The following is a 144,179-nucleotide window of genomic DNA, read 5'->3' on the forward strand; positions in this document are numbered from 1 at the left end:
TTGCTGAGGCTGGCTTTGAACTCATGATCCTCCTGCCTCAGCCTCCCAAGCCACTGGGATTACAGGCGTGTGCTACGGCACCCAGCTGTTTATTACTTTTTACTAGTGGGCAGAGAAAGTGGAAGGAACTGAATAGGTAGGTAAGGTACTGGGTCAGTGCTCCATCAAATGTTATCCTGCAGAGGGCTGATGCTGTACTCAATGCCAAGCACAGACCTCCAGGTTAAATTCTTCATTGACTGGCCACATGAATGGATACCGTAGGACCGTCACTCAACCTCTGACAAACAAGGAGGACAGCTATCATTTGGAAACTGAAGCTGAGGGAAGTTGAAGAATTCCCATAAACTCAAGCAGGAACTTGGTAGGAGAACCAGGACCCAAATACAGGTGTTCCTGCTTCTGCCAGTAGGCCCAAGGTCATGTCCCACAATCCTGCAGACCACTTCTGTCTACCTGGGTTCCTCCAAGTTCACCTTGAATTTATTTGAGTCACTTAGCACCATCTGATGTGTCAGTATATTTCATAAACTCTCAAATTTGACATGTACTACTATTTTATATCCACTGAGGGAAAAACCACTCTTTGAACATGCTTCCTTATTTAGACAAGCCTTGCATATTCACTAAAAGAGTTTTTAGACTTGATTAGGCATAAATTATATCATGTATCACTCTTATGCACACGTCTTTATGACATGAAATGAATCAGTTAAGATAATCCTGAATTTTTTTTTCACAGCATCTCCCCTTCCTGAAACAATTTCCAACTGAGAGCTGTTTTCTGTTTACATTTTGGCACACGGTGTCAATTTTTTTTTTTTGTAACTTAAGGTCCTTGATCATGCAGCTTTTCTTAAATCTCTGTAATAGACCATAAATCCTCCTGCATGATACATTGTAGGCCCACTGGACTCTGTCTTCCAGAAAGATGCTACAGTCCTAGGATTGTCACTGCTGCCATTCCACGCCACATCATTGATTGTAGAGATAGAAGAGCATTCCCCACTGTCACTGGGATTTTTCTCCCAAATTCTTGACGCCCATTTCGAAGTTGTTTTCAGGCAGTGACGCTACAGGCTTACAGTGACTGTAAGATGCATCCCAATATCAGAGATATTTACAAAGCATACACACCCTGAAATCCAAGGAAATGCAGTGTACATTGAGCTGCTATCTGCCATCTGTGTCTCCCCTCTAGAATGTGAGTGAAAGGACTTGGTCTATTTTATTTTATTTTATTTTAAAGAGAGAGAGAGAGAATTTTAATATTTATTTTTTAGTTTTTCGGCAGACACAACATCTTTGTATGTGGTGCTGAGGATCGAACCCGGGCCCCATGCATGCCAGGCGAGCGCGCTACCGCTTGAGCCACATCCCCAGCCCCCTTGGTCTATTTTGTTCACTGCCCTGTCCCCAGGATGAGATGTAACATGCTAGGCAATCAAGATGATTGAATTAATCGATTTATACATAAGTTATTAATTGGAGAGACATTTTCTTTTCAGTTAAAACTTTTTTTTATTTGTTAAAAAGCATTATTCAGGGGCTGTGGGTGTAGTTCCTGGTAGAGCATGTGCTTAGCATGGATGACGCCCTGGGTTTTATCCCTGGCACCAAAAAAAAAAGCAGCACTTATGCTAGGGTTTTTGTTGTTGTTGTTGTTTTGTTGGTAAAATATACTTAAACCCAAAAAGAAATAAAGATAATTTATGTCTGCCTTTTCTTTCTTGTTCACCTTCACTCTCTAAATTTTCTAACATGAACATTATTCTTGTTATTTTATAACAAGTGCATATTATCTGCATATTATTTTAATGCATGTTTCCTTATTTTTTAAGTAGTAAAATATTAAAGCTCTCCATACTGCATAGAAAGGCTATATTATAAATTCAATTATGTTTGTATTGACTCTTTTCAATAAATTAATTTTTGAGCATGTTGGTGTAACAGGTTCTTTCAAATGCCTATCTAACACTTAAAGATAGGCAGAAGGAGACCAAGTGGATCCTTTGGGATCAATCAGAAGCTCTTTCCAAACCACAGGCTTGACCCAGCTCCTGTGTGTTTAAGCCCCAGGGAGGTTCTGGACATCAAAAAGAAATTCTCTGTGATCTCATGATTCTGAAAAGGGGCTCCCAGGCTGCTGGCTATCTGTACGAGGCTACTCAAAACAGCATAGAGAAGTTAAGAAAGTTGGAGGACATATTGCAGCCAGATAATCAGCCTTCTGGACTGGACAACTTGTCTCTAGGCACATGAGGGAGGTGGGATGGGGGTTAGGGCTGGAACAGTGTTCCCCAAAATTCATAGGTTGAAGTCCTAATACTAGTAATTCAGAATATGACTGTTATTTGGAGACAGGGTTTTTAAAGAAGAAATTAAGTTAAAATGAGGGCACTGGGGTGGACCCTAGTCCAATCTCTTATAAAAAGAGGAGACCAAGTCACAGACAGAAGGAAGACCATGTGGAGACAGAGGGAGAAGACGGCCTTGATCATGCAAGCCAGGGAGAGGGGCCTCAGGAGAAACCAACGCTGCCCACACCTTGACCTTGCACTAGCAGACCATGGAATCACAAGGAGGTCAGCGTCTACAGTTTAAGAGGCTCCTCGCCCCAGGTATAGTACTTTATCATGGAAGCCCCCTGTGACTACAACAGGGGTACGCAGCTAGTAGCCCTGAGTCAGCATTGCTCTTAATGGAACTTTGAACTCCAAGGTGTTTCTGATCTCCTGCGACCTATAAAATATGTACATGATTTACAGGAGAAATGCTTCCACCTGTGACTAATCCAAAACTCTTCTTAGCTCCTACCTCACACTTCTCCTCTACTAAACCTCCATGATTGCTGAAACTTTGTACCCAAGAGATGGATTCAAAACCCCAAATCCACCTGGGATTCTTGGGTAGTCCAAATAGTTGAAGGACAGAGAATGGAAAAGTGTGAGCCTGAAAAATACACCAACAGGTGAGTCAGCCCTTTACAGAGAGTTCCGAGTTCATCATACGTAACAAGCTGGAAGTGAAAGTTTACAGCGTAGGAAAAAGGAACCGAAGGATGATTAGCCTGATAGTCTGCAGTTGCTAAGTGTAAATCACAGATTCATTACCTCAGCCTTCCTCTCCTTAACAGTATGGGTTTGATCGCCCTCTTGCCTATAGGTAATTCTCCATCAAAATTAAATCCGTCAGCTAATTTCCGATTTCATAAACTATGCAGGCAGGGGAGAGACAGGTTGGGTGGGAAGGAGGTTATCTTTCCCAGGGCTACCATGTCAATCCCAAGTTTTTCTAAACCCAGATCCCTGGATATGTCCACATTCATGGTCCCATAGTGACATCAGCTGGTCAGATTCCAAACAACAGCCTCAGCGGGTAGGAAATGGCTCAGCTGGGCACACTGTGTTCAGAATGACATCCACGCAGCCCTTGTATGCCAGCCAGCCCTCCTGACTGTGCCTGTTCTGATTTAAATAATATGTACAGCGGGAGGCATAAATAGGCTCATATGTTTATAATAAATACATAAAAGTGCATGGATACTTTGGCTTTCACAGACTCCTCCTCCCTTTCTCAAAATCAACATTGTTGATGCTTAAATGTCAATCCTTTCTCTCCCTAGCAACCACACACCCAGATCCATCACCTGGACTAACTTAGGAGAGGTCCTCGCCAGTCTAACCAGGTGAGGGAAGGTGCAGCTGTGAGAAAGATGGCGTGGTCTGAAGTTTGGTTTCTATGTGACAGATGGAGAAGGCCAATGTCTAGATTTTTCCATTAGTTTCAAAGCTGCTGGATCTCTAGAGCCGCCCTCCCCCGATTTGAACAGTTCCTTTTCCCAAAAAGGGCCCAATGGATGCCTTTTCAGGAAGGCCCACTTTTGCTCTGATGTTGTAAGTCTTTTCTGAAAATATGGTGCCTCAAACTGTACATGCTTCAGGCTCCATAAAACTGAAACCCATACCCACAGCACTGTATGCTCTGGGGCTATTGTTAGGTGCTAAGTATTTGCTCAGCACTGTTCAAGGTGCTCTGGCATATGTGGGGATGGGAAAGGAAGTCTTCCAGGAACTTGCCATTTAGTTAAGGAGCCACAGTGGCCCATGCAGCTAGTCAGCAGAGCAGTCCTTGATTAATGGCCAAGCTGCACAATCAAGTTTCTGAACAGAGTAGTCTAGAAATGGAAGGGGGAAAGTTAGATGCAATTAAAGAATTGGAGCAATCTTGGAATGTTTCGTTGAACAATTGTGTTTTAAATAGAACCAGAAAATAACGAGCAAGAGATTTTTAAAAAATTTATCTAACCAAGGGGGGAGAGTGAGTGGAAGCTTCGAGGTAGGAATGAAGCTAATTTTAATGAGCAACCACGGAGTATCTTGGTGGAAGCCCAGCTGCATATAGAGAAGCCATGGAAGCACTGGCATGAATGAGATGGGGCTGGGATTACAGAGGACAGATGAAACCTCTTGGATATTTGTATTTGATCAGCAATATCAAGTGAGAAAAGCTGTGCAGTGGCATCTTACACAATCCTTACATGCTTCTAATAACTTGCTGAAAATAGAACCAGTACAGTGATGGGTACTATTGGCACTCCTTGGGGTGGTCAGGACAGTACCTAATCATTGTCTCCACCTGTAGCAATAGCACCTGAGTCCTGTGGTCATAACTGATGGATCAAATCGTTAGCTCCACTTGTGCTGTGCTGAAGAGCCACAGTATAAAATGACTGGTTGGTTTCAGACCAGGCAAAGTTTAGGATACAGATTTCTTACATCAAATTTTTGCATTCACAATACCCATTCCTCTTTCACTGCCTAACTTCTTGACTTTAAAGCTTCCGGCTGTCTTTAAATTTCTGTAGTATTTATAATGCCATATCTTTCAAATAGGTAGATAAAGCCTCACATGTTACCATATAAATGTTTTGAAATAGTCCCTGAAAAGGTCAGTATCTCTTTTAGTAGCCTAACAAAATGCCAGAATTCTTGGTGCTTAGTATTATTTCCTGTGGATTAATCCAATATCACTGTCATAAATCCTGTCATTCCCCCAGCACATCCTGTGCAGAACAGTTGCCTAATACACAGGAGGTGTTCCATAAATGTTTGTGGATGGACAGATAGATCTGTGAAAGAATACATTTAAAACAAAATAAGAAACTGGAAATCTGCATGGCTTGATTCTGGACCCAACCCACTGATATAACAATCATTAAGATCACATTGAGCATTAAGATCACAAAGACATTGACCTACTAGAATAAAAAGAAGAGGAAGGCTATCCAAAATTGATGGATTGATGGAGAGAACAAATACTACAAAGGGAGAATGATGTAGAATGACTTTACTTCTCAAATTGTCCTGGAGCCAATCCTATTGGCAAGAAATGCACTGGATAAAACCTCAGCTCCATCAAACCTCCTTGCAGATCCACCATGCAGCTCTGAATGCACCAGCAGATCCATGCAGGGTGCTCAGCCACAGTGGGGCAGTCTGGCCAGATGCTACCTACTACACATTGCTAACATTACATAGCACTATGTAAATCACACACACACACACACACACACACACACACACACCACAGTTTGTCCTCCATATTGGAGGGATCCACATCTATGGATTCAACCAACCATGAACTGGAAATATTCAGAAATAAAACAACTGGGTCTGTACTGAACCTGTACAGTCTTCTTTTTCTGGAATATCTATGCAGCATTTCCATGGCACTAGGTATCGTATATCGTAAACAATCTAAAGATGGTTTAAAGTACAGGAGGGAAGCCAGGTGTGGTGGTGCACACCTGTAATCCCAGCGGCTTGGGAGGCTGAGGCAAGAGGATGGCAAGTTCAAAGCCAGCCTCAGCAATGGTGAGGCGGTAAGCAACTCAGTAAGACCCTGTCTCTAAGTAATATACAAAATAGGGCTGGGGATGCGGCTCAGTGGTTGAGTGCCCCTGAGTTCAATCCCTGATTAAAAAAAATAAATAAATAGGTTGGTAGATAGATAGATAGATAGATAGATAGATAGATAGATAGATAGATAGAGTTCAGGAGAATATGTGGACATTATAGGCACATACTGGACCATTTAATACAAGGGACTTGAACACCTCTGGATTTTGGTGTCCCTGGAGAGTCCTGGAACCAACCTCCCTTGGACACTGAGAGATGACTGCATTAACTCCTTTGGTCCTCATGACTAACCTATGAAGGGATTATATTTTAGAAATATCCCACTTTACAGATTAAAAAAAAACTAAAGCACAGAAATGAGGAGTAATTGACTCCCAGGCTGTGTTTCTAATAAGTAAAAGGAGTAACATTAAACGAAACAGCCAGATACCAAAAAGCACCTACTAGCAGCTAAGTGGAGAAAAACCAATGTGTTGAATCCACACTTAGCCAAGAAAAAGGAACTAAGTAAAGATACGTAGAACAGCTTGGGTGAATCTCCAAATAATTGTGAGGAGTGAAAGACCAAAAAAGAGTAATTTCACATGATTCCACTGACATCTAGAAAATTCACACAAATTTATAGTGACAGAAAGCGGATCAATAGTGGCCTGGGGAGAGTGGGGGTGGGAAAAGGAAGGGGGAGATGAGCGAAATTTAAGGGTGATGGATATGTTCATTATCTTGATTGTGGTGATGGTTTCATGGGTGTATTCATGTCAAAACTCATCAAATTGCATCCTCTAAATTAGGCAATTTATTGTATGTCATTATGCCTCAATAAAGCTTTTTTAAAAAAGATACCATATGATTATGTTTATATAAAGTTTTAGCAACAGGCAAAACTAATGTGTGGTGTTTGAAGGAAGGTGGCATTGCTCTTAGCATGAGTAACTGGAAGAATTACAAAGGAGTGCAGGGGATGTTGCTTTAGTGAGCCAGGCACTGTTAACACAGGTGTGTTCTATTTGTGAAATTTCACGGAGCCTAACCTTTGCAACTGATGCACTTTTCCATATGCAAGTTATTCAACAATCAAACTTTTTAAAATGTGCCATTTCTCTTTTTTTTTAAAGTGCTATTAGGCCCCTTAAATTATGAAAAAAAAAAAATCTTTGCAAATTATTTATTTGTGGCCAAAAAAATAGTAGTTGTGTGATTGTATTTGTTCACCATGTTCTTTTGAATCTCAAAGGTGATAAGTGGGTTTTTTCTTGCAAGTGTATGTGACAGTGAACAGAACACAGGGCTTGTAGGCAGTGGACATGGGAGGGGGCGGTTGCAGCGACTGTTGGAGAAATGCATCCACATGCCCACCATGGCTCCATGTCTACCCCCGGGGTCTGTCTGTGCAAGTGCTCCTGCTTCTGTGCTTTTTCCTGTTCTTAATTTGAATCACTGTTCCCTGCAATCTCTTCCTACAAGGAGGCGTGGAGGGAGTCACATTGGCCCAATGGAACACAACCTTGAAAAAGCAGAGAAGCTATGTCCACCTCCCATGGGGAGGATTAAGCTACTGCAGACAGCTGACCTAAGATAAGAAATGGAAACTCCTCCATGCTTTTATGAACCCATCAACTTTACCACTAAATACGTATTTTAAAAACCCTATTCCCATTGATTGATTAAATTAATACATAGACAATGACTTGGTGATTCTAATAGATTAAGTTTTCCTTACCTGCAAAAAGAATCCTAAACAAAAGGAATCTTTCCAACAACTTCTCCCACACTTCGAGAGAGAGAGAGAGAGAGAGAGAGAGAGAGAATCATTTTAAATGTTTTTAATTTGTAAGTAATTTCCTGTTCCTCACAAAGGCCCTAAAGAATAAGAACAAATTATAGTATCAAATTGTATGCTAGAGTAACTTCAAAAGAGAATACTTATAAATATCATTGATCTTTTATTAAAAATACTACTCTTTCCTCATTCATAAAACTTTAACATTCCCCACTAGATTCCAAGAAAATAAAAATAATCATAATACCTATGCCCATTTAAGATGGGAAAAGGCAAAAAAAAAAAAAAAAAACCTGAAAATTGAATTCCACTAAATTCCACATCAAATAGTTACTATTTGATATTTGGACTATATAGATAAACAACGGCCAGATTTTGGTACCCAGAAGTGGAGTGCTTCTCTTGCAAAATTCTATGCAAGTGGTTGGAAGTCCCAAGGACCTGAACAAACTACTAGCAGAATCTTGAGGAGGCCTGTAGAAAGCAGCTGAGGAGGACTTAAAGCAAAGTGAAGAAAACATTATCAGAAGCTGAGGGGATACTTGTTCTGCAATAGCAAAGGATTTAGTAACACTGTTGCCTATGCAAACAGGGAAAGAGAAAGCACAGTTCAGAAGGGAAAATCCAGCAAAGATTTCCAAGCAGAGTGTTGACAGTGTCGCTGGTCTCTTTACTGCTTGCAGTAAAATGCAAGATAAACTAAATAAACTAGAGAAAGAATGATTACTATAAGGGAGCCAGATCTTGCTGAGTTTAAAAATAACTTCTCACTCCCAGACTTTTCAGATAGAAAACAATGCAAAAATCAAGAATTACGTTACAGCACCCTCAGCCCTCTAAAACCAAATCCAGGCTATTATGAGGAAAGGATGGCCTAAAGATGAAGGCAAGTGTGTAACAATAAAACCTTTTGCTAAGATCTCAGAAGTCACTTCCCCTTTCCAAGGTGGGGGGGTGGGGGGAGTCTCTGTAAGATTAGTCTTGATGTCACTGTCCCTTGCTGCCCTACAGTGAGTCTAACCTAGAGCAGAGTTAATGGAGAGTTTTGGGGTGTGTCTTTTTCTACTGGACTGGATTACAAATCAATTCACATACCCGCACATGCCCACCTTTAACATTTCAAAGGAGTTGCATGTTCTAGATTCAACCAAAGCCATAGAGAATATAAAATAAAATGAACTTTCAAATTTGAACTCTCCTATTTCTATGGACAGAAAAAAGGGTGAAAAAATTACTCAGTTCCAAACAGTGCCATGTTTTCAGGGCAAAAGAAGGATGTTTCAAAAGATGGGGCTAAAGACCACAGTGAATCATTCCCAGGCATTAGAACTGAGCCCCAGTCATGGATCAGGCAACACACGCTGGATTTCAGCTTGTCACTTGTGCCTGTGACTGCTGTGTGTCTTTATCTTTTCTTTTTAATCTTAAGAAACTATTGATGTGATTGACATAAAAAGTATAGAACTTCAATCATCCCATTTGATATGTAGCAATCATGAAGTCATCACCACAATTAAGGTAAAGAACTTGTAGATCGCATAGTGTGTTCTTCATGAGTCCTGGTCACAAAGATGCCACACTATCCTCTTGCCCATGACAGCTTGTTCCTATCTTCCTAGTAAACCGAAAGAAGCCTCATAATCCTTCCTGAAGTACCCAGGTCATTCCCAACAGTTGAAGGTCATCCCCACCACCCCAGCTGCAAAAGCTTCACTCAGCCCATCCACCCATCAGAGAAGTTCTTCCAGGTGAACGAGTCCACTGCTGGAGAGACGGGAGGAGGCAATGCTTCTTGCCCCACCTCTGCATCCATGTGACAGGTGAGCCTACAGGGGTCGAGTCCCCACTTTACCATGGATCAGTGCAGGACTTATAGACTTTAGGATGTGTGAAAGGGATAAGCATGCAGTAGAAATCACACTTTGAGTTTTGAATGTGGCTCTCTTCTAGGAGGGAATCTACTGTCCCATCCTCTCTCAATGCTGGGGAGCAGCGGTGGGCTGCAGGTCCCGTCAGCCCTGGGATCCTGAGAGGATACCACCAACGCTCAGCAGTGTGCTGTGTGCTAATCTAAGATGGTCTGAAGGTTAATGCACTTTCAAATTGCAGTATTTTTAATGTGTTGGTATATTGGGGTACAGCCCTCTAGGAAGTTGAGGAGCATCTGTATCTTCAAGTTGAACAGCTATTTTCAGGAGAATGTGGCTAAGACTTTCACTCCCTGATGAAAGGGCTTGAAAGCCACATAATGACTGAAATTTACTTTAGTTCTACTCCCCCCCCGCCCTTTGGCACCGGGAATTGAACCTGGGATCACTTGACCACTGAGCCACGCCACCACCCCCCCCAGCCCTTTTTTAAATGTTTCATTTGGAGACAGGTCTCATTTAGTCCTTATGGCCACTCTAAGTGGACGATGCTGGTCTCAAACCTGCAGTCCTCCTACTTCAGCCTCCTGAGTCGCCGGGATTTCAGCATACACCACCATGCCTGGTTTAGTTCTAGTCTTCACCTGTGTTAGTCAGCTTTCCTGACTAAAATACCTGACCAAAAAATCAACTTAGGGGAGGAAAGTCTTGTTTTGGCTCATGGGTTCATAGGTTTTAGTCCGTGGTCAACTGGCTTCCTCGCTTCTGGGCCACAGTGTAGCAGAACAGAGGTGCTTACCTCACAGTAGACAGGAGGCAGAGAGAGAAAGGGGCTGGGCGGAGGAAGAGGTATTGCCCCCCCAGGACCCTCTCCCTTCAACTAGGCCAGGGCCACCAAGGATCCTTTCCCTCAATAGGCCCCACCTCTCTCACTTCCCACCACCTCCCATGGTCTGTTCAACGGTGAGCCTGCCAATGGATTAATCCACTGATGAGGTCAGAGCTCTCAAGGTCAAACCAACCACTCTCCCAAAGCTCCACCTCTGAACATTTCTGCATCAGGAACCAAACTTTCAGCACATGAGACTTTGGGGGACATTCTAGATCTAAAGTATTCCATCGCCAATGAACCACCAAGGGTATTTCCTTCCTTCAAAAACATCTAATCAGAAAACTCTCTGCATTTTTCTCCTGTGGTTTCACCCAAGCTGATCCAACCTTCATTCTTGGGGGAGGGCGGCAGGCAACCAGAGGAGGGGGCTAGGTTTTAGTTACTTGCTGCTTCTAACATAAAACCTCTCAATGTATGTATTTCCCTTAAAGGGTCCCTTTGCTCTTTGTGAACAGGCGTGTCTGCAGTGGACATCCCACGACTATTCCACCACTGTGTGTTGGCAAAGTGGAGTCCAGGTGACTCATCGCTTAGCTACAGTCTTCCCATCACAAGAAAGTCCTTGAGGACTTGTTCTCAAGGAAGGAATTTTGAAAACCTCATCCTCACCTAGACCTGACTTTTTTCTTTTACCCTAGAAATCAAACCCAGGGCTTCGCACATGCGAGGCAAATGCTGTACACCTGAGCTGCTCTCCTGACCCTGGATCAGTTGTAAGTGATGATACACTGGAGATTGAGTTGGAGCCAGTCATAGAAGATGAAGCTTTAGGGCAGGTGTATTTTATTTTTTATGGCCAGAGGTATCCTGTAGCAGACTGCACGTTCCAAAAATGCATGTGACAATAGTTTTATTCCCTGTGCCCTTCCAGAACCTTGCCACAATCCCTTCAAGAGGAAGAGTTTATTTCCCTTCCCCTTGAATCTGGGTGGCCTTTGATAAATAGAATATGATAGAAATGTCACCATGAGACCTCCAAGTCTGGGTAATTTTAGAAGTACATTTTTCAAAATGTCATTGATCCATATGAAAGCTGCAACTCTGTTCTCATGCATAAAGCTTTAAGATTCTTCCCAGTAATCCTCATCAGAAAAGAGAAAAAAATTATAATACACAACCATGACCATCGCTTGAAATATAAAAGGGACAAAATAAAGAACTGGGAATCTGAGTCAGCATTGGTTGCCACTTATCTGGTGTTGTGATAAGACTGGAAATACACAGCAAAATAACAAATGTAGTTTACTAGAAGGCAGAGCAGCCATAATATACAAGCCATTAGTATGACATAATATGGTGACTTCACTCTAGGAAAGATGTCTCCATACAATGCTCCAGACAAGAAATAGGAGAGCAAATGATTCTATTACGGAGAAGACAAAAATAATTACGTGAGGTTTTTATTTCAGTATTAAAGAATGAATAAGAATTTGCCAGATCGGCAAGAGAAATTCAAATAAATAAGTAGGACTAGATTGGGTTATATATGGGACATAAAAACCATCAAATGCGCAAGAATCAATAACTGAAACAAAACAAAATTATATTTCTCTATTGCATAGAGGTATCTGAAGCTGATGACCAATCTGTAACTCCTGTTTTTCTGCCATAATCCGGGGCAGCTCCCTACTTGTGGTCCAATGTGGCTGTTCCAGTTTAAGCCAGTCAGCAGAAGGAAAAATCAAAGAGGGGAGTGTTCCTTTGCATGACACTTTAACTGCAATCCCACTAACCAGAATTTACCCACACAACCTCACTTAGACACACAGGAGACTGGGAAATGGAGTCTTTGTTTTGGACAGTCAGGAGTCTACCCGAGAAAAGTGTTCTATAACTGCCTGTCATTGTGCACTACCATCCTCTCTTCAAAGGGCTACCAAAGTGACATTTGAAGGTAAAGATTCTGAAGACCTTCCCCCCACCAGTGTGTCTGAAATAAAACCTAAAGGCACCTGTGACGTCCTGGTCCTTCCACACCACTGTGACCTCATCTCCTTTTGCTCTCTTCGAACTATTTAATGAAGCTCTGATGTACTTCAGGATATTGTGCTTCCTGTACCAGAGAAGACTCTTCAGAGCTGGCTCTTTCCCATATTCAGGTCTCATTTGCATAATAAAGAGAATATCACTCTTTAGAAAAGCTGTTCCTGGACCCACTTCCTGATAAATCTCTATTTTCTCAATAGTAATTATAACCATTGAAATCCTGTGAAGTATTTACTGTTTGCTTGTTGATTGTCTCTCTCCAGAAGCCAAAGACATGCTCCACATAGACGTACTTATCCTTTCAAGAATGAAATTAAATGAAAATATTAGTTTACTCTATTTCAGAGATTCCATTAATGGATAGAGGTGACATGCTACTTAATCAAGGCTTTGAGTCATGAATTGCTGAAAAATGAAATCACTCCTTTCTCTATATAGTCTTCCCCCAGATTGTTAGAATGTACCTTAGCTAAGAAACTCATAAAGTCATTTCAAAGCTTGCCATTCGTGTGGGGATTTACAGAGGTGAATCATAAAGAGATGTTTGCTCAGGAATGAGCCTTTTGCAAAATTCCTGTAGGATAGGGCAAAAGAAAATCTGATTGCATGGGAGGTTATAAAAATGGAACATTTCTTTGCATAATAAAGAGAATTGCATTGGGTGGTAACAGGGTGGTCAGAAAAATATTGCTCTTTTTGTGGGTTTTTCATCTGTAGACACAAATTCAAGTGGCTAAAGGGGCCAAGTGAGAAATAGAAATAGTAGAAATGGGCTAATGTCCAGGACTGGATGGATACACAGCCGAGTTCTACAAGACCTTTAAAGAAGAACTAAAACCAATACTCTTCAATTTATTTCAGGAAATAGAAAAAGAGGGAGCACTTGCAAACTCATTCTATGAGGCCAATATCACCCTGAGTCCAAAACCAGACAAAGACATATCAAAGAAAGAAAACTTCAGACCAGTATCTCTATGAACATAGATGCAAAAATTCTCAATAAAATTCTGGCAAATCGAATACAAAATATATCAAAGATTGTGCACCATGATCAAATGGGATTCATCCCAGGGATGAAAGGTAGGTTCAACATACAGAAATCAATAAAATGTAATTCATCACATCAATAGACTTTAAGATAAGAATCATATGATCATCTCAATAGATGCAGAAAAAGCATTTGACAAAATACAGCACCCCTTCATGTTCAAAACACTAGAAAAACTAGGGATAACAAGAATATATCTCAACATCGTAAAGGCTATCTATGCTAAGTCTCAGGCCAACATCATTCTAAATGGAGAAAAATTGAAAGCATTCTCTCTAAAAACTGGAACAAGACAGGGATGCCCTCTTTCAACACTTCTATTCAACATAGTTCTTGAAACACTGGCCAGAGCAATTAGACAGATGAAAGAAATTAAAGGAACATGTATAGGAAAAGAAGAACTTAAATTAGCTCTCTGGGAATGGAACCACCATTTGACCCAGCTATCTGTCTCATTGGTGTATACCCAAAGGACTTAAAAACAGCATACTACAGGGACACAGCCACATCAATGTTAATAGCAGCATAGTTCACAATAGCTAAACTGTGGAGTCAACCTAGATGCCCTTCAGTGGATGAATGGATAAAAAAAATGTGGCATATATATACACGATGGAAATTTACTCAGCATTAAAAAAGAACAAAATCATGGCATTTGCAGGTAAATGGGTGGAGGCATTGGAGAAGATAATGCTAAGTGAAGTTATCCAATCAATCCCCATAAAAACAAATGCCAAATATTTTCTCTGATATAAGGAGGCTGACTCATATTGGGGTAGGGAGGGGGAGCATGGGAGGAATAGATGAACTCTAGATAGGGCAGAGGGATGGGAAGGGAAGGGAGGGGGCAGGGGATTAGCAAGGATAGTGGAATGTGATGGACATCATCATACAAAGTACACGTATGAAGGCTTGAATTAGGTGTCAACATACTTTATATACAAACAGAGATGAAAAATTGTGGTATATATGTGTATTAAAAATTGTAATACAAAAAAGTGCATGTATAAAGGCATGAATTGGCATGAACAAATTTTATATACATAAATATGAAAAATTGTGCTCTGTATGTGTAATAAGAACTGTAATACATTCCACTGGTGTCGTGTATTTAAAGGAAAATAAAATCAATAAAATATTTTTAAAAAAGAAATGGGCTAATGTAAGATAATAAAGAGTAACTAGTACCTGGGATACTAGAAAAAGGATGAGGTCTGTATCAAGCAACAAAAGGACTCTTTCCTTCAAAGGAGAGCTACTCCCTTGGACGTAAGCAGAAATGATGTTCAGCATTGCCAGATTTTCCTACTTCTCAAGGAAAACTAGATATCCGGAGTTTTATGTTAACTCTTCTGATTTTAAAGGTTGGCAGCTAATTCAAATTTTCTGAACTGTGTAGGACAACATCATATTGGCTAAACAAAACACATCTACAGATTGAGTCTGGCTCACTGGCTACAATTTTGTGGCTTTGGTTTCAACTATACAGCCTGAGCTAAGAATTGAAGTTTGCCCTTAGGAAATGGGTGTGTTTGCTTTAATAGTTGCTCAATGAACAAAATAGAGAGTACAGGGGATAGTGGACACACTGGAGAGGATTGGACCAGGAATGAATATTCGTTTCTTCTTGAATTGGTCTTAGGACATTCCTATCTTCCACAGCACTGGCAAGGCAAAACTGAAATGCTGTCATTCTGGAGCCCTTCTCCCCAGAGAGGGCTTCCAGACTGAAGGATTCAGGCTTGCAGAAATGGGAAGAGAGAGACTGAGCCCAGTGAGTATACCATGGGGTTTTCTGAAAGATCAATGGATATAGCCCATCATGAAAGTTAGAAAAATAAAGAGCACCTTTGTGAAATTGGGTCAATCAGTGGACACAAGAAATGAGGTTAGGACCTGGGAATGTCCATGAGAGGATCCCTTAGGAAACAGAGCTTCTTGAATGGGAACTAGTTCTTGAACCAAATAGTTAAATGTGAAACAGCATTTGTTGACATTCCTTATAGTTGATTTGACCCACGGGTGGAAGAAAACAAAGGGGGAGAACAGAAGAGGCAGGTGGAGCCTGTCCCATTTCCCCCACCCACGGGGAGGGAACAATATTTACTCAGGAATTTTATCCAAAACTACCTGAAAATAACAATAGAGAAACAAGTAGCTGTCCCCAGCAGAGCTGGGAATGAAGATGAAGAAGACAGATGAAGAAGAGGACATCTCAGGAGGTCCATGAATAAGAACTTCTTTCAACTTACATTAAGAAAATGGCACTTCAGTGTCCATTGGCAGATGAGGGGGTAAAGGAAATGTAATGGAATACTATTCAGCCATTAAAAAAAAAAGAAATCCTGCCATTTGTAGCACCATGAGGGAGTTTGGAGGATATTGCGTTAAGTGAAATGATTCAGGCACAGAAAACCTAATACAGCCTGATCTCATTAATATGTGAAAGTTTAGAGGTGAACACATACAAGTAGAGAGTAGTATATTGTGCCAGTATCTGAAGCAGAGGGCAGGGAATAGGTAGGGAATAATGGGATAACAGGTACCAAAATACAATTAGATAGGAAGAGTAAGTTCTAATATTCTACAGCACAGTAAGTAGGCTATAGTTTACAACACCTAAAATTTTATGGAAAAGTAGAAGAGGGGAGTTTGAAGGCCCCAAACACTAAGACATGATAAAAGTATATGGAGGTAGAAATGCTAATTACCCTGATTTGATCATTAGACATGTATACATACATTGAATTATCACAGGGTTCCTTGTAAGTAAGTAAAATAATTATCAATTAAAAAGAAAAAAAAATGTTTTTTGGGAAAGCTGCCCCTTATGTTGCCTATAAGATAAAATTGTGGGATCTTCAGACATCATCTAATTCAGTAATTTCTAAATCTCTTTTTAGAAGTAACACCTCCTTTAAAAAAAATTTTATAATTGTTGAAACTGGGGTTCATTATGTTATTCACTCAATTTGTGGGTATGTTTGAAATTTTTCATAGTAAATATTTTGAAAGAAATATTACATTGCAATTTAATATTTAAACTAGATGGAATGCATGCAGTTAAAAAAATTGCCAAAGTATTCTTTCAATATTTTAAATACTTGCTAAGAATCATTTCCAAGGAATTCTTGGCAGATGATTTGCAATTGCTAAAATACTTACAAGGAGCATTCTAATTTTGAGACAGTGATAGCTCTCTCTGTTTATGAAAAAATATATGTTTATATTTATATCCAAAATATGTAGCCTTATGACTTCAAGTGAGATTGAGACAATTTCTACACCCCAAAAGTATTGTTATCCTTTTTAAGTTATCCACTGCCTTTCCAAATAATCCCAAGCAACCGGCAAAGTCTGGTATTCTGTATCACATTAACACACATGCTACAAAGTCAGCTAGAGAGATGCTAAGGGCTGTTTTCCTCCTCTGGGTTAAAAAGATGTGAGCAAAATATTTAAGTAAAATTAAGATACCTACAGGCAAAAACTGACAAAGTGTTGCACTCTGTGCTACATAATAGATTGAGATTTTTTTTTTTTAATATCATGATCCTCTCCATCTTCTCCTACCTGTCAGCTCCATATCAGTTGTTATTAATTTAACACCAGAGATCCTGGAAAGAGCTGCAAGCCAGAAAGAGCACACAAATCAGGAACAGAGATCGCAAAACCTCCTCAGAGATTGCAAAACCTCCTCAGAGATTCTTGTCCACAAACTTTATGGGAATTTGAAAAATGCCCTTCAATGTAGAGGGGATGCTTGATATGAAATCAAATAAAGGATACATACAGAAGTTTCAGTGGCCTAATTTCAATGCAGTAACTAAGTAAGATATAGGCAGGGAGGTCGTTTACTGAATTCCAAGCAGCTCTGTGGGAAGGCAGGCCTTTCTCCCCACTTTCTTTAGCTCCTGCCCCCTTGATTGAACAGAGCCTGTTCTCAGCATTGGCAGATCTTAGGACACAGACAGCCATGTGTGTCACAGCAGGGTGAGTAGAAGGGGTGTGTCTAGTTTGCAGGCTGATTGTTACAGACTTGCACACTAATGCTCATTGGGGCCTGCTGTGATTTGAAAATGGATAGCATACCCACAAAGATCCATGTCTTAAAAGTTTAGTTCTAAATGATGCTATTGGGAGGTGATGAGACCTTTAGGAGGCGGGGCCTAATGGGAGGTCCATAGGTCACTGCAGGTGTGCCCCCAAAGGAGGTTATGGAATCCGAAACTATGTGCTCTTTCTCTCTCCCCTCTCTCTCTGCTTCCTGACCTCTGATATAAGCAGTTTGCACTGCCACATTCTCCCTGCCAATGCCATCCAGTGCCCACAGCAATGAATCTTGGACCGAAATCTCCAGAACCATGAAAAACACAAACCTTTTCTCTTTATAAATTAATTGCCTCAGGTACATCATTGTAATAACTCAAAGCTGATTCATATAGGCACTACACTGAAGATTTATTCAAACGTGTTTGTTTCCTATTAGCTAAAGCCCAATAGCACACGAGTAGCCTCTATCTCAATACATGTCCAAATGCCATCCTAATCCCAAAAATGTTTTTAAAGCAAAATGACACTTCAGCCTCAACTGTTTGATAAAGATCCTTCTCTATTAAATTTACACACACGCACATACATACATGCACTAAATGATGTGAAACATATATATCCATATCTGCTGAAAGTGAAGATAAAATTTATATATAATGTAACAACAAGTTAACAAATGTTCACTAAACCTGTTTCATCTTCTTCTGGTGCCAATCAAAATCCTTGCAGGAACAGAATCTTCAAGAAACTTTAATGGAAGGACTATGTACAGAGGCATGGAAGGGATTAAGAAAATTAATAAGGAATGTCAGGATACTGTGCTGTGCAATTCTATGACCACAGTACCTGACAAGAACAAGTTAGGGGAGGAAAAAAGTCTTTTGGATCATGGTTCAGAGGATTCAACCCAAGGCCAGCTGACTCTAAGGCAAAGGGAAGGGCATGACCAAGGAAAGCTGCTCTGTGTTCATGGTGTCTTGAAGGCAAAGAAAGAGGAAGGAGCCAAGGGGTGGGGGGACACTTCCACCACATGCCCCCACTGACCTACTTCCTCCAACTAAGTTCCATCTCCCAATTGTCCATGCAGCCATCAATGGATTAATCTCCTGATGTGATCAGAACCCTCATGATCGGATTACTTCCCCAAAGTCCTACCATAAGACCTTGGGAGACATTATATATCTAAACCATAAGAGAAACTTAGGTATGAGCAAGAATAGAAAGCCAGTAACACCTCTAGATTACCAATCCTTATTAGATAAATTGGCCTGTTTTGTGACCATCCCACAAATAAGAGATGGACTCTTCCCAATCAATAGGTTATACATTGAGACCAATGATATTTCTTCATTGTCTTAGTCCATTTTCTGTGCTATTACGGAATGCCAGAGATTGGGTGACTTGTAAAGAATAGAGGTCTATTTAGGTCATAGTTCTGGAAGCTGGGAAGTCTATAAGAGAATGGCATCCGCATCTGGTGAGGGTCTTCTTGCTAGTGGGAATGCCCTATAGGTTCCCAAGATAACACAGGGCATCACATGACAAGAAGGACCCTGAGAGATGGTCCAGCTGGTTTTTATTACAGACGCACTCTCAAGAGAACCAACTCACTCCCTTGATAACCCACGAATCCATGAAAAGATTAATACATTTGTGAGGGCAGAGTCCTCATGACCCAATATACACCCAGATATTTCATTTTCCAACATTATTACGTTGGGGACCAAGTTTCCAACTCACAAACTTCGGGGGGACATATTCAAATTATAGCACAAAAGCCAAAATAGTTTTAAAGCAAGTCTATTACTTACACACAAGGGACTTCTAGGGCAGGAAGGGCAAATGAAAGCCTTCCTAACTGGAGAAAACAAAGAGCAGAGCCAGCGGGGTATGGTGGTACCTAGTTCAAGGCTAGCCTGGGCAACTTAAAATAAAAAATAAAAAGAGCTGGGGATATAGCTCAGTGATAGATCCTTCCATGAGGCCCTGGGTTCCATCCCATCCTGAAAACAAAACAAAACAACAACAACAACAAAAAAAAAAAAAAAAAAACAAGAACTCAGGAGCTGTTGGGGAGAGGGTCCTTTCACAAAGCACCAGAGGTGTTTTACTTGCATTCATCATCATCTGAAAGGTAGCACCAAGAACATGTTTTACCCTTGAGCCTTTCTCCAGATAGCTCGGTGAGATGTGCTGCTGCTAAAAATCCTATTATTTCAGACAAGGAAGCCTAAATGCTGTCGGCTGTCAAATATCACAAATGAGCTCAGCTCTTTTTATTTTTTATTTTGAGACAAGGTCTTGCTAAGTTGCCCAGGCTAGCCTTGAATTTGCAATCATTCTGTCTCTGTTCTAGGTGCCACCATACCGCTGGCTAGCTCCTTAGCTCTTCAGGCACCAGGAGTTTTGAACCCCCCAGGCTGATCACAGGCATGAGAACCCTTCTCCAGTCAGACCCCCTACCCCAGGCACTATGAAGGCCAAACCCAGACAAATGTAAGGAGGGAGCAAGGTATAAACACTCTAGACTCTAGCTCTCCAGTCTGCCCTCTGTGCCTCCCACACTGACCCTATCTGGAAGCCAAAAAAAAAAAAAAAAAAGAGATCTGGGTGATGTCATCCACAGGGTAGATCTCTGAGGCACTGACAGAGTTGAAGAGAGCAGTGGTTAGAAGTGGAGGCAGATGCAGAAAAAAATAACCAAGAGACAGACATTTCTTGGTCTCCTTTCAGCCAGGGGTGGCCTTCTGACAAAGTTCTGGCCCTTGGGATGTGGACAGAAGGATACACAATATTTTCAGACTTGGCCCTTAATACTTGGCATGGCCCTCCATACCCTCCTTCTTTGTACAGTTCAAATGACAGAGGGGACTTACAGAAGAATAGAGCTATAAAACCTGGGTTTCTCAATGAGTGTCAATCAGAGACTCACACCGACCAGTGGCACAGGCAAGATGTAAACTTTTGCGTGCTAAACTTCTAAGACTGTGGAATCATTTGTTGTATTATTCTAACACACGAATATTATTAAAGAGAGAGAAAGTGCATAACAAACCAAAGTTCTAAAATATAGCAAAATGAGTAAAAGATTCTAAGAATAAATCTCAGTTTCATTTGTAGAATGCTTGCCCTGCACATAGGAGACCTTGGGTTCCATCTCATCCTGCAGAAGGTCCAAAAGTGGCCAGAAGGCAGTCTGGGTTCAGACATAGATCCAGTCTCCCCTGAAGCTACCCTAAGATTCATGGAGGGTTAATCCCCCATGTGTCCCCGGAGCTTATTTTAGGGCCTGGTGCATAGAAATGTCTCCATGAACTGGTGGGGCAAATGCAAGGCACACATGGCTAAGTGCTTTCTTTTCTCTGTCACAGACAGAGAAGAGAAAGCACTTACAGCCCCTGGGTCATCACCCTGTTTGCCACACATTGGATATCAGTTAAACCTGAGTTGAAAACTCCAACATACTCTGAAATAGAATGATACACTCCCTGAAACAGAGCATTTTCAGCTGATGGCACCACTAAGAGCAATTCGATACAGTAACAGCTTCTGGCCTGTGCGGCTCATTTTAACAGATGCCAGTAAGACACTGAGAGAGCTGTCACGTCTGCTTCAGCAAGGAAAGCCACCCAGTCCGTGTTCTGCTTGCCAAATTAATTTCATCTGACGTTTAATTTGAATCCTAAGGTACTGTGGACTTAAAACTTGACTGTGCTATCAGGAGACTGGAGAAATGTTCTGTCCAACAAACTCAATTCCTCGAATTATTTTTATTATGAGTTAGGCTGTCTTGATACAGACATCTCCAAAATCAAATATACAGATCACCCCAAATTACATTTCCCTTCCTCTCTCCTTTCCTTCAGTTTTTTTTTCTTTCTTTTTGGAATTTATTTGTTGACACAATCAATTATGTTGATACCATTGGAGTGTCCCCTTGGGATCTTGACAACCTGAATAAAAAATTGAGCAAAATATGTGAAAATAACAGGCAGTGTTACAAAGATGGGGCCTTCCGAGCAACTGAGGTAGTGTGAAGGCTGCCCACTTCAAACTCCAATTCTTGCAATCAAGTCAGAAAGATTTCAGAGAAGTCCCTCAGAGTTATAGAAGTGAGTTTATTGAAGGGATAGAAAAAAGGGAAAGAGGACATTCTCAAGGGAGAGAATGGGTCCCCTCAGAGAAGAAGAGGACAGCATGTCTTCTCTGCACTCGAGATTTATTGGGGATCCTAGAGAGGTTTCCAGAGAGTCTCACCCAGGTCCACCTCTTGACTTTTGACTGACAGCAAAATGATATAGGACTTTCAAGTCCCCACTGCCATGACAAATCCAGGTCACCTTGGCCCATGCTGACCAATCTTAATTGGATTCTTAACCCCATATTCTTACAGATTTTATGGTTAGGAGGAACCTTACCTCCCGGAGCTTCAAAAGTCTCCCCACTTCAGGTAACCTGGGTTCCTCTCACTGACATTATCTTGGGCCTGCATGTCTCCTGCAGGTAACTGGGAGTTTCCTGAGGAAAGTGACATAGCCTGCCCAGCTAAGCCAGGGAGGGCTTCAGGTAAATCATCTTGTGTAGCAGAAAGTGAAGAAATCATAGAAGAGTGCTGATAGATGTCAAGGGATAGGATAAGATCACTTTGGGGGTCCATAAGAATATTACAATGAATTGAAACGCTTAAAATACATTTAAATCTATCAGTTTCTTGGAAAAGAAAGCACGTGGGGGGTCAGCAGAGTAGACCCATTTTATAGAATTATTTTCTTAACCTTGGGTTCCCACCATCGTCATCTGTGTGTGCCCTACTACCAGCACATAGATTTATGAAAAGTAAAAGTAACACCCCATAGAGTAGAGTGGAGTGGGCCTAGCTAGAGAGAATGGCTCAAGGCCCTGACGCCTGGAACTAGTCTGGTCTTATATGCAGAGCTGTGCCACCTTCTCCTCTCCCTACAGACCTGATTGAAGACTTTGCTCCATTTGTTCCCATTTGTTACTTTATTTTCGCCTAACTAAAATGTAGAGCCTGTGGTGAGAGTTGCCACGGGGAATAAGCCTTCAGCAGCAGTCTTCATGGTAATCAGAGTCCTGTAAACAGGGACAGGAAGACTCATCTCTGCATCTTGTACTCCAACAGCACTTTTCTTGTATCCTGCCTCTGCCGTCTAGATGTTCCTAAGCTCCTACCTCAATGTGTCATACAGCATTTTCCTTGGTCTACAATGAGCTCTTTGCATCTCCATGGAATCATGTAACATGATCTTCTTTCCCATTGTGATTCGCTAGAAATTTGGCATTAGATCCAAAGTCTTGATCAAAATCGGATTCGTTTGTCCAGGATACTTCAGGGGCAATGAACAGCTATCGGTGATCATAACCTAGGTCCATTATTTCACTGGACGATGCAAAAGAATGATATCCTGCTTTCTGCCTTCATTGATTAGCTGGAATACCTCTGTAAAAAGACTTCCCTTCACCAGTGCTTGATGTCCCTGAAATACAGCTGGTATAGGATGATTAAGACAAATGTGGATTTCTTTATTTGTTCTCTATCATTTTCAAAATAATAAGTTAGATCTCTAGTGTCTTCAAAAGGTGACCAGCAAAGGTTGTTTCACGTTTGGTCTTATTTTTCTTTTTCAGCATCATAATAAACTGATAGATTTAAATCTATTTTAAGTGTTTCAACTCATTGTAATTATTCTTATTGACCCCAAAGTGATCTTATCTTATCCCTTGACATCCATAGTCACTCTTATATGATTTCTTCACTTTGTGCTACACAACACTATCCAGGCCCAATTCAGATATTTTCTGCTCAGGTCTGGAATTTGCCAATCTCCAAAATGTTTCCAGTTTTCTAGGCATTTTCCTTTTGGTGAGAAATAGTATCTGAAAGTATAACCTAGGTGCTCAGGGGTTCTTATTGCTATTTAGTGGTCCTTGTTTTGAGGCCTTTTTAAATAAAACAGGAAGGAAATATTTTTATTCTTCTTAAGATAAAGCCGTTATGAACTCAGATTCAAGTTCAGGACTGAAGAATTTTGATTTTGCTTTACCTAAGGTACATCTACTTCCTTTTCTGCAATGCCAAAGCTCCAAGTTCCACAATTTTTCTTTTGTTTTATCCCATATATATGCATGTGCTTTGGAATAACAATACCAACACTGACACTCCAACATGCTCATCAAACAACAACAGTAAAAAACCAAAAACTTTTTTCACAACTTCATGTCCTTAGAGTATAGAATATTCTCACAAAGAATGTATAATTAAATCATTGTGTTTTGAAGACATGAAATACTTCTGTACTGAAAAGATATAGTTACAAAATTCTGGTTTTTATTTCTGCTCTCTACATACTATTCCCTCCCTCACAAGTCATATTTTTTCTTTTTTTTTTACATTTTTGGTATATAATTCATTTTTAAAATGGAAGCAAAAATGTGTTTATATTTGTACCATCCCAAATTTATTAGGTGAATGATAGCATGCCATAAACACTTTCTTTGCTTTGCTTTTTTTCTCTTAACATATCCTAAAGATCATTCCACACCACTGCAGAGAGAGGTTCCTTATTCTTTTTTAAAGCTGCATAAAAGAATCTATGGTATGAATTTACTGAGGCTCATTTTACCAATTCATTATGTAGGAATATCTGTTTGCAATTTTTATTATCATAAACAGAACAACATTCAATTATCTTATGCATGCATATTTCTTTTTTGGTATTTTTGCCAATATTCTATGGGATGGACTGTATCATTTGACCTTCACCTGAAATGTAAGCAAGTTCTTGTTTCTGTGTAACAGCCTACTTGAGTGTGCTGTTATCCCTTTGGATTGTTGCCAGTCTGATAGATGGCAAGTTGACAATTGTAGATATGCTTCTAATTGCATTCCTCTAATTATGAGTAAATCTGAGCAACTTCTTATACCTTTAATAAGACACTTGTGTAACTTTTTTTGTTAAATTTCTGTCCATATTTTCATTCATTTTTCTATGCAATTGGTCTAGTCTTTTTCTTCAGAATGTTTCATACATTAAGGATATCTGATTTTTATAAGTTGTGTTACCAAGCTTTTCACCTACCTTTTTAACTTTACACTTTTTTTTTTTTCATACAGGGGATTGAACCCAGGGACCCTTGCAAATAGTAGGCAAACATTCTACTTTTGAGCTACGTTCCCAGCTCTTTTATTTTTATTTTTTGCTTTAAGACAGTCTTACTAAAAACCTCTAAATTTTCCTATTAAATAAAAAATAAACTACTTCTTTTCCTTTTTTAATTGACTATTGTTAACATGACTGAATAGTAAATGATGTCAAATGACTTCTGATTCTGTAGAAATGATTCTATGACTTTTCTCCTTAGCACTATTAACAATTTATATTAATAGATTTCCTAATATTGTACTCCATTATATTCTTGAAATAAATTTCACTTAGTGATGATGTATTATTTATTTTATGATTTTTTAAATTTACAATTTTAACTGATATTGTTCTTTAGTTTCATCATTGGTAGAAACCATTGGTAGGTGTTGAGATTAATCCTTCTACTCTATAGAATATTTTTTACTCCATATTTATTTCTTCTGTGATCCGTAACAGTTTCATGAGCATTAAGATGATTTGATCTTTAAAGATTTGATATACCACTCTTTATTTATTTATTTACTCATTTATTTGTTTGGTATTGGGGATTTAACCCTGGGGTGCTTAATCACTGTGCTATATCCCCAGCCCTTCATATTTTTATTTATTTTTTTTTTATTTTCAGACAGGGTCTTTCTAAATTGCTTACGCTGGCTTTGAACTTGGAATTCTCCTGCCTCAGCCTCCCAAATCTTTGGGATTATAGGCATGTACCCTGGCACCTGCCAAAATTTAATCTACTACTCTTGTGAAAACATCTGGAGTTGGTACTTCTTATGAGAAAATTCTTTCATTGCTTCCTTTATTTCTACCATAGTAATTGATATAATTAAAATTCCTCTCCCACCAATGTCAGTTCTATTAGGTTGCATTTTACAGTAAATTATCCTGAAAAATTGTTCTGAAATGCTCCATCTGAGTTTACACATTTATTTACATAACTTCTGAAAAGTAGGTCTCACGATTTTCTTTTAATTTCCTTTGCTATGCTCACATTTCCTTTTTTTCACTTCTAATTTTGTGTATTTATGCATTGCCCCCTTTTTCTTTCTTTCTTACATTAGCAATTGCTTTGTTAATTTTAAATTTATTTATTAATGTTCCTTGTTTCCTTATAGTTATTTTTATTACTTTTTTGCTTTTGCTTTTTGTCTTATTTTAAAGGTCTTTATTTTCATTTTTATTAATATGAATATTTTATAGTATAAATTTTCTCCTATTACTGTATCCCTCATAACAGAATTTGCAATTTCACCTTGGATTTCCTTTTTGAACAAAGAGTTTTTTACAAGAATGTTTTTGTAATTCTAGATTTCAAAGGCCTTTAACATTTTTATTTTATTATTAGTTTTTAATAAATCATGTATTTGTCCTTTAGAATCTTTGTTTTCTTCTAGCCCTAAGATACAAATTCATGAATGTTCCATGTGTGCTGGAAATGAAGGTCTGGAAGGCTGACCATGGGCCCCATCTTAATCTCTGGAATCTGTAAACGTGATTTTTTTTAAGGAAAAGGGACCTGTAGAGATGTGATTAAGGATTTTCAGGTTTTCCAAATCACCCTTACATCACAATTAAAGTCCCTGTGAATGATGTTATAGGTTAGAAACTCTTAATGGACTGTGAACTCCTTACTATCAATCTTTCAAATCCAGACCCCTGAGCCAAACTACTCATTATATTCGAAGTCTCAGGCTGCCAAATGAAGTACCTAGTTAACTCTGGCAGCCAGGCCAGCAGCCTGCCACTCAGATGCCGGAAAAGACAGGCGACTGCAGCAACCCAAGCTCGGATCTGCTGCTCGCTCTACCTGGAGGCGAAACTCGGAAATGGAAATTGGCCATCACCGCTTCACCGGTCCCACATCCCTCCCTAGACCCCGCCCCTTCGCTTGGCCACGCCTCTTGCGTTCAGGCACGCCCTCACGCTCCCCTGCGCGCTCAGCCAATCATCGGTGACGCTTGCCTTCCGTCTCCGCCAATGCAGGAGGCCTTTGCTGTCTTGGTTCCACCCCTCTCCAGAGCTGGGGCCGGAAGATGGCGGCGGCCGCGGAGTTGAAGCTGCTGGAGAAGTCCCTGGGGCTGAGTAGGGGAAATAAGTACAGTGCCCAGGGCGAGCGACAGGTGAGCTGCAGAGGCGGCGCGGAGGGGAAGGAGCGGACTGGAGCGGGGCCTGCCGAACCCGGCGGGGTTGGGATGCAGCTCCGCCGCTCCCACGTGTCTGCGTTCGAGCCGCGGTTCGGCTGGTCCTCGCTAGGCTTCTGTCACTCTAAGTCCTGGAGGGACGAAGGGGAACCTGCTCAGGACGGGCTCGGCGTGAGCTTTACCTCCAGTGACATTCTCAGCATTCCATTCAGCCATCACGAAACCATTGAGGGAAGGCACAAAAGACCTTTCGATGGAGCAAGGTGGAGGCCAGCGTTCGCCTTCACCGGCTGCTCTTGCCGAAATTGCATCTTTGGTTAATTGCGCAACCACTCCCGTCAGCGCGAACCGGACCCGGTGGTACTGCACTGGGCCTGGGGAATTCTGCGTTGAATAAAGGGGACACGCCCCCTCCCCTCTAGAAGCTTGCTTTTTGGCTGGGTGGACAAACTTGGCAGTGATTTAAATTATAGTAGCGGAAAGTGCTACTTTGACGCGGGTATGGCCAAGGGAACATGTGCTGGGGGCTTGGCTGGCTCTGGAGGATTCAGGGAAGGCTTTTTTTTTTTTTTTTTTTTTTGAGGCCTGTAATCCCAAATTCGGTTTGCTTTGTGCAGAGAATGAGGGAAAGTTACAGGGTGTGAGACTGACTAATGAAGCATAAAGACTCAGATTTCCCAGGGTATTGGAAAGAACATTTGTGTTTTATGAAGGTCATTCATTGTTTGCCGAGGAGCGAATGTATTACAGCAAAAAAAGTGCTGTAGAACACTACTTTGATGCATTCTGATGTTTCTGGCCCCTTTGAGGTTTTTCCAGACTAGTGTGTTTTGGCCTTAACTTTTTCTTTCCTTGGCTGATGTTAAATCTTGTCTCAGTAGTAGCAATATTTTAGTTTTTTACATTTAAAATAACTCGAAGCCTGGTGAGGTTGTGACTTGCCTAAGATGGGCCCTCTGATTGGTGGCAGAGTAGGCTAGGCATTGGCCCTAAGGTGGCCTGTTTTTTTCTTTTTCCTCCTCCTGGTACCGATTCCTTCTGGTCAGCCACTTTTCAATATTGGTTTATATTTTTTAGAAAACACTGGGAACACTTAAACCTTTGTCACCTAGTATGAGAAGCAGCCAACAATAATTAAATGAAAGCACAACAGATATGTACTAATGGAAAAAAACATTAGTGAGAAATGTGGAAGAGGAAGTGAATTCTGACTTGAAGATGGGTTTATACTCTTCCTGGAAAAGCTGGCGTTTAAGGGATTAGGTTTTGAAAGATGTGCGAAAGCAATAAATGATGAAAGATTGGAAAGTCTGGAGCAATAAGTAAAATCAGTATGGGGAGTGCTTGCAATGCAAGGTAAACCCAAAATCATAGCTGAGGTCCAACTGTAAGGGCTTTCCAGTTCAAAGTGTGGTGTTTTATTTTATTTTGATTAAAAAAAATTTAGCACTGGGTAGCTATTGAAAGTTTCTGTTTATGTGTTTAGAGAAAGGGCTGGGCATAACAGATAAGTTTCAGCCTTTTTTTTTTTTTTTTTTTTTGATTAAGCAACTGACAGCAAATAAACCAGAATTAAAGCTCTCTGCCACATATTCCAAAATAATTTAAAACTGAAAACAGCCTAGGGATTAAGCTGTAGAAGAATGGTTCCTTAAATTATGGTACATCAGGGATAGGTATGTAGCTCAGTGGTAGAGTTATGTTGAGACCCTGAATTCTATCCCTACCATTCCCCACCCCCACGCTCCCAAAATGTACATAACCACATTGGAATATTACTTATGCAGCCATTAAAAGTAATTGCTTTGAAGATCATGAACTGTAAGATTGATGTGAGAGTAGTATGTGTTCCATGTTTGCAACTACATAAGACTAGCAGTTGTATACATCAGGCTATATAAAGAGAATGGACTTCTGAGCCAGTAGTATTTTATTTGAACCCTGACTCTGCCATTATAAACCAAGTGACCTTTGTTCTTGTTCTTTTTTTTTTTTTAATCTAAATTGATTTTATTTGAAAATAGATCTTAGGTAAATGAAATGCATGTCACTCTCAGAAGTTGGTAGTTGCAAAGGCATAATCTTTTCCAGAATCAGAGAATGACAAAAATCAAAATTTTCTGGGACCAAAAAAGTGAATTAAGAGAAAGTTTTGGCTGTGAGATGTATGAAATAGTGATAAACATCACTTCCACGATGGAAGGAGCCCAAATCTCTGGGCTACACTCCAGTCACTTCAGACCTCAGTAGACTTTGCTTAAGTCAGAAGTGAGTTTATATTGGGCAAGCTAAGAGTTTAGGTTTTGTTACTGCTAGTTTACCTGGATTAGCACTGTTTGAGTAATCTGTGTAGATAATCTTGATCTTAAAAACAAAGATTAATCTGTGTAGATAATCTTTTTTTTTTTTTAAAGAGAGAAATGAGAGAGAGAGAATTTTAATATTTATTTTTTTTTAGTTTTCGGCGGACACAACATCTTTGTCTGTATGTGGTGCTGAGGATCGAACCCGGGCTGCACACATGCCAGGCCAGCGCATTACCGCTTGAGCCACATCCCCAGCCCCAATAATCTTGATCTTAAAAACAAAGACTATAGGAAAGCCAGCTGCATGATATAGTGGTTACTGAGAACTTATAGTCATGATTGATTGTCTTTATTTTTTTAATTTATCTGAAGAATTTTTTTTTAAGATTCCAGTTCTTCAAACAAACAATGGTCCAAGCCTAACAGGATTGACTACCATAGCAACTCATCTAGTCAAAGAAGCCAACAAGGAGTATTTGCTGGGGAGTACTGCAGAAGAAAAGGCAACAGTTCAGCAGTGGCTGGAGTACAGGGTCACTCGAGTAGACAGACAGTCCAGTAAAGAGGATATCCACACGCTGTTGAAGGTATTGTGATTTGTTGGAATGCTTGGACTGTAATAAGCTGAAATCTCTCCCTTTGGGTTCCAGACCTGGGAATAGGCTGCCTTTACCTGTTCTCTTTTGCTTCAAGGTATGCAGACCTCCAACTCTTGGCTGCATTTTGCCTGTTGTCTTTTAGCTCAAGGTAGCTTGTACCTGTTGTGACCTCTGCCTGGAGCAGGCTGTTCTGTCTCTAGTTGGGAAGGTGAATGGACTGCAGTGTGCTTTTTCACCATACGAGCACAGGAAAAGGAAAGGGTTGTTGTGTTTTTGTTTTGTTTGCAACTGTGGTGTTTCAAGATAGTGTTGTTAATTTTAAAGGCAGTCAATATTTGTTACAGAAATTTAGGAAATATAAGTAAGCAAATGTAAAACATTTTAAACAACCATTGTCCCATGATCGAGAGTGAACTGTTAATGCTTGCGTTCAGTCATCATTATTAAATCCTTTTTATGGTCTTCCCGTGCATGCATGCATGCGGGACTTTTTTTAAAAGTGGGCCATTACTGGACACAGCAACCTGCTGTGGCTTATTTTGCTCTCGGAGTATTGGGAACATTGTTTCATGTCCGTGTGTGCTCTTTCCTTTTGATAACCTGTGTGTTCCAGCACAAAATTGTACCACAGTTTAAATTATCTACCCCCAGGTAGTTACCAGCTTGTTGCTAGATAATTGAACATGTTCCTATTTGTTTCATAGGCTAAATTCCTACAAGGGAGGTTGCTAGAAGAAAAGCCTTGTCTTCTTTTTCTTCTTCCTGAAAGTTGCCATTATTTTTTTCTACCTTTTTTTTTTAATTGGTACATTGTAGTTGTACATAATGGTGGGATTTGCTGTCACATATTCATACATGCACATAATATAATAATTTAGCTAATATCACTCCCCAGCAATTCCCACCTTCTTCTCTATCTCCCACTTCTTGGTCTCTTTCTTCCACTGATCTTCCTTAGATTTTCATGAGACATCTTCCCTTACCTTTCTTTTCCTTTTTCCTCTGTAGCTTCCACATATGAGAGAAAACATGATTCTTGATCTTCTGAATTTCTTATTTCACTTAACAATGGTCTCAACTTACATCCATTTTCTTGTAAATGACATAATTCCATTTTTATTTATGACTGAATAAAACTCCATTGTGTACATATACCTCATTTTCTTTATCCATTTATCCACTGATGGACACCTAGGCTGGTTCCAGTTTAGCTATTGTGAATTGTGCTTCTATAAACATGGGTATGTATATTATCTGACTTTAATTCTTTAGGATAAATACTGAGGAGTGGTGTAGCTGGGTCATATGGTGGTTCCATGCCTCGTCTTTTTTGAGGAAACTCCATACTGATTTTCATAGTGGTTGTACTAATTTACAATCCCACCAACAGTGTAAAGATGTTCCTTTTTCTCCACATCCTCTCCAGCATTTTTTGTTGTTTGTATTCTTGATAATTGCCATTCTTACTGCTGTGATATAAATAGTGTAGGTTTGATTTGCCTTTCTGTAGTTGCTAATGATGCTGAACATTTTTTTTGTATATTTGTTGACTATTTGTATTTATTTTTTTGAGAATGTCTATTTAATTAATTGGCCCTTTATTAATTGGGTTGTTTTTTGAGTTATTTATATATTCTAGATAGTAATCCTTTGTCAGCTAGCAACGTTATTGTTCCATGCTGTAGGTTCTCTCTTCACATTCTAAATTGTTTACTTTGCTGTGCAGAAGCTTTTTAATTTGATGCCATTCCATTTATTAACTCTTGGCATTATTTCCTGAGCTTTAGGGGGTCCTATTGAGAAAGTTGTTGCCTGTGCCTATATGTTGGAGTGTTGACCCTGTATTTTCTCCCAGGAGTTGCATAATTTCTGATCTAATTCCTAGGTTTTAGTTCCATTTTGACTTGCTTTTTGTGCAGGATAAGAATTAAGGGTCTAGTCTTTTTCTTCAACATATGTATATCCAGTTTTCCCCATTTGCTTACAGAAACAGAAAAGAAGAAAAAAAAAAGATCTTTTTTTTAAGGCTACATGGTTCCTGTGGACTCCAGAACAGTGTAATCTTACAATATGTCAGTATATGAAGTGGCCTCTTCCACAAAACAACATCGGTTTTTTCCTTTTTCTCCATCACCTCCCCAATTACATTACTAAAACAAGCAAGCCAAAAAATGATTTCCCTGTTGACATGTGTTCATAAAACTTTGTTGTGGCATTTTTTCATAATGCTCATGAACCATTTTTATTTCTAAAAGTTTACTTGTATGTATTTTTTAACCATGTTTGTACTGGGCTACCTTATTATTTAATTTTTAAATCTTTTGTTCTTTGGATATTAAGAAAGGATTTAATTCTTAATTGTCAAATTTCCATTTTGGTGCTAAAACCACAGCTCTTAAGAGTAAATACTTTATAAGTAAGGTAATATTTTTTTTTTTTAAATTGTGAAATACTAACATTGTTTGACTCTAGATGAATGATATATATAGTTGTCTATTGTGTTTTTTCAACTTTCGATTGTATGATGTTTAAAAGTTTAATAATAGCTCGGAAGAAAAAGAAAAATCAGGTGGATTTCTAGAGGAAATATTTTAGCAGGTTTGGCAATAGCATCAGAAAGACTTGTTTTTAAAACTAAAGAAATGTTAGACATTTCCCTTCTGTGACTATTTCAAGTGTGAAATTCTATTTGATAGGAAACCTTTTATATCACTAATCAGGAAAGTATTTCCTATTCATAGTTTATGAAAACTACATTTAAGACTATCTTCATAGCTAAAATATAGTTATGAATTCTGATTTTAGTCACAAAAAATAGATAGTTTTTGATGTTCAAAGTCTAATCTTCTGTATATCCAGTGACAAAAAGGTAAAAAAGCTACCCACACTGGGAGAAAATATCTGAAAATTATGTATCTGATAAGTTGTGAATATTTAGAATACAAAAAAAACTCAACAAAAAACTAATAACTTGATTTTAAAACGGGCAAAAGACTTGAGTAAACATTTCCAAAGACTATATGCTAATTGCTAATAAGTATTTGAAAAGATGCTGAAATTATTATCACTCATGAAGTGCAGATCAACTCACAATAAGATACCATCTTCCATTCATTAGGATGGCTGCCACCCACCAAAACAAATCCCATTTAAAAAAAGCCAGAAAATAACGAGGGTTGGCAAAGATGTGGAAAACTGTAACTGATACGCTGTCGGTGAGAATATTAAAAAAAAAAAAATGCAGCTGTTAGCAAAAAATAGGACAGCACTTACTCAAGACATTCATAGAGTTGCTCTATGATCTAGCAATCCCGCTTCTTGGTTTATACCCAAAAGAATTCAGCATTGCCTTGAAGAGCTATTTACACACTTGCATTCATAGCAGCATTGTTCAAACAGCTAGGGCAGGGTAGACAACCCATGTGTCTATTGTGTCAATAGACAGACAAAATATGGTGTATACATATAGTGAGATATGTATACTTCAGCCATTTAAAAAGAAGACAGTTTTGATGCATGTTATAACATGGATGAACTTTGACGTTATACAAGTGAAAGAAATCCAGTCACAGAAGAATAACTACCCCATGACTCCACTTATGAGGTATTTGGGGTAGTTGGTCACAGAACAAAGTTGAATGGTGGTTGCCAGGCTTGGAGGGGAGAGTAATGGAGAATTGTTTAATAGGTCATAGAGTTCTAGTTTTGCAAGGTGAAAAAGTTTGTAGATTGGTTATGCAGCAATGTAAACAACTGTAAACCTTACTGAAGTGTATGCTTAAAAATAGTTGGTAAATTTTGTGTTATGTGTAATGTATTCCAATTAAAGTTTTAAAAATGTATGTGTATGCATAAAGTACACATACATATACACAAATGTACTGCAAAACCCTGTAACTTGGAATTCTCAACTTTTTTTTTTTTTTTTTTTGTACTGGGGATTGAGCTATAACCCCAGCTCTTTTTAAATTTAAATTTAGGATTAAACTCAAGGGCACTTCATCCCTGAGCTGCTGGCTGAGCGATGTCCCTCATTCTTTTTTCAGATTTTTTATTTTGAGACAGCATCTCTGTAGTCTGCTGAGGGTCTCACTAAATTGTCAAGGCTGACCTTGAACCTGGGATCCTCCTTGCTCAAATTCCTGGGTTTCCTGATTGCAGGTGTGGGCTACCATCCATTGCCATTCTTAGCCCTTTTTATTTTTACATTGAGGCAGGTCTTGCTAAGTTGCCCAGGCTGACCTCGAATTTTTGAACCCCTTATCTTAGCCTCCCAAATTATTGGGGTTGCAGTCTTAAACCACTATGCCCAGCAAAAAGGTAGAGATTGTTCAGAAGTCTATCATTTTATAATGTTTTTTAAATATTCTTTCATTTTTTAATGTTCTTTAAAATCAAATGAGACTAATAATGTTCATTCTGTGTTTTTAAATGATGTGACTGGAGTCTAATTGTGATTTTGAATGAATTTTTGTCTTAATATCGAAGATTAATTTTAACTTATTAATTTATTGAATTAATTCATAAATAAATTTATCAATCAGTGACATAGCATTTGTTTCGTTTGCATGTGCAAAGCCCTGAGTTCCTTCCCCACCACTGAAAGAATAAATGAATGAATGGGTGAATTTATTAAATATCAGTATTTAATTTCTGATAGCCATCTAACTGTTTTCAAGTTAATACTGTTCATTAATGTTTTACTGTTTTTTCTAGGATCTGAATTTGTATCTTGAAGATAAAGTCTACCTTACAGGATATAACTTTACTTTAGCAGATATTCTACTGTACTATGGACTTCATCGCTTTATAGTAAGTATCTGGATACTTTCTGGCTTATTTTCTGTAAAGTTCAGAATATTTTTTGAGATTTGTCTTAAATTTAATCAGATTTGTATTTTCAACTATCAAATAAAAATGAAAGGAGGTTTTTTGTTTTTTTTTTTTAATACAAGGTGTGCTGTACAAAAATTCCTTCTACGGATCCATTTAACAGAGTTACATCCTGTTCCTTGACCTGCTTGCTTCTCGACCTTTGCTTCTGCATTTCTTAGAGGACCACTTCTTTAGCCACCCTCTGGACTTTCTGGTCTTTATCCAACTCCACCTCCAGTACCCCTCTTCCACTCAGCCTCTTATCCTAGCTCTTTTGATCCCTAAACCTATACGATGTAGTCAACTCCTTTTTCCAAATCTACAAACTTTCTTCCCTGTTCAGTTTAGACACCCTTCTTAACTTCAACTGTATCTTCTTTTAGCATCTTCATTTTCTTTATTATCCTGAATAGTCACTACCCTTTCCCTGTGAATCCCCAGTTCTTGACCAGTCCAGATGAATGTCTGTTTCTGTCTGTAAGCCGAGCTCTGTGGGAAAAGTCACAAGACTACAGAGTTGCTGCCAGTAAACTGTTTTACTGTGTAATTACAACTGGGCTTGCATACTGGTCAGCTCTCTGCTTCCTCCTAGGGATACTTTGAGACCCTTATCACTTTTCCCAATCCTTGATCCCCCCCCCCCACCCCTTTGTCTTCAGTAGTTAACATAGAGCCCTCCTCCTCTGTCTCCTCCTCTTTTCACTAGAAAGTGGAAACTCTGTTTTGAGTACTTATCTTCCAGCCTGCCTGCTTACATATCCTTATTCATTTGTCTCCTTTTTCAGGTCACAAAAAGGATTGTCTTGCTTTTTTTTTCCAGCTAATCCATTCATCCGACCTCTTAGCTAAACTTCCTCTCCTACCTGCTTTGTGGAACTTATTCCAAATTTTTTTTCTTTTCTTGCTCATATCTTCAGTTTTGCCTTTTAACTATCTGGTCAATCTCTTTATTTTAAATTGTCTCTCATCTAAAAATTATATAAAATTATATTATGACACTCTGTACATTCTTGGCACTCTTCTTCATGCTTTGTAAATATTGACTCCTTTAATCTTTAAAACAGCCCTATGAGGTAGGCACTATTATTATCAGTTCCATATTATAGATAAGACAGCTGAGGCTTAGGAAGGTCAAGTGTCTTCTTTGAGATCACCTAAGTAATTTGCAGAACCAGGTCCATAACCCAGGCAATTTGTCTTCTGAGTTTGTACTTTCGCACATCTATCTACTTAAAAACTTCTCTCAACTTTTTACTCCAGTGCCCATCTTCCCCCTATAGAAAAAAAGAACCCATACATTTTTCTGTGTTCTGCACTTCATGCACCCAATCAATCAGGTTCTGATGTTGTAAGGTCAGCTCTTCGTACACCTTGAATAACTTTTAACAAGTGTCCATATACTTTGCAAGGAATTTTATTTTTTACAGTCTAGGTCATAACCATGAGGAAGATAAGATTAGTATTAATATTTTCCTTTTACAGAGACAGAAACTAGCTTAGGAATTTTGAGTGATTTGTCAAAGGCACAGAATTCATTTTTTGAAGGGCCAAGACAAACCTTAGTCTCCTGAATCAAGTATCTTTTTAGTGTGCGGGGAAACTCTTTGTAAAGTATAAGAGACTGTAATAATGTATGATACAGTTATATTCAGCCCCCTACTTCTGCAGGTTCCATGTCTGCAGATTCAACCAACTGCAGATTGAAAAGGCTCTTTTAAAAAATGGCATCTGTACTTAACTTGTACTGACTTTTTCTGGTGTTCATTCCCCAATCTAGTATCATATGTAGCATCTATATTGTGTTGAGTGCATTACTAACCTAGAGGTGATTTAAAGGACACCAGGAGGGTTGTGTAGAGTCTATACTTAACCTATACTGTGTTATGTGAAACTCTGTGGATTTCAGTATCCCTGGGGGTGGGTGTCCTGGAACCAGTCCCCTGCAGATACCAGTAGACTACTGTATTCTTAATCTCCCCACTCAATCTATAATCCCATAATTTGGATTTACTTCACCTTATAAAAAATTGTTCCTCAAACATTCCTAAGTAATTGTATTCTATAATAGTATTATTTCAATAGGCTAGTTTGATCCTTAATTTAGCACAAAACTCCTTGTTGTTATGATTGTATTTAAATTATTTCCTGAGAGCCTACTGTGTGCCCACCAGAGAGGGATATTAAAAAAACATATAAACTCAATTTTCAAGGAATTATTAATCTCATTGAAAAAATAAGACTTTTACATGAAAACAGTTAATTAGAGAAAACGGAATCTAGTGATAACTTCTGATCAGAATATAATTTGATCATTTAAAGTAAAGTAGGATAAAGAATCAGAGAATACATACAGAGTTTGGATAACCATGACTATCCAGGGGAATTTTCACTGTTTAGAAAGCGTATGAGTTGGACTGTAAATATTGCTTGTAAGTAGTACAACCATATGATTTCTCATCCCAAACACTTGGGCCATGAAAGAACGCCTACCAGTCACTACGCAGGATTACAGTCACTAGCAGGAATGAAATGGGATGAACAATCCCCATACTTACAAGGAATATGGCTCAATTTTAAGCAAAATAGGAGACCAGGGAGGATCCTATCGTTTCTCTTTGTGCCCCTCCTGGCTCTTGGCCCAGTTCCTTGTACAGCTCTGGGCTTTTGAGATTAGCAATATTTCACAGTCTGTATCTATTTGTAAAGTATTTTAGGTTGTATATCTGTAGTGAAATGTAATCTTTAGTTATGTTCTTCAGTATCATTAAATCATAATAATTTTATTTGAATGTGAAGAAAGTGTAATTGGAGCTGAAATACATTGATCACACCAGCCTCTTTTTATTCCGTTCTAGGTTCAATATATTTTAGTAGCTTTTTGAATTTAGAATGATAACATGGCACCTACCTCATTTCAAAACGAAAAAAAAGCCTCCAAGGTAAAGAGGATTTGCTGTTAAGGAATCTAAGCATCTCTCTCCTGGTGGCAAACCTAGTCTTTCAGCTTGGGGAGTCCAGAACTTGGCTTGAGCGAGCCTGTGCTACTGACTGTGGTTACTTTAAAAGCTTAATCTTAGGAAAAATTGTGGTGACTGCCAGCAGCTAGTGAGCATCTATCAGGACTCAGGGTCTGGCTTCCTGCAGCATTGAGCTGTCATTAAAGAGGAGAACATGTCTCATGTAATTAAAAAAATAAATAGATGAGAATGAAGTCACACTCCCCTGCTGGGTACTGAGGCACTCAGTCACAGAAATGTGGCAGAGCTTTCCCCACCTTTCTTGGGTTCTAGGGTCAGTGTCTCATGCATGGGTGTGTCTTGCTACAGCTAAGCTCACATGTTCCTTTGTAATATAAGCCCTTGCCCTGTTTAGGATAGAATCTTCCATGGAAGTGCATTGTGTGTGTCCCCTGCTCTTACTGTGCCCTTGGGTGTGGCCTACCCAGGTGTCAGTCAACCTGCTGACAGTGGACATCATGAAGATAGACTCAGCCCCTGAAACCTGACCCCTTGCCTCATTTACAAAGCTTCTCCTCAATAAAAGGGATGCTCTCTCTCTCTTACTGCGGACCCTTAAGGTCAGAGAAGCCGTTCCAGTGACCCCAAAGAAAAAGGTATTTGTGTCTCTTGTGTGGTTATTTTGCACAGCCCAGTTAGCCCAGTTTTCCTGGAGTGACCCCTGACCCTTTTAGTCTCGAGAACAGAAACCCGGCAGCAAAGGAAGGGCTCAGAAAGGGCAGCAGCTTGCATGGCCTTTCTTTGCCAGTAGAGTGAACACGGTCAGAATCCCAGAATGTAAAATATTTTTAGGCCCAGCTGCAAAGTTATTTAATTATGAGTCTGTGTGCCCTGGAGGGCATTTGGTTTTCAGACAGGTTAGGAGTGTTTCCTCTAGTTCTGCATATTGATTGACATTAGGGTTACTTTAGCTGTATTTTAACCATCTGTGCTTATTTATATTTCTATTTTTGGATGCACATCCTTTTTATATATGGTGTTGAGGATTTATGATTAAAGAAGTTATGCCTCTTTCAAAATGACTTTGAGTGGAATACTACCTATGTCATCCTGCTGACCATCTCTTTGGGTTCAAACCATGGGTCCCAGCATCTCTCTCACCACAGTCCAAGTATAGGCAGAATACTCCGAGATCTAAAGACCTTCTTAAAGAATAGGCCTCACAGACTAAAATCTACACACAACAGGATTGCTGTGTAGTGTTGAATAACATCCCTGTTAAATTGGGCATAAATATACACAGGTGAGAAAAAAAGTGATTGCTAGATATTAATTCAGAGACATACAAAGTCTGGATTGGCCACCTGCTCATAGTCATCAGGTTCTTCAGCTTTGTTTGCTTTGGCAGTGTATATATTTTTGCCCTTACTTATTGTGCCTGTATCGTAAAATAGATCATGTAATTGAAATTGTTGGTGTAGATTAGAAAATGTGTCTTATTTTTTCACATTGTTAAATACTTAATACGTAATCAGCATAGTGTACAAAACAGCAGTCATCAGTGATACTGCTGTATTTTGTTTCATTGTGAGCCCAGTCTTGGTTGGCTGAGATACTCCAAGATCTGATCTGTCCTAATCCCTCTGAGGAATATTATATTGTGCCTTCTTTGTTTCAATGTTCCTCAGTGTGGCTGTTGATAACACCAGTGACTCACTGCTTTCTTCCAGTGATTTCACTAGTAGATAGTAGTCCCTGTGGGCAGACTGTTAATAAGATGATTGAAATCCTTTGTAATGTTCTGTGCTGCTTGACTATAAGATTGTTATCAGCTGAAGTACTCAAGTTTGGAACACCAGCAGAGTATATGATTCTTTAAAAGAAAAGTAAAATAGCTACAAAATAGTCCAGGAACACCGGCCCTAAAGAATGCCCCAAAGGCCTCCTGGTGCCAGTTGTAGGGGAGCAGATCAGTCTTGCACACTGATCTGGAAGGGTTCACTTCAAGTGTGTCTTACATGTCTTCATGGAAAATTAGTGATTCAGAATATTATCTGTTTGGCTGTAAGGTTTAAGGTAATTAGAGTGCCAGTATAAACAGAGAGGACCGAGCAGGGAGAAGGAGCCAGGCACAGCTAGACACACTGGCATGTAGACCAGCACGAAGCAGGAAATGGTAACTAGAACAATTGCATGGTGTTTCCTGTTATAAGAAAGGAAAAAATTGTTAGCTAAAGAGGGGTAACAGAAAATCAAAGTGAAGCAGCCCAGGGGATTCCATCAAAAATGTTCTAAAAAAAAAAGTACATTTGGAAAGGGAAAGTTGTTTTGTTTGTTTGTTTACAGTAATTGCATATGTAAAATGTCTGCCCAAGGAGGAGAGGTAACTGATTGAGGTTCAACATCATTTTCTCAGACTAGCAGGGACAAGTTCCAAAGTTTAAAAGAAAGTTAAAGTGGAACCCTGATCCTTTCAGAAAAGCTCTGTGTATCTAGCATAACTTTGTGAGGAAAAATTAGTAAATTTACACTCCTTAAAGTAAATCAACTAAAAATATCGTAAAGTAGATCATGTAATTGAAATTGTTAGTGTAGATTAGAAAATGTTACAAGCTTTAGAAGGTCTTAGAATAAAAATTACTGTGTGTGGGTGTGTTTATAGTCCTTACATTAGAGACTCTGTAAGGTTTTTTTGTTTTTTGTTTTTGTTGTGTGTGGTTGTTTTTTTTTTTTATGGTGGTGGTGCTGGTGATTGAACTCAGGGCCTTGTGCATGTGAGGCAAGCACTCTACCAACTGAGCTATATCTCCAGCCCCATTAGAGACTCTGAATATGAAATTTTTAAGTTGGAGAATATTTATTTTGCTGTGTATTGAATGTTGTTCTCGTTTTAAATAATAGGTCTGCTAGCAACATATGCCAGTATTCTGTTTAAGCAAATGTCATTCTAAAATATTACTATTCGCTGTTTATTGCCCTTTTCACTTGGTTCAAAATCAAGGGGCACAATTTGAACATAAATCAAACAATTATTAGTACTTTATTGGCAATGCTTTACTCTCTGTGTATTTTAGTACACAGAATACTAAAAAAGTAGCATCTCACAAAATGGCTACATGGAGACTTTAAAATGAAAAAGCTCTGAACTAAAATTTAAAGAAGTCAGATTTCAGCTGACTGATTCGAAGTCGAAATGCAGTAAAAGTTACTTCTGTTTGCTTCAACTATCAGCCAAAGAAGTTTGCTAAAGTTGATTTTAAATTATATTTATCTGTTCCCTCTCCCCTGTGGATTGAGCCTTTCATCCTTCCTTCCACCGAAGATGCTGTGTTCCCTGGGCTGGCCTCCAATTCTCAATCCTATTGCCTCTGTCTCCTGACTGGCTGGGTTTATACCAGACTTGCATCACTGTGCCTGGCTCATTCATTCAGTTTCTTATAAGAAAACTCAGACCCATATCCTGTTAGATTTAGATTTGCAGCTGTGTTTTCTACTGATTAAGGTTTTTATTTATTCATTTATTTATTTGAAGTCTATGGTAAAATTTACATGTCATAAAGCTTTGGATAAGGACTAAAAATTCAGCTCTTTACAAAATATTTTTAAAAATATTTCAAAATACAGACTAACACTCAAGATTGTTCCACACATGATTGCCTAAGTGCCTTCTATGAAAACGCACCAGGCAGATGTTTTCTTTTGACTTGAACATGAATTCTATTTTAATGAAAATTAACTTTTATATTAATAAAAGACATCCTTGATCAGACTTCTTGACTAATATGTTAGCTTTTTGGTTTTGGGTCATGGACTTACTACTATATTGTTGATGAAACATGTATAGTGACATCTCCTTAGTTTCAGGGCACCTCAAGCAAGATGAACAGATTTTTATAATTTGCTACAGCCGCCTGTGTGTAGGACTTCAGTGTATATTGCTGAAACCTGAAACTCACTTGAAGTAAGCTGAGCCACAAATGAGTTCAGTTACTCGTTTATTGAAAAAATACTACCTTTTTATTGTTAATATTAATTTGCATTCTGTAATAAGTTTTGAATAGTGAAGTGATTTGTATTTCAGTTTTATTGGTTCAGTCACTTAGCAAAACATTTACTTGCAGCATAAGTATATGCTAAATTGTGAAAAGCCACAGGACTCTCTCTTACTAAAAGTATCTCCAATGATAGAACCTCTGATGGGTTTGACTCCCTCTTGTCTTGACTGGGTTTTTTGTTCATTTTCTTTGAGCTGTGGAGATTTTGGAATATCTGTTAAATAAATGTTGAATCAACAAAGGAGAAGGATTATCATACTACCAGTGTATACTACCACCCTACTGCCTTTTTTTTACATGATGACTCTTAAGAATTCCAAACTTTGTCTTAGAAGAGTCCTAAGAGTTATCTACTTTGAATTTGAGTCCAGTGGAATGATAGGCACCTATAGTTTTCATTGCATCTTTCTATAGCCACATCTCTGGGTACTCATAGCTTGAGAGTAACAGGTGTGAACTGCTACATCCACAAGAGTTCAGCTTTATTGCAGACAAAATGCAGAAGGTATATTGTTCTTGTGTTTTTACTTGGTGTCTTTCTCTAATTCTTCTGTTAAGCAATAATCTCTTGAAATTAAGTGGGTCATTGTCTTGAGTGAGGTTTTTCCTCAGCTGAGTAGCTAGGCGGTAATATTATACATTATACAGCCATTTCAATGTGTGTGAATATATGATTGTTCTCTTTAACACAGTGTTCGCTTGTTAAACATGTTGATATTTGTGAACCTCTCCATCTTTTGAGTTTTACTAAAAAAATGTTGGAGAAAGAATTATGTCTTAGTGTTTCAGAAGCTGTTATCTTCCCTGTCCCATCTTCTTTTCCAGTAAAGTAAAAAACTTTTGGGTGCCTCCCAGCCCTGGCTTCATATAAATTTTGCATTTGTGGAATATGTGCTATTTCATTAGAAAGCACATCTGGTTTTGAACTAAACATAAACACATTTAATAAATGGATAGCTTTCCCAAGTGGCTAAATACATTAGATTTTGAGGGAGAACTCTTGGTTTTTTTCTGAGAATTTTTTTTCTTCTTTCTAATTTCTAAGAAGTATCTCATGATATTGATAGCTGTGCTTATGTCTGTATTATGTATGTGTGTTTTCAATCCTACTTAGGTTGACCTGACAGTTCAAGAAAAGGAGAAATATCTCAATGTGTCTCGCTGGTTTTGTCACATTCAGCATTACCCAGGCGTCAGGCAACATCTGTCTAGTGTTGTCTTCATCAAGAACAGACTATACACTAACTCCCACTAGAAGTCACCATGCCACACACGGCGTGATTAAAATGTTTTAAATGGAAAGTGCGTCTGGACCATAGTACTAATGTAAATTGATATGCTGTCATTGTTTATTTGTTGAAGTTGGTAGAATTTTTGAAGTATAAACCTGTGTCTGAATGTTTTATTTGTTCTTTAGTTGAAGTTTTGCAAATTTTGATGTAAAAAATTCAACTGCTGTCCAAAAAAAAAAGGTGAAATCAAGTTATAAATTACCTGGTTTTTAAAAGATTAAATTTATTTTAATAAAAGTTGCAAATCAGTGGCTTAATCTTTTTTTAAAAAAGGTAGTATTTTCAATGGTTGATGTATTTGGCTATTTATTAACCTCTCTTTCATATTTTAAAATTCTTTTTCCTATGGATATTTACCATACTTTGTTTATTAAAAACTGTGATAACTTATACCAAGGATTGAGAAAGGGAAGACAGATGTATTTGTTTTAAATATTTATGTGAGCTAGTAAACGTGGCTGAAAAACTCCCATTTTGTTTGTTCATTCTTTCCTGTAGTCGGTATTCATTGGGGTGAAACTAACTACTGAGCTGCCCTTAAGGGAACTGGAATAAGATACATTCTTCTTGAGTTAACGATTTTGTTCTGTTGTTGGGTTCACTGGAATATGCAGTGGCTAAAAGAGATGGGAAATTCTTACTATCCCTCTCATTTGGACTTAAAATTACTAAATTTTTTCTAAATAGAAAGCCAGCTCTCTTAGAATCAAAGCTGCTATTGAAGCACTGTGTGAAGAAGAGATGTTTTAACAGATCTATAAATTTTATGGCTTTTACTAGCTGAGTAAATAGCAATCAGTATTTCCAAAGAAAGCTCTTTATCTTTCCAAATAAGAAAAGCAGAGTCTTTGGGTCCTTTTCTGGTTAATACTGTGCATACTTTGGTGCTGACCCCAGGCCTGACTTGTATACGATTCAGAGTTCCAATGGGAAGAGCAGGTACTTGAGAAAATGTACAGCGCTTCAGTCGAGTCCTGTATGATTTTAAGCAAAGCAGTGAACCTTATTTTTTAGTCTGTAAAAGTAAACGTGTAAAAATGAATATAACTGTAACTTAGGCAGTTGAAAAGGTTACTTACTGTACAGAAAAAAACAAGGTAGAGCTCATGGCTATTAGGAAATGTTAGTTTCCTTTCTTATCTTCAGGCAGATGGGGATTCTTTTGTTTATAAGGAAATGAGGACTTGTAGGAACCCCTCATTTTTGCCCTCATGTCCCCAATTCAAGAGAACTAACAGGCTAAGTGTATGAGTATCTTACAGTAGATCAAGACAGTTTTACAGGGTTGAATTGGATGAATCCTGATTCATTGCCCTTGGGAGCATTTTTAATGTTAGAAATTGGCCTTTAATTTAGAGACTGGAGACTTGGTGTTTGCATGTTCAGAGACTAGAGGGGCTCAAGCTAATCATGTTACAAAGGGCACTGTCGGTGCAGGCTAGCCGATGTACCTTAGGTGCCAACCATCATACCACCTGGACGTTTCACTGCTACAAATGACCCTTCCTCTGGCATTTCACTCTTGTCCCCCTGGAGAGCAGGAGGAATGAAGGAGGACAATAGGGTTGGCACAAGAAGGGCTGCCCAGCCTTCCTGTCCCAACCATTGTGCCCTCTTCCCTCTTTAAGCTGTGAGTCGTAGCCCTCTGAATCTTTCCACCTGCTACTCGGTTCTTTCTTAAAGGATACAACATAGATGCAGCAGATGTCCTGCTATGTGCTAGGACTTCCCACCAGTAATTGGGTCCTAGAGGATGAGGGGATGGCAGGAAGATAAAGACCTGGCTGGCTCCCGTGGCTGAGAGCTGGATGATCTGTCAGGCCCCCTGTGGAAACTCCCCATGTTCTGGTGGGATGGCAGTTGTGCATCATGGTCATTTCTGTCTGATAGTGCTCTGCCCCAGATGCTTTCCTTTTCACCGAATAGCCTCTTTAGTATTCAATCCTCTTCCCTTGCAGATCCATCCCTCAAAACAGTGACTGGTACCCACTATAGGTGCTCAGTATTCATCTAGGTCCATTTGAGCTGACCAGGAAAGTATACATTACAATTAGGCTACAACTGTATATAGCAGGAAAACCAAGTAACATCAAAGAGGTTTGTTTTTATCTCATGTGAAGGTGGGAGATGGTCTGTAGTTGGTGTAAGCACCCAGCTCCTGTCTCTGCTCGATACTCAACAGGCAGTTTCCATCCTTAAATTCAACTTAAGATCCAATATTGATATCAGAGCTGTAGATGTCAAGTCTGGTTAAGATCCAAAGGGGGAAAAAGAAAGGCCAAAGGCTCTTCTGCCAGTTCAGTCAGTCCACTGAAGGACCTTTCCTGGGAGCCTTGTTCATCTGTATCCATTGACACTGAAAATAGAGAAATGCCACTGATAATTCTTTAGTGGGGACATTGCCACCCAGAATAAAAACTCATCTGTCAGTGAGGAAGAAGGAAAAAGAGGCATTAGAGAGGCAACTAGCTACCTCCACCATGGTGAGTAGTGCTTATATACAAAAAAAAAAAAAAAAAAAAAAAAAAAAAAAAAAAAAAAAACTTCTAAATGCCAAAGGGTCAATTTCACAAGAACCTTGTAAATTGGATCGCCGATGTACTATATAACTTTTCACTGAACACAGTTGAACTCTTATGATTCAGAAGCTAGATTCCAGATCCTGCGATATGCAAAGTTGTCATTATGAGGATCTGTTGATGCCCTTTTTTTTTTTTTTTTTTAGTACCAGAAATTGAACCCAGGGCTGCTTAACCACTGAGCCACACCTCCAGCCATTTTTATTTTTTATTTTGAGACAGGGTCTCACTAAGTTGCACTGGGTCTCACTAAGTTACTGAGTCTGGTCTCAAACTTGGTGATCCTCCTGCCTCAGCCTCCCAAGTTGCCGTGATTATAGGCACGTACAACCGTGCCTGGCTGTGCACTTTAGTAAATGTTGTGCTATGAGAATTATAGCTCATTAAAGCATTTTGCGCGGTAGGGGCAGGGAGTGTCAAATATACTACCCTTTCCGTATATCCATTTTGAGACACTGGATAATTAACTACCCATGAAATTCCTCATGAAATGAGTAAAAGATGACTGATAGTTCATTTGCATAGGAATTATAAAAATCACCTAGCCTGGTGTTTACTACACAGAAAATCATCAGTGAAAGACAGATTGTAAAATCATAACCTAACCTACAATTTTATTAAAGCCAAACTCTTTGGTCTTTTTATTTGCCATCCCTGAAATGCCACCCTGCTGAACAGTGAGCTCCTCTCAGGGCATGTGATGGCAGAGAATGTTGTCATTTTAGTAAAACATGAATTCATATTACTTGCCACTTCAAAAATCTGAGCCTCATTCTTTCAAGCTTTTGGGGGGAAAAAAGGTCCATTTTTCTTATTTTGCTTGTAAAAGATCAGTGAGATTCATCTAAAAGAGAATGTCCTCATCTGCATGCTTTTCCTTCTGAAAATGCTCCTTTCCAACCATTTTCTTTCTGTAATTCTCGGAAGCTTACAGCATTGACCATTCAACGACTGCCTCTGAATTTAATTGAGCACCTACTATGTACCAGACATTCTGCTAGGCCTGGAGATAACACAATTAGATCCTCGCCCTCATGGGGTTTATAATCCAATGATCTGTGAACAAATTCCTGGGGCAGGGTACATGAAGCTTTCTCTGGGAGGCTGCCAGCTTCCAGATTCTTTGAAAGTGAATAAATAAATATAACTGGATATCACTTACCAGTGTCTTCTGTGTTCTGGGCTCTGTACCGGCCACTTCATACTATTAGCCTTATGTTGATTTTGGTGCTAGGAGAACAGACTAACTCTCCTAGAGGGCAAAAACCTCCAAATGGACCTCCCTTAGGGGCTGAAATGAAATTGTATGACTTCAGGGTTGGAAGACCTCCTGTCACTGTACTGTTCACTGGACTTGATTTGACTGCCTTGAATTAGTTACATGTCCCAGTTCCACATGCACATTTCAGGAACATTAAAAATTCCAAATAGGGATCATTCTTCAGCTGAGGATCCATACAGTTATTCATTAGTAAATACTAACTTTAAAAGATGGAAATAATGGGTCTGGAAGCAATAATAAAAAGCCGTTTGTCTCTAGGCTCAGTTCTACCCAAAGCATCCAAGATATCCTGAAGTATTTTGTGAGGTTTGTGACTATAAATCTCAGTGACTGCTGTCCCAATATGGGTGACATAATTTCAAGAAAATCATTCATGCTTGATGTGACTTCCCAGTTAAATATCCCTTCCCCATCCAGTATAACAAGAAGATTATTTCACTCAAGTTTTTAACAGATAATTATCTGCAGGGGAATATGCACTAAGATCCCCAGTCAATTCCTGAAATGACAAATAGTACCAAACCCTGTGTACTAATTTTTTTCTCTGCATACACACCTATGTTAAAAGCTTAATTGTAAGTTAAGCATAGTAAGAGATTAACCATTAACTATTAAATAGACTAGTTCAAACAGGCTCTTGATACTACGCAGGTGAATCTGGTAACCAAAAGAGCTACTAAGAGGCTGGTGGGCAGGTAGCATACACAGCATGTCTACGCTGGACGATAGGATGATTCACGTCCAGGGCAAGATTTTATCATGCTACTCAGAACTTGCACAATTTAACTCATGATTTATTTATTTCTGGAATTTTCCATTTAATAGTACCTACAGTTGACTGTACACAACTAAAGCATTGGAAAGTAAAACCTTGGATTGGAGGAGGAATACCGTATGTGGGAATTCTCATTTTTACTCTCTGTTAAACACTGGTCTTCCAATGACTTCATTTATACCCACAATCATGGTTCACCACGGTCATTAACAGGTACCTCAGGTTTCTCCCAGGGACAAAGGCAGAGATAGCCGTAGAATGAATGGACAAGATTGCCCACTGCCAGCGCATCGACCTCTGTGTCCCTTACAACTATATCTAATTCATAAGAGCCCTGCTGAAAGTCTGTCCAGAATAGCTTCAAGATATGTTGATAAAAATTTCAGCAGATATATTGTTAAGAAAGAATAGGACTCCATTATACTCAGGTCCACGTACATCACACCCAAAGATAAAATACACAACGATTTGACAGGTAGTCAAATGAGAATGATTGTGAACTATAGCTTTTTCATTTGTATTTTTTCCCTAACATTTGACTTCATTCCTTCCTTGAAAAAAAAAAAAAAGTCCGATGTTACATGAACTTTAATATTAATCTAGCTTTGGCAGAGATGCGGTGGTTTAATGGATTAGAGCATTTAGCTTTTTACCCCAGAGAGCAATATTTCTTCTTTCTCCCCATAATTAGATAATCTGCTGCTACCCATTACCAGGGCACTAAATTTCAAATTCTCCATACACCTGAGCGGGCTGCTACATATCTGGCCATCTTAATTTTAGTCTTGATTTATTGAAGCTGAATTACATTCCTAACTCTTCCTGGAGCGCTGGGTGAATTTTTATTGCAAAAGCAATGGGGAGAAAGTTACCATCATATATCTCTCTTGCTGGGCAGAGCTTTTAGATACACAAGGGGCTCCATATCCCACGGTTCCATGTCTTGTATGCTGGATTTATAACACCGAGAGGCCCAGCTCTAGGGTTACATACAGGCATATCGGAGATGAGATGGGGAATTTGATTTTGCAATAATGATTACTTGTTACGAAGCCCACATTCCTGCAGGCTCTGCCTTTATTCCCAACACTGCTGGTGAATAAAACTAATTCCAACTGCTACCTAATCTAGCAAAACTCATCTTTCACATACAGGAGAGAGGCCAAAAGAGGGTAAGATGGGAAGTCAGGAGAATTTGAGATGTTGCCCATTTTTGCTATTAGGTTCCTAGGACCTCTGTTTCCATTATCACGATTCCTTTAGAATCTTTTAATTCTCTAAACTTTTGCTTCTTTGTTGGGGGGAATGAGAGCTTTGCATCTTTTCCAGCCCGGTGAGTTAATTTGGTGGCTCTCTCGTGCCATCTCTTCCACTTCAGTGAGGCCTGGTCCCTAGGGCTCGCCAATTGTATTATGGATCCTGCAGATTTGGCCTGCCGTTCCTGCTGAGTGTCATCTGTCCTCACCGTCTTGCTGTGGATAATTTTTGTCCTCCCTCACATCATCTGCTTGAGAAATTTGTGCCTGGCAGGCCTGTCTGTCCAAGTTAAGCTTGAGATATTGTAGCCATACAACTAATTTGACAAGGCATAGCTCTAAACAATAAGGCCGCAGGCTTGCTTTGACCAAAACGAAAAACTTTCCAACCACCTGATTACAGATTCCAAAGCTCCTCTGGGGTCGTCCATGGACTAGTCTGTTTGCGTAATATAAGTTATCCCTTCTCCACTGCCTCATTTCTTCCTCGCCTTCTGCATCACATACACACCTTGTCTTAAAGGTCCTTAGGGATTTTTAATTTTCAGACTGGCCTCATCAGATTTCCAGTTCCTGACTTTTCCTGATTGGACTTGAGCCATGTCCCTCAGGTAAATGAACTCCACACAGCAGCCCCACTTACGCAAGGAGGATATGTTCTAAGACTTTCAGTGGATGCCTGAAACCCCATATAGTAGTTATATTAATCAACTTTTTGTTACTGTAATAAAATACCTGAGATAATCAACTTAAAAAGAGGAAAGGTTTATTTTGGCTCAGAATTTTGAAGGTTCGGTACATAGTCCAGCAGACCATTCTTTTCAGGCCTGTGGTGAGGCAGCGTATCATGGTGAGGAACATGCAGTGGAGCAAGCTGTTCACCTTATAGCAAAAGGATGAAAGAGACCAGCATCCCACAATCCCCTTCGAGGGCACGCCACTGTGACCTAAGACCTCCCACTGGGCCCCACCTCTTATAGAGTCTGTCACCTCCAGTAGCACCACTCTGGAGAACTAGCTTATGGGCCTTTGGGGACATTCCAGGTCCAAACTATGGCAGTACCAAACCCTACATAGACTGTTTTTTCCTACACATTTATACCTACAGTAAAGTTTAATTTATAAAGTAGACCAAGTAAGAGATTACCAGTAACTAATAATAAAATATGACTATACTGTAATGAAAAATGTTTAAAAGTTAGGATGTGGTTATTTCTGGAATTTCCCATTTACTATTTTCAGAGGTAGTCCACCTCAGGTTACCTGAGATAGTGGTGAGCCAAACTGGATAAGGGGAATGACAGTGCTCAACTGTCATTACCAGATGTCTAGGGAGCAGGCAACATCCTGCACGCAAGCAATGGGTCTCAGCCTTTAGCATGCTTGGGGATCACCTGCAGCTTCTTCAAACAGGTTTCTGGCCTCTGATTTAAATTTCGGATTCAGGAATGTTGGGGTGGGACCTGATATTTTGCATTTCTAACAAATTCCCAGGTGATTCTAATGTGATGTCTACACTATAAGAACTCCTGTGCTGCACCTATTAGAGCTCAGGACACGGTGGACTTGGGAGCTGGCTGCCTGCATCCAAGGATCATGCTTTTTGCCCAGCTGAATCATTCTACCTGCCAATGGGGTGGCACTTGTCACTGGAGCAGTTTGTCTTAAATAGCTCTGGCAGGAAGGCACTGAAGGTGCTTTCCAAATGATGTCTTCACCAGAAGCATCTCTAGGGGGAATAGCAGGATTTGGTAGAGGAAGACCACTGATGTTAATTCACAGTGCACTGCTCCACACCAAAGGGACATTCATGCCCAGTGTGTCACATGACTCCCTAAACTTCAGGGAATTCATATGCAGTGATATATAGTATCTTACCCCAAGAGACCCTCTCATCTTTTCCCCTCTCTTGACTTCATCAGTTTTTGCATTTTCAATTTTCTAACCCTCTTCCAAAATAGGTTAGGAAAAAGGGAGATTAAAAAGCGGTGCCAACAGAAAATGTCCCAGGAACATATGCATGACAGTGAACGAAACCAGCGCAAATTTTTATTTCTCCCATGACGGTGGGGCTGACCTGCATATTTTTGGGACCATGCATGGCTTATGTGATTGCATTCAGCTGGCTGATGGCTGGGTTGACAGGTTCAGGAAAGTCTCCTTCGTATGTCTGGGCCAGGTTGCTTCCTTCCTCTCTCATGCAGCCTCCGTGTGTGTGTGTGTGTGTGTGTGTGTATGTGGTCTAAACTAACAGGAGTTCTCCACGGGAGGAAAGCTATCAACTGGCACAGACATTTTTCCACTATGTTCTGTTGGTCAAAGCAAGCAACAAGGCCAGTTCAGATTCAAGGGGAGGCGACATGAGCCCTGTCTCCTGACAGCGCAAGCAGCATGATTCCTGTGTGTGCGGGAAGGGGAGGAACCACTATGACCATCTTTGGAGATTTTACCACTGTCCTTCACCTGCTGTTTCCTTATCTGAGAATGGCCCTCCTCACCAGTCAATGGGTTCTTCATCTGGGAATTCAACCAACCACGATGAAAGTATCTTTTAACATTATGACTGACATGTTCCATGTAGGTAGGCCGATGATGGTTGTGTTGGAACATATGAAGACTTTTTCCCTTGTTGCGATGATTGCCTAAACTATACAGAATAACAGTTTTTTAAAATATGTGTTTTTTAGTTGTAGGTGAACACAAAACCTTTATTTTTTTAAGTGGTGCTGAGGATTGAAGCCAGTGCCTCACACATGCCAGGCGAGCACTCTACCTCTGATCCCCAGCCCCAGCCCGTAACAATTATTTATATAGTGTTTTCATCATATTGGGTATATAAGTCATCTGTAGGTGATTTAAAGTCTACGCGGAGAATATGCATAGCTTCTATAAAAAAATTAACTTTTATATAAGGGACTTACCGATTTGGGTTTCAGAGGGAGTTCTGAAATTGATCCTCCTCAAACCCTCTATTAGGTTAATGAGAGGATTAGGAGATATATGGCATATGATATGTGATAGCATTTTATACATTTCCAAGTGCTAAGCAGGTAGGAGATATTTTAGTGGTGGGTGATTAGAAGAATTGAAGCAGCAATTCACAATAGCTAAGCTAAGGAACCAACCTAAGTGCCCTTCAACAGATGAGTGGATAAAGAAAATATGGTACAAATACACAATGGAATAATACTCATCTGTAAAGAATGAAATTATGGTATTTGCCAGTAAATGAATGGAACTGGAGACTATCATGCTAAGTGAAATAAGCTAATCCCCCAAAACCAAAGGCAGAATGTTCTCTCTGATATTCGGATGCTGGTTCACAATAAGTGGGGGTTGGGAGGAATAGAAGTTCACTGGATTAGACAAAGGGGAATGAAGGGAAGGGAGGAGATGGAAATAGGAAAGACAGTAAAATAAATCAAACATAACTTTCCTATGTTCATATATGAACTCAAGACCAGTGAGACTCCACGTCAGTACAACCACAAGAATGGAAGTTACACTCCATGTGTATATATATGTCAAAATACATTCTACTGTCATGTATAACTAAAAAGAAAAAAAATTAAAAAAGAATTAAAGCAGAATATCTAGCACTTTAAGAGCGGGCAGAGGAGGTTACTGTAGGTAAAAATATTTGGGGGTTATTTACTATGTTCCAGGAATTTTACTAACTGCTTTAAAGGTATTATCATCTTTAATCATCACAACAACCTGACAAGGTGAATATTTTGTTGCCATTTTACAGAAAGTAACTGCAGCTAAGTGGTGAGCTAGAGTTTGAACCAAATTCTGGTTGATTCTCAAGTCTTAAGCTAATGCAGCCAGAATTTCTTTTATCACTTATAACACAATCAATTGGCAAATTTTGGAGATGAAATCTGCATTTTTTAAAAACATCCACAGTAACATAGGAGGAGCATCCATCCTTACTGTGCAATAGTGAGCCTTCTCAGGTTTTTCAGTAGTTCAAAGACACTAAAAAGACAGCTTAAAAGTCATTTAGATTTACAGGAACAGCTGGGTGGGATGGCCCATGCCTGTAATCCCTGCAGCACAGAGGCTGAGGCAGGAGGATCCCAAGTTCAAAGCCAGCCTCAGCAACTTAACAAGACACTTAGCAACTCAGCAAGACCCTGTTTCTAAATAAGAATTAGAAAGGGCTGGGGATGTGGCTCAGTGGTTAAGCACCCCAGGGTTCAATCCCAGGTACAAAAAAGAAAGGAAAGAAAAAGAAAAGATTTGCAGGAACAGGAAAAAAAAAAAAAAAAAAAAAAAAAGCTTGACTAAGGAAATTGCCTAAGTGGGGAGAATACCAAATGATGGTAAAAAGAATTAGGCTCTTTAGAGATTGATAATAAAGGTAAGGAACTAAAAGTAAGAACTGAATGTTTAGAAGTCAGACCCAATTATTACCAGTTAACTAAGTTAAGATTTTTTTTTTTTATTAATTCATCTGTTTGATATCCTTTTTGTTTGGGCTTATCGTGTCTTCTGCTAGGAAACCCCAAGTTCCTTCTTCACCTGCCCATCCCACCCCATCCCAGATGCCTCTCTTTAAGGCCTGGGAACCAAGCTTTGCCTCCTCTGGGAAGCTTTTTCTGACCTGTCACCCCAGTGTCCTGCCGTGTGTGCCGCACCTTCCTCCACCTTATCATTTATTCATACGCCTTTATTGTAAATGTTGGCTTATATTCCTTCCTCAGCACTAGACTGTGAGACCTTTTAAGTTCAGGACTATTTAGGAAGATGGGAGAAAGAAAGGGAGAACAGAGATGATTCTTAGAACCACTGGATAACATGGGAAGTAAAGAAACTCCTGGAAAGTTGCACGTGGTTCTTGGGAAAGCATGAAGACTTTTTAAAACGACAAGATGTGCATTATGGAGTTTATCAAATGGCAACAGTTAGGTACATGGCAATCCTGTGGTTTTCTCTTCACTACATCAATTCAAAGAAGCCTTGCAAACCAGTCCTTTCCATAATTATACATAGTTTATCTTACTCCATTTAAAAAACGGTTGACATTTTGTAAATACAAATGCCAGAGAATTTTTTTCACATGGGCATAAGTGAGTCTGACAAGGAACTTGTGCAAGTCACTTAACCCCTAACCCTGTTACTTCATTTGTTATAAATTATAGGTGTTTCCCCGAATGCCTATGATGACCAAATGTGACAGCGCATGCCAAAATGTTCTCTAAAAATTGGTGGTAGATATTAATATAGGTAATATATTTATACTACTATTAGAATTACGCCCTAGGTGCCCTCCACTGTCCCTGACACACAAAGAACCCCAGCGATTTCAGGGAGAGATACTTTCAGGCACCTTCTATTCCAGAAGCATATGCCCTAGTCCAACATGGCGGCACCCGTTACTGCCAGTACGTCCCTGGCTACGCTACCTAGCCCCGTTTCGGAACCGCCCACTGAATAGACGCAACTCCGACGCCTTTTGATGACGAAAACACCTACGCGCTCTTCCAAAGCGGACCATATAGGTTTGCGCAGGCGCAGCGAAGTAGGCGGAGCCAGTCGGGATGAGTGGCGGAGGGACTGAGACCCTTGTGGGTTGTGAGGTCGCCCCCGGCGGCGGCGGCGGCAAGAAGAGGGACTCACTGGGGACTGCGGGCTCCGCACACCTCATTATCAAGGGTACGAAGTGACAGGGCTGTCGACCCTGGGACGATCCCAAGGCAGCCCGCCTCCCAGGCTGCGCCCTCTGACCCGGGCCGCGCCCCAGGCCGAGCCCAGCTCCCGGCGGGCGCGCGTGCGTTAGAGCGGGGCGGGTGGGAGTGAGCAGTGGTTGGTCGCCGCCTGTTTCTCCCAGCCAGCCGCCTCCCGGTACCCAGCCAACCCACTTGCTCGTCCTTCCTCGCTTTCCTTTTCCAAAGCCCTTAGCCACCAGGCCTGCCTTCTGTCTCTTCCCCAAGCTCAGCAAACCAAAGAAGGGCAGCGTTATTGTGGAGAGTCTCACACCGACCTGTAACGCAGAGGGCACCGACCTGGGAGTTGGGAAGAGTTTGGGTTCCCAGGCAATCACTTAGGAGTTGTTTTAGGAGTCGGGTTATTCCCTTTACCGACCCTGTCTGCTCCTGGGTCATGCCAGGAGTAAATGACATATGAAAGCGTCCCGAGGAAGGGTTGCACAGGGCTTAGGGTCAAATGATATTTGTGTGCAATCAGTGAAATATGACTTTCAGTTGTTTTATGATGATAAAATAAAGAACGAATTTTATCATCCTCACAATTTTAGAGTACATAATTCAGTAATTTTACATTGTTGTGCTACCATCACCACTAGACAACCAGAGAACTCTTTTCACCTTGTAAAATTGAAACTTTGTATCTATTTAATAGTAACTTCCATTTCCTCCTCTCGCCTTCCCGGTCATTAGGCAACCACCAGTCTACTACTTTCTGTCTGTGAATTTGTCTAACTCGTATGAGTGGAATCATAAGGTATTTGTACATTTGTGACTGACTTTTTCACTTACAGATATCCTCATTGTTCATTCCATGTTGTAGCACATACCAATTTTCGTTTTAAGGCTGAATATTAGCCTTTTGTATGTATATACCACACTTTGTGCATCTGTCTGAACGCTTGGGTAGCTTTCATCTTTGGAGGTTGTGAGTAATACTGCTGTGAACATGAATGTACATATATCTTTTTGAGGCTCTGCTTTCAGTACTTTGAGATTTATATCCAAAAGTGGAATCGCTGGATCTTATGGTAATTCTATTGTCGATTTTTTGGCGAACAGACATACTGTGTTGCATGTGTTTTACCTTTTCACCAGCACAAGGCTTCTGATTTCTTCATGTCCTCACCAACACTCATTACTCTATCTTTGGTAGTAGACGCCTGATAGGTGTAAGATGGTATTTCATTGGGGTTTTGATTTGCATTTCCGTAATATTTAGTGATCATAGGCATGTTTTCATGTACTTGTTTGCCATTTATGTATCTTCTTTAGAGAGATGTCTATTCAAGTCCTTTGCTCATTTTTAATTAAGTTAGTTTCATTATTGTTATTGAGTTGTAGTTCTTTATGTATTCTGGATCTTAACTCCCTTGAAAAGCAGTTTGCAAATATTTTCTCCCATATTGTCAGTTGTTCTTCATTTTGTTGATTGTGTCTACTTTGATGTATAGTACAGAAGTTTTTAAACTTTGAGGTAGTGCTTTTTTTATTTGTATTTATTTATTTATTTTTGGTACTAGAGATTGAAGCCAGGGGTGCTTAACCACTGAGCCACATCCCTAACCCTTTTTATTACTTATTTTTGAGACAGGGCCTAGCTAAGTTGCTGAGTCTGGCTTTGAATTTGTGATCCTCCTGACTCAACCTCCCGATCCACTGGGATTACAGGTGTGCACCTCGGTGCCTGGCAGTACTTTTTTGTCAAAAAGGTAATTCAGCAGGGCCTGGTGGGCACACCTGTAATCTGAGAGCAGCTCAGGAGGCTGAGGCAGGAGGATCTTAAGTTCAGAGCTAACCTCAGCAACTTAGCCAGGCACTTGGCAATTCAGTGCTACTCTGTCTATAAATAAAATACAGTAAAGGGCTGGAGATGTGGCTCTGGTTGAATGCCCCTGAGTTCAACCCCCAGAACCAAAAAAAAAAAAAAAAAAAAAATCAGTCCTGTATTGTGTTCTTGAAACTTGATAAGACAATAAATCATAAGTACTCTCTCCTTTGGGGGAAAATGGTAATTATACGTATGAAGCAGTGAATGTGTTAATTAGCTTAAGTGTGGTAATCATTTCACAATGTATATGTATCAAATCATCACTTTCTTACACCTTAAATGTATATAACTTTTGTCAACTGATACCCAAATAAAACCACGGGATAAGAGATAAAAAATAAAAGTTGAGGATGGGGGATATAGTTCAGTTGTAGAGTGCTTGCCTCACATGCACAAGGCCCTGGGTTCAATCACCTGCACCACAAAAATAAATAAATAAATAAAAGTTGAGAGAAGAAAAAAAAAATTTCCAAGGAACCCCCCACTCCATTTTTTTGCAGTGATAGGTATAGAACTCTGGGCCTTGCATATGCTAGGCAAGCACTTCACCACTTAGCTATCTATCCCCTCTACCCTCTTGATTTCTCTCGTGAGACCTTTTCATCTTGAAAACAATTTTTAGTCCATCTCATTTTAAGACTATCAGTTATAAACAGCTATTTGTTGAATATTATTGCTGGATTTTAGTGAATATGTAAATAGATATTATGCCCTGGGTCTGTGAGAGTTGCCAGCAATTGGTTGGGAGTAGGAAGAGAGGACTGGGAAACTGGGGAGGCTGCTGGAAGATGAGTGTCTGGTCTGGGTCTTAAAGAATGCAGTGTTGGTGGGTTGAGAAGAAAGAGGATTAGTGTTTGGGACTTAGTTTGGAACAGCATGAACCATGCATGGAGTTCTGAAACAGGCTGGTGTATTTGGGAAGCTACAGATATTACTTCAGTGTGACTGAGAGGTGAGGCTAGGGGAAATCATACCATAGAGGATTTCTTACATTTTTAAGGAAAATGAGATTTTTCTTGAATAGCAGGAAACTATAGAACAATGTTAAAGAGCCATGTGGTTGGATTTGTTTTTTTAAATATAGTATTTAGTTACTTAAAGCCATCCTCATTGAATTCACTTAATTGCTAAAACAAACTTGTAACTCCGAAATCAATATTGGTGGTGATTTCAAGTTCATCTGCAGTGTCAGAGTTTGAGTCATCTGATTTGCACGTTTCCCAGCTGAGGTCAAAGTGATGCTCTACTTTTTATCTCAGTAGTCATATTGTAAGCAAGTCTCTTTTTCCAATTTCTGGCTAGTGCCTTATTTTTCACATTTTGAGACTTTTCATTGGTGCTTTCTCTGTTTAAAATGACTTCCAAAGGTAGAGAACGATTAGCAAGTAACAAGTACAGGGATACAATTGGACATTAGGACTAACTTCTAGCGTCGTGTAGCACAGTAGGATAACTATAATTTACAACTATTTAATATTTCAGAAAAGCCAATTGAGAAGATTTTGAATGTTTGAGGTGAGAGCTATACTAATTAACCTGATAAATGAATATGATGATACATATTTTTATTTGGATATTCAGTTTCTCCAGGAATTTTGTGGTTTACATCTTAAACTATTTGTTACTAAGAAGAATGAGTAGGCTCACCAAAATCTTTGAAAATTCAGAACTTTCTTACTTAACTATGACTTTTTCAAACCTTCCAAAAGGTAAAGATACTTATAGTGAACACTCACCATCCACCTTAATAAATCATTAAAAGACCCACTGTGCACCCCCCTCTAATTACATTCATTGACTTCCCCCTCTGAAAAGGTTACCACTATCCTGAATTTGGTGTTTATCATTCTTATGCATGTCTTTTATTTTTATTGCTTCTGTGTGTCTGAAGTATTATTGTACATATTTTTAAAGTTTGGGTAAATGCATTTAATCCTTCTGAAACTTGCTTTTTGTTCAACATTATGTCAGTGAGATTTATCCATGTTGTTATGTGTAACTTATTCATTTTTTACTTGATTTGTAGTATCCCACTGTGTGAATGTTTTTAGGATGCTCTCTTTAATTTTTCTTTTGATAGTATACCTATGCATAGTAAACAATTACAGATGGATTATTCGTTTTCGCAAGATTTTTTTCTTGCATGTATATCTTGGCATGAAATTGTTAGATGCTTATATCTTCAATTTTATTAGATATTGCCAAGTTGCTTTTAAAAGTAGTTGTACCAATTTTGTACCAACTGGCAGTGGATGAGATTTTCTCCTAATACATGGTCAGAAATGGATTTCTAACCTACTTTCTCATCTATTTGTGGGGAAGGGGAAGAGTAAAACAAGCTAGAGATTATGTCATTTACCATGGATTAACCCAAAATTTCATTTTATCTTTTTTAGATCTTGGAGAAATTCATTCAAGGCTTTTGGATCACAGACCAGTTATTCAAGGTGAAACTCGTTATTTTGTAAAAGAATTTGAAGTGAGTATCAAAAGCTTATTTTGTAAAAATACTACCCTAATCATTAACATGATACTATACAGAAAGGAAATTCCTCTGGTTTTATTTCAGGGGCTTACAAAATATACTGAGTAGAAATTATTATTATTATGTACAAAGAGGTGAAAATATTTTGGTGGGAAAAGAGAGTGCTAGGGATTGAACCCAGGGCCCGGTGCATGCTAGGCTACCATTAATCTATATACCCAGCCCCCAAAACTTACTTTTGTACTTTGATTAGTACAAGACCAGATAGCAAGAGACTCAGGTTCAAGTTCTAGTGCTTATTCTAAGGTATTTAATGCCAATGGCTTGCAGGGGTTTTATCTATAAAATGAAATATAGCCCAAAAAGAAATTTTAGGGCTTGATGGGTCTGAATTTTCCAGGCTTGTTTTACAGAAAATGAAAAATTTTTTATAGCCAGGCGAGATAGTGCACACTTGTAATCCCAGTGACTCTGGAGGCTGAGGCAGAAGAATCACAGCTTCAGCAACTTACCAAGACCTTGTCTCAGAATAAAAAGGGCTAGGGATGTAGCTCAGTGGTAAAGCACCTCTGGGTTCAATCTTCAGTACCAAAATTTTTTTTTTTTTTTCTAGAAAGAAACTTTCTATAGAGAATTCTTTTTTTTTTTTTTTTCCTCCTCAGTTGGGGCATCAGCACTCACTGACACACTTAAGTTGAAATCACAAATTCCCTTGAGGGCCCATATCCAGTGGGCAGGTCTTCTAGATGTTACTGCATCTAGAACTCCAGTTCCTTCTGACTGGTGTGCCTGTTATCTCAACCAAGTCAGATCAAGATTTTGCCTTGCTACTACAGTAATCTAACATTATTTTACTTTATAAAAGCCTTTGATAAGTATTTGTTAGCTGCAGGGTGAAGTCCAAGCTTTTCCACCTGCCATTATTCACCTTGCATTTGACTACCAGCAATATGCTATCTTGTTCTTCTTAGTTTTGCACGTGTATAATCGACTCATTGTACATTAGATAATAACTTCCCAAGCTACTGTTGGGCAGATGATAAATGGCATTACACTATTTTGTGACTCTGTGTATATTGGGGTTCTCTTTTCAAATGAGACTTCAACCAAGTAGGGTGTCTAAATCTGCCAAAAGCCGAGACTCTTTAATAAACCCTTAAAACTACAGGAAGCCTGTGTTACTGAACACTCAAGATAGATTGAGCTGTAGCATTAGACAAACATTTCTTAGTTCAGCAGACTAACTCAAAAACTATCATTTCCTTGTTCCTTCACAAGATAATGAAGATTAAAGATGTGTGAGTGTGTATGTCTGTACACATGTGTGTGCATGTGTGTATCTTAGAATATTGTGTGGTACCTAGGAATAACCATCAGTTATTTTCATTGTCCTTATAGGAAAAGAGTAGGTAGGACACACCGAAATCTATCTTGAGACTATTCTTTATATGCTGTGTAAAGATTGTCATCAATTCTTTGTGAGAATATCATAGAAATTTCTATGGAAACTTGCTATGTTCCTTTACAGTGTGTTGTATAAACATGTTTTAAGAATTGCATTGAATGTTTCAGATAGGAGTTGTGGATTTAGTTATACTTAAATGTGAGAATTATAGTTGACTCAGCAACTACATGATCAAGTTTACCTCCAAAACATACCTTAACTCTTCCTACTTAGCCCTCTTCCCACTGCCCCTACTGTTATCCAGCCCACCACCAACTGTCCCCTGACACCTGCCATAGGTTCTGCCTGATTTTCCTGCTTTCAACCTGAGTGGAGTGTTTTTCACACACTAGCCAAATGGTGTCTATGTCTGACACCCAGGTCCTCTCTTCACACTTAGAGTAAATCTAGCTCCTTCGCTGTGTTTAAAAATCCTGGGTGATCACGGACTCCGACTTGTCTTTCATACATTATTACACATAGCTATGCATTTACTGTGCTTCTGCCACATGTTCTTTCTTTATTTAACACATCTTGATTGTCTTTGCTCCCACAATTTCATCTTTCCTAAATGCTCCTCTCCATTTTTTTGTACAGCTTGCTATTTTTTGTTTAGGTTGCAGGTTAAATGTCACTTGGTCCCTTAATTAACAGCAGTCCTTAAGGCATTCTATCCTCTCACCCTCTGTGATGCTATTCTTGTTTTTTAATGCCATGTAACAAATTACCAGAAGTTTGGTAGCTTATTTCAATTTGAAATACTGAATAGTTTTTATTAAAACAATATTTATAAATATGCCTTTAAAGATCCAATTTATATTAAAAGAAGAATAGCATTTGGAATTAGGTTGTTTTCGTTAATTTAAACCTTTCACCTCATAGAGACTGAGCCCAAAATTGGAGCTAATAAACAATACCCATTAATTAGCTCAGAGTTCTCCAGGTCAGAAATGTGGTCACAGCATAGCTAGGACCTCAGCTCAGGTTCTCACAAAGCTAAAATCAAGGTAGTAGCCAGGCTGTGTTCTCATTTTGGGTTCAGAGTTCTTTTCCCGGCTGACATGATTATAGAGGGACTCAGTTCCTCAGCTTCCAGAGGACACTTATAATCCTTGCTACATGACCCCTTCCATCAGCAAAGCCAAAAGTGAAGAGCTCCCCCCTCAGAAAATTCCTCTCATGCTTCAAATCTTTCTGGCCAGGAAGAGCTCAGTCCTAGTTAACGACTCACCTGGCAAGACAGGTACACTGAAGGTAATCTGTCTTTCTTAAAGTCACCTGATTTGAGATTTTAATTACACCTATAGAATCCCTTCACCATAGCACTAGAGTTTGATTGAGTTAACTGGGAGAAAGTGTATATGCCTTAAAGGTGGGGATCTAGGGACCATTTAAAATTTTGTCTGCCACAAGCACTTATTGTTTTTATTTACTATTTATTGCCTGTCTTCTCTCACTAGAATGTAAGTACCATAATAGTAGGGGCTTGTCTTTCATATTCTTGTGTTCAAAATGCTTAAAAATACCTGGCACATTGTAGGTGCTTAATATGATTTAAAAGAACAAGCAACAGAGCGTGGATTTAAATTTGGGTTTTCTTGACATTTAATATGCCCTTTCTTATGAGTCATCTTTTTGTTAATCTGGTCAATTTGTGATACTGGATAGTTTTTATTTTTTTTAATATTTTAATATTTATTTTTAGTTTTCGGTGGACACAACATCTTTATTTGTATGTGGTGCTAAGAATCGAACCCAGTGCCACACACATGCCAGGCGAGCGCGCTACCGCTTGAGCCACATCCGCAGCCCCTGAATAGTTTTTATTAAAACAATATTTATAAATATACTTCTGAAGGTCCAATTTATATTAAAAGAAAAATAGAATTTTGGAATTAGGTTGTTTTCTCTAATCTAAACCCTTCATCTCATAGAGACTGAGCCCAAAGTTGGAGAGCAAAAAATAAAAAGTCGAAAAGCTAATTGATTAGTGTCTGAGTTGTCCTTAAGATACAAGTGTCATTATACTTCTTTTGGTGTTCTATATTAGTGTAAAATAGGACTGTAAAAACACTATAAAAATAAAACATTGAGTCTTGAATGGAAGAGGAAAGAAATGTTCAAGTTTACCTCAAAACCTACCTTATATATGCTTTGAAATATGTTGTATTCAAGATGGCTTCTTGTTGAAGCCATCACCTGTTTAACTGAGCTGGAAGATAGCTGGCCAAGAGAAAATAGGCATGTTTTTGAGAAGAGATGCATTATCTGCTATGTGAGCTTTTCCTCACTATGACAAAATACCTGAGAAAAACAACTTTCATAGTAGGGTAGGGAGGGGGAGCATGGGAGGAATAGATGAACTCTAGATAGGGCAAAGGGGTGGAAGGGAAAGGGAAGGGGTAGGGGGTTAGCAAGGATGGTGGAATGTGATGGACATCATTATCCAAAGTATATGTATGAAGAAACAAATTGGTGTCAATGTATTTTATATACAACCAGAGATATGAAAAATTGTGCTGTATGGGTGTAATAAGAGTTGTAATGCATTCTGCTATCATTTATTTTTTTAAAAATCAATTAGAAAAAAACTTGAAGGAAGAAAGATTTACTTAAACTCGACGATTTCAGAGGTTCCAGTCCATAGTTGGCTGATTCCATTATTTTAGGCCTGAAGTAAGGCAGAGTAAAACTCGCCTTATGGCCACTGGGAAGCAGAGAGAGGGGCCCCCGGGGCTGGGGTCGGGGGAGGCCATGGATAAGATATACACTTTCAGGGCATGCCCAGTAACCTGTTACTTCCTCCAGCTAGGCCTTACCTCCTGAAGTTTCCACCACCTCCCCCAGAAACTCATCACCTATGAATCCATCAATAGATTAATCCACTGAAGTCAGAGCCCTCTCAACCTAGTTAGTATATACTTAGAGACACATCTCTGAACCTTGTTGCATTGGGAACCAAGCCTTCAATATATGAGCCTTTGGGGGACATTCCTCATCCAAACCATAACACCTGCACTCTGCACTAATAAGTCCTTCAAAATCTTTTTGAAGAGGAGGCAGTGTAGAAGGGTAGCAAGAATATAGACCTTAGAACTTGACGTGTCCGGATTCAAATCCTGGTAGTTATGATTACTTGGTTTATAAGAATCATTTTCCTTGTCATTAAAATGAGAACAATAATATACACTACAGAAGTTTTTAGTTTTTATGAGGATTTAATGATCTATCATTTAAAAAATCCTTTGTATATAGATGTTAGACAAATGTTTCTAACTATTAAGAAAAAGATTGTAGGGCTGGGGCTATAGCTCAGTAGTAGAGTGCTTGCCTAGCACGAATGAGGCACTGGGTTCCATCCTCAGCACCACATAAAAATAAACAAATAAAATAAAGGCATTCTGTCCATCTACAACTACAAAAAAAATTTTTTTTTAAAAAGAAAAAGATTGTAACAAGTACAAGCAAACAAAAATGTGTTAATTCAGAATTTGCAATAACTTAAGTGAGTTTAGGTCCAGTTTTTAATATCTCAAGGGAAAACACGGTTTACCTGAACTAATGGCATAAGCATTGTCTTAGAAAATGTTTACTGAAGAATAAAACTTTCACATTGGCTGTGATGTGAAAAGCTTATTTTATAGAGTAAAACAAAAAAAATTTTTTTTATTTTGTAAGACATAATGTCAGGACCCAAAAATACATTTGTATCCTATATGAAAGAGCATTCTCGTATTGCTTTGAAGAAGGGTCTCTGTCATTAAGGAATGGTCTTGATGGGCTCTGAAGTTCCTGGTCAGCTGTGTTTGAGTGCTCTTCTTCTTCTTCTTCTTCTTTTAAATATTTATTTTTTTAGGTATAGGTGGACACAACACAATGCCTTTTTTTTTGAGAGAGAGAATTTTTTTTAATATTTATTTTTCAGTTTTCGGTGGACACAACATCTTTATTTTATGTGGTGCTGAGGATTGAACCCAGCGCCTTGCGCATGCCAGGCAAGCGCGTTAGTGCTTGAGTCACATCCCCAGCCCAAAATGCCTTTATTTTTATGTGGTGCTGAGAATCGAACCCGGTTCCCACCCATGCTAGGCGAGCACTCTACCGCTGAGCCACAATCCCATTGAAGAGTACTTGATCTGGGCTTTTCACACAATTGCCACCCCAGTTGGTCTTTCCCAGGCTTAGTGCAGCATAGAAATTATTCTGCATATGGGGCTCAACTCCCTTTTCTTTTGTTATCTTCTCACATTTCCTCTAAAATTAGAAGGGAAAAGCTGAGAGGCTTCAGGTTTGAATATATGTCTGCAGTATTTACACATTTTTTAAACTATTTTGGCCCCAACAATAATATCCTATATTTAATAAAAATGTCCTTTGTTCAGAGTGTCCTGAGGGACAGGATAAGGTGATGAAGCAGGGGTATCAGTACTTCCTGGAAGTTTCATCTTCCTTCTGCAACTTAAATGTAGTTCACTTTAAGAAAAGTTGGCTAGCATTTAAAACTAAAATTGTTTATATATTTAAAAGATTTAATGCATATTCCAACAGTTATCTTTTCCTTGATTAAATCTTATTTGTAGAAGAAGGAAATAAGTGCCACATGGTGGCAGCATTACTCAAATTATTGAAGTACTTGGTAGTGTGAGCTCTTCTTGTGTTTTCATTAGTGTTTAAGGAGAGTTGACTGTCTTGCTCCTGATTTTCTGCAAAAATTATGGACAGAAGTTCAGAAAGGTCTTTCTTTCAGGTGGAATCCTATGAGTCAAGGTGTTGTCCTCTGTGCCATTACCTTTCTAGCTAGCCTTTCTCATGATGCTGAGGAGAGATACATGTTAGTGTATGAGTTTTATGAAATACAAATGAAATAGTGCTGTTCAAATCCCAGTGTAGTTTTTAGCAAACCCCATACACTTAGTGCTTTCTTGAGTAGTTATTGAATACCTAGGTATATCAGTAAGAAGGTGTGTAGTTGTTAGTAGCAGCTGAAAAATAGAGGCTTTTTAAGCGGTAAGTTCTACAATTTGAAATTAGGCTGAACCCCTTCCTTCTAAAAATGGAGGAAACCTAACTTCAGTTAAACCTGCACAGAAGTCAAATTCCATAGAAATTTATTAGAAGATAAAAGAGCAGAATAGTATCCCTCAAGAAAATAAAATAAGAAAAATAACTACCCTGAAAGATAAAAAGCTATAAGCTAATACTTCAAAATGAGCTTAGAGAACATAAGAAAATTTGGGAAGTAAGGAGAGAATGATGACATAAGTCAGAAAAACTCTATCCAAATGATTGCATAGAATAGAAATGGGAAATAAAAGATGAGATGAACGAATTCAGGAAAAAGAAAATTTTAGAAGTATTTTAGAATTGAAAACTAAATGAAAAATAAGACTGAATCAAATGGCTAGTCCTTATGTGAAACTGAAAATAGGTTTAAAATCGAAGAGACAGGGATAAAGAGATAAAGACTCAAAAGGAAAGAATGTTCATTGATGATAAATACAGACCATCCAAGATTATGTGTGATAATGAGCTCCTAGAGAAGAAAACCAAAGCAATGTAAAGGACAAATGTAAAAACAAGAATTCAAGAAAACTTTCCCATATTAACAATACTATTGGAATTGTACTGAAGGGCACACTGCTTTATGTGAAGATTAACCTGGTATAACCAATACAGAGACATTTGCAGATAAAACTGTTGGGTTTTATAGGGGAAAAAAAAAATCCCCTGGGCATCCAGACAAAGTGGCTAAGTCCCTTATGAGAGGAAGAAAATCAGTTCGTTAACAGATTTATCTGTGTTGTGCTAGAAGACAGTGGAGTAACAATAGGGGGTTTTATATTTAGCCAAACTGATTCCTAGACATAAGGACCACAGACACACTGTGAAAATCTGCAGGACTCTGGAAATACTGCTCAAATGATCATTTCCAACAGAGTGAATTTCAAACAATGTTTGGAGAGACTCCCTCGTAAAATGAATTGGTAAGGGTTGTGGCTCAGTGGTAGATCGCTTGCCTGGCAGGTGTGAGGCCCTGGGTTCGGTCCTCAGCACCACATATGAATAAACCAATAAAGTAAAAAATCCACTGGCAACTAAAAAATATTTTTAAAAAGTGAATTGGTAAGCATTAAAGATATGTTGAGCTAAAGAATTAAGACTGAACAGTGTAGAAGAAGAACAGTGTGACATGCAGTGGCTCCGTGTTCTAACAGTGAAGACGAAGCATAATTATCAGCAAATGGAAGGAGATGGGAAGGTGTATGAAAAGCAGGATTCCCTTGCTGGTTGCCTCATAAATATTAACTGAAAATATTAGTATTAGTCAACTTCCTGTCATTGTGGGAAAAAAATACCTGAGAAAAACAATTTAAAGGGAAGCTTTATTTTGGCTTACTATTTCAGAGGTTTTAGTCCACGGTCACTTGGTTCTTTTGGTTCTGAGCCTGTGTTAAGACAGAATGTCATGGCAGCAAGCACATGGGTGGTACAGAGTTCCTCACCTCCTATCCACCAGGGAACAAAGGGAAAGGGACAGATAGGGGCTGGGAAAAAATACTTTTCAAAGGCACATCCCAGTGACCAGCAAGGCCCCATCGCCTAGAGTTTCCACCACCTTCCAGTAGCTGGAGATGAGGCTTTAATACATGAGCTTGTGGGAAGACATTTAAGGCCCAACCCATAACAGACAGTATTTCACATTAGATCCTGAGGAATAAGGAAAGACTAGAGAAAGAAAAGATGGTCACCTAATATATTCTTTATGTAGAGAACAAATAAACTATAGCTGAAAAAGTGGAGGTATTATATACAAGGTTATTGCATAAAGAATTGGTATATACATAACCATGAAAACAAAAATGCTGACTTAGAAATACAGTCTCCAACTTTAAGTAGTTCAATTTAGATTTTTCACCTTTATGATGGAACAAAAGTGATACACAGCCAGTAGAAACCATCTTTCAAATATTTTGAATTGGATCTGTTCCCAGGTCCAGTCCTCTCACCATGTGGCCAGTACTTCAAACCACAGCTCCCAATCAGCTACACAATCATGAAAGGAAACAAACAGTACTCACCAGTGTATGTGTTAAGTTAGAATGTTGGTAGATTAGATGAATTAAGTGCATTTTGACTTACATTATTTTCAACTTACATGCATACACATGTGTAATGGATGTATATATCCTTACACTAAAACAGTGGTTGGATACATTTTTAAAAATAGTTACCTGAAGAGAAAGTGATAGAGGACACAAGGTACAAAGCATAAAGATGAAAGCTAGGCTTCTTTGAATTTTTTGTTTGTTTCACAGATGTAGTTTTGGAGCCATGTAAGTATTTTACATAATTTAAATCAAAATTAAACTTCAAGGAACAATCTCAAAACATCAAATGTAGAGAAACAAATCGTGTTTTAGAAAGAAATTATTCCTAATAATGTTAAAACACAGTGATTGGATGATACATTTCTTTCTTTCTTTCTTTGGTACTGGGGATTGCCTGGCTTAAATATACATTTCTAATGTAATATACTTTCAAAACACATAAGTTTTTTAAAAATATTAAATTGTTTTTAGTAATCATTTTGTTAATGCTAATATTTAGTGCTTTTATTTGATCAAATTTATGATAAGGTAAATGAGTAATTGGGTTGGTGTTTTGAAAACCTGGAAAGAAACAGTTAAAACAGAGGAAGGTAATTTGAAATTCTGTAGTCCTGGGGAATGCTGTGGCACATCTTGTAATCCCAATTACTTGGGAAGCTAAGACAAGAGGGTCCATCACAAGTTCAAGGACAGCCTTGGCCACTTAGGGAAATCCTGTCTCAAAAAATAATAAAATAAAAAGCGCTGGGAGTGTAACTCCATGGTAGAGTCACTGGATTCAATCAGCAGTACAGGGCAGAAAAAAATCCTATAGTCTGAATTTGTTTGTCAATATCACCTCATGGTATTTCTTTTTTTTTCTTCCTTTCTTCCTTCTTTCACATAGCTCCCAGCCTTGTCTACTGAAAGGTTAGAAATAATGGCCAACCGGTAGCAGCCAACAGCCCTTGTGCTCAGTTTCTGAATTCCATCTCTTGGTGCTGGTGTAGTGGTTAGAGAACTGCTGATTCTGGAGCAGATGTATAGGATGAGTCTGAAGCATCAGGTTATACCAGAAAGCAAAGAGAATGACAAAGAAGAGTGGAATTCTCTAAAAAGCCTCCCACAGCCAATTTGAAGAGACTTCCACTAGACAAAGCTAGGGACAGTCTTGAGTATCACTGAAGAGCAATACTGAAATAGGTTGGAAAATCCCAAGTAGGCTTAAATCTATAAGCTGTAGGATGTATATAAACAAAAACTCTTTCTAATCATCCCTAGAGAATACTAAGGAAATAACTCATTATTTTTTAAATTGGTAAATAAAGGGAGAGAAAGTCAAGGGTGGTTTTGTTGTTGTTGTTTTGTTTTCCTTCATATGTGAACATTCCTCAGAGTAACCAAATAGTGGAGGAAGGGCAGTTTCTCTTTCATAGAAGAATCCCTGCTGATAAATGAGGACGGAATGCCAACATCCTGTTGAGAGTGCATAACCCACCTCTGAAAAATTAATACAAACAAAAAAACAAAACAAAATCCTCAATCTGCTTGAACCTTTAGTTCTAACTACTAATTTACAGGAAAGGGAAGAGACAGTGGAGTATGTTAAAGTACACCACAGGGATTCATTCATTAAAAAAACAGACTATGGGAAATTGTGCAGAACAAATGACTCACTTTATTTCAATAAACCGCAAGGAAAAAATATGATAGAGGAGAAATCTGTAGATTAAAAAGCACTTAAAAAATGTTAACCAGTTGCAATATATGAATCTTAATTTAGGTTTTGGTCCAAACAAATGGAGGGATAAGAAAGAACATTTATAGGACATTTGAGGGAATATGAGCACTACTTTGATATTTAATGATATTAAAGGATTGTTGACCTTGTGTACAGTATGTGTGTGTGTCTTTCGGGGGAGGGGGGAGAATATGTGCCTTTATTTCTTTTCCTAAGAGGAATCTTTATCTTACAAAGATATGTTGAAATACTTACAGTGAAATGATACACTACCTAGGATTTTCTTCAAAATGTTCTAGGGGAATCAGTGAAGTATTATAAAGGGAACAAAATCAGTCATGAGTAGAGAATTGTTGAAGCTTGTTGACAAGTACACGAGGGTCCATTATATTATCCTTTCTCAACTTTTATAAGTTTTTAATTTTTCATTATGGGAAAATTACAAAAAGTGAAAAACTGACCACAGCTGTTTCATAAGCATGATTCAAATAAAAATCCCAGTAGTAGAACTTACTATTATAATCAAATTTATCGCCCTTTTTTAATGAGCTTTTTGTTTTGTATTAATTTTGGATTTGCAGAGATAGTATAGAGTTCCCATATACTTCTCACCCAATTTTGCCCATTACTGATGTCTTACATTACCATGCCACATTTGAAGAAACTAAGAAATCAACATTGGCCCATTGCTTTTAATGAAACACCAGACTGTATTTGGATATCATGAGTTTTTCCATTACTGCCTTCTTTCTGTTCTGGGCTCCGATCCAGGGTACCACCTTGCATTTAATTATCATGTCTCCTAAGACTTCTTTGGCTGAGACAGTTTATCAGTCTTTCTGTTTTTCTTGACCTTGATAATCTTATACTAGCAAGGTACCCTATAGAATGCCTCCCAATCTGGGTTTGTCTGATTTTCTCTCATGATTAGGCTTTTGGGGTTATGGATTTGAGGGAAGAAAACCACAGAGTTGAAGTCCCCTTCCCATAGCATCACATTAGGGCTACATGCTATGGACATGATTCCACTAATTGCATGAACCTTCATGGCCCAGTTGAGGTCACATTGGCTAGGTTTCTCCTCCCTATAAAGTGAAGGGTTTCCCCTTTCCCTTGTCTGTTCTTTCAAAGCACTTCACTAAGTCTAGCCCACCCTCAAGTTGGGTGGGGAAGGTAGTTAAGCTCCACTTTCTGGGGGGTGGGTATAGCAGGATCCCCAAGACTCTCCCAGGCTGTGATTCATTACAAGAGCTCACAGGACTCAGCTATAGTTGATCCAGAGCAAAGCCAGGAAAGGGCAGAGGTGCTGAGAGAAATCTGGAGGGAACCAGGCAGAAACTTCCAAGACTTCTCTCCCAATTCCACGGATGTGCCTGACTCCCCTAGCAACAGGTTGTGACAACAAGCACAGAGTGCATTCTATTGTACCTGGGTGTCCAGGGTTTCTACTTGGACTAGTCAAACAGGCATCCTCAGCCTAGCGAATACCAGAATTCCATTCACCAGAAGGAAGGTGTCAGTGTTAACCACAGTCTTTGTGCAAACAGTTTAGGCACAGTGAGCTGTTTTGTAATTTATGGAAAGTTATACCAATGAATGACACTGATTACTGGTCAGGATTCCAGTCCTCAGCCAAGGACAGCCTCGCAAGCAGGCTTTTCTGAGGACAGCAGTCTCAGTCTGTTGCTGCTCGTTCTATTCTATCAGGGGAGTTATCTGCATATCATTACTTTTACCACCCATTTTTATTATTGAGAGTAAAAAAAATTGTAAAAAAATATAATGCACAATGAAATTTAAAGTTGGATCAAAGTGTCTAATTTCTTCCTAGTGAAATATGTGGTACTCTTAAGTCTCTTGTTCTTTTAGTATTTCTCTTGCCCATTTTCAAACATTGCTATAAAAATATTACTCATGGCAATTTTTGGAGCTTTTCATAATTAAAAAAAAATGCCTCCAGGTTATGACCTCATTTATTGCCAAATAATTAGAAGGCTGTAAATTTCAGTAGTAAGTAATAACATAACAACCAGAACTTGAGTGGAAAGCTCAGAAAATAATTATTAAGACTTCAGACACAGTAAGTACTAGTCATTTACTTCCTTTTAATAGGAAAAACGTGGTCTTCGAGAAATGCGAGTTCTTGAAAATTTGAAGAATATGATCCATGAAACAAATGAACATACTCTTCCCAAATGCAGAGAAACGATGCAGGACAACTTGAAAGAAGTTCTCCAGAGATGTAAGTTTTTGATTTTGATTTCAAATTAATGCTATGCCAAATTTATTTTCTGAAGTATTATGGTGGGAAAGGAAAAGAAGAAACTTCTAATCAGGACACATGAAAGTGGTTGTCTAGTGACTAATGCAAGTTGCCTTGATATTAGGAGCATGCATCTCCAAAGCAAGATGTGTGCAAGGCAGTCCTTCTAGCATGCAAGAAAATCAAAACAATTTTACCTTTTAAAAAGAAAGTTACTGGGCTGGTGTTGTGGCTCAGTGGTAGAGCACTTGCCTCACACGCATGAGGCATAGGTTCGATCCTCAGCACTACATAAAAATAAATAAATAAAATAAAGATATTGTGTCCATCTAAAAATAAAAAAAAAAATTTTAAAGTTACCTGTAAGAAAATGTTTGATGACGTGGAATTAGGAAAATATGAAGTGGAAAGTTTTTTCCAAACAGACTATCAGAGGTTTTAGTTCCGTTTCCCCCCCACAAAAAAAAATAATCCTTTCATAAATGTTTGTATTTTATCACTTTTCTTTTTTAAGTGACATATTCTAATGTAGAGTGATAGTTGATCAAAAGATTATTTATTAGTATTTTTAATATCAAATCATAACATAGATAAGCTTTATGAGTAGCTGATTTTAAAATTAGCAGTATATCAGAAACGTAAGGCTTCTCAGATTTATATTGAGAACATTTGAGGTATGATATACTGGCAAATAATGATGGGTTACTGAAGTACAAAATGGAAAAGTATCCTTGATAGTGGTGGGGACAAAACTGACCTATAATAGAATGGCCGTGAAGGAGATCAGCAGAGACCTTGGTTCATAATGGAGATAAATGGCTTTGTGTGGAACTAAGTCCAGGCTGATGTACTCTAATACTAAAAGAGGGTTGGAAGGATAAATTCCCGAGATCATATTTGGCTTGAGTGGAACAGCAAGAAGTCTATGTTTGTACAGAACCCAGACCCCAACAAACGTTCCAGTATTATTCTAAAAGGAAAACTGCAATTGTTATTAATCAGAATGTTTATATATGCATTTGATATGTGCCTATAACTCTTCTTTTCCACACTTTGATTATATAAAAGTAAATTGGGTGAAACAGTAGGAAACAATGAACAGCTATTTTGACTGGTTGCCTTCTTGGTCTGAAACTCTGAATAAGGATAGCCTTTTGAAAGTAAAGTCTTCCCAGTGAAATAGAAAAATAGTAACTGACAGTTTGGATACTGGACTGAAAATATATTTTCTTGAATGGATGAATTAAAACACAAAATGTGAAGTTAATGGGGTTCTAACATCTGTGAAATACTTTGGTCTTGTTGGCATTAGAAACCAGGCAATGGCTTTTGGAGCTGTTTTTCTGCTAATAGCAGGAAAAGCTTCTTCAGTTGGGCTCCATCATAAGAATGTCCTTGTGCCTATTATGCTGACTGTCAACAGTTACAATGGAGATAATTATCTGCCTTTAAAGTTGATGTAGTTTTAAAAATTAGTCTGGACCTGGCTGTCATTCCTAGCAAGTTTTATTTTCAAAAACTTGACATTCTAAATTATATGTTAGCTTATTTATTTTCAGTGCTGATTGATCAAGGAGTTTTTCAAAATCATGTAAGCAAGCTTATATATTGAATATTTTCTAAAGAGTACAAGACTAGTGATGAGTTTAGTTTTGTGCTTATTAATAAAGCCGCCATGTCTGTATCTTCCTATACATGTTTGAGAACATACAGGGGATTCAGTCCATTGTCCTCCTAGAACCCTGCAGATGTGGACCATACTCCACTGTCTGACATTGTACACAGAGCAGACTGGAACAGGAAACCAGGGACCTCTAGGAGTCTCCCAGTGGAGAGTTGGGCCAGAATCCTCAGCTTGGCATCGTTTCTGCTTTTGGCTGCATTACTACTCACTTTGCAGAGTGTTCTGGGATTGGGTGAGCAGAGATTTTAGGCCAAAACTCATCCATGGTTCCTTAAAAACCACAAAAAGTAAATGAGTCTACCAGGATACAAGAAAGCAACCCTTAAGGTAACTGGTCATCAAAATATTGCCTTTACATATTCTCATTCTGAATACACCAGTGGTGTCTGGGTTCCACTTATTGGTTATTCAATAGGCTTATAAATTTCACCAAGTTTGAGGTCAGAAGATCTTGCCTCAATGTCAAGGGTCCTTGATTTTAGAGAGTAAGGAGGACAAAAAGCTTCTAGGTTGTTCCTCAGATAACCTTACATGGCCAAAGTTGGAGAATATTCTCTCCCCTTCTCCCTCTCTTTTTAAGTACAGTGATTTTTCTTATTTTTAAAGGATCTTTTTAAGTGATAAGAAATGAAGAAAAAATAAATTCTTTCTCCCTTTCTCTCTTCCTCCCTCCCTCCCTTCCCCCCCTACTCCTGAGTTAAACCCAGGGCCTCTCATATGTAAGCACATGATTTACCCCTGAGTTATACCTGCAGCTAAGAAAGCACATCATCTACCCCTGTGTTATTACACCCCTAACTGAGAACTTTTTAAAAAAGAAAGAAAGAAGAAAAAAAAAGGAAAACAATAAATCCCACTAAATAATTACCTAAAAATAACAAGTGCTTTTCAACTTTGGTGAAGATCATTCCAGACATCTGCTTGTTTAATCCAATAGAAGGATAGATGGAGGAGCCATCATTGGATGAGTAGATAGGGAAGGATTGAAAGGAAGAAAGAAGAAAGGACATTTGGCAAGAATGAGATTGTATAATTTTTAAATTGAAGTATCAATTTTTTATTTCATTTACATTTGACAACAAAAATCTAAAGAAAACAGAAGGCAATACCTTAAAACAAGTGTTTTTACTATAAAAGATAGTAGTTACTAAAAAATCATTCTAAGGAGAATAATTATAAAAAACATTTAGAAGGTGCAGTGTTCTTGCTGCTGTTTATTTTTATTGTTTCCATTGTTGGCAGCATGAATGCACGCCTCCCCAGTAGGAGGGTGGTGGGGCTGTGTCCCTGTCCTCTCACTTCTCTCCCCCACCCTCTTACTACTAAGTTCCCCTTTCCATTTATTATATCTGTAATGGTATTATAGTTCTCAGTTTATCTACTTCGCACTGCAGTCTCACTTTTTATTTCATTCTGTATTTTATCATCACATCTGATTTCTTTCATTAAACTCATGTTGTTGATTTGTATGGCAAAGGACCTATCAAGAATTTTATTAGGTTTTCTTTCAGAATGGATGCTCTCACATATCATGTTCCTTTTCCCCTCCCTCATCTATTTTCTTGACAAATGAAAGTACATTCGAATTCTAAGGGCTTTGGCAACTTGTTTTCTCTTTCCTATTTTGACTTTTGGGGGATGAGTTGGATAGATGGGATTTGTATTCTTGATTCTTTACTAAAATCTGTGTTCCTATTCTTGGCCACCACTTTTCAGTGTTTGTAGTACACAGTCATAATTTTTTCATATTTACTAAGCGATGAATTTTTAACCTTTTTTCAACTTTTTTATACTATTTTACTATTAGAATTTTCACCTCTTTTTTTTTATTTAACTATAAAACCCAGTAAAATAAATATTTATTATCCTCCCCACTTTATAGTGGAGGAAACTGAAATTTGTAGTAGTTTAACACTCCTGGTTCTATGGGAGGTTCTATGAACTATAGTGCAAAGTAAATTCTGCTGACTCCAGAGCCCAAGTTCAGCTTCAGGCCGTCACCTTCTGTACAGCCAATAAAAGTCCTCCTTTCCTCTGGGACATCACTCTCTCTTGGATTCCCTTCTAACCCAAGCTCCTCCTTAGCTTTGTAGTTCCCACTTAGAGCTTTGACTTTAACATTGGGTTACCCCAACTGCCGTCCTATCAATACTTCATTTCTTAGTGATCTCATATAGAATCATAGCTTTAAATGTCAACTGCATGCCAATCAATAATGCCATATTTTTGTTTTCAGCCTAGGCCACTCCTCTGAATTCCATATACAACTGCCTTGTCTGATAAGCATCTCACTATAACATGTTTAGAACCAAACTTCAAATTATTTTTGTTCAATTTTGAGACTAATTAGAATCTGATCATCCTTGCTACTTCACCAACTGCTACCATTCTGGTTTAAGCCACTCTCATCCCTTAAGTAGATTACTCTAGTACTTCATACCTGATCTCTTTACTTCTTCTTTTTCCTCCCTATAGTCCATCCTCCACAGAGAAGCCTGAACGATCCTTTTATATAACTAAGTTCTTGTCATAACTGACCTCAGAATCTCCTCATCTTGCATAGATTAAAAGCCCAAATCTTCATGATGACCTGGAAGTTTCTACATAATGTCCCACATTCTGACTTTTATTTCTTACCATTTCCTTTTCCCTCCCTTCATGCCAGCCACTGGCCTCTTTCACTTTCCTCTGATGCACCGAGCATACTCCCTCCCTCCTCAGCATCTTTGCACTTACTGCTCCCTTGGAACACTCTTCTCTCAGATGCCTGAGCACCCTCATTTGCTGTAGGTCTCTGCCCAGGTGCTAGTGTGAGACCTTTCTTGGCCACCTCTTCCACTTGGCATTCCCTGGCTTCTCTGCCACGCTTTGTTTATCCATATCATCCTTCACCAGCTGACATGCTAAATGTTTACCTACATGTTGCCTGTTTTCCATACTGAAATTCAAGTTCCTTGAGCTTGGGGACTTTTTGTTCACTATAGTCTGACCTATGACTGTGTCTGGCACTTTTAGCTGCTCAGTAATTATTTTTCATTAAAATGAATGAGTGAGCCAACATCTGCTTCTAACACCAAACCAAAATTATTATCATGATAGAATTTCTCCTTTATGTTGGGAAAATCGGGACAATGCTAGCTGCATGTTTGGCACAATAACTCTATCAAGGTGCTAACTTCCTTGAAAAATCTTGGTTAAGAGAAAGGCATCTGCTAAATTCCTGACCTTTTATTCTTTAAGTCAACATAGCCTCCTAAAACAGTGAGACAGCCAGGAAGTTTCTTTGTACTGAATTAGGTAGAGCCAGTAAGAGATGTGGAAGTGATAGGAAAGTTCCTAGAAATGAACTTTTTCCTCTTGGAATCAGTAATTATGAAGGAAGAGAATGTTTGGTGTAGGAAGATGATTTTCTTAGATTTTACAAAAGCATATTTCAGAATTCAGAAAAGAAACTTTATCTGTTGGGTAGCTAATGAGTTAAAATGTGTTACTTCACGGGGGCTGAAATTTCTTAAAATGGATGTTCTATCCAGACATAAAGAAAATTCTGTTGAGAAACAAGTGTGCCTTTGTCAGATGTGTCATAACTAAAGGATGTAACAAATGACAAAATAAGTGGCACAGTCCTGTAACTCTTAGAGTAAGCTCAGAATGATCTGAAAATGGCAACCAACTAAAGACAGCAAGTTGGATTTTTAAGTTATGTTCACAGAGCCAGGAAGGGGGAAAAAACAGGAAATGATAGAACCACTGCCTGGGAAAGATGATGTCATCTTAATAAATGCTGCAGAAAGGAGGCAGATCTAATCAACTCCTATTTTGTTTTGTTTTCATCTTTTCTTTTAGGAAAAAACAATGATTGGGAACCTAATTTTCAGTCCTTAAATATTATCTTTGATAATAACTAAAATTAATGGTTGCTGATAAAAACATAGCTTTTTGAAAACAAATTCCTCCTCTTTTACCATATTCCCAGAGGGAGAAGCCTAACATTTTTCTGAAAGAGGAATCACAGTCCCTGCCCTATTATGGAACTTGTGACCTAGTTGGGCCCAGCCTGGGGTGGGGTAGGAAGGCATAATTGTAAAACAATTAGATCAACCTCCAGTTTAAGCAAATGCAAGATAAAGTGGTAGAATACACATACACTGTATCTGATGAAAGAATTTCAAGTCAGGAAAAATCTTTATAGAGAATAACTAATCTAGGAAGGCTTTGTGAAGGCAATGACCTTAAACTCAGCTTTTGAAACAAAACATTTTAAAAAGAGGAAAGGAATAAAGAAAGCACTTTCAATAGGGTAGTGCAGTAATGGAATAATAGTAACAATAATATTTTGGGACTAATGGCTGTGTGCAAAGAGCTATTTTGGGTGATTTTATTAGTAGTATTTGAATTATTATAAACATAATGTCTGCTGTTATCTCATGTAACAATCATGTCAGTCCTGAAGTCCTATTATTAGTTGTTATGCTCATTTTACATGCACATGTTAAAATGTATAGCCAGTATTCTATAAGATAGTTATTTTGCTTCTCAATAACAGAAATGCTCCTTGTGCCTCTAGTAACAGACTGCTTAATAGAGCATTTCAGCTTCTCTGCCACCTCCAAAAAAAGCCACCTGATGCTCACACAGCTCCATGAGACCACTACTTTCCTGCATCTTTTGCCCTTGCATAGATTACATTCCTTCCCTGCACTATCTTTCTTATCTTCTAGCAACTGAATTCTTATTTACCAATCAAGGTCAGCCTTGAATGTCACCATCGTCCTAAAAAATTATTCCTCTGCCAAATTATACAAATTTCTCTGCAACTTGATCACAGTTCTTACTCTCCTATATTGTATTAGTTTCTTGACTGCTTGCTTTGTGTGTAAAGAACCATTGTAAGTGGTTTGTTGTAGTAGTAGTTATATTATGCATATCTGGTATAATTATCATGTCAGTCCTGAAGTCCTATTATTGGTTGCTATGCTTGTTTAATAAGTGAGGAGGTAAGGTGTGAAGGGAGTAGGAGCAGCAACAGGAACAGTGCTGGTACATGGTGAATGCTCAGTAAATATTTGATGAATGAATGACTGAGAAAACATGTCCAGGATCAGCCACACAACCAAGGGCTCAAGCCTGGATTGGGCTGACTAAGGCTTCCTCGGCCTGCATACCAAACATCTTTATTTGAGTGAAGTGAGAACACCTGTAAACAGAAATAATAGATCTGGTAAATGAAAAAATTTGAATGACTGAAGAATTGAAACTGGTTTCATTGATGAAATATTAAGAGGCAGTAAAGTATGGAGCCAAGTCTTTTGAGAGTCAGAAAGATTTGATTTGAAATGCTGTTTCCTGTTCTTATTAGTTGTATGATCTTCTTGAGTGACAGGATCACCTCTCTGTTCCTCAGATGTGTCATCCATAAAATGGGATGGTCTGTTTTCTAAGAGAAAAATAGGATTAAGGGGATTAAAGCATGTGAATTTCATTTTTGAATACCAAGGATTGAACTTAGGGGTACTCGACCACTGAACCATATATCCAGCCCTATTTTGTATTTCATTTAAAGACAGGGTCTCACTGAGTTGCTTAGCGTGTCACTTCAGCTGAGGCTAGCTTTCAACTGCCTCCTGCCTCAGCCTCTTGAGGTGCTGGGATTACAGGTGTGCACCACTATGCCCGGCAAGCGTGTGAATTTCTTAGTGCAGGTCTTGGCACATAGTAAATATTCAAATAACTTCAGTAATGAATACATGAGTATCCCTTATCTGAAATGCTTGGTAATAGAATCATTTTGAATTTTGGCTTTTTTTCTTTTATTGATCTCAGAATATTTGCACATATGATCTCTTGGGAATAGGACCCAAGTCTAAACAGGAAATTCGCCTCTAATTCATATATATCTTATTCGTATAGCCCAAAGGTAATTTTATGCAGTATTTTTAGTATGCTTGCATTTTGCCTGAGACCTACTGCGTAAAGTTGATTTAGAATATCTCACTTGTGTTGTCAGAACTCAGAAGGGTTTTGTTTTGTTTTGGTTCCAAGGATTGAACCCAAAGTCACTTAAACACTGAGCCTCATCCCCAGCCCTTTTTATTTATTCATTTTAACTTTGAGGCAGGATCTCACTAAATTGCTTAGGGCCTCAGCCTCCCTAGCTCTGAGATTACAGGTGTGCATCACTACACCCAGGTAGTGCTCAAAATGTTTTGAATTTTGGAGCCTTTTAGATTTTGGATTTTCAGATTAGGGATACTCATCCTGTACCACAGTTTGGGTTCTTAAGAAATGGAAATGACTTAATAGAAATGATCTGGAGAGTTAAACTTGTACTGGCTGCCAGGATGCATTAGAAGACAAAAGAGCAGGGGTGAGAAGAATGGTAGAAAGTTGTTGAAACTATCTAGAGGTGAAGCACTGCCTGCAAGAAAATGGTGGTGTGGGTGAGGAAGGGTGGGAGTCAGCGAATTGGAGAGATGAGGGAAAGCCATAATTCCTCAGGATGCAGCAATCAGAGAATTCTGAGGTTGTTCTTGACACTTGTCATTGAAGTCAGTACACATATGCCCTTTGGCTTGCGTATCTCAATGCTCAATGATGATGGTCATTCTAATTACAATAGCCCAAATATATTGGCAAAACTTGTTTTTCCCCTTTAGCCACCCACCAGCCATCAAAATGATTGTTTTTTTTGTAGTTTCTTGAGATTAACAGAATCCAAGTCAGTCTCTCCTGACTAAAGGCTAACAATTGTAAACCAACTGTCTGTTTTATTTCAGTGCAAGCAGCTAATGACTCCGTCTGTAGACTCCAGCAGAGGGAACAGGAACGAAGAAAGGTAAAAGTAGATAATGAGCATGTGATTCCTGGATGTTTCTTTTCATTTTTTAATTTTTTTGGTACTGTTGATTGAATCCACACTACCACTGAGCTATATCCCCAGCTTTTGTTTTGGGGTGAGGGGGGTTTACTGGGGATTGAAGTCAGGGCACTCAACCTCTGAGTTAACATTGCCAGCCCTGTTTTTTATATTTTATTCAGAGACTGGGTCTCACTGAGTTGTTTAGCTCCTTGCTTTTGCTGCGGCTGGCTTTGAACTTGCGATCCTCCTGCCTCAGCCTCCCAAGCTGCTGGGATTAGAGGCATGTGCCACCATGCCCAGCTAAAGAACTCTTTATTTTTTATTTTGAGACTGGGTCCCGCTAAATTGCTTCAGGCCTCTCTAAATTGCTGAGACTAGCTTCTTCCTGTGATCCTCCTTCCTCAGCTCCTGAGTCACTGGGCTTACAGGCGTGCACTGTAACACCCAGCTCTCTGGGTGTTTATTATCATCATATCATTAGCAATTGCTTTTGATCAGAAAATTCTCTGAATTATTTTGATTTATACAGTGAGTTAAAGTTAATTTATTGAATATGGGTTGAGGAGATGTGGTCACATGGTCACACCATCAATATTTTTATAATTCAAATTGCAGATCTCTTTTTTATCTTTTCAGCATTTTCACCTTTTCCCTGAAAGTGGTATTTGTCTCACAAAGGAGAGAGAAAATAGAAGTTTTACATGTAGCAAAAAAATACCCACCAGATTGGAAATATAAATCTTTCCTTTGAACCTTAAGCATAGACTATATTATGTATATTTCTTCTAGAAAAGGAAGCATTCATGCCCGCAGATGGGTTATTTAATGAATAGTCGTAGGAGTATGTGAATCACTTGATGGGCGGTGCTTTGCTTATTTGAATTATATCTTAATTAAATTCAGATGTGGAAAACAGCGTACGAATTTAAGTTTCTGTGATAATTTGGTGTTTTCACTTGGACTTTTCATAAAGTGCTTTTGTAACTTACTCATCACTCTAAGTAAAGATACACCTTACAGTTACATTAAGAGATGTGAAAATACTAAGTCACTCTGAAAACAATTCCTTTTTGCGTGTGTGCATATCAGTAAATGTTACTATCTCTATCTCTTTGGAAATGTTGTAGTTAATCCACAGTACAAAGTTCAGATCTGTTACTACATAAGTATATAATGGAATGAATCTTTCCAGGGCTTTAATTTCTATACTCTGTACTCAATTCCAGATGTAAAGTTTGAAAATTCAACTTTGGATGATTTAAGTCTTACTGAAAGGACTCAACTGATGGGAAGGCTGCCCAAGGGTAGTAGGGTCCCAGCAGGCAGGGTCAGGGAGCACAGCCACTACTGAGCACATGGATGAAATAGCAAGTCACAGAGCCATAGTTGGGACTGTCCATTTTGGGGTGTAGTGCCAGCATGATGCTCCAAAAACTGTGAAGGCAGGCGTGGGGGCTTGAGTGGGTCATACCAGGCTGGAGAGCAGATGATGTTTTAATCCTCTTCTTGCTAGGTACCACTGTGTATGAAAGTTTTTTAATTTGTTAAGTTTAAGACAATCGCTACACTCAAGGAGTTAAAAGTTGGGGGGCTCCAAACCCCTAAAGCTAACACAATGTAGGATAGTGAGAACTGTGATCAAGTTGAAGAAAAATTTATGCAATTTGGCAAAAGGAATAATTTATTAGGAAGATGGTGACATTCAAGCCTGACCTTGATCAGTCAATAAGAATTCAGTTGCTGGATGATAAGAAAGATAGTGCAGGGAAGGAATGTAACCTATGCAAGGGCAAAAGATGCAGGAAAGCAGTGGTCTCATAGAGCTGGTGTGTGAGCATCAGGTGGTTATTTCTGGAGGTATTAGAGGAGCCAGCCAAAATGCTATTTTAAGCCATCTGTTACTGGAGGCACTAGGAGCATTTCTGTTATTAAGAAGCAGAATAACTGTCTGATAGAATACTGGTTATACATTTTAACATGTAGTTCTCTTGGCTTTCAAAATGGAAACGCATCCTGTGCCTCATCTACTTCTCTGACATGTTGCAATGTGACTTAAGCAGATTAGGGTGAGTTTGCACTCACACCTGAGTTGGTCTTTCAGACATGTCAAAGCAGTTACAATTCTGATAAACAGAAATTCTTTTTATTCTTGAGTAGGATGAACCCTTAAACCATAATTGGAATATTTCCTCTTATCACTTTGAATTATATTCATATTTAACATATTAGCTTTCTCTATATAGGAAAAAAATGACCAGACTGCATAAAAAAAAAATCTGGCTTCTTCTGTTTGTAATGGTTGATTCTTTTATTAGCTGACTGTAAGCCCTTGGACGACTCCCTAAGCTTCAAGCACATGGGAGACTAAGGCCGGAGGATCACTTGAGCCCAGATCAGTCTGAGCAACATTAGTGAGCCCTGTCTCAAAATAAAATAAAATAGAAAGGACTGGGGATGTAGCTCAGTGGTCAAGTGTCCCTGAGTTCAGTCCTCATTATAGAGAAGGGAAAGGGGGCAGAAGAAGAAGGAGGAGGACCAAAAAAGGTGGGAGGGGGGTGGCTCAAGGAATTAGACCAGTATATTTCTTAACTGTCTTTATGTCTGAGAATGTTGTTATACTAATTTTTGTAAAATACTAAAAGTTAATGTTTTTAAATGTACTGCAAAGCTGAGTTTCACTGAGAATTACTGTAGAGTATGTGAAACCTCTGTTAGTGAGGAACCACCCTGATTTTCTTCTCTCAAGATGGTTTAGTAAAATTAATCAGCTTAAAGGTATTAAAGGGATGCATTTTCACAGCCCAGCAAAGTGAAAATTCTTTATAGTCTTAGTGGGACAATGAACCTTATGTCTTAAATTTTCATTTTTTTTAATGTTTATCTACTTACTAGAACAATTTGAAGTATGGATCTTTAGGATTTTTTTAAACTGCCATATCTAGCTTTTTCTGAAATTTTCACATGGCAGGGTGTTGGACTATATGTACAGTCCACCTCCGTGTGTGTGTGTGTGTGTGTGTGTGTGAGAGAGAGAGAGAGAGAGAGAGAGAGAGAGAGAGAGAGAGAGATAAATATGTAGAAAACAAAAATGACTTCTATTTGCATTTTACAGACTAATGTTAATTGTTGCTTTTGCTTATCCTGTTGGCCACATTTTGTATATTTGAAAGGCTCTCAAAAGCAAAGAAAGATGGGAGTAGTGATGGAATAAAATAGACTATTGCCATTAATCATTACTTCTTTTTTGCCAAGACAATTTGTGGAATTCTGCCGGCAGTAAATTGATAAGCGTCATTCAGCCAAATCACATTTCCCACAATTGATATCTAAAAGTATATTCAGAAGAACAATAAATGCACATTCCCTACTTATTTAACATGTCTTGAGAACTGCCACTAATACAAAGGTTACATTTTGGGTGCTAGTACTAAGTAGTGAATTGAAATGCAATTGGTTTATAAAGTTCACTAGCTCTGAAAAATAGGCCATTAGGAGACAGAAGGTGATTGATTTCGTCAATAATTTAAATTTAGGTTCATGTGCAGCATCCACTCTTGAAGCGCTGTCCAGCCACTCCAGAGACAGTGAAATAAATGTAACTGTTTCGATCTTGTGCACAGATATTTATTAGATTTGGTTATGCTTCTTCATAATGTCTTTTCATGAGGGAGATGAGATCATATAAAGCCATATTCTTGAAAAGATTTGGAGAATACTGAGAAATATTTCCTGCTCTTTAAAATATTTTTTGACACTTGTACTGATATTTCTTACCAAAGTAGATTTTTCTGTGCCTGGGTAAAGTGTGTGTAAAATTAACAGCACGTATATTGCTGACATATGTTCCAGAATACTTTTTAAACCTTAGTTGGAGTATTCAGAATTGTTTCTTACACTAGCATTTTTCACTTCGATGCTGTTGACATTTTGGACCAGATAGAAAGGTCTTTGTTCTGTTGCTGAGGATTGCTGCCAGTGCACTATGGGTTGGCTGCCAGTAGCTCCTCCCCTGACCTCTGTTACAATGACCAAAAATCTCTGGAGAAAGAAGCACTCCCCCCACCCCAGTTGAGACTCACTGATTCTAACTAATGTGAGCAAAACTATCTTTATTTTGTATTCCGGACTTTATTTATTGAACTGGTTCTAGATATAGTTTAGCTTCAGGATTGGTTTTTATTTAAATTTATCTTTTATGGGATATAAATAGATATGGATAGGTATCTCAGTATATTATTACTATTTCTTTCTCTGTTGTGACTTAATTTGTACAATTTACTCATTGTATAGGCTAATGTTAATTAGATATAACACCATTGCCGCTTATGACTTCTGCTGCATGTTGTAGCTCACTAATAAACTTCCTCTTCATTTTCTTTTAAACTTAGAATTTTCTAAGTTTATCCCCAAAAGAAAGCAAATATATCCATTTAAGAATGCAATTGTTTTCATCTGAAACTTGATTTCAATTTTTTTTTATTGTGGTAAAATATGTACAGCATAAAATTCACCTTCTTAACCATTTTTCCCCCTAACCATATTTTTTTACATTGCAGTGACTTTAAATATATTCCCATTGTTGTGCTGCAGTAATATCACCACCAACTCTCGGTAAAACTCTTTGATCTTGCAAAACTAATGAGATTCTGTATCCACTAACCATTAACTCCCACTTCTCTCTGCCCACACTCCTCAGAACCACCATTCTACTTTCTGTCTCTGAATTTGGCTGCTCAAAGTGGAATCATATAATATTTTGGTTTTTTGTGACTGGTTTGTTTCTTTAGTATTATATCATCAAGGCTCATCTGTGTTTGTAGCATGTTACAGACTTAAGTTCCATTTTAAGGCTGAAGAACTATTCCATTATGTGTATAGACCACATTTTGTGCACCTATCCACCTGTCTGTGGGTGCTTGGGTTGCTTCCACCTTTGAGCTGTTGTGGAAAATACTGCTGTAAGCATGAGTGTGCAAATATCTGTTCACATTCTTGCTCTCTGTTCTTTGGGGTATGACCTCAAAGTGAAATTACTGAGTCATGTGTGATTCTACATTTAATGTTTGGAGGAACCTCTATAATATTATATAGCTAGGTTTACCAAAAAGCTCAAGTTTTTGTCTTCCTTAAACATGGAGCTCTTATAGGACTTTTAAAAACTGTTTTGGATGAAAATCTTTAAAAATATATTCTGTGTTCTTCTATGCGTAAGTTTTATATCATGGAGAGAGAGTGGGATTGGGGTCAGAGAGAGAAGATTGTGTTTCTATACCAAATGCCTTCAAATACTGTGCTTCGGGTTTTTCTGTCTCCTCCTTTGCCATAGGCTGACTATCATTTCTTCATATCTCATTTATCAGCTCTTTCTTTTTCTTATTTGTGATTTTTCATATGGTGTAGTCCTGAAAACCAGTTAACTAGTTAGAATTGTGATAGGCCAAATAGGTTCAGAATCTTCTGGAAACAGCAGTTCTTGCCAATGGACTTTGTTACATCTTTTTTGTTGTTATTGTTAGCTCAAAGACCCTGCTGCATAGTTCCTCAGCTAAGTCTCAAGGGGATGTTCTTCCCGGGTAGCTGAGTTTTATATATGTGAAGACTGCAGTGTTGTCAATATGGAAACATATAGTCAACCTCTCTGTTTTTTTGTGTGTGTAATTTTTATGAAGAATGCATAGCAATTATTATTAATGGTGAGAGACTAAGAAATTAGGTCAAGTGGACTGACCTCAGGAACTTCAGGAGAAGAAAGCAAGACTGGGTTTTCATTTGGGGCTGGGGATTGTCAGCTTTCAACTTGTCTCCTGGACTTTGAGAGAAAGCAGTGATATAACTGATGTGGGAAGGCCACTTGGGTGTGTATGTCTTTAGTTATAACGTTCTGTAGTACAAAATGGAGACACTGATTGTTGGCAGCCAATTCATCAGCAGTGGCTATATCCAGGAGGAATGCAGTGAATATGAAAAATGGGAGGGGCAAACTTACTTTATTTGCATTACTTGTATGCTTCAATTTATTACAAGAATCTATTGTTAAATAAAGTAAAGGGGCTGGGGATGTGGCTCAGGTGGTATCACGCTCACCTGGCATGAGTGAGGCACTGGGTTTGATCCTCAGCACCACATAAAAAAATAAAATAAAGATATTGTGTCCACCTAGAACTAAAAAATTTTTTTTAAAAAAATTTAATTAATTAATTAAAGAACAAAAACTTCACTACCAGGGGATAAAAAGTGGAGTGATCTGCCTTCTAGATGCTGTGCTTGTGATTTCTATAATAATATTTAATTTTTCTTAAGCACCTCAGGTACTGAGCTAGGAAGTTGACATGTATTACCTCTAGTCTTCATAAATATTATTTATTTTTGAACAAAGTAATATTTTTCTCATTTTTAGATTAAACTTTAAATTAGTGTCTTTAGACAACTGGCAATGGGTGAGCTAGAACTTGGAAGTGAGATTCATATGGTTCCCAAGTCTGCATTTTTCTCCATTAAGCTGCTCTGGATAAAAAGTGCTGCCTGATAGGAGTAGGAACCCAGGCCATCAGCCAGATCAAAAGAGCAGCTAAGCCAATTATGTCTGTGGCACATGCCTGTAATTCCAGCAGCTCAGGAGGCTGAGACAGGAGGATTGCAAGTTCAAGGCCAGCCTCAGAAATTTAGGCTGTCTCAAAATTAAAAAACAAAAGGGCTGGGGATGACACTCAGTGGCTGAGTGTCCCTGGATTAAATCTCCACAACCATAAATAAATAAATAAGTAGATAAATAACAAAGTAAATGAGTAAGTTAAAGCAAGATAACTATATTGATGAAGTTTTAATTTTTATTCTGTTTTTAATCTGTGACTTTTCTGTGAGACTATTAATAGTTTTTGGCAGAAGTCCTACCAAAAAATTAATTAAACTCTTCATGTATTGTCCTTTTTTTTTTTTTTTTTTTTTTTTTTGGAGTTGAAATCCATAAGGCTGAGAAGTTAAAAAGGAGTGTGCTGAAGTTGTTGCCCTTCCCCTGGTATATGAACCCTTTCCCACCACCACTCTAGTACTTATTCAGATCCCCACTACTAATATACAAGCTTCAGGCTCCAGCCTCTGAGTGGCCAGTCGAGTCTCTGAGCCCACCAGGTGTCCCTTTCCATTAGAGCTCTATGGAGTTAATATGGAGGAATCAGTTGTGATTTCAGATGCGTTATAGGCTTCTGTGGTTTGCTTCTGTCACAGTTTCCCTTGGTTTGTTTAAAAGAACATAGCGGGAATCAAACCACATCAAAACTTCTAACATGCATGTAGAATACTTGAAGAAAATATAGAAAGTTACTTTTCATACCCTTTTTAAATTTAATTCTTTGTTGTGTGTGTTCAAAGATAATAATTGAAGTTTTTCTTTCAGGGTAGAAAATTAAGTTGCTGTTGTTTTTCTACAGTAGTATTCCCTCTTTGTTGCTGTGGTGCTCCAAAGAAAAACCCTTTTATCTTTATAGAAATCTTAAGGACCATCTCAAGAAGAATTTAGATATTTGACATATTCGACCTTAAATATTTGAGAAAACACTAATTTGCCTGTTTTAGATGTTGATTTGCTTTAAGGGCTAGAATTGAACTGAAGAGATTTCTCGATTTCTCCTTCAGTAGCTAATGATCTATGATTCCTTCTAATGTACTCAAAACATATTATGTAAGACAGACATTTTAATTTCTTATGATTGTCTTAGCATATGTTCTTTAAACTTGATAAAGTATATGTAATTTGGAACTTGAGAAAAATAGAGATATTAAAATTACTTGGATTTTTGTCATTTAAGGATACTAAACACCTATGAATTTTCAAAAATGTGAGTACTCATGTTCAGTTATAATAAAAAAAGCCTTCAGTGTTTCTAATGTGTCCTATTCTTATTGGATATTAAAATGATAATGTAATTTTTCTTATTGTGATTTATAGTTGATCATTACAGAAACCAAACATCAAGCAATAAAGTTACATTTGTCTCATCTGCATATAGAAATAACTGTATAGAAGATCTTAGGTGATTTTCACATTTTCTTTTCTCAGATGTATCATGACCACTTAATAGCTACTGAGAAACAGCATCAACTCCAGTGGGAGGATTTCATGAAAGAACAACCCCGCCGTCAGGCTGAGGTGGATGAAGAACACAGAAGAGCCATGGAAAGGCTTAAAGAACAATATGCTGAGATGGAGAAGGGCCTAGCAAAATTCTCAACTTTTTAAGAACTTGAACAACAACATTCACAAATGGAGGAGAATTCATTGACTGCTCCACAAAATACTCCCACCAACATTTAGCCTCTGCTTCAAGCTTAGCAATACCTTCAGTGGCACTCTTCAGTGGCACACGGAGAAACTGCAGCTGGAGCCTGACTGAATGGCCAAGAGAAGAAGAGTGCTCTAACATTCCTGTTTCAAGTGCCTAAATATGATCATTTGAATGGGGAAGAAGAGGGGGGAAATGGGATGAATTTACTCTTTGTCAGAATTTGATTTGTTTTCTGATCATTAGCTGAGAGAACTATAACTACAGACTTCTTAGAAGGATCATTCACCTCATTCTCATACAGGGTTGATGTTAATTACTGTAGCTTAAAAGGCAGGTAGCATAGCTGCCTCCCACAGCTTCCCTGGCTGTGAGAGACCTAAAGATGCATAAAGTGTTATTCCATGAGTAATGTAAACAAACATCTGGTCTTGGAACAAAGATCACATTTAAAAGAGGGAATGATCAAAGCATTGTCTCCACTATGACAAAGATGGCTGCGATGGTGCTGGCACTGCCTGTTGGGAAAGATCAGATTTTGCAGTGCAGCAGAGTGCCTTGCCGTTCGTTTCCCTGGAGGACAAGACGTGTGTGTTAAGTTTGTGGCCTTCCAGCTCTTACTATTTTCATCTTTTGAAACATGCTTAGGAGGAAAAGCTTACCAAAAATATATGTTGGCTTTTAGCCTTTTTCCAAGAACCACAATCTTGCCCGTAGTATTTACCTCATTTTTGTGTCTATTTTTCTGTGGGTAAGCTTTATAAGATAAATAACGTCTATACATGTTCAATTGTTTAATGAGTAATTAGCAAATTCTGCTAAGGAGTCCCTCTGGAACCATATAAGCATTCTGGCTCTGAAAGAACCAGAAGTGTTTGTCCTCGTGGCAAATGATCCATGTTAAATGTAAATCCTTTTTAATGTTCACGTCTGTTCTCATAAGCAGGTGTATTATGATGAAACGTGTACCAATTTTGTCATCACTGTGATTCTTAAAATTCTGCATTTAACAATTGAATTGAAGAACTAAGTTGATTTTGTTTGCCATAAACCAAGCAAAAGTAAATGCAATAATTTCAAGAGATTTATGGAAAATGAATTTGAGGTATGGCCAAATCTTTGTAATAGTTTTCATTGCTTTTCAGTCAAGAAAGGTACAAGAAAGAAAATACCTAACTTTCTCATCTTATCTCAGTGTTGCGACTGCAGAAAATTGACAAAGCTTGACTGTGTAAACTTATGGCTAACTGTCAAAGCTTCATTCTTGGCTGCATGTTGAAAATGTGATTAAAGTTAATAGAGGAGATGAAATAAGTATTTGAGATTTCTTTCAATAACACTGAACTTCTGCCAACTTTCTCTGTCTGCTACTGTAGGTTGACAGGTTCATCAATCATCCTCTGGTACCTGGACTAAAAAGAGTACTTGCTGACACTAAGGCATGCTGGAATTTTCTTAATTCTCTTTCAGTGGATGGAAAAAAAAAAAAAAACTTCCAAAAATATCCCACACATAAAAAGGGAGGGGAGCCTTAAATGAAAATTCCCTTTGTATCATAGGCACTTTACGGAATGCCATTAATCGCCAACACACCATTGAACAGATGCTGTAGCCAAGAACTCGGGATTATATGTGTGAGTGGGAATGTGCTCTGTGGTTGCTCAACTGGCACAGGAAAACTTTTCTGATAGTTTTTGTTAATCTCACATGAATAAATACTTTACCTTGTAAGTTTGTATATATTATACAAGTATCTAAGAGACTTTTAGACCAAAACAAATTCAAGGGGTTCTTGAGCTTTAAACAGTAAGATACTTAGTTCTTTCTTTGTAATTTTGTTATTCAACCTGACTTCTAAAAGGGCTGGTTCGTTTACCCTCCTTTTGATATTTTTAGTGCTGAACACTTTTGCTTCTGTTTCCCAGTTTTCCAAACTATTGTTATGTATTTATTTTATGTAAAAATTGATATTAATGATTTCATAATTTACATTTCTGCTGTGTTGAACAGAAATACTGTGGGTCCTCTGAAGTTCACGGGATTATGATATGATCAAATGAAGTAATATTTTGTGATTTTAATGCACTATAGAATTATTTTAAATTCTAAGTATTTTCCAGTATTCATTATGATTTCTTGTCTGACTGCAGGAGGCTTTTTCCCTTCATTTCCTAACAGATTTTTAAATTCTGTTTTGATTATTGATTCTTCCTTTAATGGAATTATAGAGAATAGATATATATAATACTGATCTGCTGAAATTCGTTGATAACTGCTTTAAGACCTAGACTGTGGTCAACTTATGTAAATGTTTTTTGAAAAGTATACATATTTTCCAGATGTTGCTAGTTCATTAGAACAACATTTTTTTTGTATTGCTCAAATTCTCTATTTTACTGTTATCTTTTTTCCTTCTACTTGATCTCTCATATTCTGAAACATGTTAGAATTTTCTAGTGGAGTTACTAATTTCAGTAGCATCTATTTCTAGTGATGCTTCAGTTTGCATTGCCTTAAAATATAAACTAGTTTAGTATTTATATGGGATTTTTATCCTTTTGTTGGATTTCTCTATTAGGTTTTAAGTAGGTCTCTTCAAAACTATAAATGGCTCTGTCTTTCCCTCTGAGTTTTCATTTTATTTTCCACACTGAAGCCGAGAATGTGACGGGATTAGGTACACTACTTTCATACATGTCAGCATGGCGTTCCACTGACCTGTAGAATTTGAGCTGTTCCATGACTGAAGGTGCCAGAGATAAGCATTGAAGAGCTTGTACCTTGAAGGTACTTTTCTGAGATAAGTTCCTGAGTAAGGTGCTTCACTCTGGGAACACTTAGGGCTTCTTTACAGTAACCCTGAGAGGTTAGCCGAGATTCCAGGTTACCTCACTGGGCCTGTAGAATTCCCAGGGAATTACATTAAAATATCAAGTTTGGGTGCCAAATTTGTGGCTTCCTCAAACCAGAACTCATGATAAACTTCAATATTTTCCATCACTTCATTGAGTGAATACAGTTCTGCAGTCAAATTACTTAAAAGTGTAATTTTCTTTTTGGTTATTTTTTAAATTGGGGAGTTTAATCTATTTACATTTGTTGAAATTACTAATTTTAGGGATTATTTTGTGGTTTATTTTATTTCTTGGTTTCTGTCCTGCCTTTTCTGTTTTTTCAAAGCCCTGTTTTCTTGTCTTCTTTTAGATTGAGTTTTGTTATGTTAACTTGTAATAGTTTATATAAGTTAAGTATTCAAATTTTATCTTTTAGTGCTTATCAGGAAATTTAACTTGCACAGTTAACAAAATCTAAAGTTAATATTTTTACTCTCTTCCTAAACATTAGAGACTTTAGAACTATCTGATAGTCTCCCCTAAATTTACAAATACATTGTCTAGAATTTTAGTCCTGTCTAGGTTTAACTCCAAATATAATTATTTTATAGAGTCAATGTTTGTTTAGACTTACCTACAAGTTTCCATTTTATTGTTCTCAAAAAAGGTAGCTGGAGGCTGGGGCTGTAGCTCAGTGGTAGACTGCTTGCTTAGCTCGTGTGAGGCACTGGATTTGGTCTTCAGCACCACATATAGATAGATAGATAGATAGATAGATAGATAGATAGATAGATAGATAGATAGATAAAGGTATTGTGTCCATGCACAACTAGATAAAATATTTTTTTTTTAAAAAGCTAGCTGGGTGAACACGTCTAGGTTGACAGCTGTCTTCTCTCTGATATTTCTCCTCCATTCTCTTTCTTCAGTTATTCCTTTGCTTCTGAAGTGACAGCTGTCGGTATGACTAATATTCTTGTAGCTACTCTGTCTTCTCTCCCCAAGTCATGTTTAAGATTTTTGTCTTTGGTGTTCCACAGCCTTGTGTCATTGCATCACAATGTGTTTAGCTAAGGCTTTCTTGTCATCATCCCAAATTAATGCTTAATTTAGGCCTTTTGTGAATTATGGAAGATTCTTAGCTATTATCTCTTTGAATTTTTTTGTCTCCTGTGTTCTCTCTATTCTGTCCTTCACGAAATCAAATTAGCCTCGTGTTTTACCTTCTCCCCGACTTCTCCAGATCTCTAAATCTTGGTTTCATATTTTCTATATATTTTTCCTCTATTTGTTGAATTCTGGATAATTTCTTTAGATCTGTTGTCCAGTTCACTAATTTTGTCTTCTCCCTCCTCCTCTCCACCCTCTCACCTCTTTAACTTCTCTTTTGCTATTTTTTAGAGTTATTGTGGGTTGTTTTTTTTTTTTCATTTTTAGAAGTGTTGCCTTGGTACTTTTTCCAAACTTTCCTTATAATTAAGGATAGTTCTATTAGGCCCTTTTTTCTTTTCTTTGAACATACTAAATCCTTATTTTGAATTCTGTGATAATTGTAGTATTTTGGGGGGCGGGGTGTATATAAGGCGTTTGTGTGTCTGAACCTATAGTTTGTTGCTGTGGCTGAAACAAGCTTATGGTGACTGGTGACTAGTGTCTTAGTGTGACTGGTGATTGTTGGTTGTGAGTTCATAGTCCCCTGGACTTTTCCGTGTACTACTGATACCTTTCTCAGAACACTGCAAACCCCACGCAGCTTCAATGTCAATTTCTCCTTGGTGCCCTGCCTCTCCAGTTCCAGTGCTGTCTGTGAATTTAGACCTAAACAGATGTGACTGTGACAAGGCTTTCCCAGAGGACTCTCTTGCGCCCCTTTGTAACTCTTGTGGTTTATTCTTAATCCCTCAGAAATGTTTTATAATTATTTCACTAGTTTCAGTTCTCATAAAATGTGAACATTAACATTTTCTCTTGGTACAGCTCATAGTTATTCAGTGAACAGGGAATAGAAATCAGTCAAATTACTGTTTGCCTGTTCTTCCTCATTCTGCTCATTTTAAAATTTTATTTATTTGTTTTGGTATCAAGAATCAAACCCAAGGGTGTTTAACCACTGAGCCACATCCCCAGCCCTTTTTTGTATTTTATTTAGAGACAGAGTCTCTCTGAGTTGCTTAGGGTCTTGCTAAATTGCTGAGGCAGGCTTTGAACTTGCCATCCTCCTTCCTTAGCCTTTCAAATCACTGGGATTACAGGCATGGGCCACTGTACCTGGCTTGCTCATTTTAAAATTTTAACTCCCCCAAATAGTGCTTTCTTGTGACTATTCTGGCAGCCACAGCAAAGCAGTATTCTGATATTTATATTCATGTTCCACAAGCAAGAGAACACAAACCTACATTACCAACATTTCAGTAACTTAATAAATGAACTAATATTTGGTCCTCACAAAAACTCAGGGTCCAGATCACTGAAGAAATAGTCAACATAAATGTAAGGTATTTAAACACAGTGCATATGTTTGTATAATGTAGCTTGCAAGTACTTTTAAGTGCCTTATATATAATTTCATCTTACTTTGTCCTTGTAACCAAGTAGTACCCACTTGGCCCTTTTAAAGAAAAAAACGTAGGGAAACATGAGGAATATAATGTTTTACCTACCAACGACCCATTGCATGACTAGATGAGACAATACTTTTATGCTTTTTAAAAACTTTCCTAAGTGATATCATAAAGATCCATAGTACAGATGGATCAAAAAAGTTTTCCATAGCTTTCTAAAAAGTCTTCTGTGCTACAGACATTAATAAATCAATACATAAAATTTTGTTTAACCATTCACTAGGTCATCAGGCTGTGCTGCAAGATAGAATAGAATGTGAGGTGATGGATATGGTAATGAGCCCGACTTGGTCTTTCCACGATGTATATGTGTATTGAAATATCACATTGAACACCATAAATATGTACAGTTATGGTTTGGCAATTTAAAAGAAAAATATATTGATCATGACCAGGTTAAGAAGCAGTTAAGTACCACCCTGCAGAGACCAGTGAGTGACTCAAGGCCACTTGGAACCAGCCATGCTGAGTGAAGTGGCACCCTGGCTCAGCGCTTACTACTGCAGCAAGAGAGGAGGGCATGGGCTGGCAAGGACATGTCTCTCATGACCAGCAGCTCCACGCTCAGCCCCAATGCGCTCTGCAGAAAATGAAGGTGTGTGCCTTTTCATCGTTCCTGGAGTAATCATTTTTCTTTTTAAATTTCAAAAAGAAAATGTGGTGAAACCAGACAGGAATCAGAGTCAACCTGCAGAGCAAATATTAGCACCATCTAGGAGTGTGAAGTTTAACTGTGAGAGAAAATTGTGTAAATTGGCTAGAGAGGGCTTTAGTTGGCTCCATGTGAATCTGATTCCTGACATTTACAAAATCACCCAGATTGCTACCATAATTCTTCAGAGAAAAGATTCTGTAAATGTTAAGATTTAATATAATTCTTACCTTAAAATAGAAGTGGTGAAGAGTTTGAAAAGAAAATCTCAGGTCAATTCACTTTTTTAAGTTTTATGTCATCAGAAATACTTAAGCAGCTGTTTTGGAAGTGTATTTTTTTTTTTTAAGAGAAGGATTCATAAAATTACAGTAAAAAAAAGATTATAGTAACATCATTGTCACAAAGGAAAAAAATCTGGTAAAGTGTATACTAAACAACTTTGTTTTTAAGATTACTTCTACATCAAATAATTTATTAAAATGGAAAACATTGATATTTATTTTACTAAGAAAAATTCTGACTAAATGATCTGAAATTTGTAGCTAAATACTCACCAGCAGGTGTCACTACGATAACAGATTTTTTTTCCCCCTTCTACTTTCTAAGCAATTTTGTGTAGTGGGTATATTATATTCGTGGACGAAGATGTGTAATTTAGCAAAACATGCACAGTGTTCCCAGATGGTTTTGATAATTGTATTTTTTCTTACCTTTCTTCATGTCTCAAATATACAGATTCCTTTATTATATAGTTGAAGTGATGGGTTTATTGGGAATAAAAACAGTTTAAAAACATAGTTTTTGGATTTTTTATGGATATACAGAATAGTACACAAATCACGAGGTTACCGTTTGTATAACCAACAGTATCACTAGTATTCCCCCGGCAGTTTGTACTCCTAGGAGATATTAGGGCCTCAAACTTATTTTTTGCCCTTATTTTGTCAAAAACGCAACCAGAGGGCTGGGGATGTGGCTCAAGTGGTAGCGCGCTCACCTGGCATGCATGCGGCCCGGGTTCGATCCTCAGCACCACTTACAAACAAAGATGTTGTGTCCACCGAAAACTGAAAAATAAATATTAAAAATTTTTTAAAAACGCAACCAGAGATACTCCTGGCAAATCCAAATCGGAAACTATTTCCAATGTTTTTATAGAGAATCTGAAAACCTCCTTATTCCTTTCTTGAAAATTAAGATGGAGTCAAAATTTTAAAATCAGCATTTAGAGACACAAAAATATAGCAACCAGTGGAAAATAGCAATAGAAATTCAAAGCTAGTATTTGGGTAATTTTTCTCACCTAGTGTGGAAGCAAAAAGTAGAATTGCATTTGTTTGAGCGGGGTCAGTGTTCTAAAAGAAATCCAGGCAGTATAGCCCTCTATCCTGAAGGACTTTACAATCCAGTTGCGCACATACAATAATAAAATTGACAACCAAGACCAAAAAAGATCTGAATATTACATTGAAGATCATTCTATACCAAGCATAACAGTACATGATTAAAATAAGTAAATTCCAGTGGGAGCCATCTCTGTGACTCATGATTAGGAAATCATTTGTAATAAAGACAAAGAATTCATTAGGATTTGGGTAATGGGAAGCTGGCAGAGTATTTCCGATTGGTTTAGTTTAGTGAGCACTTAGGGATCACCAGTATCCCCCAGCACTTTGTACTCCTAGGAGATATTAGGGCTGAAGGGTGCCTCAAACTTATTTTCTGCCCTTATTTTGTCAAAAACACAACCAGAGATACTCCTGGCAAATCCAAACAGTAACTCATAGACTTCTTGATGTCCAAACAGTGGTAGATAAGACCAGAAATTGTAAAGCATCCTGAGTTGAGAATCAGAGCCTTGCATTTTAGCCATGTTTACATCACTAAATTTATACAGGGACTTCAAAAACATCACTTGGATGGTTCTCACATTGTCCCCAACTTCCATAATTTGTGCCTAACCTTCAGATAATGAGACTATTAAAGTAAGAGCCACCATAGAAATGTTACAGGAAGGTTGCTCTGTGGATTCAGATGAATGACTGATGGATCAAAGAATTTGCCAGCCCACATAGGATTTTTCAGAATGTAGCTGAAAATAGCATTTCCTAGACAGGGGTAGAGGTGAAGATCTTAGTTTGGAATGTAAGATTATGGGAATTTTAGTACCCATATTTAGATAAGTCTGTGTACTATTTATATTCCTTACATTACTGGCACAGCCTGGGATTCAGATAATCTGCCCTATTTTCCTTTTTATGTATATTTATAATTGTTAGTCCCCATGACTGAATTTTTGAAAACACCACCACTACAAATTAGGAAAATCAAGAAAGTTATTAAAGCTATTTCTGTATGTCTTTGAAAGAAATATTTTGCTTTTATCTAGTTGGTGAGGAAATACTATGAGGTTTTATTAAGCCGCTACTCCTATTTAAGGATTTCCCATTTCCTTTCCCAGAAGACTAAATTGTTCAAAGACAAAGAATATTTTATGAGTTTTTATATCCCATGCTTCAGATATGCATTGACTATGTATTTTAAAAAGGGAAGTTCACATTCATTATAAGGCCCATCAAGAGTGTGATTAAAAAAGATTTTAATTATCCTTACTATTTACATTTGTGTGGAATATGAAGAAATACATAAAGATTAGATTATTTCATTATTTTTAATCTATACTGTCAGGTTTCTAAGTAGTCTTTAAGTCTTTGATCACCTCGTTGAAAATATTTGCTGTTTCTTTCTGTAAAGCTTTTGTTTATTTGTGAAACTGGGGATTGAACCCAGGGATGCTGTACTACTGAGCCACATCCCCAGCCTTTTTTTTTTTTCTTGAGACAGGGTCTCACTGAGTTGGCCAGGCTGACCCCAAGCTTGCCATCTCCCTTCCTCAGCCTCCCAAGTAGCTGGGATTATACATCTGCACCATTGTACCTGGAAACTTCCTGGAAAGGGTTATTCTGATGTTATTGTTTTTAATGTTTTTTATTTTGAATGATTATTATGATACAGTGAACAGGTTGGCCAGGTAATTGCTAAGACCAACATCCATCTTGAAAGCTGCATGATGCAATTCTTGTTCAAATATTCTGCTTCAGCCATTGGTTTTACACATCACTGTATGAACATGCAACATGCAACTCTTAGCTGATTGGCTTAGCATATAACTGTCCCCAGCCTGAGTAGAAAGGAACTTCTGGATCTAAATGAATGGAAGTTTCTTGTTGTTGTTTGTTTGTTTGTTTGTTTATTCGTTTTAAATATCTGGATTCGTGGGGCCAACGGTTTTCTAGATGGACTTCACTGTAGAATGATGGGTAGATTATTAAGGTAGGAAAGTGGTATCCAAATTCTGGATCTGCTCACTTCCTAGCCCAATGGTTGAGGATTTATTTAATTCCTGTTGGTTCAGTTCTTCATCTGGAAATCTAGAAAGTTTTTAAGGTAAATTATATACAGCTAAAATAGAAACTTGAAATCTTACTTCTTTGGAAAAAAAAACAATTACCCCCAATTAACAAATAGTTTATTTTTCTAAAACTTCACTTAGGTCATCTGTTTGGAACTCAGACTGAGTCTCCTAATAGGAACAATGATGTCCGTGGTGATTAGGCTCTTAGCTGGCCCTCAGAGACAATCATGTCTCAAAATATTACAGCACCAGTAGCAGTCTGTAATGCTAAAAGCTCATAATCAGCCACTACATTTAATGATTTTTAAAAAATTGATCCACAGTCTTGCCTAGTAGGAGCTGGATGTAGGCTTTTGCTGCAGCTGTGAAAGTAACATTGCCAGGTAGGCGCAGAGGAAGCAGAATCTCTTAGTTCTGGTCACTGAGGGAGGCTTCTATTGAGGGCCAAGTCCTCTTTGGCCCCAGCCCTGGCCTCCCACCAATACACTCCCCTTTCTGTTGCTACCCTACTGACTCAAAAAAAAAAAAAAAAAGAGTCTCAGTTTCCTTCTTAAGTGATGCTAAAAGAGGTTTTTGAGGTTTATAAGATGATTTCTTGAGAATAAGAAGTAGATGAGAAGGACCCCTCTCCTCATCCCTAACACAAATACCCACATTTTTAAGTGTGTGTAGTTGGCGGTCATGCTCTTCAAACCCGTCACCAGGTCGAGGCATCTCCACCTGCAGATTCAGTGAGCTTCCATAACCTTGCAGCCGGGGTCTCTGATACTCTGAGGTGCTTACATTGGCCATGAGATTACTGCCTACAGTCTTACCCTGGGGCTGGAGAAAGAACAACTGAGGTAGGGAGCAGCCCCCCAAGAATTTCACTTCTCTTCTTGCCTACACCAGCCACACCTATCCTCACAGACATGTGAGTCCCACATGTGGCACAACACTCTCCGACCTTCTGTATCTGATACTCGGGCCTATGTGTGTCCCATGGATTGATGTTGAGTTACTGTCTCAAAATCTCATGAAGGTATTTTGTTAAAGCTACAGAGTTCAGGCCACACTTGAGTCCTGGAGTGAGGGGACATCATTAATGTTAATGGCCTGAGGAAACGGTGAGTTCTGAGAGAGGCCCAGGCAGGTGTGAGGACCTGCCTCTGTCACACCCTCTCCCTCTCCCCACCTTCCCTTCTCTCTCTCCCTCTTCTTCCACGGGGTGGAGTTTCAGATGATCTCTACCACCTGGAGGTGGACTTTAGTCTGCAGGCCTCGTCTGTGTAGGAGTGCCTGAGACAAGGATGAGTGATTTATGCTTTGTAAACCAGATTCTCTAGTTTTATTTGTGGCTGTTTCCATTTTGTAACCCCCAAGTCCTCCATGAAACCTTGCTTAAATGTTCCAAGATGATCTCAGCTGTGCAGAGGGAATTAAGAAAGGCGCTCTCCCTCCACATCAAACGTGTGGGGCGTGACGGCTGGGAGGGACCTCTGAGGAGAAGTGGGTGTCGGGCCTGTGAGCTCGTTGCCACTCTCCATGGCGGATTCATCTCCTCACCTACAAGGGGCAACTACACTGGATCTCAGCAAAGAAGAGGTCAAGTTCCCTTTTCAAAGTGCTAGAGAAAGCAGAACTCCAGCTAGCCCCTGAAAAGTAAGTGGTCAACTCAAGGTTACGGTGGCCCCGCTGACCGGCTGAGCCACGTCCACACAACCATTTGTATGCTACCTCATGGTTCAAAAAAATAATGATATTCTGTACAAAGATTAAATGTTTACAGGAGAAAAATATATTTCAAACTATTATCAACTAATTTTTATTTTCATCTTTTTAGGAGATGAAGAGAAAGGAATTTAGAGATTATTTTAAAAATCATTTAACATATCACAAGTGTGGTATAAGTTGCCACTCAAGCCCAAGAAGCCCTCCCCGAGGCTCCACATTTGTCCTTCAGTTAGGGCCCCAGTATCTGTTCATGTGTATAGCAAAATGTCTGGGAAGAGCTGCCTCCACTTACCTAACTCCGTGTTCTCCCCTGACCCCCTTATAACCCACTTTCAATTCCACTCCTCCCTAAAACCAATCTCATCAGGATCACCCACATCCTCCGTGGAGCACACCACTTTCTTCACTTGGCTCTGATTGCTGGATATTCCTGGCTTGCCTTCTGCCTGGAGCTCGCCTCCTCTTTTGACTAACATGCCCTAAGGACAGACCTCTGGCTCCTCTCTTCCCTACGGGCCATTCCCTGCAGCCAGTCCCCCGGCTGTGGACTCCCAGTTGACACCTCTAGCCTCACTTTTCCCTCTTCCTTCCCTGCCCCAGCCTTCCCCATTTCAGTATGTGGCACCACTGTTTACCCACTGTCTTGTGCCAGTATCTAAGCATCATGCTTGATTCTCCCTCCTTCTCCCTATCTAACTCATCAGCTAGTCAGGTTGACCCTGCCTCCTTCCCAAATCAAGCCACCCATCCCCACCATCTCCCCTGCCCCGATTCTAGGCCGTGCCTCTTAACCAATCCGCTTTTATGGTTGCTCCCACTAGCTACTTTTAGAAACAGCCATGTCTTACAGAACACCGGCCACGCCATGTCATTTTCCTCCTTAGGACACTGCTGACTCTCCCACACAATGAAACCCACAGTCCCTGCCGTGGCCTCCCATGTCCTGTCTGTCCCATTCCTCACCTCCCACCCCTGGCACTTGCTGGGTTTCATCTAACCCTGCGGCCTTCTTGCTGGCCTTCAGACATGCCCAGGCTCCCATCCACCTGGGAGCCCCGCCTCTCTGTTCTTCCCTCAGGTCCTGTCAAGACCTCCTCTCACTTCTTCTAGCTCTCTTCAGACATCACCTCCTCAGAGAGGCCTGCCCTGATCACCCAGTCTAAATAGTGCCTTTCCATTCTTATTCAATGTCCCCCCACTGAAACATAAACTCTGTGACAGCAGGAACCTTGTTCACCTCATCTGTTCACCTTGTTCACCCAGAGCCTGGAATATGGAATTTACTGATTGGAGGGACTGGTGTGTGGCAGTCGGGGGCTCTTTGCACCTGGACTTTCTCACACTTGATATTGAAAATACTTAGATTCTAATTAGAAAATATTTAGAGCCTCGCTAGAAAATTTCAGTATGTTCAGTATCCTCTGTTAAGATGTAACCATTGTCTCATAACTGAGTCAAACAAAATTGTCTTCACATCATGAGAGGTGGCAGAGCAGAGGGGATAAGAGTGTCACCAGAGCAGATCCCAGCTGTGTTCCTTGCTAACTAGGCAACCTCGGGCGAGTTACTTAACCTCTCTGTGCCTCAGTTTCCTCCTCAGTGAAGGAGAGATGCAAAAGTACCAATACTTTCCTCGTAGATTTGTTTGGAGAATTAAATGAGTTCATGTGTATAATGTTTAAAGAACCTGACATGAAAGTATGGCATTTAATGTTTGCTTTATAGCAATTTCAGCGTCTTCATCATCATTGATTTGAGATGTCCCTTGGGGAATAACTCTGTGTGATCAGCCATAAAAAGGTTGATAGGTTCTGATCATAAAAACTTTAAGCTTCTTAAATTGAAGTCTGTAATGATTCCCCTTGGAGCACTTAGCTGGATTAGCCTGCTTTCTATGGTCTTAAAATACGCATTAAAGGCAAAGAAGTACTAGTTTTGTAAATCCTTAGATGGCACACCCATCCAGCTGGTACCACAAATGATGTCACATTTCAGGAAGATCGGCTAATATATTCCATGGAATCAAAGGTACTTCTTGGGATGAAATGAGTTTTACTTCTAGTTCCCAGGCTGGTTTTGGATTTGGACCCAATATGGAGAAAAGTTGACCCTTTCCAATAGATCCCTGCTGAACCCATTTTGATAGCATTTAATTTACCCAAGTTATCCATGACCACATTTAGTAATTTTGGTGATATCTCCCATTTCTCAAAACAAGACATGCTTACACCCTTTCCAAAGAATGTGATTGGTATGTGGGTATGTTGTCTGGGGCCAGCCTCTTATCTGGAGACCAGATTCAAAAAAGTCTGAGTTCAGCGAAGTGACTTCGATGGCATGCTCTGTTTTGTTTTGCTTTAACATGCATGTACGGGTCCTGCTGCACCCCCCCACACCTAGGAACAATGCCGCACACATCATTTCCTGAAATAATGGAGTTGGAAGGCAATTATCTGCTCACAAAACAGGCTGAAACAACAGTTCCTGATATTCTTCTCAAATACTTTAACTTCCCAAGGAATCCGGAAAAAATAATTCCATGAGCCGGTGTTGTGAATGAAGGTATGAGATTCCAATTTCCTTCACTAAGACCCAGTGACCAGAGATAATTAATTCCACTCAGTGTCACTGAGAGGGGCTGTGGTCTGTGAACAAGGTACTGCCTTCTTACTCCTGCAGGGTTGGGGGGTCCAGGTGCCCGAGGATTACTTGCAGTTAATTCCAGTTAGACTTATTTTAGGACTTTTACTCTGAAAGGGGATTCAGGACTTGTGTTTCAGACTCTCCAGATAAGAAATGTACACTTTCTAGAAAGAATGCATATCCATTGCAGCCGAGCATGTTGGGTCATAGTGGGAGAGCTTCTTGAACCCCTTGGCTCCTACATTGTGGATGTGGATTAGCAGATGTTCCTCAGAACTGTCTGTTCTCCAATCCTTAAGAATCTAAACATCACCAAGGTCGCTTTGTGGTAGTCATGGTGAAAAAGAACAAGAAGATGGCTACTATTTAGACGTTGTCTTCTGGAATTCTCATCTGAAGGGAAACTGATACATCAGCCGGGCACATCCATTCTTGGTATCTTGAGAAAAACCGTGGGGACCCCCCCCCAGCAGGATGAAGAGAAAAGGGAGACGCTCTCTGCAAGGATCCTTAGGGAGGGTGTGTGGCTGGTTCCAGAAGCTTCCCCAAAGGCTGGCCGCTGTTCTCAGTCTGGCTTATTTGGGTATTCAGAAATCTTATCCCTTTTTGGAAGCCCAGGCTATTGATTTTGACTTCTGATGCACCAGAATCAACTTGTCTGACATTTTCTTGAATGAAATATATAATTGTTAGAAGTGTAGTATGAAATCTGCAATTAAAATTGCTTAGTTTTTATTATATCAGAAACCAACCAGTTCCCATAAATCGTAAGCAGAGCTGCTGTGGTATGGCTAGGTGTCCCCCCAGAGGCTTGGTCCCCTGGATGGTCCTGTTGGGATGTGGTGGAAACTTAATAGGTGTGGCCTAGTAGGAGATCCTCAGGTCACTGCCTGGGGACTGGGGGACCCTGGTCTCTTCCTCTCTCTCTCTTTCGCTTCCTGGCTATGAGGATGAGTGGTTCTACTCCATCGCCCACTCCTCACCGCAGGCCCAAAGCAACAGGGCCGACCAACCAACCACAGGCTGGGACCTCCACACCTGAGCCAAAATCAATCCTTCCTCTTTATAAGTTAATGATCAGATTTTTGTGACCGTGATGGAAAGGGCACTGACCTAGAGTCACATTGAGATTTTCTTCATTAAGATCTCTCTCCAGTTAGCCCTGCCTTTGCCTGATGGGACAGTGTGGCTGGCCACATGTCCTCTGTAGACAACCCCTTCCCTCTTGCTTCTGTGTCCTTTGAACTCCCACCGACTCACATCCATCCAAGAAACTCAAATGGAGAAACTATACGTGGAAATGGGTCTGTTTGCTTCATTAAAAACAGCCCTAGGTAAAATTCATCACATCTGAAGGGTCAGTGACAAAAGGTAAAAGCAAAAGAAGGGCTTGTGTGACCTCGCACAATGGATACAAAGTGGACCACGGGCAGCTCTGGGGTTGAAGTTCAGCTAGTTTTTCGGGATGGTAAAGGACCAGAAATGAGGCCCTGGCATCTCACTCATTCTGGGGAATATGCTGGAACCTGATTCAGGCCTCGTTAATAATTCCCCAGCAATGAACTGCGTCTGCAGCTAACCCTGCAGGCTCTCGTTTGTATCAGTGGAATCATTCCTGGCGTTCCTATCTTGGCTCATTCCCAGGACTGGCTTAACACAATAGTTAGCCAACTCTATAAATTACAGTTCCTTACTGGTCTTCATAACTCACTCCAGAGGGAAACACCAGCCATGAATAATCAGCATGTCTGTGAAGCACTTAAATCTTAATAGGCTGCCATATACATCGAAGGTTGGTGGACACATGTTTTTTAATATAGATTATTTTTCTGGTAGGACAGCAGTTCCGGAAGATACAGTGTCACTTTTTAATAAGGAACCAAGAGTCTATTAGCCTTCAACAGCTGGGTACATCATAGCCTAGGCTATCTACAGGTAAGAAAGTTAAAACTCCTTCCTCGTTTTTAATTCACCCTTTCTGGATAATTTACCCTTTCTGGATAAATGGTAGATTATGAATCTACATTTGCCGTATACCTACTTATATGCATTTCTAGCAGGAGCTATTTTAAATGACAGGCAGCGTCGCTAAGCCAGTCAATATTTATCTATTTCTCACTGTGTACTTTTCTAAGTACAAGAGATATCAATGAAATGTAAATGTGGCTACTGCCCTGTAAAAAAACTTTAGTTGAGGAAGTAAAGGCTAAAACCTAAGTGAAATAGTTGGAAAATGATTTTACACTAAGTCTTGGCACTTTTGAATTTTATAAGAGAAAGAAATCATCATAACCAGGCACAGTGATGCAGGCCTATAATCCCAGCAGCTCAGGAGGCTGAGGAAGGAGGATTGCAAGATCAAAGTCAGCCTCAGCAATTTAGTGAGGCACTTAGCAACTCAGTGAGACCCTGTCTTTAAATAAAATACAAATTAGGGCTGGGGATGTGACTCGGTGGTTGAGTGCCCCTGAGTTCAATCCCGGTACCAAAAAGAAAAGAAAAAAGAAAGATATCACTGTAGGTCAATAGGTCATTCCATCTTCCAGAGAGGCTGTACAGAAGAGGTAGATGTGAAAGATGTTTGGCGAATAACTGAGCAGAAACAGAAGGAGACTGCAACATTCATGGAGCCTCTTGGAATGCCATCGTGTCCATAATCCCATTAATCCCACGGAAGTAGACATTCACATCCCTGTTTATCCGTGAGAATGTCAAGGATTGGAGAGGTCAAGTAGCTTTGCTCAAGTCCACAAGCTCATGAATTCCTGGCAGGCAGCGGTTGAGGTGATTGGCTCCATATCCCAGACAGCTCTGCCCCTGAACAGGCTTGTAAATTGTTTCTTTGTACTTCAATCTTTCATCTGCAAGAGATGGAAATAATAGCAGCTACTTCAGAGGTTTATGTGGCGCGTAAGCATTCAGGGAGACAAGGCACTTAGCACAGTGACAAACTGGGAGCACTCCACAAATACCAACAAATTACACAGACCTGTGTGTATGTGTGTGTGTGGTGTGTGTAGTGTGGATGTGTGTTTTGTGGTGTTGTGTGTGTGTGGTGTTGTGTAGTGTGTGTGGTGTGCGTAGTGTGTAGTGTGTGTAGTGTGAGGTGTAGTGTGTGTAGTATACGTGGTGTGTGTGTGGTGTGTATGTAGTGTGTGTGTGGTGTATTGTAGTGTGTGTAGTATATGTGGTGTGTGTGTAGTGTGTGTGGTGTGTGTAGTATATGTGGTGTGTGTGTGGTGTATGTGTAGTGTGTGTGTGGTGTGTATGCAGTGTGTGTGTGGTGTGTGTATAGTGTGTGTAGTGTGTGTGGTGTGTGTATAGTGTGTGTAGTGTGTGTGGTGTGTGTATAGTGTGTATAGTGTGTGTGGTGTGTGTGTAGTGTGTGTGATGTGTATGCAGTGTGTGTATGGTATGTGTGTAGTGTGTGTAGTATATGTGGTGTGTGTGTAGTGTGTGTGTGGTGTGTGTATAGTGTGTGGTGTGTGTGGTGTGTATGCAGTGTGTGTGTGGTGTGTGTATAGTGTGTGTAGTGTGTGTGGTGTGTGTAGTATATGTGGTGTGTGTGTAGTGTGTGTGGTGTGTGTATAGTGTGTATAGTGTGTGTGGTGTGTGTGTAGTGTGTGTAGTATATGTGGTGTGTGTGTAGTGTGTGTGTGGTGTGTGTATAGTGTGTATAGTGTGTGTGGTGTGTGTGTAGTGTGTGTAGTATATGTGGTGTGTGTAGTGTGTGTGTGGTGTGTGTATAGTGTGTAGTGTGTGTGGTGTGTATGCAGTGTGTGTGTGGTGTGTGTATAGTGTGTGTAGTGTGTGTGGTGTGTGTATAGTGTGTATAGTGTGTGTAGTGTGTGTGATGTGTATGCAGTGTGTGTATGGTATGTGTGTAGTGTGTGTAGTATATGTGGTGTGTGTGTGGTGTGTGTGTAGTGTGTGTGGTGTGTGTATAGTGTGTATAGTGTGTGGTGTGTGTGTGGTGTGTGTATAGTGTGTATAGTGTGTGGTGTGTGTGTGGTGTGTGTATAGTGTGTATAGTGTGTGGTGTGTGTGTGGTGTGTGTATAGTGTGTATAGTGTGTGGTGTGTGTGGGTGTAGTATGTGTATGTATATGTGGTGTGTGTGTGTATGTATAGTGTGTGTGTGTGCAGTTTGACTGAGGGTCAGAGCCACACCTTGTCTGACTCCGGTCCTCTCTGTATTCTGTCCCCTGTTGAAAGATCAAGTAGAAAATCGCTGACAGAGAGTAAGCACAGGCCCACGGTCTGCCCTAGAAAGGAGAATGGAATAGGGAGGCTGGCGAAGTGATGGGAACTTTCGATAAGGCAGATGGCAGCGGGGACTCCAGACCAGGTGCCCCAGGGACCGGGCTGGCCAGCCAGCTCCTGGCAGCTCCCGGGTGGGAGGGCCCGAAGAGGGTGGCTCTAGGCAGCGTGTGGGGGCCGGGTGCTGCAGGTCCCCCTGGGAAGCTGAAGTGCGGGTAATGTGGCCCTGTGCTGGGCCCAGGAGGGACAGCAAGGCCAAGCTGTCCTCCTGCGGGAGGGGCCAGCCTGCAGCCTCAGCGGGGGGGGGGGGGGGGGGGGGGGGCACCACCACAGGCCTCCTCCACCTCCCGCCAGGAGCCCCGCACAGTTCTCTGTTACACACGGGAGCCACAGTCCACCTGAAGTTCACCAAGAGGGAGTCTGTCTTGATCAGAGGATAGAATCAGTAATGTTTTACTCTAAATAAATCACAAAATAAAATGAAAGAAAAACATGGCACACTCTGGAGTGTCCTAAGGGAAGAGACCTCAGCCTTGGCAAAGCTCACACTGTTTCCTTCAGTCCCATTTCTCACGGGCCTGACATTTCTAATTCTATATGCCATCCCGCCTTTCTTCACCCAGTGACATGTTTCCAACTTGAAAGCGAGGATGCCCAATCCTTTTTCTCAACAATATAGGCTGGTGCTTATAGCTGCTAGGTCACAGAATTAACTGCAGAAGTTTACACCTGAACATAAGAAAACAAGTAGCCTCTATTAACTGAGTGACTCCTGAGCAAATCCTTTGTTTATGGAACTAAGAGCTTAAGTCATGCTAACACATAAAAGAGCCTGAGTCAGACAAACTGTTAATTATTATGATGTTTGCCCATTAGCTGGAATTAAAATAAGCAAGAATGATAAACACAGTAGTAATCATATCATTAGTTAGGAAAATTGTTGACCATAATGATTAAGAATATGGAGGCTGGGTGAGGTGGTGTACTCTTCTAATCCCCTCGGCTCAGGAGGCGGAAGCAGGAGGATCGCCAAGTTCAAAGTCGGCCTTAGCAAATTGGCAAGGCCCTAAGCAACTTGGCGAGACCCTGTCTCAAAATAAAATATAAGAAAGGGACGTTGCTCAGTGGTTAAGCACCCCTGGGTTTAATTCTTGGTACCAAAAAAAAAAAAAAGAAGAAGAAGAAGAGGAAGAATTTGGAATTGAAGCCGTTAGTCACGAGGTGCTCTCCTAACCTTGCTCCTCACAGGCTGTTGAATTTAGCACATGGCTTTAGGCTCCCTAGGCCTCAGTTTCCTCATCTGATTGTTAAGAGGAATAGTTGGCATCATCTTTATGAGGCATTTAGAAGAATATCTGGCACTTTTAATGTTCAATAAATATGAGTACTTAATTGTATCACCTTATAGTTTTTTTTAAAAAACTTGCTCATATATTCATTCTCTTTGATCTTGTCACCTCCATGAAGTGGGCAGGAAATGTGTTAATATTCTTACCTGATGTTAACTGAAGTTTGAAAAGAGGTCAAGTAACTTAATAAAAGTCAATTAGGGACAAATCCAGGACTCAAAAATCCCTCTTTCCTCTAGATTTCCCAACTGCACGTATCAAAAACAAGACTATAGCAAGAGAGGGCTCCTGGTCACAGTCATTGTCCAAGTGCAGATCCAGGTACGGCCATCCCTTGTGACACAGTTGTCCTGAATGTGTCATTCAGATTCTCAGGCTGGATGGCACGGTGAGGAAACGAGGCGCCATGTGGTGAATTTAGACAGTTGAATCCATCCAGCTCCAAGAAGTGCCTTTTATTCTTAGGATGTAGCTTTCCTACTTTTGGGTGTTAAAATAATTTTATACAGTGACAACAGAGAAGAACAGCTGTTTTTTGGTTGATATCTCTGTTTGATATAAGAGAACTTTGGCAAAACCCAGGTTGAGTCACAAATTGTAGTCTGAAATTTGAGAATCACTATTCTAGAGTGACTTCATTATTTTATGTAGATTTTTACACTTAAATTATTTTATAGTAATTTTTTATTTTTATTATTTTATAGTAATTTGAGTGTGTAGTGTTATTTAGTCTATCTACACAAAACCATAAACTCAGGCATTTGGATTTTTATCCATGTCATTTTATTTCTCTCTCTCTCTTTTTTTTTTAATCTCCTAGATCACTGGTTCTTAGCTTTTTTGGCAGAAATCATGGACTGTTTTGGAAGTCTGATGAAAATTATAGCACTTTTCCCCGCCTCCACCCCCACAAACACAGACTCAGGCAGTTGCGGGTGCAGACTGGCTGGTTGGCAGATTTGGTGGCACGTAAGCCTGGGGACCTACTTGTAAGTGGCTCTGTCTGCTTGTTTTTTTCATCTCATTTATTTTGTTCTGTTAGATTTTAGCGTTTATGAGATGAGATTGGTGTGAGAAGAGACTGAATTGAAGGCTCAGAGTCAGGACCCAATTTATAAAATTTCTTATGAGGATCAAAACCAGGGCCGCACCCTTGTAAAGTATGCGCTCCACCCCCTACACAGGACTCAGGTGTGTGTGTTTGTTTTAAATCCTCACACCACAGGAGGGTTTTCAAGCAGAACTGCATATGATAGAAAATTTAAAAATATAATTAGAAGTACTGTATTTACAAAAAAGTGGAAAGGGCTCTTCCTATACTGTTGGTGACAGTTTAAATTGATATGACCTCTTTGGAGGGCAATCTGGGAATAGCTATCAACATTTAAAATGCACATACTTGCATTTGTATGTTAAGACCTACAAAGATCTTTGTTGGAGCTTTTCATATACAGACAAAACACTGGAAACAACATACATTCCCATCAATATGGAACTGGTTGATTCAAACCGTGGTGGTGCGTTCAAACTGGTATATTAGGCAGCCCTGAAAGAAGAATGAGGCAGCAAGCACTGTCTGTGGAATGGTGCGGAGTAGTCTCTCAGATGTGTTGATATAGAAAAGCAAGATACATTTTAAAAGGAGGAAATGCACACATATTTGGATTTGGGAATTTCTTGAGCACACCCCAGCAGTTGGTATTATTGCCTGCTTTGGGGTAGGTCAAGATTCTGCAAGTCTGAAGTGGCAGATATGTTTGCTTTTTCTATTTATTGTGGGTCCTAAACATTTCCAATCAGTTCTTTTTGTCACTCAGAATTTTTGGAAAAAAAAGTTTAAAAACAGTGTTAATTTTTTAAATTACTATTCAATATGAGAAAAAAAAGACGTTAGAGGATATTTAAATGGTCTCTCTGAAAGGAATGATGGAAAAGGAACAGAATGCCCCCCCCTCCCGGTTTTTCCAATGTGAGAACAGGGGGTGGGTGCCTCATGTAGTTAAGAACTGGTAGAGGAATAAATCAGAGGAAATAGCCTTTGTCACAGCGTGTAGCCAGTCTAAGGAATTTACTGCCACAGTCATGGATTCAAATATTGTGGAGGATTTTTTTTTTTTTTTTGGAAGTCTGGTCACTATGAGCAGTCATAACATTTGTAGTTGTGCAAAAAAAAGATAAGGATAATCAAATCTGATGGTGCAGGATGTAAGCTGATCACTGCAAAGGAAGGAATTTCTCCCAGCCTCCCCTCTTTTTTGGCTTCTCCAATGCCTCAGAATAACATTACACAATTAGCTGGGTCTGCTTTGAAGAGCTGACAGTACTTCCTCTGAATCACCAGGTCTCCTCCACGGCCAAGGGAAGGAGTCCAAGCTAACAGAGCAGCAGAGCCATGGCCCCTTGGGTTCCGAGTTCAGCGTTTTGGCAGCTGAGCCTCCTGCTGCTGGGCTCCCCCTGCCATCCCCGGGCGAGAATGTGTTCAAAGGGCAAGAATGGGCTTTGCTTCTCCTGGTGAGCTGGCAATCGCCTAGAAACAGCAGACCCTAGATTATGGGGGGACAATAGATATTCAGGAAATCATGTTTCCATCTCTTTCCTTCTTTGGCTTCAACTAGTAATGAATCCCTCCACCAGGGGGTGGACAGAAGCCATCAGAGAAACCAGCGCTCCCCAATGTCATGTAGTCCCAGTTACAGATTTGACATTGTTTTAGGCCCTGGTCATCCACGGATACAATAAGTATTGCATCCATGTCCTTCTGTCTTATGTTTGAAGATCAAGTGCAGCATGTGTCAAACTGACTTGGATTTGAGCAAGTAAATGCAGCACAGAATTCATGCCTGTCAACAGAGCAAGATGAATTGCATTAGCTGCAATCAACTGCAGAGTGACTTCATCCCGTGCCTCCCATGTGACTAGGTCAAGGGAGAACTTCAAAGTGTCCAACTACATGGGTAAGAGAACCTTCTTTTTAAACAGGCTCTCACCCACATGATGGAAGCCAGTAGCAGACAGACAGGGTGTGTTTTCATGTGTACTCACATTCATGTGTGTGTGCGCGCACAGTCACAGGGCAGTCGGTGATCCTCGGCCCATCTGGTGACTACACACAGGGGCACAGCATCTTGCATGTCCCACAGACCAGATTCAAGACACTCAGACACCCACACACCCAAAGTGCCAGGAGAAAGTTTGCATCACTTTTCAAGGTTTAATTGCATGTTAAAAAGTTTCATCTGCAATTAAAAAAAAAAATCTCTTATTTAATTGTATTTTTTCATAATTACTCGTTTTTGCTGTCCACACCCATGCAACCCTAACTTTCAGTCTTTTACTTTTTTCTTTTTGGTACTGAGGATTGAACACAGAGGCACTGAAATACATCCCAGTCCTTTTTAGGGTTTTTGTTTTGCTTTTTGAGACAGAGTCTCTCTAAGTTGCTGAGGGTCTTGCTAAATTGCTGAGACTGACCTCAAACCTCGTGATCCTCCTGCCTCAGCTTCCCCAGTTGCTGGGATTACAGGTGTGTGCAGTGCTCCCAGCAACTTTCAACCTCTTTAGGGGACCCATTCCATCCCAGTGTGGCATAGTGGAGCTTTCTGTGGTGGCAAAAGGTGGTAGAAATGTTCTGTCCCTCTGCTGGCACTTGGACGTGCCTATCGTGACTTGGTTTAGTTAACTTGTAAACAACAACGCCATCTGAGCTTTGGCATTCCTTACGTCACCAGCCCGGTCTGACTTTAGCATCTAGCAAACATTCAGAACTGGCAGGACCATTCTCTTCCTTCCTGAGAAGAGTGCTGGCTATCTTTATGGTCACTAAGATCTTTGAAAACAGTCCCAAGGTGTCATTTTGCTGTTTTCCCAGTTTTAGGAAAAGCAGCACAGGCTGTCCCTCTGCAAGGCAGTGGTTGTGCTCAGATCCCCTCCATCGCAGGACGGCCATGTGTACCTGATACCCCAGGGGCAGCCTCAACCTGCTACACCAACGAGGTCTCTTTCATTCTCCAAGTGGCATGGCCTATAATTTTTTATATAATAATAAAAATTTTTAATCTACTTTTTGCCTAGCCAAGAGCAACACAGGGTATTAGGAAATTCCATCAGTAATCCAAACAACTTGGCAGCAGCAATCATGTCTTTTATCTGTTTCCTTAGTTCTTAGCATAAATTTTAATAAGTGCTTCTCAGATGGGTGAATTAGTATGAGCCTGGATGAATCAGCGCGGCTCAGGAGTGATGCTAATAACATCACACTGGAGACATGGCTCCTTCAAGTTTCTAGCCCCCTCGCAGGTGCCTTTAGGGGCAGAGACGTACGGAAATACATTTCCGTGTAAGTCATGGTGCCTTCATCTTACACAACAGCTAATGCAAAAAGACTGCAAACTCATCCAAGACTAGTTTGCTATTCCACAAAATAAATGGTGCCCTATGTTTATAAAGTGTATGGGTTCAAAGAAAAGCTCCATTTTCCACAAAACGTTAACTTCTGTTACATTTTCCCACTGCAATGGACACCATCCTTTCCTGCCATTCCTTCTCATCTTGTCCTGCTTCTTATCACCACCCTGGTGGACACACAGCATGATCAACCCCTCCCTTCCATTATTGCTGCCTGGTCTGACCATTATTACAGCCAAGACCCCCAATTTCTAAGGATGTTTGACAGGATACCCCCAACTCTTCCTAGTTTCTGTCTGCTTTCTTCATTGTTCATCTCAAAACAATCCATAGGTGATTTCACCTGATCACCCCATGCCTACCCAAGCCTTCTTTAAGTTGTACCTAATTACTAGAATGCCCTATCATCTCAGGTTCTCTAGCTTTGCCTCTCTCTTAGTATCAAAAACACTTGAACCCCCAGTTCATGTACAGAAACTTTCTCTAACAACAAAACCAACGTGTTGTAGAAGAAAGAACCTAAGAGATCAGGAGGTGTGATAACAGGTTTTAAAGTCCACTCTTGCCACTAAGTGGTTGTGTGATCTTGGACAACTTATTCAACCTCTTTGGGGTTCAGTTATTGTCCCTGTAAGATGAGAAGGGAGGGTAATTCAAATAATCTCTCCATACTCTAAAATCTGTGGAATTAAGGAATAGTGTTTATTCCTTACCATCCTGTCAAAAAAAATGTGATAGTGTTGTGCTCTCTGATTATCAAATAATGTTTGGAAATAGCTTTACACTTAATTTATGAAAAATATTATGTGTACGGCTATGATCAGCGTACTATTAACATGAATGGGTAAGTATTTAATATGTAAATGTAAGAAGACATTTACAGTAGGAATTTGCTTCTATTCATGGCAGTGTGGTCAACTTAGACCAACCCTCCCTGGAGAACGAAATTTAAAACATATTTTTTGTTTGAATATGTTGATATGCAAACAGGTTAGTGAATAATTATATTGCCAAGATCTGGGAGAAGAAAGAATTATACAAACGTGAGCATTTGGGCCTACTTTTTCCCATAAGGACTGTTTCAGAAGAGGTAGCTGTTAAGATGATAAGCTGAGCAGAGATTTTAACAAACTCGGGAAATTAGAGAACAAAACTTTGAGTTAGGATTTGACACAGCAGTTAGCAAGTAAGACTTTAGATCAGAACCCTGAGAGGCTACACAACAGGAGTAAGTGTGGACATAAAAAGATCATCCCTCAAAGACATTGTGGTGCAACTGTAGGATTAAGGTAATTGAGATTGTCAGTGTCCTTAGACATCTATCAAGAGCAAATTTATATTGCTCATTAGAGGACTATAACATCATCTTAGGTCTTAAATTCTCCCTACACTTTTTCATATACAATGTGAAAAACTCAGCCAAATATAATCATGTACATGAGGAGTCCAGACAATATGATTGAATGTCAAGATAAATAGGAAACAATAGAAATCAACATGGCCAATCCTGATATTGGCATTCTTTTTTGGGCTGGGGGCACTGAGATTGAACCCAGGGGTGCCTAACCACTGAACAACATCCCCACCCTTTTTCATTTTTTATTGTAAGACAGGGTTTCGCTAGGCTAAGATTGTTGTCTTTGAACTTGCAATCCTCCTGCTTCAGCCTCCTAAGTCGCTGGGATGACAAGTGTGCACCACCATGCCTGCTGATATTGGCATTCTTATACAAGCTTTAAAATAACACTGACAACTATATTTGCAGAAATAATGGTGAGACTAGGAAGTTCAGCAGAGAATTGAAAACTCTATGAAAGAACACAAATAGGAATTATATAACTAAAACAGGCAACTTCAAATTAAGAACTCAATGGATAAGATTTAGAGCAAAATAGATACAGCTGAAAAGAGAACTAGAGAAGTGAAAGAAAAGACCGAAGAAAATATTCAGGTTGATACAGGGAAAACTAAAGTTTAGAACATACTGAAAAGAGAGAAAAGATAGAAAATGGAGTAGAAAAACATAAAGTGTGTTTGGAGTCCTGGTAGGAAAGGAGGGAGAAAATGAGACAAGAAATATTTGAAGAGACAATGGCTGAGAGTTTTTCAGAACTGATGAAAGACAAAGTCATAGATTCAAGAATGATTATAAACATCCAATCGGATAAATACAAAAAAACAAAAGTTATAGTTAAATTCTACTAAAAGACAAAGACAATAAGAAAAATCTTTGAAGAAACCAAAGGAGATAGCAGATTCCCCGCCCCCTCAAACCAAAACTGACAGGTAACTTTACAGAAATAATACACCGAAGAATAATATCTTTGAAGTTTTTAATTCTACCTCCCAAAAAATAACCCTCAAAAAAATGACAAGGAAATCAACAACTGAGAGAATCCTCACAAGCAGAACTGAAATAAAGGAGATATCCTTTAGGTAAAAGGAAAACTTTTACAGTTACTTAAAAATGAAGATGAAAATAAAGAGCACAGAAATGAGTTAAATAAATGATTAAATCCAAATGAACATTGTTCTTTATAATATAACATTAACACTATATTCTGGGATGTAAAAACATAGAAAGTTTGTTTTTAAACTTCAACAATAATCAGGAGGGGTGTAGTTGGAATATTCTAAAGTCCCTTGCATTTAGAAGCAGAAGTGTTAATGATATTAGCTTTTGATAATTTAGCAATGCATGGTATAATCTCTACTGCTAAAAAAAATAATAAAAAAATTGGAAACTGCCAAGTTCATGGGAGAAAATGGTTTTAAAACAATGAGTCAATTCAAAATAAGACAAAAAGAAAAACGGAAAAAGAATAAGGGGTTGGGAAGTACCTAAAACAGGCAAGATCAGCACAAAGCTAATTGGCAGATTGTAGATTTACGCCCAAATATATGAAGAGATTTAGTAATTGTAAAGCAACTAAGTATCTTCATTAAAATGATAATAGCCGGGCTTATTTTTTTTAAAAAAAAGACTTCTAATATTTTGGAAAATATGCATTTGAATTATGAGAATACAGAAAGATGGAATGCATAATACTGTGCAAAAACTAACCAAAAGAAAACTAGTGGGAAAGAACATTAGGCAAGAGGTCTTCCTAAAGACATCGAGAGAAACTATACAACATAACTATACAACGTTTACTTCATCAATTAAGAATTCTAAATTTACAACAAATGACAGAGCTTCCTCAATAATTGACGGAAAAGACACTTTTAAAATTAGTAAAACTATTGAGGATTTGAATAAGACACGTATTAATTAACAAGCCAAATCAAACTGAACTACATAACAATGCACTGTTATCCAATGTGCAGAGACATACAAATTTTAAGGATAGGAATATTTATAAGAAGGTGATCATACTCTGTACCATAAAGCAAGGCTCAACAAATTTCACCAATGTTAAGATCATACAGCTCTGTAATAGAAATAAGCTAGAAATTAATAACAAAAAAAACTACTAGAAATAATTCAAATATATATTAAAATAAATCATGTGCCAAAGGATAAATCCTAATGGAAGTTAGAAAATATTGTTAACTGAAAGAGAATTAAAATATAATAGTTCAGTGGAAAAAATAAAGTCTTTCCAATAATTGATGCATGGTGAACTGGGTATCCATATAGAAAACTAAAATAAAAATTGATCTCCACCTTCATACAATGCAAAAAGTTGACTCCGGCAGAGTGTAGATGTAAATGTGAAGGGTAAAGTTATAAGGCTTCTGGGAGAAGATTTAGGAGAATATCTTTAAGAGCATAGAAAAGGGAGAAATTTCTTGCATAAGACACTAAAGTCCTTCAGCATAAAAGTCAAGTCCTATACGCTGGTGTTTCTCAACATTTGGAACTGTTTGTTATCAGAAAAGAGCATTAAGAAAGTGAACAGGCAAGCTTTGGACGGAAGCACATTTATAATATCTGTAACTCATGGAAGGTGAGTCAGAGGGCCCTGTAGACGGCATGGGCGACGCATCTGAACGGAACCATGGAAGACAGCATCAACGTGGACCTTCGAAGGTACCCAGTCTCATAACCATAGGGAATGAGGCTAAAACCATGATGCATTACTGTCACATATACACACGCGCACCCCCATACTAGGAGGGCTTCAATCACGCAGACTGATCACTTGTTGATATCTGAAGCTATAATGCCAGCACATTTTGGAAAAGTTTAGCATTATCTACTAAAGCTGAGCATTGGTCTGCCTAAAGACCTAGCACGTCTCCCAACAGAAATGTGTGCCCATATGTGTCACAGGAGACATAAAGGACTATTCAGAAGAGTACAACATGTAAGAACCCTAGATTGGAAAGAGCCCAAATATCCATCAGCAATAGAACAGATCAATAAATTGGCATGTTCTTCCCGTGGAGTCCCATTCAGCTCCCCTAAGGAACTAACTCTGCTCCCTACAATGACATGGTGATTCTCATGAAAATAATAATGAACAAAAGAAGTTGAAAATAAAATTAAATATTCTATATGCTTCCATTTATATAATGTTCAAAACAGTAAACCAAATATCTGGTTGTGATAAAAGGGAAAATAGTGTCTACCTTTGAGGAGGTAGAAGAACAGAGTGGTCAGGAGGGGCTCCAGACAGGGGTGTCTGGGATGCTGGTCATTTTTAAATTCTTGACCCAGGTGATAGGTGGGTTTATTCTCTCCAGGTAACTCATTTCATTGGGTATTACACTTTTTAAAAAAGATTTTAAAACATTATTCAAACTATGATTTAACATGTATTGAACTCTGGTAGTAAATGCTAGACTTGAAAAGGTAAGTCAGAGATGGTGTCTGGCTTCCGGGAATCCAGATTCTGTCTATCAACCAGGACTTAGAGGGGAAACAGCTTTGGTTTAATGCTAAATGTCCTTTGAGAATCGATATGCAGAATAAGAGTATTTACCAGTCCCCATAGGAAGCGGATTGGTTTCTCTTGAGGTGTTGACATGTGAACAGGTCTTAAAGTACAGTTGCCCTTTTCACAAATGAAGAACATGGAGAGAGATGTTTTAGGTCAAATGCACACAAATGTGAGTAAAGTTTAACAGAGCAGGCTTGTCCACTTAGCCGCTAAATAGATCATGAGAAAGCTCAGTACTTAATAAATTTTGCATTAGTGCTAAGGACTGCTAACAGGACTGCCGAGAGAGTGGTCTCCCTCCAGTAGACATGAGTAAAAATAGAATCAAGGAAATGCTGCTGGTTGATCTTCAACTCCATACCGGGTGCTTAGGACTAAATGTTTGTGTTCCCCAAATTCATATGTTGAACTCCTAATCTCTGTGCTCATGGTAATTATGGGAGTTGGGAACTCTGGGAGGTCGTGAGGGTGGAGTCTCATGAACAGGATTAGTGTCCTATAAGAGAGGCCCCAGAAGGCTCCCTATGTGAGAACACGACAAGAAGTTTCCATCTACAAAACAGGAAACAAGCCTTCTCCAGACATTGAATCTGCCGGCCTTGATCTTGGACTTCCAGCCTCCAAAACCGTGAGTGATGATTTTCGGTTGTTTATATCAGCCTCCAAGTTGTGGTATTTTGTTGTAGCAACCCAAATTGACTAAAACACCTGGATCTTAGCTTCTTTAGCCTGGATCTGTTCAATATGTTTGGTAGTGTCCAAGTACTAATAGAAACAAATGTTATATTTTAAAAAATGTGTATATCCTTAGGGAGAAAATTGTTTCCACGTCCTTGCACTGGGCCCTCCAGATGTTGATCATGCTCCCCAAAGCACAAAGAAGTGTGTCTACCACAAGGTTTTGTGGATTTCCATTGGCTCAGACTACCAGTGCCAACATGACACCCCAACTGCGACCTCCCCTAGGCAATTCTCCACAAGCATGAGCAACTCTCTTACCACCCTGCAATTGAGAGGAGGCACTGAGGTCCTATCTTGTGCATGCTCTGCTGTCCCTGTCACACAGGGAAGTGGTCATCTATTGAGGTATCTGTGTCTAACTAGATGGAGGCCTGTGGTGACCATCATCATGTTCCATCATAAAAGCCCAGATGGTCAGCAGTCCTCGTGGTGCACCTGTGATAAAAGGAAAGTGGATCCTCATCTCCATCGGGTGTGGGCTGATAAGTGGGCCATTGGCCACCCAGATGAAGACGCTTGTGTCAGTAACACCCATGTCAGGACAAAACCTGAATTTTCTGGAGCAAACAAAGATTCCCTCAAAATCAATGACCCCGTTGCCGCAGGATTATTATAGGATATCCCTGACTCACCTTAGGAAGTCCCATCTCTCCAGTGGTGCAACATTAGGGTGTCTAGTGCATGCAGCATTGCTTTTGGACACCCCTGTTGGTTCTAGGTCCCTGGGAGGGAAGGTGGCCCTGGAACTGGAGCTAGCTCCCTCCTCCTGTTTCCCCAAGAAGCCTGAGAGAGACACACTATATTTTCAAGAGTTGAGCTCTCCCATCTTGTGGGTCCCTTGGCCTGGTGTTCAGCTTACCACATTGGCCATCCCAGAGACCCCTGTGGGTGCTGAGAGGTAGGCAGAGGTGTGCTTCGCTGCAGGGTGCCCACGGCCCGGGTTGAGTGTGCAGACTCCTACTGTGTTTGCAGGGGACACGTAGTGCAGCCTGCTCCCACTCTGCCTCTGCTTCAGGGACAGTTCCTGCCCCCAACGGGGCTCCCATCCTGCTTCTCTGTCCACCTTAGGAGCAAGCCCGCCGCTTTCACCTCGCTGCAGGTACTTCTGAGGCCACCGTCTGGAGGCCTCTCCCCAATGGCACTGGGAGCCAAGCAACATCCTGGTAGACTGAGGATTTCCTAGAATATGGAGTCTGACATAAAAGAGAGATGAATGACAGGGAGAAATTTGCAGCGAATGAAAAACCGTATCCCTGGCACCACAAAAAAAAAAAAAAAAAAAAACTTTCCGTGCTATGTCAGTCAAACACAAACATTACAGCTGATTCACATTTGATAAACTGTTCACTTCCCCATTTCTTTGATAGGAAGGCTGTGGGGCGAGATAAAGCCGGGCTGAGCTCCGGAGGACAAACATCTTGGCATCCAATAAACTTCAAAATGTTTCTTTTTTTGTTTTCAAGACTGGCTGCTATTTCCTCCATGCCTCTTGTTTATTAACACTCTGGCTGCTCTGGTGTCCAGCACCCTGCTTTCCACACCGCAACGATGGACAAGCACCTCTGCCAAGCCGAGTCGGCCCGGGAGATAACCGCTAGCGACAACAATGGTCTTCCTCAGTCCCTCGGCCAAGAAAACTTTTGGCACGGAGGACTGAGAATAACTTATCATCAGTGTCCTGGAAGGCTCTGAAGTTCTGGAAGCACCGAGTGGTGCTTTGCCAGACAGAGATAACAGGCAGGGTGCCACCGAGAGCCAGACGTGCTCTGGAAGTCAGGGCCCCACCTGGCAGACAGAAAAGGAAGAAGAGGGAGCAGCCAATTTTTTTTTTTTTTTAAAGCACTGGGTTTCCTGGTCACCCAGTCCATGCTATGAATATAGCATATAAGTTATCCAAAAGTGATTTGTTTATTTCTGGATCCTGTAAAGAATACCGACTCCTTTGTTGTTGTTGTTGTTAATGCAAGAAAGTCATGTGGAAGAGACTGTGTGCATTTTCTTGGAATAAGACACAGGATTGTGTGATCAGGTGAAGCTTTGAGGGTCAGACGAGTGATCCTCTCAGTGGTGGATGCACTCTTGATTCTCCAAGGATGGGGGTCAACAACTCAGAGACGAAGCTGTCCACAGCCTGGTGATGGGACTTGCTTCTTACAAACTGCCAAAGAGCATCTCAAACTAGTACAGGCTGTTCCACCCGCTAGCTCAAGTTTCAGTGGAGAGACGATGGAGTTCAGAGCTGGAAGTTCCCCCAAGGCCCATGTGTGCCAGCCTTGTTCCTCAGAGTGGTGCTTTGGGACGTGATGGGAAGTTTAAGAGGTGGGAGATTTTAGGCCAGTGGGGTGTGCCGGTGGGATCTGGTCTCTTCCTCTTTGTCTATTTCACTTCCCAACAATGAGATGAAAGTTTTATTAGTGTGTCCCCACCCACCCACCACTGCTATCCTGCACCCCGACCAGAGGCCTAAAAGCAATGGATTTGCCCAGTTAAATCGACTGAAACCTCCAGGACTAGAGCCAACATAAACCTTTTTTCTTATAAGTGGATCATCTCAGTTATCTGTTATAGTGTCAGAACACTGATCATACTCACTGTTTTGCAGGCTTCTTCAACCTAGATACCTAGGTAAGCATCATCTTTGACAGTTTCTGTTGTAGACATGTGATAAAAATGTTCCTTATGGTCTCATAGGTCTTTTTAGAATAATAACTAAAACGGTGACAAAGGAATGATTTTAGTCACAAGCTCCATACTGTACTCTAAGTCACTTAAACTCTGATGTGCTTCATGCATCCTGTACAGCCACATCAGTGCTACTGACCATTGTTACTTGGAGAACAGTGGAAAGTAAGGAAACAAGCTGTGTTTCGTCATGTTTTCCAAAGTCACAGAGTTTGTTCTTCAACAGTGACTCAAAGCAAGTGTCCCAGCCTGCTGAGTGACTGGAATTTTGATACATGATTAGTATTTACATAATTAAAGCACCCATGTCAATGATAAGTAACTTAATCACAGTGTGTATACATACAGTATGTTCTTTCCCCACATCTGACACCTACTTATTTCAGGCAGGTACTATAAAATAATCAGCCACCATCTCCACGAGTATGTACCAGGCGTCTGTCATGATCTTGTGACAAGTCCTCTAAAGAAAGGCAGAACATTCTTCCCTTCAGATTTTATAGCCCTCCTTTTACCTAGGATAGATTTGTCATATGCTGATCACTTAAATCCCCTGAAGAGAGGGACCTCATCAGACGTGAGTCCAACCTTCATCAAAGCCAAGTGCACTAGATTTTGTTCATGTTTCAGCAAATATTTTTTTTGCAAGTAAAGGTGGGGCTCTGCTGCACTGCTTAGGCCTGGGTGGGGACCACAGTGTTTGGAGGTAGCATTTTTATCACTTTGGTCTAATCAAGATCCGAACTCTTGAGCCAGTTTCTCACACTGAGCAGTTTACAAATTTCATGTAGGAACCTGAAAGAAACTTTAAGAAGGTCAGAAAGACATAAAATCGACTCACTTGTGAGGAGGGGATTTTCATCCACGGAGTCCTAGAAATACAATCGTGGATCTCTGGATGTTGCCTCCTTTGGGTCGGCCATCTGGAGGACAGGTGGAAAGCCAAGGAGTCCTCTGGAAGCCCGAGGGCTGCAGGTGGCTGATGGCCAGGGGACCCGCGTCTGTCCCCTGCTGTGTCAGGAGCAGGGGCAGCTCTCCTCCCACGCACCTGCTGCCCGCCTGGCTCCGTGTTGTTAGTCTACCTCGCCACCAGCTTCTGCCTGAAGGGCTCTCTCTCTGGGTTCTTAGAACCTTAACATTGGTCTCCCCTTCCCCCCTATTTCTGTGCTCATTAAACTAATACCAAATCAACAAGCGTCTTGTTTGCATTTTCTCCACAGAGTAAAACAACACCATCAGAGTAGAACCTGCTTGCTTCACTAAAGCCTGCAGTTTAGGTGGACACATCAAATGAAGCCAGTTTCTGTCAGTATGGAAAGCACTAAGGTGTGGTTAGGGAAGAATCCTTTCCCAAGATTCAGTTAATGTGAAATGGAGTATTTAAAAACATTGTCGCGGTGCTTCTTACGGAATGAAAGAGGCTCTTGTCCTACCTCAGCCACTTTTACCCTCAATCCGGATATTTTATAATAAGGACAGATATGCTTGGAGACAGTCATATTTTTGGAACAGAAAAGTTTAAGGAAAAAGTAGTTGTATTCAACATATGTACAGCAAATTGCTTGAAAGTTAAAAGAGAAGCAAAGGCTATAAAATATAAGATGCCCTTTTCCTTAACATTACCTTTCTAAAATGGGGTAACATGTTATAATGCATCTGTATGTAGTTGGGCTTCCATAGCTGCCATTTGCAAGAGGAAAACCAATCATGGATTGAAAATATTTTTTTTAAAATTGCATTTGTATTGGACGTGTGCAGACTTTCTTCATGCACAGTTCCCTACACTATGTAGTATAACAACTACTTACGTAGCATTGTATTAGGTATTGTAAGTCACATAGAAATTGACTTAAAGCCTACAGGAGGGAACTCTGTAGCAGAGCATTCACCTACCATGCGCGAGGCCCTGGGTTCAAGCCCTAGCACCACAAAAACAAACAGAAAGATGTACAGGGAGGATGTGCATGGGCTATATGCAAAAACTATTCCATTTTATGTAAGGGACTTGAGCATCCATGGCTGTGGACATCCATGGGGGTCCTGGAACAAATCCTATGTGCACAAGGGACAAGTGTACTTCTGATTACAGTTGTATTATAAAGGAGATAGTGTGGGCCAGACAAATGGGAGAGACACAAAGGGTGAGGAGATCTGGGAGGGTTCGGGATGCAGAGCTTCTGAGCCCTCTTCTCGTAGAGCTTGGGTCCTTCACCTTTCTAGTGTATCAATGTGTTCGCCAACCAGGAAGCTCCAGAGTGTTTTCTTTTTTCGTTTTCAAACTGGGGTTTCATTATATAGATTTGGCTGATTAAATCATTGCTGCATGCCCTCTTTCCTCTGGAGATGTTACTGGCCCCAAATTCCAACCCTCTAATCCTGTGGTGGTCTTTTCTGGTGCCCAGTCCCCATCCTGAAGCAACTGAGAGACCAGACCCACCAGGGCCACCTCATTAGTATAACAGGACACCCTACTCACTCAAGAAGTCCAAGTGGTTTTTGAAATTCTGTGCCAGGAACAAGGTCTAAATATAATCTCTATTATATAGAGGGGGGAAAGTGTATCATCCAGATTTGCAGAGGTTCTCTTCCAGGTCTCCAACTCTTTCCTTTCCACTGACTGACTAACAGAGCACTGCAGTCTCTGCAGGGTGGCTTTCTGTCATCTGAAGCTCAGCAAGGTCAAAATTCTACTTAGCTTTATCCCCCAAGTCAGCTTTGTCCTAAATTCTCCATAGTGGTCAATATCCACTGTGCTCCCGGCCATTAAGCTCCAAATTCCAGATTGATCCTTGTCTTTCTCCCATTATTAAGGTTTCTTGTAAATATTATCTGATCACCTTATTTAGAACACTTTCCAGCTTTTTAAAACGTAACCCTCCTCCCCAACAGTATTAAAATCATTAGAGGCAGCGCATCTTAAGTTCCATTCACTTCTTCACTCGTCCTTCCTCCCAGAGATTCCAGTATGTCCCCACCCTAGTCAAGAATTTCTCAGCTAGATTATAAAGAGGCCCCACAATTTGTGGTGGAATTACATCCCAACAGACCCATCGTAAGTTGAAAGTATTTTAAGTGGAAAATGCATTTAATCCAACTGACCTCCCTACCTCCCTGGCTTAGCCACACAGCGCTCTGTGGGGTGTGGGTTGCTTTGTCTCCTGCTCATGGGACTGGGTGTAGCTGGACCTCTCGGATGCAGCCCAGCATCTTCAGAGAGGATCCATGGCGATTCTCGTAGCTAGACTGGGGAAAGATCCCTGTGTTCATCAGCGTTGCCTTGCTTTGACCAAAATACCCGACCAGAGCAACTTAGAAGGGAAAGTTTATTTAGGCTCATGGTGTCTGAGGTTCATTCCATGATGGGCCAAGACCACCGGTTGGGCCCAAAGTGGGGAAGCACATCATGGCAGAAGTGCATGGTAGAGGGCTGCTACCAGCTCATGGCAGACAGAAAACAGAGAGACAGAGAGAGAAGGGACCTCAGGGAAGATGAGCCTCTCCCGTGACCGACCTCCTCCAGCCACGTCCTCCCCTTGCCTTCAGTTATGACCCAGTCAGTCCATTCAAACTAGGATGGGCTCGTTGGGTCCAGCTCTCATGATCTAATAATTTCCCCTATGAACATTCCTACATTAACACAGGAGTTTGGGGACAGGGAAGACCCCATCTCCAACCCATAACAATCCCAACTCAAAATGTGGTTTCTATTGATGGCTTATCACTTTGGCACCATGAATAAAGTGAAGTAATAAAAATAAAGTAAAATCATAAGTCACACCCTGGTAAGTTGGGCACCCTCTGTAGTTGAATCACAGATGTGACTTTAGTCATCCAGAATCGAAGTTCATCACTAATGTTTTGAGGGAACCATCCCCCTGTGTCCTGCAATGAACTGCCACTAGGTAGCTTGCAAAGCAGGTTAGGGGGTTTAAATCTGTGAGGTGGCTTGTGTGTGGGTATGGCCAGGAGACCTGGCAGACCTCAGGTGACTGCAGAGCGCAAAGGAGTTGATCTCCTCTTTCCTTTGCCCTCAGAATAAAACTTCCTGACCCATTTCTTCAGCGCATGCTTTCTTCTTTGTGATCGCTGAAACGATCCTTTATTTATTCATTCATCCAGTATGTCTTCTGGGCGAGGCACCTGTGGTGTACCAGGATAGAGCAGAGTTTCACAAAGCAGAGGCCCTGCCCTTGGGGAATCCCCAGACCAGGCGCTGCAGAAGAGGTCAGCAAGCAGATACACACCCGGGGAACTTCCCACTGTGAGCACTGCTAAGAACCCAGTAGTAAAATGGGTTAACATGCCAGGGGCGGTGGCGCACGCCTGTAATCCCAGTGGCTCAGGAGGCTGAGGCAGGGGGATCATAAATTCAAGGTCAGCCTCCACAATGGTAGGTGCTAAGCAACTCAGTGAGACCCTGTCTCTAAACAAAATACAAAATAGGGCTGGGGATGGGGCTCAGTGGTTGAGTGTCCCTGAGTTCAACCACCAGAACAACAACAACGACAACAAAAATGGTTAATGTGACAGTGGTGGGGTGGCCTGTGACTTAGGTTGGGTGTTCCGACAAGGCTTCTCTGAACAGGCAGCATTTGAACCCAAACCTCAATGATTTGCATCCATTTCCTAGAGTCTTCACTTCACCTCCTCTGTAAAGGGAGAAGAGAGAATTTTAGGATCACACTGCAAGGAAGCCCTGGTATGTAGTTTTGGAAAACCTGGGTTTTGGAGATAGACAGGCCGGCCCGGGGACCACTAAAGACTACCTGATCCTAACATCAAGTTCTGAAATTAGAGACACTGGGCCAAAATTTATTGAGTTTGGTTTTGGGTTGGTTCACATCAGGGAAGCCCCCTCTCTCTGAGAGAGCCCTGACGTTCTTTCCTGGAGGTTCAGTGTAACAAAACCACGTGATCAGTCACCCCATCCTCCTGCTTCACTCCCCTGAGCATCCCCTCAAGAACCTGGGGTGGCCGGGGGAGGTGGGGCTCATTCTGATTTCCTGCAGAAGTGCCTGCTCAGGACTGGGCCTCTGATTCCGCTCCTTGACATGCTGAGATTCAATCTCTGGCTCCCTTTTTCTCCCCACTTCTCCTCCCCTCCCTTCCCCTCCCCTCTTCCTCTCTCCATAAATAGAGTTTATTTGGGGTGGTCAGTGAGTCCATCCTTGTGGCACACAAGGTCACCGTCAGCCAGGGGCCCTCCATGAGGCACGCTGCTTTCAGGCATCCTGGTGGGAAGCACACCTCTGGGGACTGACAGGAACCAGCATGTCACAATGAGACCTGAAGACTGTTCGGGGGTGAGCACTCTGACCTTCACATGGTCAGGCAGCCCCCGGGTGACTGAGCGCCTTATCATTAAGTCATGAAGGAGGAGGAAGATCACTTTTGGACTGAGACCGAATGTGGAAACATTCAGTACCGAAGGCAAGTTTCTCAGAAATTCTATTTCACAAGGAACCATTTTTAAAGACTCAAGTCAATATAATTGCCTGGCTTAAAGATACACTTCTATGATAATCCTTAATTGTAATTCCTCCGAAATACATCAATTCCCACTCATCCAGATGAAATGTCTAATCCAAATTGAGGCATCCAGATGAAATGTCTAATCCAAATTAAGTTCCTAGAGTATGAAATACTTTTACAGAAATCCTGTGTCTCAGCAGGTCTGAAGGTTCATTCTGGCTTCCTTTCCTTTCTTTCCACCCACCTGGGGCTTGCTCTCTCTCCATCTCTCTCTTCTTTTCCTGCCTCATTCTTTACTCTGAGAAACGGAAGTGGAAAGAGACAGAAATCAGCAGAGCAGAGCACTGGTGTTTCCCAGGGAGAGCTGGGATTCTCTACAGGTGTTTCTCCAGGTTCCTGCTAAACTGATGACCATGTCCATTATGAATCTGCAGAGGACATTAGAAAGTCAGCACAGGATTTGACTGCAGAGTAAGTCCCTCACTCTACCGTGCTCACTTTGTAAAGACTTCATTAAAAACTTTCCAGGTGTGCTCAGGGATAATAAAAAGTTACCCAGAGAGAGAGAGAGAGAGAGAGCATTACCCCAAGACAAGTAGTATCAATGCTAGAAATAGAAATGCCAGCAAAATTTCAAAGACCTCTCTATGAACAGGGTGCAAAGCCTCCAGGTAGAACCCAAGGTCTCTGGGTTCTTTAGCTCCGGTTTAACACTGGACAGCTCTGACTATCATCTTTCATTTACTGAGCTGGAAATCGCTTCATGTCCAGTGGTGGGGATACCAAATCAGCCGATTGTTTCTTTTGGTTAAAAATAACTGTTGAATAAATTTGCAGAAGGATGTGTGTTTGGACTGGTCACCTGTGCCGGGCCCAACCCACCAAACCAATAGAGGGTTGAATCCCAGTGACAGAGCTTTGATTGGTTGCAGAAGGCCCTGTGGCCAACCGTGTAAAGTGTAACCAATTGGCTGGTTGGTTGACTATGCTGTGCTCAATTGTTCTCTATGTCTCACTTCCATTTTCTCATAAATCCTATCTGATCACGATGTTGGTAGGGATTCTTAGAACCAGCTTTGGTTCTGGGAGCTTCCTGATTTGTAAATTGTTTTTAAAATTTGTTTCTGCTCAGATAAATCTTACTAGATTTAATTGTTCTAAGGAAATTCCCTTTTAACACAACTTATTTGGTTTCTGTGGTGGTGGTATTTTTGCGGTGCTGGGACAGAACCCAGGGCCTCGAGCATGCTGGGCAGGCACTCCATCACTGAGCAATAGCCTAGCCCTCCATTCAGTATCCCCACGTTAAACACACCCAGTTAGCGGGGGATGTGGCTCAGTGGTGGAGCGCTTGCCTAGTACACATGAGGACTGGGTTCGATCCCCAGCACCACATTAAAAAAAGATAAATAAACAGAATAAAGGTTGTAAACATACCAACTTAGGGGCGTAATTTTCATATCAAGTGTTCTCAAGTTCCCTCACCCACCTACCTGCCTTTTCTCCTTCTGGATCCTTTCTAAGGCTTCTCTAAATCATTCTTGTATTAGTATAGGCTAAACCTCTTGGTGTCCTTTGGTGTCCTTTCACTTTCTTCTATTCTCTCTGTCCCTTTCATCATGAACCTTTCTGGCCTCCTTTCCTCTGAAGAGACTACAGGGATAGAATCAACTGGGGGCTATCCCTGTCTGTGAAGTTTGATTCTCTGGCTCTACTTCTTTCATAAAAACAACACTTGTATTCATAAAGACATTAATGATATTTTTTAGCATGGTTGGTAATTCATAGGTATTTCTCCCAGTATTTAGAAGCCCAGGAAGGGCCGGCCGTCCACAGGACTGTGGGGCCCCAGGACAATAAACTTCCAATAGTCACAGCCTCACACATTAATTTTGAGGTGTTTTTGGTTTTTTCCCAGTAGCAAACGCTGTTCTAAAAGCTTCACACGGATTTCCCACTTAATCTAACACTCACAGACTAACAAGGTAGAAAGGAAGCCCAGGCCAGGCATACAGAAGTTACATGGCTTTCCCAATGCTCTGCAGCCAATATGGCAGCATCAGAATTAGAACCAATCTTTATAACCACTGTGATATTCTGCAGCCGTTACTTTGGTTTTTATTATGGTGTTGTCTTGGGCAGTGCTGTGGTTAGAATGTTTATCCCTTCCCAAACTGAAGTTGAAATGTAATTGCCACTGTAACAGTATTAAGAGATAGGTCCGACAGAAGATGGCGGCGGGAAGTGAGTAAGCCGCTCCGTGCTCCGCGCCACCGTGCCCGCAGCGTATGTTGCCGCATCTTAAAAGATGAAGTAAAGATCATTAAAGGAGATCTGTCGACAAAGACTCAGCACCATGTCAAGAAAGGGGCCTAGGTGGAGTGAATCCGCCACGACTCCAGCCAAGGTGGAGTGAGTCCATCATGACTTCAGCGCGAGCAGTAAGGCTGCAGCCCCCGAGCTGCCCGGCTCCCTCGGCCCCTTCTCCTTCTCCTCTCCGCCTTTCCGCTTTGCTTCTCCCCCGCCGTCTCTCCTCCCATGCTCAGTCCCTAAATCTAGATCTCAATTTCTTTCCCCCACCCCGCCCGCTCTCCCGCGTGTCCAGTACCCGGCCCGCACGGGCCCCGAGGCGCTGCCCCCCCTCCCCCAGCCCACATCCCCTCCCTGGGGGTCCCAAAGGCCACAGCTGGGCCGCCACTGCGCTGCCGCCGCCGCTGCCGCTTCCTATGGAGCACCATAGAGCAGACTCTTCACCGCGCGAGTGAGCTGCCGAGTTAAATGGAACAGCTGATAAGATGAGTGACAATTTAAAATCTAAGTGATCCAACATGGCGGCGGACGCAGAGAGATCAAGTCTCTAACCCCTTCAGCTGCGCGAGCATAGGGAGAAGTAAACTGTCAAAATACTGTTCGCTCAGGACCACTAGGCACTGTTGAGCTGAAGGGGATCCCGGGCGAACAGTCTGCCCCTCTCAGAACACACCGAGCCCAGATTGGGCTGCATTCTAGTTCTGGTTCGCCTGCTTCTCGTGACTCAGCACTAATGATCCCGCTGAAATAACTAGTCGGCCCACCTGAACTCACAGAGGTAAAAGCCAACTGAGCACAATAGTCAGACCCAGGGTATCCCTCTGCTGACAACAGAGGTCCCTTGCACCAGCTACCAGGGGAGTTGCTACCTGAGGGCAAACAAATTCGCTGGGGGTCCTCAGCCCCAAGCCCTACAAACTTAGGGTCTGAGGGAGGCAAACAGAAAGGGTGTGCCCAGGCATCCATGGAAACAGGGCTCCCAGGAGCAGCAGACCCGGCGTGTAGCCAGTATTGTGGCGAGCTTCACAGGTGAGTGGGGCCTGGCTTGAGGAACCACAAGAGAAGGCCCTAGGCACTCAGGATTGGAGACCCGCACAGTCTGGGAAGAAGACCTGAGGAACAGTGATTGGTTCCCACCCATTAAGAAGAGAAGCCTGGCCCAGTTCCCACCTACTGGAAGAGAAGTTAATTGAGCTCTATGACTGCATTTATTATTATTATTATTATTATTTTAATGATTATTATTGGTATTTTTTAAAATTTTATTTTCACTTTTTGTTGTTGATGTTGTTGCTCTTCAAATTTCTTATTAATGGTTTCATTTTTTTTAAATTCTTTTTATTCTATTATTATTACTATTATTTTTTAAACTTTAATTTCCATTTGTTTATTATCATTATAATTTTTTTTGGTTTTAAATTTTTATTTTTTCGTTTTTTCTTTCTTTTAACTTTTTTTCTTTTGTCTTTTCATTTCTTTTCAATTTTCTTACTCCCCCTTTCTTGAATTCTACCTGCCTACACTCACTCTCTTTAGTGACTTCTTCCCTGCCCTTCTAATACCTCTCCTCCCGAGCATCAAATAAATTTATAAGAGTAAACAGTAATTCAGCAGTCAAACAGAAACAGAAGTATCATGAACATAAAAAAGCAAGGAAGAAAAGGAGTACAAACAATGAAGGACAGCCTAAATATTCAGGAGGACCTGGAGTCATCAGAAAAATGGCCATATAAAGAACTCAAGGAACACCTTAGACAGATGGAAAGGAACCTTAAAGATCACATTGAAAATGAATTACATAAACAGATAAAAGAAGAAGTTAAGCATCTTTATCAGGAGATAGAGATTATAAAAAAATCAAACAATAATTCTAGAAATGAAGGAAACGATAAACCAAATTAAAAACTCAATCGAGAGTATCACTAACAGAGTGGAGCAAGTAGAAGCCAGAACGTCAGATAATGAAGACAAAATATATCATCTTGAAAAGAGTCTAGCCAACTCAGATAGGCTGGTAAAAAATCACGAGAAAAACATCCAAGAGATTTGGGATAACTTAAAAAAACCAAACTTACGAGTCATCGGGATAGAGGAAGGCACAGAGATTCATGCCAAGGGAATGAGTAACTTGCTGAATGAAATAGTTCAGAAAACTTTCCAGAAATAAAAAAGGAAACAGATATACAAATTGTAGATGCATACAGGACACCGAGCACACAAAATCACAGTAGACCAACGCCAAGACACATTGTTATGAAGATATCCAATATACAAAACAAAGAGAAAATATTAAAAGCTACAAGAGAAAAGAGGCAGATTACATTTAGGGGTAAACCAATAAGGTTAACAACGGATTTTTCATCACAGACACTGAAAGCGAGAAGATCCTGGAACAACGTATTTCAAACACTGAAAGACAATGGATGCCAACCAAGAATTCTGTATCCAGCAAAATTAAGCTTCAGATATGACAACGAAATAAAAATCTTTCATGATAAACAAAAGCTAAAAGAATTTGTAGCCAGAAAACCAGCATTGCAAAGCGTCTTGAGCAAAACTCTACACGAGGAAGAAATGAAAAACAATAACCAAAACCATCAGCGGGAAGTGCCTCGGTAAAGACAGAGGACGGGGGGAAAGCTAATCATGGAGAAACAAACTAAATTAGAAAAAAAAAGAGATAAATAATCAAACATGGCAGGAAGTACAAACCATATATCAATAGTAACTCTAAACGTTAATGGCTTAAACTCTCCAATAAAGCGACATAGGCTGGTAACTTGGATTAAAAAAACAAATCCAACAATATGCTGCCTCCAGGAGACACATCTTATTGGAAAAGACATACACAGGCTCAAGGTAAAAGGTTGGGAAAAAATATACCACGCACACGGTCCTCGTAAGCAAGCAGGGGTGGCCATTCTCATATCGAATAAAATCGATTTCGAGACTAAGTTAATCAAAAGGGATAAGGAAGGACATTATATACTGTTAAAAGGAACCATTCTCCAACAAGACATAACAATTATCAATATTTATGCACCAAATAATGGTGCTGCGACATTCAGAAAACAAATTCTCCTCAAGTTCAAGAATCAAATAGACCACAACACAATAATCATGGGTGACTTCAACACACCTCTCTCACCATTGGACAGATCCTCCAAACAAAAGTTGAATAAAGAAACTATTGACCTCAATATCACAATCAATAACCTAGACTTAACTGACATATATAGAATATATCAACCATCATCAAGTGGATATACTTTTTTCTCAGCAGCACATGGATCCTTCTCAAAAATAGAACATATATTATGCCATAGGGCAACCCTTAGTAAATAGAAAGGGGTAGAGATAATACCATGCACTTTATCAGATCATAATGGAATGAAACTGGAAATCAATGATAAAAGAAGGAAGGAAAAATCCTACATCACATGGACAATGAACAATACGTTACTGAATGATCAATGGGTTACAGAAGACATAAAGGAGGAAATCAAAAAATTCTTAGAGATAAATGAAAATACAGACACAACATATCGGAATCTATGGGACACAATGAAAGCAGTTTTAAGAGGGAAATTCATCGCCTGGAGGTCATTCCTCAAAAAAAGGAAAAACCAACAAATAAATGAGCTCACACTTCATCTCAAAGCCCTAGAAAAGGAAGAGCAAAACAACAGCAAATGTAGCAGAAGGCAAGAATTAATTAAAATCAGAGCAGAAATCAATGAAATTGAAACAAAAGAAACTATTGAAAAAATTAACAAAACAAAAAGTTGGTTCTTTGAAAAAATAAATAAGATCAACAGACCCCTAGCCATACTAACGAAGAGAAGAAGAGAGAGAACTCAAATTACTAACATACGGGATGAAAAAGGCAATATTACAACAGACGCTTCAGAAATACAGAAGACAATTAGAAATTATTTTGAAAACCTATATTCCAATAAAATAGAAGATAGTGGAGACATCGATAAATTCCTTAAGTCATATGATTTGCCCAGACTGAGTCGGGAGAATACCCACAATTTGAACAGACCAATATCAATAGATGAAATAGAAGAAGCAATCAAAAGACTTCCAACCAAGAAAAGCCCAGGACCAGATGGGTATACAGCGGAGTTTTACAAAACCTTTAAAGAAGAATTAATACAAATACTTTTCAAGTTATTTCAGGAAATAGAAAAAGAGGGAGCTCTGCCAAATTCATTCTATGAGGCCAACATCACCCTGATTCCGAAACCAGACAAAGACACCTCAAAGAAAGAAAACTACAGACCAATATCTCTGATGAACCTAGATGCAAAAATCCTCAATAAAATTCTGGCGAATCGGATACAAAGGCACATCAAAAAAAATTGTGCACCATGATCAAGTAGGATTCATCCCTGGGATGCAAGGATGGTTCAATATACGGAAATCAATAAATGTTATTCACCACATCAATAGACTTAAAGATAAGAACCATATGATCATCTCGATAGACGCAGAAAAAGCATTCGACAAAGTACAGCATCCCTTTATGTTCAAAACATTAGAAAAACTAGGGATAACAGGAACTTACCTCGACATTGTAAAAGCTATCTATGCTAAGTCTCAGGCTAGCATCATTCTGAATGGAGAAAAATTGAAGGCATTCCCTCTAAAATCTGGAACAAGACAGGGATGCCCCCTATCACCACTTCTATTCAATATAGTTCTCAAAACACTGGCCAGAGCAATTAGACAGACGAAAGAAATTAAAGGCATAAAATTAGGAAAAGAAGAACTTAAATTATCACTATTTGCGGATGACATGATTTTATACCTAGAAGACCCAAAAGGGTCTACAAAAAAACTACTAGAACTACAAATGAATTCAGCAAAGTGGCAAGATATAAAATCAACACACATAAATCAAAGGCATTTCTGTATATCAGCGACAAAACTTCTGATACGGAAATGAGGAAAAACACTCCATTCACAATATCCTCAAAAAAAATAAAATACTTGGGAATCAACCTAACAAAAGAGGTGAAAGACCTATACAATGAAAACTACAGAACCCTAAAGAGAGAAATAGAAGAGGATCTTAGAAGATGGAAAAATATACCTTGTTCATGGATAGGCAGAACTAACATTATCAAAATGGCGATATTACCAAAAGTTCTCTATAGGTTTAATGCAATGCCAATCAAAATCCCAATGGCATTTCTTGTAGAAATAGATAAAGCAATCGTGAAATTCATATGGAAAAATAAAAGACCCAGAATAGCAAAAACAATTCTAAGCAGGAAGTGTAAATCAGGTGGTATAGCGATACCAGATTTCAAACTATATTACAGAGCAATAGTAATAAAAACAGCATGGTACTGGTACCAGAACAGGCGGGTGGACCAATGTTATAGAATAGAGGACACAGAGACTAATCCACAAAGCTACAACTGATAAAGGTGCTAAAAACATGCAATGGAGGAAGGATAGCATCTTCAACAAATGGTGTTGGGAAAACTGGAAATCCATATGCAACAAAATGAAACTGAATCCCTCCTCTCACCATGCACAAAAGTCAACTCAAAGTGGATCAAGGAGCTAGATATCAAATCAGAGACTCTCCGTCTGATAGAAGAAAAAGTTGGCTCCGATCTACAGATTGTGGGGTCGGGCTCAAAATTCCTTAATAGGACACCCATAGCACAAGAGTTAATAACAAGAATCAACAAATGGGACTTTCTTAAACTGAAAAGTTTTTTCTCAGCAAGAGAAACAATAAAAGAGGTAAATAGGGAGCCTACATCCTGGGAACAAATTTTTACTCCTCACACTTCAGATAGAGCCCTAATATCCAGAGTATACAAAGAACTCAAAAAATTAAACAATAAGAAAACAAACAACCCAATCAACAAATGGGCCAAGGACATGAACAAACACTTCACAGAGGAGGACATACAATCAATCAACAAGTACATGAAAAAATGCTCACCATCTCTAGCAGTCAAGGAAATGCAAATCAAAACCACCCTAAGATACCACCTCACCCCAGTAAGATTGGCAGCCATGATGAAGTCAAACAACAATGAGTGCTTGCGAGGATGTGGGGAAAAGGGTACTCTTGTACATTGCTGGTGGGACTGCAAATGGGTGCGGCCAATTTGGAAAGCAGTATAGAGATTCCTGGGAAAGCTGGGAATGGAACCACCATTTGACCCAGCTATTGCCCTTCTCGGACTATTTCCTGAAGACCTTAAAAGAGCACACTACAGGGATACTGCCACATCGATGTTCATAGCAGCACAATTCACAATTGCTAGTCTGTGGAATCAACCCAGATGCCCTTCAATAGATGAATGGATAAAAAAATGTGGCATTTATACACCATGGAGTATTACGCAGCACTAAAAATGACAAAATCACGGAATTTGCAGGGAAATGGATGGCACTAGAGCAGATTATGCTTAGTGAAGCTAGCCAATCCCTAAAAAACACATACCAAATATCTTCTTTGATATAATGAGAGCAACTAAGAACAGAACAGGGAGAAAGAGCAGGAAGAAAAGATTAACATTAAACAGAGACATGAGGTGGGAGGGAAAGGGAGAAAAAAAGGGAAATCACATGGAAATGGAGGGAGACCCTCATTGTTATACAAAATTACATATAAGAGGTTGTGAGGGGAATGGGATAACAAACATAGAGGGAAATGAATTACAGTAGATGGGGTAGAGAGAGAAGATGGGAGGGGAGGGGAGGGGGGATAGTAGAGGATAGGAAAGGTAGCAGAATACAACAGTCACTAATATGGCAGTATGTAAAAATGTGGATGTGTAACCGACGTGATTCTGCAATCTGTATTTGGGGTAAAAATGGGAGTTCATAACCCACTTGATTCTAATGTATGAAACATGATATGTCAAGAGCTTTGTAATGTTGTGAACAACCAATAAAAAAAATTAAATTAAATTAAAAAAAAAGATAGGTCCTTTAAGAGGTGACTAAGCCATGAGGCTTCACCTCATGGGTGGAGTGGGACCAGTGCTGTTATAAAAGGTGAGTTAGTTCCTCTCTCGATCTCTCTCTCTCTTCCCCCACATGATAATGCAGCAAGAAGACCCTCACAAACGCTGAAACCTTGATCTTGAATTTCCCAGCCTCCAGAAGTGTGAGAAATAAATTTCTGTTGGTTATAGATGACCCAGTCTGATATTCCCTGATGACAGCGTAAAATGGACTGACAGTCAGTTCAGGCCACCATGACCACACACCAAGACTGGGTGACTTTTAAACAGCAGAAATTTATTTCTCACACTTCTGGAGGCTGAGAGTCCAAGATCCAAGCTCCGGCAGATTCAGTGTCTGGTGAGGGCTGCTTTCTTGTTCTTGGATGGCGCTTCTCCTATGTCCCCACATGGTGGAGGGGGTGAATGAACTCCCTGGAACCTTTTGATGAGGTCACTGATCCTAATTATGAGGACTCTGTCCTCGTGACCTAGTCACCTCGCAGAGGCCCCACTTCTTAGTACTATCACATTGGGAATTAGGTTTCAAACTACAAATCTGGGGAGAAGGCGCACCCACTCAGACCACACAGCAGGTGTCTAGTACAAATTATTTACCAATTCACTAAGAGTAAGAATCAAAACCTAACCTGTCTTCTAACTTTGCCCATTTTGAGTATTCACCTCATTAATTTTATTCAAACTCTCAAGAAATTTTAAAAGGCAAGAAACGATTTATAGTAGAGGGGATGGAGAGAGAGAAGGGGAGGGGAGGGGAGGGGAGGGGAGGGGGGACAGTGGAGAATGGGATAGACAGCAGAATTCATCAGTCACTAGAAAGGCAATTTGTAAATCAATGGAAATGTAACTGATGTGACACAGCAATCTGTATACGGGGTAAAAATGGGAGTTCATAACCCACTTGAATCAATCTGTGAAATATGGTATATTAAGAACTATGTAATGTTTTGAACAACCAACAATAAAATAATTAAAAAAAAATTCTCTCTTTAAAAAAATGCTTGTAATTTAGGCTTTGACCTAAATATTACCTTCTCAGAGACATTTTTTAGTTATTCAAACTAAAGTAGCCCTCAAGTTATTCCTGATCTCATTGTCCTCATATTTTCATCATAGCACATTTTCATGTTCATTTATTTGTCCACCTGTCCTTCACCCCCATAGATATAGTTCTATGAGAATAGAGACCTTATTTGAGTTTACTTGGTATTTCTGATGACCAGATGGGGCCTAGACATAAAATGTTATTATTAAATGAAATCCATTGCACAGACTAGGAAAGAGTATAAAAACATCTTCTTTTTAAAAAACATTTTGAAGATAAATTTTAATTTTTCATAGTGCCTTGATGTGCCTGAGTTTTGTGTCTGGTATTAAAATGGTGTTTAGAATCATTTTAATAGAATTTCATCAATCAATTACTTGTCTGAAATATTAAATCCCAGGGATATAGAGCAATCTTTTATGCCTTATTCAGGTTTGTTTAAGTCATATAACAGTGTTTTGTGAACTGATAAAACTATGATATCTGTGCTCTATATGTGTAATAAGAACTGAAATGCATTCCACTGTCATGTATTTAAAAAAAATAAAATCAATAAAACTAAAAAAACAAAAAAAAAAAATCCAAGGATTTTGCTGTGTAAGCACCATATGCTTCTTTTCTTCTTAGCAGGGTTTGTATTGTAGTTTTCATAAATACACCAACACTGCATAAACGTCTGTTCTACAGTAAGAATCATAACAAAGCAGATGCTTTGGGGGTTTTTTAAAAAATAAAATTTATCATAGTACAATAAAATGTGTACACTTAACAGTTGGATAAATATTGACAAGCACATAAATCCATGGAGCATCACCTCAGTGAACATTTCCATTAGTCCAGAAATTTACCATAAGGCAAAATCATGCACACCTGGGTGGAATCTGTCATATATGGTTTCTTTCCCTCAGCCTGTTTTTTTCTTTTTAAGATTTGTTTATGTTCTGCCTATCTTTAGTTCACTCCTTATTGTTGAGTAGCATTTTATTGTATGAACACACTGCATTTTCTTATTTATTCACTCACTAAAGAGTTTCCACCTTTTGGCTATTTTAAATAAAGCTGCTATGAATATTCATGAGCCAGTCTTTTACGGCTCTGTGTTTTCATTTCTCCTTTTTAAAAACCCAAGAGCAGATTTGATAAGTCTCATTTTTCCAAACAAATAATCTTCTGTGCATGCTTCACTTTTTAAGAAATGGCAAACTTTGCAAGGTGGTTGTACCACCTTGGACTCCCACAGCAGTGCATGAGTTTCAGTTGCTCGGTACCATTGCTGACACTTGGAGTTGAGGGTCTTTTTCTTTTTCTTTTTCGTTTTTTGAAGAGTATAAAGTATGCAATAAAAGATAGAGAAAAAATGGAATCTGATCACTGTAATCATAGTAATATAATGATTCTACATTATGGGAAAATTTGAAGTCTTGAAGAAAATTTCAGGTGATAGAGCAATAGCACTAACAGCCTTTTAAAAAGTGCATTAAAATATGTACCAATGTACGCTTTGCCTGGGGGAGTGTCATTGCCCAACAAATAATCTAAATACACACATAGAATAAAAGTGTATGATTTTCTCCAGCCTTTCCCATTGCCTTCCCTCAACAGAGGGTACTGACTTCAATCATTTAATTTCTTCCTTCCAGTTACTCACAATGGGCTCCTCCATTTCTTGGACAGATATTTGGATTTTTTTGACGTTCAGGCAGTAGGAAAAGCTATTGATTTGAGGGGTCAAAGTGGCACTGGAGCATAGAGCATGATAGAATTAATTTTGAGTCTATTTTAGAAGGAGGAAGTTGTATGTATGTAAAAGTAGATGGCAGAAAAACGATTGTGGCAGATTCTGTACCTGACCTTCCCATCATCTAAACAAAAAGTACTCATTTTAACAAACATTATCTTTCTGCGGTGAATGTGATATACTTTTAACCAGGCATTGCTTTAACAACAAAGGAAGGCTGTTTCCTATCTTCAAAAGGAAATCTATATGAGCACATATTTGTGTTTGTGTACTCTTCCTGAATCAATTGTTTATCATCCTTTAATCCCAGTGACTCGAGAGTCTGAGGCAGGACGATCACAAGTTCAAGGCCATCCTGGGCAACTTAGTGAGACCCTGTCTCAAAATAAAATATAAAAAGGACTAGTTAAGTGTCCCTGGGTTCAATCCCTGGTACAAAAAATTGTTTTTCATCTATGTTCATATTCATACACTTGTACATATCTATATTCTATACCCCTAACCTTGTTTCAGCTTTAGTAAGCTAAAATTAACAAATTATATATATTTAAATTGAATATGAGTTATGCATATCCAGTGCCTCATGTATTTACTCTGTGTGTGTGTGTGTGTGTGTGTGTGTGTGATGAGAATACTTCAGATCTACTATTTTAGCAAATTTCAAGTATACAGTACATTACTATTAAGTATACTCCATGGTGTGCATTAGATCCCAAGAACTGATTCATCTTACAACTGCAAGTTTGTACCCTTTAACCTACATCCCCAACCCTGGGTAACCACCTTTCTACTCTCTGTTTCTATGAGTGGACCTTTTTTAGATTCCAGAAGTGTTACTGGTAGTCTTTTTTTAAAAGCTCTTCGAGGGTGTGGGTCACGGGATCTCTTTGTGGTTCTCAGTCGCATTTCTTGATGACTAAAGATATCGATCATCTTTTTCATGTTATTTTTGGTCATTTGTGCATCCTTTTTAAGAAATGCCTATTATGCTGTGGTCTTTGTCTCATTATGGCGTAGTAAGAGTTTTTTATATGTCCCAGATAGAAGTGCTTTATTAGATTCATTTATTACCAATAATAAATGGGTTGGCAGTTTATTTCTCCATAATGCATTTTTAGTTCAAATTTTATTTAGTTGCCCCAGTACCTTTATTTCCAATTCTCCATCACATTCTTATTGAAGTATACATGAGTTTTAACATATGGATGCTGTTGAAACATCACCATAAATCAAGATGATGAACATGTCCACCTGTGCCCAAAAAAGCAGTTCCTTTTGAAGCACAGAAGTTTTTAAATTTGACCAAATCCTATTTATCAGACTTTTCTTTTATGGTAATTTTTATGTTTATTTTAGAAAATCTTTGTTTAAGAGAGCCAAATTTGTCTCCTATGCCTTCTTCTACAAATTTTATATTTTTGGACTGCCAGAGAACCATCATAAATTAACTTTTGTGATAGAGAGGCTCATTTTTTCCTCCACATGAATATCCAGTTCTTCAAACACTATGTTGAAAATGCTATCCCTACCATTACACTTCCTTTGTGATTTTATCAAAAATTGACCATGTGTGTATGAAATTATTTCTGGACTCTCCCTTCTATTCCACCGATTTTACATGTTTAGCCTTACATCAGTACCACATTGTGTTAGTTGCTACAGCTTCATAGTAAATATTAAAATTAAAAAATATAACACCTTCAACTTTTATTTTTCATAATTATTACATTTTTTTGTAGGAAATTATAGAATTTAGGTCTGGGGTGTGGTTCAGTGGTAGACCAACTACCTACCATGTGTGAGGCCCCAATTCCATTCCCGACACTGCAAAAACAAACAAACAAAAAATCTTAGAGTTAGACTCAATAATTAAAGAAAAAACCATCTGTTGGAATTTTGTTTGGACTTGGGTTGATTATGTAGATCAATTTGGAAAGAACTGATATCTTAATATTCCATAAACATGGTATATTTCTTTTATTCAAACTTTCCAATTTACTTATATAAATATTCTCTTAATAATTGTTTGTGAATAGATATTTATATATCTGTCATTAAATTTATTCTTATTGTATGGTTTTGAATCTATTTTAAATGTATTTTTTTAAAGTCACCACTTGTTGCTTGTTTTACTTATCTTTTGCTTCACTATGACCAAAATACACCCATAGCGCAAGAGTTAATAACTAGAATCAACAAATGGGACTTACTCAAACTAAAAAGTTTTTTCTCAGCAAAAGAAACAGTAAGAGAAGTAAATAGGGAGCCTACATCCTGGAAACAAATCTTTACTCCTCACACTTCAGATAGAGCCCTAATATCCAGAGTATACAAAGAACTCAAAAAATTAGACAATAAGATAACAAATAACCCAATCAACAAATGGGCCAAGGACCTAAACAGACACTTCTCAGAGGAGGACATACAATCAATCAACAAGTACATGAAAAAATGCTCACCATCTCTAGCAGTCAGAGAAATGCAAATCAAAACCACCCTAAGATACCATCTCACTCCAGTAAGATTGGCAGCCATTAGGAAGTCAAACAACAACAAGTGCTGGCGAGGATGTGGAGAAAAGGGTACACTTGTACATTGCTGGTGGGACTGCAAATTGGTGCGGCCAATTTGGAAAGCAGTTTGGAGATTTCTAGGAAAGCTGGGAATGGAAGCACTATTTGACCCTGCTATTGCCCTTCTCGGACTATTCCCTGAAGACCTTAAAAGAGCATGCTACAGGGATACTGTCACATCGATGTTCATAGCAGCACAATTCACAATAGCAAGACTGTGGAACCAACCCAGATGCCCTTCAATAGATGAATGGATAAAAAAATGTGGCATTTATACACCATGGAATATTACGCAGCACTAAAAAATGACAAAATCATGGAATTTGCAGGGAAATGGATGGCACTAGAGCAGATTATGCTAAGTGAAGCCAGCCAATCCCTAAAAACCAAATGCCAAATGTCTTCTTTGATATAAGGAGAGTAACTAAGAGCAGAGTAGGGACGAAGAACATGAGAAGAAGATTAACATTAAACAGGGATGAGAGGTGGGAGGGAAAGCGAGAGAGAAGGGAAATTGCATGGAAATGGAAGGAGACCCTCAGGGTTATACAAAATTTCATACAAGAGGAAGTGAGGGGAAAGGGAAAAATAATACAAGGGGGAGAAATGAATTACAGTAGAGGGGGTAGAGAGAGAAGAGGGGACGGAAGGGGAGGGGAGGGGGGATAGTAGAGGATAGGAAAGGCAGCAGAATACAACAGACACTAGTATGGCAATATGTAAATCAATGGAAGTGTAACTGATGTGATTCTGCAATCTGTATACAGGGTAAAAATGGGAGTTCATAACTCACTTGAATCAAAGTGTGAAATATGATATGTCAAGAACTATGTAATGTTTTGAACAACCAACAATAAAAAAAAGAATAGCTTAGAAGATGAAAAGTTTATTTTGGGCTCATAGTTTAAAAGAACTGAGTCCATAGACAGCCAGTATCATTGCTCTGGACCCAAGATGGGGCAGCATGTCATGGTCCAGCTCATGGTGGAGTCAGAAGAGAGAGAGAGAGAGAGAGAGAGACAGACAGACAGACAGACAGACACTGAGACTCACAGGGAAGATGCACCCTTCCAAGGCTGGTCTACAGTAACCCACCTCGTCCAGTCATACCCCTCCTGCCTACAGTTACCACCCAGTCAATCCATTTAAACTAGGATGGACTGATTAGGTTACAACTCTCACAATCTATTCTTTTTACCTCTGAATATGCCTGCATCAACAGGAGCTTTTGGGAGACCCCTCATACCCAAACCACAACATTCTGTTCCTGGTCCCCAAAAGCACAGGTCCATCTCACAATGCGAAATGCATTTAGTTCGTCTCCAAAAGTTCCATAGTCTTAACAGTTTTAGCATCACCCCAAAGTCCAAGTCCAAAGTCTCATCTGTGCAAACTTTTTGCTGCAAGCCCTTGTAAAAATCAAAAGCAAGTTACATGTATCCAATGCACCATAGCACAGAGTAAACATTCCCATTCCAAAAGGAAGGCATAGAGGCATAGAAAGAAGGGGTGCGCCAAAGGAAGAGCGAAACCCAGCTGGACAAACAGGTTCCCAATTCCACCTGAAGCATCCAGAACATAAAGGCTGCAGGATGTTATTTCCAAAGGGCTTTGGCAGCCCCGCCCCTGTGTCCTTGCTGGTTGGAGGGCAGCTGGGCTCTCAGCCTGGCTCTCTCTACAGCCGGCAGCTTTCCTTGGCAGACATTACTGGCATCTCTTAATCCCTGGGACCTCCATTCCAGCTTTGGCTTCACCTTTACGACTTCTCACATCACCCTTTCAGGGGCATCCTGCGAGGTCTCTGACCCTGTAGGCTTCCCAGGCCGTTCTTTGAAATCTTGGCGGAAGCCTCCACGACCCCCTAACTCCAGGAGCCTGCTTTTCTGGAAAACCAACCCCACATGAATGATGTCACGGTCTGCAGCCAGCTCATGTAATACCTGGTGCCCTTGGAATTATGACTGAATGTCTGGGTGCCTGAGTACCCTAAAACAACTTCTAGTCACCCCGACACCAGGCAAGCAGGGTGCCCCCATGTTCTCTAAGAATTTTTTACTTTTACATCCTTGAGCCTATAATGGGTGTGGTCTTGCCAATTCCTGAGATGCCCTTAATCCATCTTTCCTATGGTCTCTGTGTAAAATATTTAGCAACTCTTTAATGGCTCTCATCTCTTCAACCACCACTCCTTTCTTGGCCACACTTTTACATGCACTTATCTCACCAAACTGCAAGTTTTTAAAATCCATTGGCACCGTTTTCTGCTTCCAATTCTCACAGCAATCCTGGCTAAAAGTTGTCCAGAATATCCAAGTCACTGTCTGAATGCTGTGCTGCCTTGAAATTTCCTCTGCCAGATTAGTCCATCGCCTTTAAATTTAGCCTCACACAAAGTCTCAGGACATCAAAATGTAGCCAAGTTCTTTGCCAGAATATAACAGGAGTGACCTGGAGTCCAAGTCCCAAGTGAGCCCTCATTTCCCTCTGAAACCTCACGAGCACAGTCTGCATTTCTATCAGCATTCTGATTTTTTTGAGCTTCAATCTAAACTGCCGTTAAACTGCATGTACAACATTCTTTGCCAGCTTGCATCTCTAAACTTTTCAAAATTCCTCCCACCTACAAGCTCCAAAGGCTTCTGAACCACATGGTTAGATTAATTACAGCAATAGCCACACTTATACGACCGCTTTCTGTTTTAGTTATCTTTTGCATTGCTGTGAACAAAATACCCAACCAGAACAACTTAGAGAATGAAGTCTACTGGGGACTCATGGTTTCAGAGGTCTCAGTCCATAGATAGCCAACTCCATTGCTCTGGGACCAAGGGGAGACAGCACGTTATGGGGGAAGGATCCAGTGGAGGAAGCTACTCAGCTCATGGTCAGGTCAGCAAGCAGAGAAAGAGACAAGAGACCACAGGGAAGAATCACCTTTGTAGGGCAGGCCCCAGTGACCCACGCCTCCTCCAGCCACACCCCACCTACCTACATTACCATCCAGTCAGCCCATTCAAACCAGGATGAACTTAATAGGTTACAGCTCTCATAATCATCTTACTGCTGAATATTCCTACATTAATGAGAGCTTTTGGAAGGCACCTCATATCCAAACCATAACATTGTTAAGATATGGAAAGATAACTGACTTTTATATATTGAAGTTGTATCCTGTGCCCTTGATAAATTTACTTATTAATTTTACCAAATTTTTTTTTCAGATTTCTTAGGAATTTTTCAATGAAGATGATCACATCATATATAAATGCAGAGAGTTTTACTTCTTCATTTCCAATGTCTATGCTTTTTATTTCCACTTTTTGCGTTTTTTTTTTTTTACTGGTGGACCCCCTATACAATATTGAAAAGAAGTGGTAAAGGTAGACATTTGTGCTTAATGACTCTTTGGGGAAAATTGTTCAATATTTTACCATTATGAGTCATGCTTATTATAGGTTTTTCACTGATGCCCTTTATAAATGAGTTCCCTCAACTCCATATTTGCTTAGAGACTTTTTAAAAATGAGTAGTGGACGTTTATCTTTGTAAATGACTTTCTGCATTCCTTAAAAAATGATTTTTCCCCCTTGATTCATAATATATTAAATTGTATTGA

General features: G+C 39.5%; 2 protein-coding genes across 2 annotated transcripts; both read left to right on the plus strand.

Moving 5' to 3' along the window:
- Positions 1–26,711: 26,711 nt before the first annotated feature.
- EEF1E1 (eukaryotic translation elongation factor 1 epsilon 1) lies at positions 26,712–43,620 on the plus strand. Its single transcript, XM_081296320.1, has 4 exons — positions 26,712–26,837; positions 29,551–29,751; positions 34,480–34,575; positions 42,765–43,620. The coding sequence occupies exons 1-4, from the start codon at positions 26,751–26,753 to the stop codon at positions 42,903–42,905; spliced, it is 525 nt and encodes a 174-aa protein (XP_081152446.1). The 5' UTR covers positions 26,712–26,750; the 3' UTR covers positions 42,906–43,620.
- Positions 43,621–54,362: 10,742 nt separating this feature from the next.
- Positions 54,363–88,735, plus strand: BLOC1S5 (biogenesis of lysosomal organelles complex 1 subunit 5). Its single transcript, XM_081296319.1, has 5 exons — positions 54,363–54,495; positions 58,773–58,855; positions 71,247–71,376; positions 79,858–79,916; positions 87,997–88,735. The coding sequence occupies exons 1-5, from the start codon at positions 54,381–54,383 to the stop codon at positions 88,174–88,176; spliced, it is 567 nt and encodes a 188-aa protein (XP_081152445.1). The 5' UTR covers positions 54,363–54,380; the 3' UTR covers positions 88,177–88,735.
- The last annotated feature ends 55,444 nt before the right edge of the window (positions 88,736–144,179 follow it).

This window comes from Spermophilus citellus (assembly GCF_964194105.1).
Source record: "Spermophilus citellus genome assembly, chromosome: 5".
NCBI classification, from domain to species: Eukaryota; Metazoa; Chordata; class Mammalia; order Rodentia; family Sciuridae; genus Spermophilus; species Spermophilus citellus.

Excerpts from the sequence above, each read along its gene's own strand:
- EEF1E1 (XM_081296320.1), top strand. The coding sequence starts at position 26,751 with ATGGCGGCGGCCGCGGAGTTGAAGCTGCTGGAGAAGTCCCTGGGGCTG. Across the intron at positions 29,752-34,479 it reads ATATCCACACGCTGTTGAAG|GATCTGAATTTGTATCTTGA; the intron begins GTATTGTGATTT and ends TGTTTTTTCTAG. Across the intron at positions 34,576-42,764 it reads ATGGACTTCATCGCTTTATA|GTTGACCTGACAGTTCAAGA; the intron begins GTAAGTATCTGG and ends AATCCTACTTAG.
- BLOC1S5 (XM_081296319.1), top strand. The coding sequence starts at position 54,381 with ATGAGTGGCGGAGGGACTGAGACCCTTGTGGGTTGTGAGGTCGCCCCC. Across the intron at positions 54,496-58,772 it reads CGCACACCTCATTATCAAGG|ATCTTGGAGAAATTCATTCA; the intron begins GTACGAAGTGAC and ends TATCTTTTTTAG. Across the intron at positions 71,377-79,857 it reads GAAAGAAGTTCTCCAGAGAT|TGCAAGCAGCTAATGACTCC; the intron begins GTAAGTTTTTGA and ends GTTTTATTTCAG.